Source organism: Plectropomus leopardus, chromosome 19 (assembly GCF_008729295.1).
Source record: "Plectropomus leopardus isolate mb chromosome 19, YSFRI_Pleo_2.0, whole genome shotgun sequence".
In the NCBI taxonomy this organism is placed as follows: Eukaryota; Metazoa; Chordata; class Actinopteri; order Perciformes; family Serranidae; genus Plectropomus; species Plectropomus leopardus.
The window spans coordinates 18,362,013-18,500,729 of NC_056481.1; the positions used below are offsets into that span (position 1 = coordinate 18,362,013).

At 38.9% G+C, this 138,717-nt stretch overlaps 4 protein-coding genes across 8 annotated transcripts; 2 read left to right on the plus strand and 2 right to left on the minus strand.

Moving 5' to 3' along the window:
- Nucleotides 1-67,942: 67,942 nt before the first annotated feature.
- Nucleotides 67,943-76,938, minus strand: kat7b (K(lysine) acetyltransferase 7b). Its single transcript, XM_042507744.1, has 14 exons — nucleotides 76,758-76,938; nucleotides 74,606-74,756; nucleotides 74,261-74,509; nucleotides 73,436-73,518; nucleotides 72,908-72,991; nucleotides 72,612-72,710; nucleotides 72,415-72,525; nucleotides 71,487-71,678; nucleotides 70,920-71,009; nucleotides 70,620-70,760; nucleotides 70,417-70,510; nucleotides 69,700-69,846; nucleotides 69,256-69,362; nucleotides 67,943-68,964 (listed from the first exon to the last, which is right to left on the minus strand). The coding sequence occupies exons 1-14, from the start codon at nucleotides 76,773-76,775 to the stop codon at nucleotides 68,863-68,865; spliced, it is 1,668 nt and encodes a 555-aa protein (XP_042363678.1). The 5' UTR covers nucleotides 76,776-76,938; the 3' UTR covers nucleotides 67,943-68,862.
- Nucleotides 76,939-77,433: 495 nt separating this feature from the next.
- On the plus strand, nucleotides 77,434-84,517 carry LOC121958912 (alanyl-tRNA editing protein Aarsd1-like). Its single transcript, XM_042508093.1, has 17 exons — nucleotides 77,434-77,653; nucleotides 77,764-77,877; nucleotides 78,240-78,306; nucleotides 78,432-78,530; nucleotides 79,109-79,198; nucleotides 79,355-79,417; nucleotides 81,411-81,539; nucleotides 81,735-81,894; nucleotides 81,992-82,049; nucleotides 82,137-82,293; nucleotides 82,479-82,595; nucleotides 82,708-82,838; nucleotides 82,928-82,994; nucleotides 83,386-83,477; nucleotides 83,559-83,613; nucleotides 83,694-83,788; nucleotides 83,900-84,517. The coding sequence occupies exons 1-17, from the start codon at nucleotides 77,619-77,621 to the stop codon at nucleotides 84,036-84,038; spliced, it is 1,668 nt and encodes a 555-aa protein (XP_042364027.1). The 5' UTR covers nucleotides 77,434-77,618; the 3' UTR covers nucleotides 84,039-84,517.
- A 58-nt stretch (nucleotides 84,518-84,575) lies between these two features.
- LOC121958911 (myoferlin-like) lies at nucleotides 84,576-120,194 on the minus strand. Of its 5 annotated transcripts, XM_042508087.1 has the most exons (55): nucleotides 119,996-120,194; nucleotides 118,994-119,049; nucleotides 118,505-118,596; nucleotides 112,008-112,116; nucleotides 111,804-111,897; nucleotides 111,544-111,701; nucleotides 110,123-110,251; nucleotides 109,814-109,876; nucleotides 109,680-109,730; nucleotides 109,553-109,583; nucleotides 108,501-108,616; nucleotides 108,238-108,364; nucleotides 106,970-107,073; nucleotides 106,804-106,872; nucleotides 106,658-106,701; nucleotides 105,929-106,011; nucleotides 105,695-105,733; nucleotides 105,269-105,393; nucleotides 105,036-105,149; nucleotides 104,222-104,399; nucleotides 103,997-104,121; nucleotides 103,704-103,813; nucleotides 102,684-102,876; nucleotides 102,371-102,526; nucleotides 101,596-101,727; nucleotides 101,280-101,443; nucleotides 100,458-100,572; nucleotides 100,065-100,167; nucleotides 99,652-99,794; nucleotides 99,352-99,522; nucleotides 98,632-98,725; nucleotides 98,459-98,536; nucleotides 97,247-97,428; nucleotides 96,669-96,827; nucleotides 96,374-96,475; nucleotides 95,084-95,245; nucleotides 94,706-94,871; nucleotides 94,529-94,605; nucleotides 94,330-94,386; nucleotides 91,665-91,676; nucleotides 91,471-91,569; nucleotides 90,978-91,106; nucleotides 90,700-90,855; nucleotides 90,506-90,597; nucleotides 90,244-90,414; nucleotides 89,992-90,140; nucleotides 88,225-88,364; nucleotides 88,049-88,137; nucleotides 87,868-87,963; nucleotides 87,251-87,392; nucleotides 86,605-86,704; nucleotides 86,309-86,502; nucleotides 85,709-85,818; nucleotides 85,436-85,583; nucleotides 84,576-85,291 (listed from the first exon to the last, which is right to left on the minus strand). In XM_042508087.1, exons 1-55 carry the CDS (start codon nucleotides 120,081-120,083, stop codon nucleotides 85,253-85,255), a joined length of 6,225 nt encoding a protein of 2,074 aa, XP_042364021.1. In that variant the 5' UTR covers nucleotides 120,084-120,194; the 3' UTR covers nucleotides 84,576-85,252. The 5 variants fall into 5 exon arrangements, with proteins under 5 accessions (XP_042364021.1, XP_042364022.1, XP_042364023.1 ...); XM_042508088.1 differs by lacking the exon at nucleotides 105,695-105,733; XM_042508089.1 differs by lacking the exon at nucleotides 94,330-94,386.
- Nucleotides 120,195-129,510: 9,316 nt separating this feature from the next.
- Nucleotides 129,511-135,491, plus strand: LOC121958591 (WD repeat-containing protein 49). The gene is made up of 7 exons (XM_042507625.1): nucleotides 129,511-129,663; nucleotides 130,344-130,817; nucleotides 131,126-131,275; nucleotides 132,910-133,094; nucleotides 134,191-134,330; nucleotides 135,026-135,174; nucleotides 135,276-135,491. Exons 1-7 carry the CDS (start codon nucleotides 129,511-129,513, stop codon nucleotides 135,489-135,491), a joined length of 1,467 nt encoding a protein of 488 aa, XP_042363559.1.
- Nucleotides 135,492-138,717: the final 3,226 nt, after the last annotated feature.

The following is a 138,717-nucleotide window of genomic DNA, read 5'->3' on the forward strand; positions in this document are numbered from 1 at the left end:
AGGTCCTACTTTATTACTTACAGCGTCAGTTCAGGTATGCAACCGGACAGAGCAGAGGGCAGACACACTGACCCTTAAAGAAAGGTCTTGGAGTGACTGTCCTGATATATACATTTACATGGAAGGTTTGTTCTTGCAATCAACATTAAGAACAACAGCTTTTATCAACTTGGCATATAAACGTCAGTTTGGCCAACATTTGTTGATTTTGTTAAAAGTAAATCCATCCAAAAATTTTCATTGTCAACATCAGCAAACCTTCTCTCTCGCTGATTAAAGATTTTGCTGTTAAAAATGTAGAGTTGGGTCCCTCTATTTGATGATTAAAAATCTGCAAGAGGTAATGTAGTGATGTGATGTTTGTGGAAGTAAAAGATGACTGTAGTTTAAATGCATCTGATAGTATCATCCACTGAAGCTAACTCGATTCAGATTAGACTGAATTCAGATTAGACTGAATTCAGATTAAAATTCTGATTCAGACTAAAACAGCGCCCTCAGGTCAAGTGCAGACTTATGATACGATATGATACAATATATATTTTATTGTCCCCGTAGTGAAACTTGTCTTGGACTCAGATGCTGCGCCCATAAATGCCTTCATAGTCTTTACTCACTTTGGTAGAAGCACAAATATGATGGAAAAATGATCAAATAAGAATAATCTGCAGGTCTACAAAATCAGGCAAGTGAGGTGTGTAATGATGCTGTTCAGCAGGCGGAACAAAAGTGTGTGATATCCACAGCAGTTGGAACATGATGCTGCTACAACAGGTGGAATTGTCCTTTGCGGCTCCCTTACAGTCAAGATGGTGTTGAAAATAACCGCCTAACATGTGTGGATCATTAACATATTGGACATGGAATTAGTCTGCAGGTGCTCTGGTTCAAAATGAGACCAAATTTTCATGGATGATGATTTTGGAGCCACAGTGAAAGCCAAAATTGACCTGTAACAGATAGTAAGGCTTGTTGGTTTTAGCCAAGCTGATTTCTGTAAAACTTGAGGCCTCTACCAATCGGTTAAGAGTGAGTGAGTGAGGAGTCAGCAGTCATTAATGATATAAAATAGTAGAAAAAAACAGGTTTTTCAAAAATTATTAATCACCACAACCATGAGAGGTCACTGAGCACACTGTCAATGTGCAAAACAAAATTTTAGGCTATTGATCCGGTAGTTTCAAAGATTAGGTGTGGACCGACATAAACACACACATACACATCCCTAATTCTGGTGGAGATAATAAACGTCTGAGCAAGAGTTGTCACTGTAGCAACACTGTTTCTTTAAAAAGTAAGCAGTACAGTATGCTATAACAGAACCTGTAGCATTCTCACTTAAGATGCAACAAAAGCTTTAAAGGAGGAGGAGAAAGACATTTTGAGAAATATGCCTAGTGACTTGCTAAGACTATAAAACCCTTGATGATATTACATGTTTTCAGCTTCCAAATGGTTTACACATTGCTCTTGAATGCTTTGGCCCACTGCTGCCACTGCGTTTTCCAGCTCCAGCACCAGAAAAAATGTTGGCGTTGTACACCTCTGCACCACAGATTTGTTACATTTGCATGTTATTTTGTAGCGGATACATTGAAACATTACAGTTAAACTACGCTGTGGTTAATGTGTGGTCAGGTTTAGGCACAAAAACCACTTGATTATAGTGAGGATAAGACCATGTTTTGACTTGTAATACTTAGTTTTGGGGGCACAATCCCCTCTAGTAAAGTAGTGATGTTTTGGTAAAAACAGCAGCTTTTTGTACCACTATTCCAGCTGGGGAAAAAGAGCAATTGGTCACCACAAAACACCCAATTTGGTGCTTGAAAAGCAGCTGGAAACACAGCAATGACTCATTAAATGACAACTGACTTTGTTGTTTGATGGTCTTGAATAGTGGCCTGCAGATTAGCAGGTGTCTCGCCATCCACAAACTCTTCCAACTCTTTATGACAAAGTCAGCTCATATACGACGACTTTAGAGCCGCTGACATGATAAGAATGAAACATGCACATTTAATGCATTCGGGGTTTGCAGAAATGTATAATACCAACATTTTCTTCCGGTAAATGGGCAGCATTACAGCATCATAAATGTTTCTCAATCGCTGGGTCTTTGATCTTTCTGTAACACCAGCACTGACACTCTAGAAAGTTATCTTTACAGTTTAGTGAAATTGATGTACTGTTAAATCAATCTACAGTATGTCGATTTCAGCCTTTTTTTGGCAGCATCTCTACAAACCGTGGGCATGTGCCGGAGTATTGGCACACAGCACAACACCTTTACAGTGTTTAGGGGGCGTTACCTATAATAACAATAAACGAATGGTCATGATCCTTCAGTTTATGATCAAGTGAGATTCATCATTGAGCACACCTGGGTCAAGAGTAGATTTGGATGCAAAAAATTAAAATCAAGAGAAAATATTTGAGACATTTAAGAGAATGTCATTGCATGAAACCCAATCTTCTCATCTAAATCTTGACAAGAGAGTGAACAGTCGTGTTTCCCAAATTGTCTAACTTGTCACTAGTTGACTTAAGACAACAATTTTGGTATTATGGCATGCCACCGGCTGCTTACTTCAGTGTGACACACCCAGTTGAGGTCTATAGCTCAGAAGTGACGGTCAAACAAGTTCTCTCTCAGACATGTGATTGTCCAAGCATCAGGCCACTCAGCCTTCACAGCACAGACACACAGAGGAATGCACTGACCGCTCCTCTCAGGTGGCTCCACATCGTCCTGAGGCTGCACCAGCCTCTCTCAGGGTCATTCTCCCATGACATTCTCCTCAGCGTGGAGAGGGAACAACACACCTCCGCTTTGATGTCAAAGTGGTCAGGTTTAGAGGATGAGGCAATGACGTGAGAGAAACAAACACCTGGACCGAGTGGAACTAAACAGGAATGCTGCTTAGATGGTGGAGGAACAGATGTCACATCTTAAATTAAAATAAATAACGTTTTACAGCACTGTATACATTCAGTCTTAAACTATATGATAATATTCAATCAACACTACTGCAAGGTATCCAGATACTCTGGTCAATGGAAAAAATACCATTAAAGATAAAAAAAAACTGAAGAATTAGCAGTTGTCTTACAGAGAAACTGGCACAAAGTATAATGACTCTTTAAAAAAGGTCATTCTTAACAGGCAGCTAAAGACAGAAAGAACTCTGTCTTTTGGTTTTCCACCTCTTTGATCCAAAATAAAAAATCTAAGGCTGCTCCTTGAAAGTCTGAGACTCAAATCATCAGCTGGAGACCCTGAGTTGACTGAATTTGCTTCAAGTAGAGCAGTTGTTTTTTTTTTCCGTGCAATGTACTTCTGGGGCCATTTTGGTCCCCAGATTTTGCTGCAGAGTAAGTGCTCTTAACTGTCACGCCAAAGTTACTCTTCGCAGCTGCAGACATGCAGGCAGCAGCACAGAGGTAGAGAAAGACTGCATCATAAAATAAAGAAGTGGTGAATTTACACCTCACAGAAAGTCAGCACAATAGAGTCAGGCTTTGGTGGATATCTGGTGTCAGCAAAAAAACTATGTCGGGCATTTGTGATCTGTCATTAGTGCTGTTGGCTTGTTTATTTTATGACGTAAATACTGCCGTCACGCTGAAAACCCCACTAGGACCCATTCAAACATTGAAACTTTGCATGAAAAACAAAACAAATCGCGAATATTCGAATTGACCAGCCTAATCTGATTTGACTGGCATAATTCTGAGTTGGGTACAGCCCTAAAAATATCTCAACAAATACTGAGTGCAAATACAAAAATGTGTACAGACATTCATGTTCCTCAGAGGATGAATCCTACTAACTTTGGTGATCCTCTGATTTTATCTCGAACACCACTTTGAGCTTGACATTTGCATTTTGCAAATGTCTCAAACAATTGGATGTTTGTTGTGGAATCTGCTGTATTTGGTTTATGACAAATATCTGCAGAACTTATGACACTACGTTCAGCATAAGCTGTGTTTAGTGCTCTGTCAATATGAAAAGTTGAGACTAATTGAAACAGAAATCCATCAAAGTCACATTATGGTGTTTATTTTCAAGTGCTACCATAGACTAAGCACACATCCAGGCAGGCCAATCCATTTGTTTTGACTTGTCATGTCACTCACTTGTTTCATTTCAGTTGACAAAAGTCAAACCTTTCAGCTGAATTTACCCTTTCCACACATGACACAATTTCTGACTGGCTCACATGTCAAGAATCAACTAACTTGCTTCTGCACAGTAGCATTTCTTTTACTTCCACTTCTGCCTTGTCAATATGTAAAAGTTGATTTACTTGGATAAATTCCAACAAATGCAGCATCATATCATAGAGTCAGTGAGTTGGATATAACCTATAATGGTATATATAAGGGGCAATGTATGTTGTGTTAATGCTCTAAGCTATACTTTTTGAGTATCTTTTCCATTTGTTACTACGTCACTTTTTTTAAGAGCACAATGGAAATATGTTCTTTATTTAACACTATTGTGTTGTCCTTGACATTTTTATTCTTTGCTGCAGTGTTTGAATGACCTTTTATATATTTGTTATGAATAAAAAAATACAAGAAAAAAAATCAATACTTGTTTTAAAATTGCATTGTCTATATTGAAATCAAATTGTGAAGTGCCTACAATTCCCCACTGCTACTATAATGTATATAAAGTAAGATCCCTTCAATGGTATTACTATGACTGTTTTACTATACATTTATGTGTATTTCTTGTGCTCTTTTCATTAGACTATGAGTGGTTAAGTATGGGTTATAATCTAGTAGATATATTTGGGAAAGTTATAACACCATTAAGGATGTATTTATTACTGTTGAATATGGACATTAAAAAATTAAAGTATGTGAATACTATCTACTATCTACTTCATGTTGTTTGTTCTGTGTACTGTCTTTGTTATATGTGAATAAATAAATAAAAAATAAAAATAAAAAAAGATCCCCCTGTACCATGTATGTTTTCTGCCTGATATATTGCTATACAATTTACATTTATGTTTTGAAAAAAAAAAATCAACTGAATCATATCATAAATTATTGCTCAGAGACCTGGAATCAAATCTAATCACTGCTGGATCAAATCATTACTCCTCCCTACGGAGTCACAGACACCTCCTGCTGAAGCCACAACATAGTCTCTCTCTATGTGGTGGATTGCTTTCCTGTGGGAACTGTCGCTGTCTGGTTGCCCATTTCCCCCTTCTGTTTCTCACCAGCTGGGACTTGCTGCTCAGCCACCAAGCCATAATGTCATAATTGTCCTGTTCCTTTGCTCCTCTTCAGCCACTGGGACACAATGGATGGCAGCTTAGGGTGGAGTGTGAATAGGGGCCCTGGCTAACTGGGTTGGTCCCAGATTATTCCCACACCTGCTGCTCTCACCTTGGCACAGTGAATGACTGTCCTGTGCTACAAAGGAGGGAATCAGGTAACTTTAGTTCGGAGTTTTAAATGAATCTTGCTCAAACCAAGTGAAAAAAAAATTGTTCAATAATTATGGTGCTAGAGACTTGTTTTAGATGGTCCTGCATGATCACAGCTTTAGCAATGATATTAATATTAGCTTCCTCATTGATAAAACATTCAACAGGGACTGTGCTGCACCACAGCACATTTGACAATTGTCCTGCAGTGGAGCTCCCCAGGTCTCAATTAGCCCTGATGACTTGCCAAGAGGGAACTTGTGTTTAAATCAACCAAAGACATTATTGCTAGGGAGACATAATAATTGATTCCGGGGCCCCAGAACCACAAAACAATTACTGATTACTTATTTCTGTTTGTCAGCTATGACAACAGGGGCTTCAATAAAGCAGCAGGAGGGGAAAACAAAAGTGCTCGCATGGGACCTCACACTGGAAATACTCAGGCAATCAGCTGGTCTATGTATTACACAGAAAATGCAGATTTTTTAAAATTAAAAACCTTTTTTTTGCAATGATTTTTCTTATCTATCTTTTTTTAAATTAACAAAAGTAAAAAAGAAAAAAAAAAAAAAAAAAAGTGAATGTTTTTGAACATAAAGCATCATGACTGATTAAATTATCCTGCGTGAATAATGTAGGGTCTTGTAAAAACATGAGCACCACAACAAAGCTGGGGACACGGGGACCAGTCAACAGATGTTCTGCATATACTGTGTGTAACCTCATTAGATGACGTAAATGAAACCACAATGCCATCTGCCATAATCACATATAGCACCTTAAAGTTGCGGGCACACGGTGAGAAATACCACTGAAAACATAACTATGAGAAATAATAATATATACCTGTTATGCTTATACCTGATTTTTGGTATAAAATGTGGCCAAAGTGTCAAATAAAGAGGTAAACATATGTAAAAGTAATTACTGTGAGCAAAAACATCAGGCTTCACACAGTTTTGAATTCTCGTTTCTCATCTTTTTTCTACTTTCGAGACATGCTGACGTCAGCCTAGGACAGATTTGGTTATGGTTTTCTATTCTGGTTGAGCTTTTATTGGTGATTTTTCATGGCAGAAGTGGTCACGTTATATTCCCTTGGCTGCAATGAGGGTTTGGAGAAGCTGAGATACAGAGGAACCAGAAGCACTGACCAATCAAAGCAGACTGGACTTCATGCATTATTTTGTAGTGGATACAATGGCACTTAATGTTTCTCAACAAAGCTGTAGTAAAGGTGTGGTGAGGTTTAGGCACAAAACCCAATTGGTAATGTTTCAGAAAATATAATGTTTTGGCTTTTTGGTGTGTTTTTCATGAGTATATGCTATTTGTATAATTGTTTGTCTAATTTGTGTATGAACTTCTTGAGCTGCCCAACAAACAATAATTTCAGTGTCAACAGAATACAATAATGTTGTATTGTATCATAATCTTTATCGTTATTGTTATCGTACCGTATCGTATCGTTTCGTATCACATCATATCGTTTCGTATCACATCATATCGTTTCGTATCACATCATATCGTTTCGTATCACATCATATCATATCGTATCTTATTGTATAATTGGTGGCACAAAAGCCGCTGGAAAAGAAGCGATGGTTGGTTGAAATACCAAGACTTGGTGGCTCAGATGCAGCTGGGAAGGGCTGCAGTGGGTCGGTGAAAAACACCCAGGTTCAGTGGCACAAACACCAGTAAAATGCTGCGAAGGTTAACAGAAAGAACAACAGGTGTTGTTGGTGGTGGTCTCGAACAGGTTCATCCACTATCCCCTCCATCTCCCAATGACAAAATCAGCTTATACTACATCACTTTAGCAATGATGATATGCTGCTTATGAAATGTGCAACCGACAGTATGAGGAAAATTAAGTGTTTTTGATCACTGAAGCATGTTAATATGTTCTAGTAGAAACCCCAAATACAAGTATGAACCTGAGAATAAGCAGAATAGATCCCCTTTAAATAAGTGAGTCAGTGCTAACCAAAATGTCACGTCCTCTCTTAGATCTCCTTATAAGTCACTGTAGCTCATTTGTGGTGGACGTGACCGGCGTCGGGTTATGATGCACTTCCTGTGGGTTTGTCCCTCAGTCTGCTCGAGGAGAGATCTCACGATAAAGGTTTAAACAGGGGTCTGTTGCTCGCCAGCTGCCTTCTCTTGGTCACGTTAACTTGGACCTCATTAGTCATAATCTGCTCCCCTGGGCCAGCCTTGAAAAACCTCTGCCTGGCAACTGCATAGAAATGCCCCGGGCAAAATGTTCCTCTTATGTGCCTGACCCAAAAAAATCTAAAATGGTTATCTGATGGATGGAGCTTTGGCAGGTCTCCTGTTCGAATGAGGCAGAAAGGAAAGTCTATCAGTGTGGAACTTCAGATAACAGCTACTTCTTAAAATCTGCATGTGTAGACAAATATGCCTTGTGGTGGGCGGGCAGCTGAGTAAGTGCACTGTTTCTCTTTTGCTTATGAAAGCTTACCTAATTCATAACCACAAAACCAGCCAGAGCCATGCATCTATTCCACCACTAGCATATTTGTTTGTGGCCACACTGCACAGAGAGCCTTTTTAAAGAAAGGCAGTGAGAGAGCAAGCAATGACCTGAGGATAGTAATCTAGGGCTGAGGAATTCAGCCGAGCTTTAGCAGACATGAAGAACTGTTAGTGATAACGCCAGCAGAATGACTGATCCTGCTCATACCCAAACATGTAACCTCTTCGTTGACTGCGTAGGAGCCAGCACTTCAAACACATCCATATTTCAGTGACAGAAGGCTCCGGGGTAAAACAACCCATTTACCTGTAATCTGTTTTAAGAGCAGCCCAGAAGGAGTGAGGCAGGCCTGTAACGATGGGAAAGCTGTCTGAGGTGATCTGCCCTGGGAGACTGCGTCAAGAGTTCGAAAATAGAAAAACAAGGAAGATAGGAGAAGCTTTAGTTGGCCAGAGGTTGACCCCATTAGCTCTGGCAAAGTCACTTCAGGCAAACTGATGAATTTTTGTTTTGATTTTGACAAACCAAGCCTTCAAGAGGAGCACATAAACTGAAATATGGGAAGTGTGCATTTAAGGTGATAATGCATACTAATCACTGGAAGTTTTTATCACAATAAAAATCAGCTGCACAGGGTCTCATGAATTATGCAGGTAAATACAGTGAGGAACTGATTTGGAATCTCAATTATGTATTTAGTTGTGTCAGGGTTGACATTAATCATTGCCCAATGACCCACGGCCACAAAAAGTAATTCTGTGGCCACCAGCTATCTCCTGTATCTCCTGGCCCTCTACTGGCCTTTAAGTTTTATCACTTCTCTTTTCAGAATAATTCTGCATGTCTCAGTGAGATCACCTGTCTAAATAAAGGTTATATACATTTAAAAAATAACAGTAAAATTTCCCATATTTCCCCAATTCTATGTTTAACAAACATCCTGATTCATTTGCTCCTTTTAGTTCACAATCTACAAAAACAGCGAACAGTCGTCGACCAGGTAGCCAGAACTCAAGATTAACGGCGTCTTAGCGTTCTGGTGACAATAGCAAATGTGTTTGGGACTAAGTCTCTAATCACAGGAACAAGCAGCGTTAAACAGAGAACTGCATTTAAATGTGACAACACAACAAGTTTACATCAAATAAAATTAATGTTACTGAAGTTTTTCTATTGAGTATAGTTAAAAGTTCTTTGGTAAAATATGAACACTGATGTAAAGTGTAACTCCAAGCTCAAATTTCTGTCAGAGATGAAAGCTAGTAACAACATATATTTACTCCATTTTGTACTGAAGTAAACTGCTAATATACGTGTACTATGAAAATGTGTAAGTACCTTTTGCAAGGTATATCGTAAAAAGTGCTTTGGATAAACTAAATACAAATCAATATGATACAGTTAACTCTGAGTTAACTCAGAAATAATCTGGAATATTATTATCAATCCTGTATCTTTTAGAGCAACTTTTGTTAATAGGGCTAGATAAATAAACATAATCATTTATTGCAACATTTAAGAACCATAACATTTTTTGTATGATATGCAAAAAAAAACAAATGCATAACATACAAAATCCTAATGCCATTATTTTAACAGATATTCCAATTGTGATATGAATTTGGATTTTGCTGGGGGCTGCACAAGGCAAGCATGTTCTCTTACATCTAGAATATGTTTATAGTCTGGGGTATCTCTGGAGTACCACAAAGCTTTGCAATGTTGTGACACATTTCACCTGTAACTAAAAAAACTGCAGCTCTTTGAATATTGCATATGGCCATATCGCCATTTCAATATTGATATAAGTGTGCAGCCCTAATTACAATAGTACTTTTATTATGCCGGTATCAACTATAGATGATAATAAAGTAAAGAAACACAAAATGTGAGAATATAAGAGAATATACCATATGTTGACAAAGATTTTGATGTTTTAATATCTTATTTATTAAAGTATCACAGTTAAGGAATTCTGTATTAAGCTGCGTTTAACTGCCTCTTCTGTTGACTATTTTTTTATGAAGGTTTACATTTGGGCCACCAAAAATGTACTTTGGCCACCAATTTTAGGGGCTTGGTGGCCCATGTGGCCAGTGCTTTAAAATGTAAGCATCTATCCCTGTATTGATTTAAATCTTTTTCTCAGGTGACTTTCCTCAGGTCGCTCACGTTTTTTCTGCCTATTTAGTTTTATTGTCATGCAGTTTTCTGCCCAAGGCACTGAAGGCCACGAGGGCCCAAAATGGCTCGGGGGGGCGGGGGGGTCACCTTCTATTGTTTACCATAAGATTTAAAAACCTGTCTGTTTTGTCGTCTTTCCCCCTTACTGCTACCTTACTCCACTCACCGCAGAGCCAGGAGGAATGCCGTATTAAGTCGCACCAACAATGACAACAAAAAACATCAACAAAAGCCGAAGGGCCAAACCCAACTAAGTTACCTCCCCTGGACATACAATGTCCCTGCATACCCTCCATTTTAACCAAAGTTTGCCCCCCTGCCAAGCTAGGAATGCTTGGGGACAGTGACCTTTTCACCCAAGAGTCCCACCTTGGTTTCTCAGGAAGATTAGAAGGTGGTAGAGGAACTGGGAGTGTCCCATGGAGTGAGCTGCTGATCCCAGTTGGAGAGGTTTTCTGGAGCAGGCCCAGGCACTGGGTTTGGAACACTCAGGTCTTGAATTTCATGCTGTATTGCAACAACCTTGTAGGTTTTTATGCTTTGCTGGTTTGGCTATTATTCAAAAATGTGAAACCAATTCACAGCAGTTTTCTATTACTGAGCCTTCCATTATGAATAACTGAGCCCAGCCTCATTAAAGGGGCTCCTCCTCAGTGGCAGCAGACTGTTAGCAAACATAAAAGTGCGATTGGTGATTTTATGAGCTTTGCTTTCAAACTTGGTTTCCGTTGACTTCCGTGTTATTGTTGGATGGTTGCCCGAAACCGACTTTCCAGCCGTCTGCGACGCTCCCAAGAGAACAGAGCCACAGGGAGCGCCATCAGGTGTGTTCATCACACTGAGGAGCTCATCAGGTGGTCTGTTGCTCTACAGCAGCTGTCTGGGTGGCAACAGTGGCCCAGGAACTCCCACTGGTTACACAGGCATGACGGCATAACCACAGCCTCGAGAGTCTGTATGTTGTATATGAAAATTAATACTAAAAAAGACATACTAGATGTGCACTTTTTTGGAGTATGCTATTTGCATAAACCAAGTATTTTTTTAGGCATGCTGGCAGTGTGGCCCGAGAGATGGCAGTGATGATCGATCAGTCCACTGAGTCAGACAGAAATACAGGAAGGGTGGCCAGGAAATGTTGCACACGCATTTATGGTCACTGAAGGATGTATGCAATTTATTCTGCGGTCCTCTGACTTTTACTTCGGCGCCACCAGCAGACTAACATGTTTTAGATTTTTGTGAAACGTCTTGTCTTGTCTAGTATTGTATGGATTGCCATAAAGTTTGCTACAGATATTTATAACCCCTTGCTGATTCCCAACACTGTCCAACACTTTTGTTTATTACAAAATACCCGAAAAATGAACAGCATCCCCATCGGTCTCAGCTGTATTTTGGGTTTTGTACTAATAAGCAAATGTTATCATGCTACAAAATTCTAAACTAAGATAGTAAAAATGGTAAATGTTATACCTGCTACACATTAGCATGTCAGCATTGTCAATAGATATGTTTTCATTCAACTGTGAAACTAATTTTAAGGAAACTTTTGAAATGTTGCTTAAAAGAAATGCCAACCAGAAGCTTACATCAATTGGTCTGAAATAAACTAGGCTACAAAAAAAGTATTATTGTCAAAAGTTGGCATTATAGGCTACACTTAACATAAAGCTGTAATCTGGCTAACGAAGAAGAAGTACAGGTTACGAACTGGAAACAAAACAAGTCACCTTGGCCATTTAACCCATATACAAGAGATGTTTTAAAGGATTTGTTTAAATTCGGCAAGTTTTAATAGTTCTTTTATGTCAGTTTCATGCTCTTCGGAGCATGGATGTATAAAGACAACTAGATACAGCATTCAAGGCAGGACCCTGTCCAAAAAATGTATCTGTTGATATAAAGATGTTTCTTTAACAATAAGTAAAAAAGAATATGTCTTTTGGGCCCAATGGCTTCATGTGACAGATCTGGAAGTTGTTATTTCACTGTTGGGCCTCTGTGAAAATGGCTTTAATGTTCAGCGCACTTCCTGGCAGCCTGGTCCAGAGACAAAGACAAATTAATGCAATGATGACCACGTGAGTGAATACACGCTGACAGAGAAACAGCTGATCAGTCATGTAAGATCAATGATTGCTTAATCAGAACTTATTCAGCAAAGGCATTTCCCAATCCTGTTTAGCGCATTGACTCTTTTTTGACAAAGGCAATAACTACCTCAAGCAAGCGTAAAAACGTATTTGTGTAAAAACTATTTTGTACAATTGACGTTTTTAATGAATTCAGTTCCTCAAATTCAGTTACTTTTCTAATGTGAAACTTTAAAATGTTCATAAAATACAATCAGGGAAAGCTATTGAAATCATGTTGCAATTACACCATTTTTACCAAGATATAAGTTCACAGCGCTGCCAGCATGGCAGTAGACTCTGTTACTTTGATGTATTTAATACGTCTTAATCACATCAGATATACTTTAATAAGTACAGTATATTACTGCAAAATTCTTCAAATAAGATGCTTGTTTAATTGACAATAAATTACAAAAGGTTTTGTTACCTCAAGTCTATGATCATACAGTATTAACATATTGTTAAAATTAACAAATTAATGTCCAGAGAAAAGATGCATGCCAAAGCAAAACGTCTTAACACAAACAGCAAATGCTGGTGTGATGAAATCTACTGTACATCTGCACAGCACATTTACGTATTACCTCAACCATAAAAAGTCACACCATGTTACACAGAGGGGGAAGACAAACAACAGCAATAGTGGCAAGAAAAGCTCCTGACGTTTTCCAGATATTAATGCTGTATCCCTGCAACAGCTGGGTGTTACCCCGGCAGAATAAACCAAACAGAAAAATCTTAGAGTTTTCCACAATTAAAGCTTTTGCAAAGCAGAAAGTTTGAGATTCCAACGCCAAGATAAAAGAGTAATCCACATCGTGCAGGCCTGATAACCCGGGTTAGCAGCCATTATTACAAAGTGTTGCCAGATGTTGCCACAACAGGATCATCAGTTATCAAATCATTGCTCTTTAGTTCCTCTATATAACATTTTCCTCATGTCCTATTAGATCTAATTGGGATCGGCTTCAACACATTTTTTTTCTCAACTCAGTGTGACAAACCTTTAAATTTAAAGATCCTACATCTCTCAAACAGTATTTACCTGCACACATATAACAGAGGATGTAGGATCTTTAAATGAAAGACAGAAACATTTCTTTGTTTCTGAGAAGCTGACTGGTAGTTGGGTGGTGACAGTGCCTGGGGATTAACAGAGGTGTAAAAGGGTAATAACTAGCCTAAAGCTTCCTATCTAGCACCAATCTTAAACTGTCAGTTAACAGGTAATCATGGACAAGGCATATAAACATAATACTTGCACATGTAAGTGCAAATATTCAGAAACATTTGTCGACTTTGGCATGTTAAAGGCTATTGGCAAGTTTTAACCACTTCAGTGTTAATCTAAGGGGTAAATTTCACTTACTGTCACTGATTTTCATGTGTTGCTTTGGTCTGTATGATGGAGATTTGGGTGTAAATTATCATTTATGTAAATAATTTCTACATTTTTTAAAAAACCTTTTTTGTTACAACTAACTTTTGCTGTCCCTTATTCATTGTGTAGAAAAGCAGAATAAGACAGTATTACTCACACTAGAGCACGTTTCTGGTGTGTCGATAACATCTTGTGTTAATCCAAGTATTCACATCCTACACTGTAAAATCTGACAAGTTGATTTTACTTTAAAAAATCTAGGATTTCCTTGAAAAATGTCAATAATCATTATTAATAATTGATGTTTATGTTCTATGTAATTGTTAAGTTTACTTAAAATTTCATCATATGTGCTTAATTTTGTGAGGTTGTTGCAATTTTAAAATTAATTAATTAAATCAACCTTTCTAAGTCCCAGCACCTTTATTAAGTCATTTATATATGTGTTCTGCTGGTTGCAATGTGGGTAATCATATTTGTGCATTCCTGAACATGTTAACAAAACAGAACTTGCAGATCTCCTAACTGCATCTGCAAAAATCCTCTTAGTTAGACTAACTTGGTTTACTACTTGGTTGCTAATACTTATAAAAAAGTTATTTCATTTGACATTTTTAAGTTAACAACTTCCCAAAATTAAGTAAATACAACTAAATTTTGAGTAATCTTAACAATTAGATGTAAGTGATTTTTTTTTTTTTTTTTTTTTACTCATCCTTTTCAAGGCAATTGGTTTCCAAGATTATTTTAGGTCAGATTAATTTGTCATATTTTACAGTGTATGTATTGCTAAACTGTAGCCAAGATTTCACAATCAGCAAAACAGATTAGTAATTTAACAACCTGCCAGCCAGCACTTTTATACAATAAATAAGTACAAATGTACTATAATTACTGGCCAAACAAATTAGCATCTCCACAGTGTTAATGAATTGCCAGTCATGATCAATATTTCCTATACTTGCCAGATCCGAGTTATCCTCACGTTAAAGCTTTTCTTTTGGATATTGACCATGAACAGGTCTGTCTTTGGGTTCGCTTTGACATTTCCAGAGTCATTTATTTGTTCAAGAAACATAACATCACATCATAGCTGCCTAACAGGTCTAAGTAGTATAATGCATTGCTCTCCAGTGAATATCTACCCCCCCACCCCAGCTCAGTGATTCATTTCTGCAGGAAGTTGCAGGTTTGTGTGCATCTAGGTGCGGCGGAAACCCAATCCATCAGAGCGGCGCAAGACGGGTGGGCCTGCGCTGTCTGACATTATCCAGACACCTTCATGACAGATCCAGCTTCACCGCTGACACACGTTACCGCCAGGCAACATAAGCTGGCATTGAGGGACAAGAGAGCACCAGGAAACAAGTAGCTACAAATCAGAAAATGTTGAAATGAAAGAGCTGGTTTGTTGTAAAGCAGGTTTTCCAGGAAGATAAAGGACCTTTTACAACACATACACATTGGAGAAAGTGTTGCACTCATGCCAGTTCAATATCCAGTATTTCTACAGTGGTTAAAGTAATGCAAATTAGTAGCTAAAACATACATTATTATCAATTTTAATTCAAATAAACAGTCCTGGTTTGTCAGAAATTGAGATTTTGCATAACAAAATCGTACTTTTTACCGTCTATTTAAGTTCAAAAATAAATCTCTAATCTTCATATCAAATGTCTGCCGCACCTCTAACAGTCTCTAAGACTAAACAGAAACGTGTACTCTCTTTGTCCAGGCCCATCCGCTAATCCACACAACCAGCTTCCTACTGCAATCAAACCTTTGTAAACTTCACAACTCCAGCAAGATGGCTGCCTCTGCTGCTTTATTTCAACCTCCCTCTGACCACAAATAGGTCTAAATCGACTCAATTACTTACTGCTTCCTTAAATGCTTAAACCAGATTTACTGATACTTGCCAGCAATGGCTCTGTGATAACTATCTGTTGTCATCTTGTGTATCCTGTGAAACGACTTGTCTTCTTGTAAGCATCTCCGGCATGACTGAAGGGAACTGAAGGACACTGATAGAAATCAGAATCACTTCCAGAAGACATATTCATCATAGAGATAATGGCTTTCTAGCATATATTATTAAATAATTATCTAGTTTAAACAGGGTTCCTACAGCTCGAGGCAAGCGAGATTTAAGACTTTTTAAGACTTTTTACTTGCAGAAGACATTATTTTTTTAACATTATACCAGGTGTTGAAAAAAAAAAAACATTTTCGTGTAGAACTCATAGAAGTCAATGAGAAATGATAATAATGCATTTGGTTTACCGATCAGTCGGAATATACGGCATTTTCTGTCTGGTTTTCTCAGCGATTTTATGTTTTTCACTCTTTATGTGAGATTCCACTACCAGTTCTTATCATGATGAATTTAAGAAGAATTATTTCACAAAAAATAGACGTTACATCTTATGTTGAGATTTTACAATGCATCATCAGAAAAAAAAAAATCCTACTTTTCGTGTCCCAAAAATTTTTAAGACTTCTGAAAGATTGATTTAAGACTTTTTAATAACAACTAGGACCTTGTTTTTAGATTAACGAATTCAATGCATTTTAAGACTTTTTAAGGATCTGCAGGAACCCTGCAACATTTTTCCATAAAATTTTTGCGCTTTCAATCAAGCAGAAGCTTCTATCAACACACACTTGCAGCAAAGTGCCATCCTGCAGTGCAACATAAACAGCAGAACCACTGAGAGACAGTGAAGGTGACAGATGAGACTCTCCTCTCTGAGTGGGCTAGCATATGGTAGCAATCAGGGAAAGTGAGGGTCTGCTGGCCCAACAGTAATTAGCAGACGGCCTCATGTTCGTGTTTCTTTTAATAGCTCAACACGGCCCAGTGTGGACTAAAAATAAACAGGGCAATTATGGGCGGCAAGGAAGGGCATCATTTGAGGGGTCTAACCTTTGAACCCAGGTCAGAGCCTATATAGAGGTGTCCATGTGGACCACCTGCGCCCCTCTGGGCCGCTGGGGAAAGGAGCCATGTTGTGTTTATGTTAGGGGTCAGGCGCAGAGGTAGGCCATTGTAGGGTAAACTACAAGTGTGAGTAAACACTGTCTATTTCATAACTTGAATGCTTGCTGTGTTCTGGATCCGACATGCAGCAGTTGCACCAGCTGTTGGTAAGTTAAAACTTAATGTTTACTGTGTGGAGATTTATGCATCATTAAATTAAAACAGGTTGCACCACACAAACTAGTTTTAACACAGAGATTAATTCTTACTGAATTTGCACCCTGAAGCTGCCAGGTGTAACTGCTTATTGAACCAACCAACAACATGAGCATTGGAGCTTTTTAGCCTGAAATGTATACATTACACATCTACCCCTCAACTGGATTTAAACACCTGATCACAATGCTATTTAAGAATGATGTAAATTGGAAAATTGGAAATTACATTTTACTTAAAAAAAGAAGCTTAACCTCAAAACACAAAACATTATGCATTAGACCAAATGCTACATGGCCGTAACCTTATATTTCCTGCTCATTCTAAACTGCATAAACACTTCTAACTTAAACACATATTTCTTTGTGTATTGCATATATTAATCAAACAAAATCCTACCTTCATTTAGAAAACAAAGAAAACAAGATGAAACCAAAAATATTTATATTCGGAAGCTATGTTACAGCCCCTGATGTTTAAGTGATCAGTTCTCATTCCAAACTTATCAAATATCACCGCTCTGTCAGTGCTTTCGGCGTGGATGTGTGGATGTGCTTTTTTCCTACACTTCACCATGTGCTTCTTTTGCCTAAACCTATCCATGTGTTACTTTGATGTCTAATTCCAACCATCATGACAGTCTGCGCTGTTGTGTGAACATAGGGACCGTGCTGCTTCATTCCACCACACGTGCAATGGTTGACATCACCATAACGGCTGCATCATCCCACCATGACGTCATTTAATTAAGATTTTAACTAGGACATGTACAGCACAAAATTGGATGGTCATATCGAATTCAATGCAAGACAACCAGAGATGTTTTTTTTTTAAATATTTTACCTACCCTGGAACCTATATTACCCACAATTCAATTTAACTGTCAGCTGCTCAAGGATTTTAGTGTGTTATGCCAGTAACAGCTCCAGCTCCACGTGTTTTCTTCAGCAAAAAAAAAAAAAAAAGGTTGCATCCCAGTGCTTCACAAAGAGCTCCCAGTGCTTTTTTTAATGACATGCTACATGTGTGTATGTTTTTTTGACAATATCTTGATGTTAACTTCAGCAAGGAAGCTAGTGTAACACTCCCAACAGAGGGTTGTTTACACAGGAAACAATAAGCTTAAAACACGCATGGTGATAAAAGCTCACTCATCAGAAACATTCAGGGTCCAGCTGATCTGCTCCCAAAAGTGGTCTTTTCTGACTTTTATGGTAGTGATTTACAGCTCAGGATACACAGCAGCTAAAGTGGCAGCAGTGACATCACCAGAGCCATTCTGAATGGGTAAGAGATTTTTAACTGGAAGCACTCAGAGCAACTGCACAACAAAGCAGGAGCGCTTTAAAAAAGACCGTGGTCATGGAACTTTTATACCCTCTCATCACTGGGAACAATTGATCAGGGTGCCACTGTTAAAAAAGAAAAAAAACATTTTGTGGACACAGACCATAATGTAGCTTCGAGCTGCTAGCCTCCAGATAATGAGGTGCGGGCTACAGATGCCTGGTAAAAAAACACCTTTGCACACAAACTTATTCCCATTTTCCACCAAAATAAGTGTGCGTATGAAGATTTTTTTCATACATGAGAAAAACTGTTAAAGTTAGGATAGACTGCAAATAGAGTCATGTACGACAGTATTTTGTGGTGACCTGTCATTGCATCACACCAACACGGGGCTGAAATTAGCCCAAATGTCATTTTTCCATCAAAACCGGTCGAAACCAATCAAAGCTGAAGCAGAAAAATATTCGTTACCACTGCAGTCATTTGACAATGAATGCTAAATGCAACCTTTCCCATTAAATACAAAAGCCACATGTAAGTAGGTGTTAGTGGGGTTTTTTGTCCAGTTAGAAAGGGGCTTTTGTAATATGTCGGTGCAACCAATTCAAGGAGTCAAACTCTTACATGGCTCTACAAATTGGTGTTTGAAATGTTCTTGTAATACTTTAGCTGCTCTCCATGAGGGAAAATTGGATCATCTGAAATGTTTCATATAGTATGTTGCAAAACCCTTAATGCACAGCACAGAGATATTTAATCCCCATTCCTGCTCCACACCCTTAAGTGTGTTTTCCCTAATTTACGTCCCCAGCTTCAGCGTGACTCTGTTTCCCTGCACTGGCCAGCAGGCCAACACAGATGTTCACATCAGCCCAAGATCAACAAGAAAAGCTTTTCACACCTGGCAACTCTCAAACAGAACTTGGCACCAAAGAACCTGCAAGGTTGTCCCAGACTGACCTTTCACCTCTTGTGATGTCAATGATCTTCTCGACCAATTAGGTGCTGGAAGCTGCCCTTGGACTTGCCTGGCCTCAGACGCAAAGACAAATGATTCTATCAGATTAAATGTTTTTTAATGGCAGGCAGAGAGGCCAAATGTGGGTCTTTCACTAGAAGCCATATGTGCATTTCTCTGGTTATCATTCCAAATGAGCCTCATTTGTAACCAATATGTGAATGAATGGCTAAGCTCTGACAGAAATGTGGAGCAAAATGTCTTGTTTGTTACATCAGAGACAGCACACAAAAACAGCTGCGTAACAATTTATTCCCGTGTGTCAATATCACTCCATCGTCAGCGTGTTCTCAGATTTGACTGACTATGAGAATAACTGGCAGGCTGCAACATGACATGGAATCAAATCGTGTAGCTTTGCATATGAAGCGGATTATGGGCAATACGCTCTGAGCTCAATCTGCCAAGAGAAACAGCGAGAGCAAGCCACACATCCAGAGGCCATGCTATTTTTAAATCCACATTTGGACTCGGCACTCTGTGCCTACCACAGCAAAGGCTGCTGGAGCCATCATGGAACCCAACACAAAGACATTGTCCCTGAGACTGGAGCTTCAAAGGAGCAACAAGGTCAAATGCTGTATTTTTAGTCTAGTAGCCACACTGCAGGGCAAACTGGATCTCCTGTAATGGGATGATTTTCCACATATACACGTACAGACCTATGATCACTCAGCTATCGTCCTGGTATTCTGAGAACAGGTTGTGGGGTCTTTCACCTGGCTACGATATGACCTGGTCATTCCTCCAGACCCCAGTCAGTGGATTAATCCCCCACCCCCAGAAGAAGAAAGACCCCTGCACCACTTATGAAGCGTTTGTTCTTCCTGTCAGCCTTCAATTGAGGATAATTGTCTCTTTTAGATCTTGGGGGCCTGTGATCTGCCATCCATTGAGCCCGAAAGCAGGTTATGTTTCACCTCAGGTTGTAGAGGGGGCCAAGATAGTTCCAGATTCAACAAGGAATGCCTTGATATTGATGTAAACAAGGATTTAACATCAAAAGGTTAAAACTGGATTAATAAAATGAGCAGTAATATTATGTTGTGCGTATTGTGAAACGCCTGACACTGAGTGCCAGCATCATAGACTTTTAAAATGAGGTTAAGAACAGGATGACTCATGCAGGTATTCGGGCTGAAGTGATGTTACTGTTATGCAATGTTATACAGAGGTTATATGCAAATTTTGCATGGCGTGTCTGGTAGGGAAGGGTTGCTTTAAAAGCAATGTGTTACAGTTTAAAACACGTTTTCTCTTTCAACATAAATGTCATCATGACTTTGGGTTGGCATATGGCCAGTACAGAAATAAATATCTCTAAGAAAAATCAACAGGATTCGCCCACTCTTCAGGGAGCAGCAGCTGAAAAAAAGATCCATGGGTATTTTTTGTGCTGTGACTAGGGCTGCAGCTAAGAATCATTTTTTTTTTTTATTGATTAATCTATCGATGATTTTTTCAATTAATCGATTAATCTATAGATTTTTTTTTATTGATTTAACTATTATTTTTTTTATTACTCAATAAATATAACAACAAATTTACTGAAAATAACATCTTAAAACTTGTCATCCACTACAGGGCATTATTCCCCAACAAAGAATAACCTGTGTTAATCTGTGTTTTACAGTCTGATATAAAGTTTCTCCAAAATAAAAGGGCTTGTCCCACTCAAGTAAAAGGAATATAGTGCAATCTACATTTAGCAATCCAACAGCAAAATAAATACAACAATGTAAAATTTGAATCACTTAACAAAACAGTTACTCTTTGTTACAGTAACAAACCTCAAATCTAACAGTCCAACAAAACATCTTACAGTAAAATGAGTGCAATCTGAAAAACACTATAACTTTTCTCTTACATACATAATTATAACTAGCACATTCATTCTGCATCAAAATAGTCCAGCCTTAACTGGGCCTTAAGGCATACCGCTGCCTGCTGAAATGAGTGCTGTTTTTACATATTTATAAGCACATACTCTGCTCATTTATGAAGTTATACAAGCTCTTGCACGGCTGACAAACCCATCCTGTAAATGTTTCAAAATAAAATGCATTGCATCAGCAACTGATGGCATTCTGTCCACAGAGACACAGTCAGATAGCTTTTGTTTTGAAAGGGAAGAAAGGAAGTTGAGGTAAAACAAACATCTTTGTATTTCATCATCTCTGTGACAGAGAGAGACTTAGAAATACAGTATAAAGTGGTATAGAGTCAATAAATGTTAGCATCACGCGCAAAAAAAACAGCGAGCCACCGTTTCTCTAGATGTGCTGCAGCTGACACGCAGCTTAGACGCGCCTGACAAGCGCTGCTCAGGCGAGCAGTGTGCACTCTCTAACTTATTATATTATATTCATTTTCTGCCAGTATATCCATTTAAATCCTGCACACTTGACCATTAAAAAGTGATTATGTCTAATATTTAGAGGATATGGAGTTTGTTTTTTTAATTCACATGTGTATGACACAAACATGCACGCACACCCATACAGACTTCGTCCCCTCTGGTCCTTCCTAAACCCACACACGCAGCAAAAATGCTTTGCATAGTAACAGGTTTGGCTTAAATTTGCATTGCATATTTAGCACTGCTGACATCAGAGAGGGTTTCCTTCCCTTCCTGCCTTTATGCTCCTCTGCAACACCCGCAGCTGGTCGGGTCACATAATCAACTCCCAATGGCAGTCCTTTAGCAAAACAGCTGTGCACCAGCGAGAGCATCGTGTGGGAAATTAGCATAAACTGAGCCTCTCGACTGAACAACACAATAATTTTCAAACTCAAAGTGCAGTCCTCCACACATCCCCACAACACATTAACACATCACCCAATCTTTTTTTCCCTCTATATCTCTACATCTCTCTCTGTGTCTGTCACACACAGAGTCTGAATGGTGGGTCAGTGCCTCATGTGGTGACAATGTGTGCGCTGTGCTGTGGTGGTGGAGGCAGCAGTCAGTCTGTAAAAAGAGGAAGTGGTGCTGTATACCCCGGAGGAGTAGGGTCCCGGGAAGAATGTTTATCCTGTCCACCGCCTTTGATCTTTTACTGTTAATCACTTCCTGCACACTGTATATGAACTAAGCAGCTCTGCAGTTGCAGGGCCGGGCCAGCCATTTTGGATTTCCTAAACACACTGTGCGTTCCAATACCCATACTACCATACTGTATAGTATGCAAAGAAAGTTTTAGTGTTTCCCAGTACATAATGTGTTTAATGCAGTATGCCAAAAATACCACTATGTTCTATTACACCCGGTTGAATTTTGCAGTATGCAAGCCAGCATGCTTTTCTAACTATTCTGACCCACAATCCTCTGCATGGCGTGAGATACGTCACAATGATGGCGCTGCAAACCGATGACAGCTGACTGACATCTGACTGAGAACTGACAGAAGCCACAGTGACGTATGACAGTGCATTAAAGTTACTGATGTGAATAGTAATATAACTTTATAATATCTTCATTTTTTAGGTGAACAAAATATTTATAGAGATTATCAACAAAGGAAACAACTAACAAAATGATACATAAACGATAGAGAAATGCATATCTACGCTAATTTAAAATATTTAAATCCACAATAAATGCATTTATAACTTAAATAACATACATTGCCAAGTAACAACAGCAGAGTTCTCCAGGTTGATCTCCATCTCTGACAAGCTCCGCAAATTATGTTTTCTTTGATCTCCATAGTAACAGGTATAAACTGGGGGTCAACCAATATTGGTTTTTAAGGGCCGATACTGATTATTAGTAATGAGACTAATAACCGATATTTGGAACAGATATGCATAAACAATAAAAATGAAAATCTGTTTGTCAATATTTAGAATTTGGAAAATAACTAACTCCAACATAAAACTTTGTTAAAATGCCTTTAGCAAATGTTTTTTTTTATGACATTTTTTTCATATACAGCAAGTTCCCAGCAACTTTTCACTTGATTTCATGAAATCAAGTGAAAATTTGAATAAAATAAATAAGTAAATAGAAACAGTTCCCTAGGTTTTACAAAGAAAAGGTACACCCACACTGACACTGTCTTTGCACTTTTTAATTTACTAATTTTATCGGTGATCATTAAAATAAAATGCCAACAGAGATAATTGGCAAAATGCCAAAAATCGGCCCCAATAACCAGCCAGGCAGATAATCTGTCGACCCCTAAACAGGTATATGAGCAGGAGCGTCAAAGTTCAGAGCGCAGTGTTTTGCAGAAGTAGTATTTCCCAACTGCATGCAACAGTACATATTTCAAAGGGCAGCTGTAGTACCTACTAAAAGTAAAAAGAATCAGTATGTGATTGAAAACGCAGCCTCAGAAAGGGAGAAAAGTGATGTCATGCTCTCTCTGGCACTTTTGAATGATCATGCACTGAATTTTCTGAACACTGTGAGCAAATATGTTAAAGTTCAGAACTGCCTAATTGTGTTCTGACATGGAATAGCATTGGACACATTGTGTGGGACTTCCAGGAACAGCGAGCACAAAGAGTTACAGTAAAGCTGCCATGCTCGAGACTTATGAGGCCCTAATGTGCATCTACCACAGCATGTGGTTTGAGTGGCGGTGACATTTTGTGGCCATTATAATTCAAAATCCCTGCCAGTGCCACAAAAGTCTCCAACCCTCAATGCCACTGATCACACGAGGAGAGACTCAGAACTTCTCTCACGTACAGACTGCTCGTCTGCTCCCTGTTTCTCTGCCTCTTTCTCTCTCTGCCAGTGGTGGATGAAGTACAGATATGTTACCAGAAAATGACTTTGATAGAGGTTAAAGTCAGCTATCAGAATATTACTTGAGAAAAGTCTTAAAGTTTATGTATTTATTTAACTTACGTATCAAAAGTAATTTGAAAGATATCAAATTAATTGAGCATTGAATAATAAAAGTACAATTACTGTCCAGTAGCTCAGCTGGTATGACGGACACCCCGTGCACAGAGGCAATGTCCTTGCTGTGGGTTTCTCTTTCACCCTTTCACACTAAAAGCTGTCCTATTAAATTAAGACAAAAAGCCCCAAAATAATCTTTTAAAAAAAAGAAGTACAAGTAAATGCTGTTGATTAAAAAAAATGTGGTCAGGTTTTGGAGAATTATGCAGTTTATTTCTTCTTAGCATGTACACCACGTTAAAAATGGAATGTAGCCCTTTGCATTCATGTAATTTCTTACTGTATTTTTATTGTATTTATATATATCTATATATTTTTTAACTATTATCACAGCTTTTGTATTGTTATGTAAATTTGTATTCTCATTGTTTTTATTAACGGATTGATTTTATATATTTACCTATTTATTCATTCATTAATTGTCTATTTATTTTATTGTTTATTTGTTTGTTTCCCAATTTATTTACTTTTTAGGGGCCCAGGGTGGGTGGGCTATGTGCGTTTGAATATTTGTGTGTATATTGATTTAAAAACCTATGACCCCTAAAGTGAAGGCTACATTACACATGAAAAAAGTTTGTTTCACAGCTTCAAGGTTTTAAATAACAAAATCTAATTTTCCTTCATTTGCTTCCTTCCTCCCTCCCTTTTTTATTTTGTAGTAAGTAACAAATTTTTTTAGAAGAAATGTAGTGGAGAAAAGTGAAAGTTGACAAATAACAACAAGTACTGTAAGGATACTCCCAAATAATATTAGTTATTATATATTATTATATATATTATTATTATTATAAGTACTGAAACAAAGTATTCTTACTTTGGTACAATGCACTACTTGCCCTCTGCCTTCCTCATTCGCAAATGCACACCACCGCTGGTGACCCCATGCAACACACATAACCCCTGCACATTTTGACCCCCCGAGCATCTGAGAGCATTTATACACCTCTGGAATTTCAGCGGGTCTAAGCCCCACACCTGGCAACTGAAAGTAAGGATCCGCAACCAAGGACATTGGGACTCAAAAAAGACAGTGCCTGACCTCCACCAAAACTCCTACTCCTACTCCATGTCTGCAGAAAACACACACACACACACACACACGCTATGCACACGCACACACGCACAGACAAAAGTCCATGACAGGTTGAAAAGCACCCGTCGGCAGCTGTGGCAGTTGCCACTTGGTTCGTTGCTGTGTGTCAGTGGGTGGATGCATCGATGAAAGACAAAGCACGAAAGCTTTTGTCTCTGAGTGATCGGCTTGAATTATAGTTGCTTCAGTAGATTGCATGTGTCGTGAACTGCTTTGAAAAAAAATATTGTCATCACATGATGAGAAGACAGGCAGGGGAAGGATTTGTGAAGATTTTGCTTCTATTCATTTTGGACTGTGCACGTGTGTATGTGCGTGCGTGCGTGTGTGTGTGTCTCCATGTACTGTACATGTATGTCAGGAGCTTTGTTTTAAAGGTCTCTCCTATCAGTCATTCAGCGATGCCCTGCAGCCTGTTCTGAAGCATGCATCCTGCTTGAATAGGCCCTCCTCTCTCACTTTCTCACTAAACTATGCAGCACGCTCACACAAACTGTATTCAATAACCCAAGAAGAATCTCAGAGCTGACGGCCATTGTTACTCTGCTGTTGTTTTGCTTTTGTGTATTTTCAGTAGCCGTGTCAACCTACCATGGTGTATGTAATGCTAATATAAACTTGCCTATTAAAGTTTTCACAGGTTGTCTGCATCTAAATCAACAGACTTGCACATACAAAGAATTCAAGTCTGCAAAGCATAAGCACATAAACCGTACACACACAGTCTTACACAATATGTGAATTTACGTCCTCAGTTGCTCCTCTGACTCATTTTTTTCAGGTTTTTAGTCTGCATGTTTTCCTGTGACTGTGTGTGTATATGCACCTATCTCTCACGGGGCTTGCGTGACTAGTGTGGAGTGTGAGCAGAGAGTGGAAAGGTTCCTCTGCCGCCTAAGGGAAATAGCAGTGTGTTGTGTGCGTCTAACCTCTTTTAATCCCACAGAAATTTTTAAAAGGCCATGTAAAACAGCAAGCCCCTCAGGTAGCTGCTCAGCACACACAGGCACTATCATAATGTTAACATGCGTGAACACTGCCATTCCCACAAAGCTTTTGAGCCACCGTGTCAAATAAGTGCAAAGGCAGTATCCTCCTTAGATTTGCGGGATAAGAAAAATTCTGCATACTGTATGTGCAAGTTAAGCTGTAAGTGTTTACAATGAGAACTTTGCGTGCAGCTAACAGTCTCCCTCTCTCCACTCATCAACAGGTTTCAGCAGCTGTCTGCGCCTTGGCGCTGTCGAGGTGAGTCAGACCATGTTGTCAAGGGTGACTCACTGCCTGTCATCTATGGACCAAAACATTATTTATTATCTTAAGCAGTATTTATTTTGTAAAACTTAACTGAGCATGGTTGCTCTTTCCTAACTGGTACACATTGACACAGTTACACAAATTCACACCTAGAGGCTGCCCTGTATAACCACAGTTATCTACAGCTGGCTGCAGAGCAGCTTTACTGCAGCAGCTGGGGGTTAAGTATTAACTGGAAGGTATCACAGACAGTTCTGGTTAAAGAAGGGGAGGGAGTTGTCACTTCAATTTCCTTGATTTTAACAAAGTTCAGCGGCAAATTTAAACCAGCCCAACTTTGTAATACTTTATACATGCTGTTGTCAAGGTGGTTTAAGGCAATACAGTCGATAACTGTGATAATCACTGGCAGATCTTCCTAAGAGGCAACAATGTCTGCCGCCTACAATGCGCTATTTTTTTTTTTTTTGTTGCAAAAAATAAATACATTAATCAATCAATCAATCAATCAATCTAGATGGGACTGTTTTTGTTGAATCCTGGGCATTTTGCTCCAACAATAATTATTTTTTAATGAAAAAAGAAACATGCTAAAACGTGTGCTAATGCTCAACAGTCAGTCAGCCAAAGCCATGTGGGGCACAGTACCCAAAAAAATACAATGACAAAATTTGTGGTAAATACAATAAATATAAAAGAAATCAAAATAAACTCTTTTTTTCACAATGTGCCAAATGTGCTAGGTCCTGGTGATGATAATGATAATTCCAACAGATTTTATGTAGAGCAGGTATCACGTCTATATTTGGAGCAAAATGCTCAGGATCCAACAAAAGCAGTCCCATCTATGACTCAAGTTTGATCAGCATGCAAACAAAAGGAATCCCTGTATGACAAAGTAAACAATTAAACAGAAAGTAATGAATACATTTACAGAAGTTAAAGGTTTTTCTTGCAACTGCAGTAATGGGCTGGATGAGCACAGACTGGAGTCTGAGGTTAATAGTCTACATCCATGCTAACTGCTCTGTGAGGCTGTACTGGCCATGCTAACATGCTAACATACTAACATACTAACACGCTGATGTTAAGTAGATATGATCAGTATCTAAGTTTAGCGTGTTAACCTAAACAAAAACACATATACAGCTGAGATTGACAGGAATGTCATTAGTTTTGGTCAGAAACTGAAGTTTTGGACAAATTAAAATGTTATTGAGTCAGTTATTACGATACAAAAATGAATAGCTATGGATATGTGGAGGGGCCCACAGAGAACGACTGTGTACAGGATCCATAAGTTTGTGCTACGTTCCTGACAATCACCTTGAGGGGGCATGAATGTCTACGCCAAATTTCACAACCAATCCATCCAGCATACGTTAAAATATTAACTGCGGTGTGCTTTTTTGTTTTCTGTTAATGTTGTTTGCATTGCTTTTATTGGTCTCTAAAGTGGCAGATGTTACTGCTCACACTAACAACCTACACAGTTCTACCATTCGTTCCAAACAACGCTGTTGTTGTTGTTGTTGTTGTTATTGTTGTTGCAAAAGCAGAATGCAATACTTACTAAGCAGACGTGTTAATTTCATGAGCTTGATACTTACTGGAATTACTATAACGTTGTTTTTACCTGTTTAAAAACAAAATTGAATATCAACTGATACAACGTGTTGTAACTCATGTAATCTTCAAGATTTCTGAACATTGTAATAATGATCTGTTTTTCAACTCTATTTTGATTATGTTTCTGTTTTTGTTGTTTTGCTTTTTTGATGTCGTTTAGCTTCATTGTTGTTTTGTTTTGATTTGTTTCTTGTTGTGTTTTCTGGTATACAATTTTTTGCTGCAAGTCTATTTTATTTATATGGTATATCTGTTATAACTGAAAAACCCTGATAAAAATATTGTTTTAAAAAAAGTGATAAGGTCTTCTTGTGAAAATACCTTAATTTTTAAATATTCCAAAATCATTAGCAGTTACAAAAAACAAATTTAACACTCAACTATATTGAAAAATAAGTTGGTGACAGCTTAATACTGAGAAATTTGAAAGGAGCTGCTGGGATGGGACAGAAAGAGGGGGTGTAACAGAGATGGAGTGGGTGAAAGAGGGTGGGACGGATGGAGGGAGGCACCCTGCTGGTTCCCAATCCAAGTGACAGGTGGAGGGGGCTGGCCCGTGTGTGTGTGTGTTGTGTGTGTGTGCAAGTAAATGAGAGCTGGGCCTTGGGGAAGGGGGTTCACCTGTTGTACTCATGTCCTGACAGGTAGGATCCCCCCTCCCTCTGCCAGCAGCCCCACCCAGCCCCATGCAGCCCCCAACAGTTTCTTTTATTCCATCTCTGGGTTCAATCTGGTCAGTGCAGCCCCCTGATGCTCTCGTTCGTGGGCGGTTGTGTGGCAGCTTAAAGATTCCCATCTGCTGTCCTTGACTTGGTGCCAGAGGAGCTGGGAATGGCCGTCTCTGATGCAGGAAGTACAGGCTTGTTGAGGCTTCGCTTCCTGGTTGATTTCCATGCTCAGGGTTAGAGAGCACTGCATGATGTTTGTGTTGGAAGCAGTGGGAAGTATTGATTCGTACCATTGCCATTAAAGCAACACATTCTTTGTCTATCGTTCTTACAGCCACAGATGTTAATGAGACTACTCGGGATCATTTCTCGGACGTGTTTGTGCTCAGTGTACCACATTTCCTTTATAAAAGAGTGGTTACATTCATTTTTATCTTTCCAATTAGTTTTGAAAATCCTGCTGTGCCTCTTCGGTTTTGATTTAGATGTCTGGGGTTGAAGTTAGATTAAATCTGGTTTGGGTGGTTGAGGTTATGGTGAGGTTTTGGACATGGTTTCACTTTCTTTACTGCAACATGCCACCCTGGTTGAGCCCACACAGTCCGCTTCGTTCTGTATATATCAAATGAAAAGGTGGACATTTATTTTCGTACCAAAGAATAACAAATTTCCTGTAAGCTCAGGCTGCTAATATGGAAACATCTCGAGCTCCAGTTTTGGTTTGTTCTTGGTTTTCTTCATTCCTTAAACTAAGTTAACCTTTCGAAACTTGGCAAATTGGTTTAATTTCTTTCAAAAACATAGGAAGAAGGCAATGAGAAATGGAATGAACAAGAAAAAAGCAAGAAATTAGCAAAATGTAAAAAAAAAAAAAAGAAAGAAAATTTGAAAAGAAAAACGGGTGAGTGAAAAAGAAAAATAAGAAAAAAGAGAACAGATCACCTAAAAAAGCTGTTAAAAATTATGAGAATTCTGTAAAATAATTTGAAACATATAATTTTGATAATTATAAATAAATACAGTTCTTAGCTTTTTTTTTTTTTTTTTTATAAAGATTTTTAAATCTACTCATTTCTTGCAATTTGTGGGATATGTCTTGCCAAGTTTCTAGTTGCCTTTGTCCCATGTTTTTGAAAGAAATCAAACAGATGTGATCGGGGTTCAAAGGTTTCTGAATGCACCATTAGAAAAGTGTTATCAATACAGGTTTCAAAGGGTTAATAAGAACTGAACTACTTTAATTACTTCAACTGCTTGTGTGTAAAACACCAGAATGAATTTATTTTTTCATGTCACTTCAACCACAAAATGACCATTTATTAATCAATTAGTCACGCCATGTTGCATTGATATTGTTAAGATAACTTAAAACTGAACATATCAATTTATTGATAGATTGGCAAACAACAGCAAAACTATATTAAAAATCCATCCACAAACTCTTAATGAACTCCTGCAGAACGAAAGTCTCACTTTTGCTAAAAGATTACTGTTTAAAACTGAACCAAAAGTGAAACTTATTTATGTCAGCCTCTAATACAAAGAGTTTTGTTTTTTTTTTTAGCAAAAATACTTGTATTTAGCATATGCCTGGATAAATGAGACTTAGATTATATTACATGATTTGTGTGAGAGTTTGTAAACTTTTGTTTTGATATGGTTGTTTGCTGTCTTGAGGCATGGTCCCAAATCAATCAATAAATCAAGGACCCATGAAAGAAAACAACATTTTCTTCACAATTTTGAGGTAATACAGTACTAATAATTGATTTAAAATGATGATTTTGTGTGTAAAGTATGCCTTTAACAAACGCATAAATGCATGGGCATATGGACACACAGACTGTTAAAATACCCGGTTCTTTCCTGTTATCTTGCTGTAGTCACTCTATCATGTTGTCCTATGTGTTTCTGTGTGTTCCCCCCTGCCGCAGACAGGGAAGTGGTGGCCTGGTGCCAGTAAACACAGAGCTTTTGTTTGTGGGAATCGGCCTCAGGTGCAGTTGACCCTCTGACCTGTGAGCCTGCAGGTTGAACAAAGGGCCATTAAGGAGAGCTGGGCATGTCTGCGCCCCACAACAGCCGAGACAAAGAGGTTTACAGAAAGTGCGTAAAGGGTCGGCTCTCGAGATGGATGAAGACGTGGACTCATGGAATACATACATTTTGACCATTTCGAAAATTTAAGGACTAAACATTCACGATGTGCTGAGAAAATCAAATCTCACAATATTTTTTTTTACCCAATACTTCGATTAATATTGGTGTGGTTTTATAGTGTTGACTATTGGTGCTTTCACAAAATATTTACACCGTGAGATTATAAATGAATAAATCATTAATGTGAATATAATGACTAATTGGTTAAGGAAAATAAGAGCTAAAATAGACTAAGTTTAAAAAATGACATCACTTTACTGCAATGCAGTCTTTGATATCAGAAAATGGCAAAACTGATGACGTTACGGTATCTGATTCTAAGACGATATCTAGTAAGGGTGGGAATCACCGCATGATATGCTTTAGTCACAATACAATATCATTGTGACTTTAAAAGTCTTATAATATGCTGAGTATTACAATACCATATATTGCAATATAATGTGATCTATTGCCTTTTTTAAACTGTTAATTATGTTGCCAAAGAAAAGATTTGTCAACATCTTCTTTATCTCATAATACAAAGTTGTAAATGTTCTCGCTTCAATCATTTTTCTTGCAGCAAAATGTATCTAGTGGACTGAAAAAGCAACAGATTTTAACAATCCAGTAGGCTACCAAACATTTAATTTATATTTCAGTATTATTCATTTCTGCAATTTAAAAAATTATACTTCTAGCATCTGTGTCTCGATACAATATTGCCAAACAAAAGATCGTGATACTACGCTGTATTGTTTTTTTTCCCCACACTTTCACATATGGATCAGAAATCTCTATACTAACCAGCCCTTCTTGCATTAAAGTGAATAAATTAAACACTTTTACAAGCTCTGTCACTCATTTCTAACATTAATCAATCCACTGGCCCTTTTGAAGGACAGCTACCCATCAAACAAGCGCTGACAGCCGCCATCGACACTTGTGAATCCAGACCAGGTCACTTCATCATCATCTGATCACCGAAACAAGGATCCCTTGGAAGTATCCCCTTGTCCCCCTGTCACCGCTGAAACAAAGTAGAGACAGGGGCTCGTCCTCTGGGCAATAGCTGGTGACAGGTAAGTCCCTCTGATTCAGGAGCAACACACAATGCTCTCAGTCACTCGCAGGGACCCGAGGGAACAACGGGGTCGCTCAGTCAGAAAAGTCGGGGTGTGTAGGGCGCCCCTGTGGACTGACTGCCTTTACACCTGAAACTGACAGGTGGACTATGGTCTGGGAATCACATAACCCTGCAATAAACACAGTCTGTGGCTTTGTTTAGAATTTGGAATATAAGAAACTCCAACACAAAAATGCCTTTAGCAAATCAAAACTGACACTTTCAATATCATATACAGAAAGTTCTTGAAAACTTCTTTTATAAAGTCAAGCAAAAATTTAAATAAAAATTAATAAAGAAAATTCCTGAGGATTTACAGAGTAAAGGTTCCTCCCATGATGACGCTTTCTTTGCACTTTTTAATTAACTAATTTTATCGGCGATCATCAACATAAAACGCTGATACAGATGATAAATAAACAATAAACAGCCAGGCGGTAATCTGTCCACCCCTAAAATAAAGGTGAGATTTTCTGTCCAACTGCATTTTTGTTTTCCAGTATCATAGATAAGCAAAGGTACACAGTATAATAATTGATAACATTCATATCACTCTAAACCTTAACCGTATATCGCTGCAACCCTTGTTTTCATCTCCTGTGTGTTGGTTGTTTACATGTCACACCACACATGCTGTAATGTGTGTGCATGAAGACAGAATTCAGTCCTACTCTCATCTCTACCCTCCTCCGTCTCTCTGGCTCAACACTGCCACCCAGTGATCGTAGTCGGTGAAATAACATCACTCAGGGTCCCCGAGGCCTGTAGACACCATGACCTCACTGCCAGGGAATACATAGGACAGGATGGCATGGGATTTTCCACTGCACCCTGGAGTGAAATGCCCAGACCCCCACCCCCATCACCACCACCCTCCCTCCGTCTGCAGTGGTCAGGAGGTTCTTTTCTTTACTTGTAAATGACAAAAGAACGGTAGATAGTGGAGGCAAAAGCTGTATCTTCTTACACAGCTTTTACATGAATTCCTCAATACAGGGGGACGTGTGCCAACTGTGGTCTGTATCAAAGTAGACCAACACAGTCGCCAGCATAAAAAAGTGGCACAGCAATAAGTCTTTGTGACCTCAATATGTCACGAAAGGCCAATTCAACAATCAATTGTTCCATCCAAGTATGTCAAACCTAATAAATGAGTATGGTAATAACAGTGTTCACTCCAGTAAAGTCAGCCATTGAATCACAATGGTGCTGATTAAATGGTGCAACACCTTCAGGTGTTACTCTAGACAGGAAGATGATAATAGACGTCGCATGAAGGGCAATCTTCACTTTTGGTCAGACAGCTAAGAGTCATTTGTGAGGCATTAACAAAGTGCTTCTGTCCCCCAAAGTCTTTTAGTTCATCGTCTTCTGCTATTATCCTAATAGAGAGCACTTCATTAGCAGTTCTCCTGAGAAGACAGGCGGGCTGTCAAAATGTAGATGTAATTAGCAATGGAGGAGGAAACAGGAGCTGCGGAGGCCCATCACACCTCCTGGAGATCAGCGATACTATAGGTAAAGGCAGCTGAATAATTCAAAGTGGACGGCAGTATAGCTGATGCAGTTCCCCCTTTGGCTGAGAACGGGGTGTGAAATTCAACCATATGTTCATTTCAACATGCCGACTATTCCATTAACATTCACACACAACTGTTTGAATTTTTTGATTATTAAACTAAGTATTAGACAGTCTATCACATATATACATTGATACTGACAAAACCTGTACCAAACTTTGTCCTTACATTTTTTTCTTAAAAGCTTCTATAACCAACATTTCTACAATAACAGTGGATAAAAATCAAAATAATGAGTAACCTTAAAGAGGGTCACTAACTTGTGGTGATGAACAGTAAGAGAATAATCACCTGACGCTGCAGTTCTCTGCAGAGCTTTACAGCGTTTTGTTTTTCAATGTTTACCAGCTTCTAACTAAAGTGTTTTGGTTCATTCTTACTGTTTCTGGCCACAGCAGACTGTTTAAAAAAAGACCCTCCCAAAACCCACTGCACGCTAAAGCACTAACTGGCAGACAAAGTTAGCAACTAGCATGTGAACATAGGGGAACATTCAGCTGCTCCTAAGTTTTTACAAAACAGAGCTTAAAGGAAAGTGTGTGTTAGGGCTGTAACAAAAACCTTTTTGTGGGGTCCAAAGCTTACATTTAATAAGTAACAGCATACTATCACTATAGCAATTTAGGATTTGACATTTAAAAGATTCAATCGACATCTGCAGGGTTAGCACAAGCTTTTACAGCAGCAGCGGCTAACATCCAACACCGAGCCATTAAATTTACCAATCAACACCATAACAGCTCACTTGTTAAACCCGTTAGTACATCAATATGTGGCAGTCGATGTTAATGTTGTGGCAGCTGCCACACAAATAAATTAATGTATGAGAAACACTGAGATTTATATTTATCTACTTAAACATTTTTATTGACATTACTCAAAACCCCACATTGAAAAAAAAAAAGTTTACATGTTTAAATATGCTATTTTTATATTTTTTCTATTTTTAAAGCATTTTTTCAATCAAAATTTTCATTTTATTTAATCACCAGATTGGCTAAAATGTTCATAATATGTAAGTTTGGCATTTACAGCATGTTGCCACTGCCCCCTAGTGGGCATAAAATCAGTTATCGCAGGTTTGAGTCAAACTTTTACAAATTAATTTAGCTGAGCATTAGACTGGCAACCCTAACAAGAGTCTAACTTTGTAAAGAAAAGACAATCACATTCACTTTACGTTGCTAATTTTTAAAAAAGGCATATATATATATATATGCATTATATATGTTATAATGCAAAGATTTGCAACTGGTTGGTTGTGGTCCAAAAGCAGGCCATGGGTCCATTCTGAATGAATTGCAAGTGACTTGTGAACATGTTAAGTTTGTAAAAGCTAACTTTATTTTGAAGTCGAGTGAATTCCCAGCTCAGAGCTTTTATTTTGAAGTGCAGCTTGTATTTATTCTTGCAATGTTTTATTTCTTCACATTCTACGTCAATGACTTGTTTACATATTGTGAAATAAAAAATGTATAACGTGTGGACCTTGAACTAATTGCAAAAAGTCTGGACGCTGTTAGTGGACCAGGAACTACTGGTCTAATACATATGTGGCTTGTTTTGTTCTTTCTGGGTTTTATCAAATTTATTTTTTCTGCTTTTTGTTTTCCTCACATTTATTGTTCTTTTTCTATTGCCAACGTCCAGATTTTTTCTCCTCAGAACCAATGAGGATCCTATAAACATGAAACGTACTTGTGCGAGAACCACTTCATTGGACTACAGGCCCACATGCACACATCTTTGCATGTGTGGGAACAAACATCTCAAAACACACGCGGGTCTCAGCAGTTTGATCCTCTGCTCTTCTACACCATGTAGGGATTACAGGTATTGGTTTTCTTTCCACTGTGCAAGAGGAACCAGGGTCCTGCTCCCATGTGCCGGAGCATTTGTACATATACAAGAGCACGGGAAACCTGATCATATTCAATAATTCATGACGACTCTGAAACCCCTTCACCTCTGTCTATTAGTTCCTCTAAGACCTCTGGCCTAACACTACTTTGTAACTTCTTGAACACAAGAGAGCGTGTCACCCCAGCGCCTCCACTAATGCCTGCCACAGTGACAGTGACTAATATCAGGTTTTAACTCTGTCTGATTGGCTGCTGATAAACTTAAGCTTCACGTATTGCTCCTTTACTATAAAGATTTTAGCAGTATTAAGTCGGTGTCAGTGCAGTCCGGTCACACTTTGTCTCCATTTCCTTAATTAATGTTCGCTTCATTCTCCTGCCAGCTAGGATTTATACCTCTCGTGTAGCTGGCAGGAAAAGAGGGTGGTGGAAGGGACAAGGGAGCCAGCTAATAAATAATGCACATGGTACACCTCACAGTGTGACTAATCCAAACCTCTTGACACGAGATGGCCAAGGGCTAAGCCACGACATTAACCTTGATACTTAACGTGCTCCGGCACCTCTTGGCCTTGGAGATGAATGTTTGTTTGTGGGAGTGCATGCAAAAGAGAGGACATTGTATTCAAATAAGGCATCTTTAATTTTCTTTAATGACACATGCTCAATTTGTTTTGCATCTAAACGGTAAAACCCACTTGAGTCCATATATGGTAACAAGCTGGCAGTACAACAATGAAATAAAATTAATTGGAACATGCCTGAAAGCGCTTTGTGAACTTAATAAGTCATGGTTCTTCTGAGGTGAATATCTGATTACATTGTCTCAATGTGTTGGTTTTGTTCCAGCGTGCCACCCTGTTCTCTGTGAACGAAAGTGTCGTTGGAACGAGAGCAAACAAATCACCACGCCCAAAACAATGTTGCCCTATTGAACGTTTGATGAGTTTTAATCCTTGTTTGTCAAAGGTTGTTACCTATCTTCTTTAATAAAAAAGTGAATACAATTCCACTGAGCTCTTACTCATTCGCTGTAAAATCTTACTTAAAATAATCTTGAAAACAATTGCCATAAAAAGGGAAAGTAAATATAACTATTCTTAATTTGTTTACCTTATATCTAATTGTTAAGATTACTCTAATGACGTGGAAATACTCAGATCTTTTTGACAGTTAGCAACTTAAATAAACCAAGTTAGTCTGACTTAACTTGGTCATCACAATGAGGATTTTGCCAATGATGAAGTGAACAGATCTGTGAGGTCCGTTTTGTTAACATGTTTAAAGAATATACAAATATGACTGACTAGTTTTTAACAAGCAGAATACAGACATATAACATAGTAAACATGCTTTACTTAAGTTGCTACAACTTAAAAAGATTAATTTAGTAAAACAGTTCATTCTGAAGTTGCACAAACTTAAGTGAATGTCACTAAATTTTAAGTAGACTTATCAATTAGATATGAAGTAAACAAAAAATAAGACTGATTTTCAAGGTAATTGGTTTCCTAGAAAAATCAACTTGTCAGATTTTACAGTGTGCAAAGGACAGGTGAAATTGAGCTCCAGTCATTTGTAGTGTCGTAATCTAATGAGCTGCTAATGGCACAGTTACTGTCATAACACTGCTCACTCTACCACCTGTTGGAATGCAGGTTTCCCTTGATAATTGGGGCAATTAGAGATTCCCCTGCTTCACTATCCCTGGCCGTGGAGGAAACCTGCTATTACTATTACACAACTCGACCAGGAACACTCACCTCAGGGTCTGCAGCCAGCTTATCTTAATTATCATATCAGCTTGCCTCAGTTAAGCTTTTGTCTGAGCCAATATGCAAGGACTACAAATGCTAATGTAAATTAATGACAAATGAAAGTTGGCCAATTCTGGCATAATGACTGCTATTATGAGACAAATGGGCTGTTACCATATGCTAACTGACCAGATATAACACATGCACGTACATTAAGTATGTTTACCCAAACACGCAAACATGCACACATGCCCACACATGCACAGGCACCCCATGATATACAAAGAAAATGTGCTAGCGCCTCTCTGTTGTCGCTGTGGCTCACAAAGACATCAGTGACAACTGAGATCAAACAGAAAGGAGTCTTTAGGTGTGGCGGCACTATAAGTGCAACAGTAGGAGTTACTCTCTTCATCCGTCTTGAGTGAGTTGTTTCATCTTTTACCTCATGACAGCTGATGACAATCATTCGCTTTTTTTTGTCATGCAGTGCCAGCTGTCACTTAAGGACCCCCAGTATTCTTGCACGCGAGGCTTTTCTTTTGTCAGGAAGTCCTGTCTTTTGTCTCCAAACTGACAGACAAAGATTAATGCCCCTTACACACCTTTCCCTCACATTTGAGGCCACCATGTAACTGCTTGGGGTTGGGAACTACTTCAGAGAAAAGACTGGAAGATGACATGGGAGAGGAAAAAATTACAAGAAGAATATTGTGAGTGATACAGTGTCGTTTCAACATGACCAAAACCAAAAACAAACACGAGATATGTAACAAAAAGCTCGGGCCTGAGTAGGAGCCCAGGGGTACCCCTCAGATCCAGTGTCTCCACCAAAGCTCTTGTTTTCCAGTACACACTGACAGAGACAGCAGACACAGTAGGTAAGTGTTTGTGTCGGGCCAGGCCTAAGCCCTTAGACTCCGTTAGTCCCCTAACGTCTACTCAGGTTCCTCAGGTTCTCAGGGTTGGACTTGTGTTCTGTTCCCTGAGCACTGCCATGACACTGGCCCTCAGCGGCCACAAGCACAAACAGTAATTGTGATAGACTGACACAAACAGGCATATAAGCGCACACACACACACTTGGTGTAACACCCCTCCCTTTGCATAAAGAGCATCCCAATGGAATGCAGTGGTGTGTGTGTCTGACGCCACGCTAAGCCACCTCAGTCCTGCTGAGGAGTCTACTTTTGCAAGCCCTGTCGTCTGCGTCTGGCCGTCACAATCATGAGAAAATCACTAGGTGCCTGCAGGGCACATCTCCCAGGTTACAGGTATACCTGTTGACACATGCCAAATCCCCCTCTTTCTCCCTGGTTGGTGGTGAACACGCTGAAACGCCCTGTCTAAACCGCAGACATCACATAGGCCGCTGAGCAGGGCAAGACATGTCGGGTCACATGATGGAACCGCTGGCTGCGTCGATGCCTCGTAAACATGCGTGAGTGCAAACCTGCGTGTTGATCTGTACTACTCACACCAAACACACGCATGCGCACATGAACATCCCATCCAATAAGCCAGGTAAGGTACTGCTGCCCCTGGGGGCTTTTTGGGGCCTACAGCAAGCCGCAGTTATGCCTGCTCTAGTCGAGCTGCTGATGGATGGGAGTGCTGGCACATTCCTCTGACAGGTGACTGGAGCAGCTCCTATTTGATCTGCCACTAAGTGACGAGAGAAGAGGAAGAACCAGAGAAAATAAAATTGCCCTATATATGTCTCCACTGACAAAGCTGTGAGGTTATAACATGTAGAACCACAGTAGCTGCTGATGAGGACGCTGGTTTCAATTATGAAATATTTCTACCTAATAGGTGTGCTTCCATCAGCCTCTTTTGATGCACATTTTAAATTTGCAAACACAAAACCGGAGTAAAACCCCAAACATTTGAAATAATCATGGAATATCAAAAAAGGTTGTTACACTTGGGGGAGATGGAAAAGTTGGTGTATCGATGAAAGGGTGCTATGGAAACATTTTTGGCGGATAAAGGATGACACACAGTCCTGACATATCACTGCATAGGCCACAGCAAGGCCTCTTTCACAGGCTTATTCATGCATACAGGGCTGTTACTAGAACTCTTCCAAAAGCACATAGCTGTCATATTAGTTGTTCAAAACTCTCTATTTCCATTGTCCAGTGTCCAGTGTTCTCTGTTATTAGTCATCCATTGTTTTCCTTTATTTGAGGTCTGACTGACGCTGCGTTAAGGTCCGGACACACCAAAAGTATAAGCGGCAACAAAAGCTGAGTGTTGTGTCACCTCAAGTTGCCTGTGTCTCAGCCAAAGAGTTGCATGTGAACACACAGCAAGTCCAGCCAATGGTCACTTATGTACTGTGCTTGCATAAAAGAAAATAGCTCTCCGCACCAGCAGGGGGCGGTAGTCTGTACGAAAGCCGGTCGATCAACAGGACAGATTCATGACACTAGTTAACTAGCTGGCATATAGAGTGGTGGAGGAATTATGTATTTTTGTAGGTCAACCTGAAGTTGGCATCATACTGGTTCCCTCGTCAAAAACTTTATGGGATTTTTGAATGGTATTTGTGAATATCGCCGAAAATAAGCTCTCTGACGAACACAAGTTTATGAGATTTAAACCTTTGATTCAGCATGCTAATCTTCATAGATGAACACCACTTTTGTGTGTTTTGAAGCGGAAATGAAATCGGCAGAAGCAAAAAGCTATTGTTAGGCTAAACAAACTACATCGCGGTCACACGACTTAAACGTAACAACTACACTGTAAAAACAGTGCTGCAATCGAAAAATATACACAGATAAATCTACAAGTTCAAGTGTGACTCTGTAAAGCTGTAAAGGCGAACAAGTGCGTTTAATGAGTTTCTGTATCTGGTGTGATGACGTCTGACATCCTCGACAAACACGGTAGTCCCACTTAGCCACTTGTTAGCAACCGCCTTTTTTAAAGCAAGCAAAACCTTAAAAGTTCAAAAATCGAGTTTAAACATACATATTTTATGTTGCAGAGCAAAACTTCTACCATGGACCTTATTTAAGACATTTCACCAAAAACCCATTCAAAAAACCCATAGACTTAGACTAGAACCGAAGTGCCTAAAGGCTAACGGACTTCCACTTTTAGGACTCATTACTTCACCACTCAATCAGCAACAACACGATTTTGAAATTTAATTTATTATATTTTAGTTAAATATTGTACATATATTTGCTATGTAATCCTAACCTTAACCCTAATGCTAGATGCATGTAGTTTCTTTGCATATTATGATCTGACATGCAAAACATGACTACTAACAACATACAAATTATCACTACTTCAATCGCCTTCAACATTAAAATATTGCTTATGTGTTAATGTATCAGTGGGAATAACACAATGAACATATTTACAATAAAACACTCTGAAAGGGTTTATTCAACATACTTCAGACACATTGTGTTGCTAATCTTTTTTTTTTTATTTTATTTTGTATGCAGGACTTCTACTTGCCATAGAGTATATATACTTGCCTGGGAACTGTGATTATAATAACAATTTTATGATTAAAATGCAAGTGGGAGTAATATAAATGATGTTTGTCAATATTTCAGTTTTGAATAATCTGTTGCAACGGCTGGGTACACCATAACATTAAAACAATGTTACACTCTTCTAAGGGTGAAAACTGATCCAACAATCATATTTTCTTGAAAACATTTAGACAGACGTGTGGATATGGTTACAGTCCGCTCATATTACCGTAAGCCATTTAGAGGCTCTTCTCAACATTTCACTGTACCTGTGACATCACCAAATTCACCCATTTATTCTCAGTTATGCTTGAAACCGCACTGTGTTCATCACAATACACCCTAAGACTACCAACCACAAATGCAAACAAGCCAACAATACCCTCTATACACCTTAATGCACTGTTGTCTCCGCTCACAAACCATGATATCCTTTAATGTGGGTGGAAAATGCAGGTTTTGTGATCGAAATGCTACATTTGATGCAAGTATTTGTTATGCCGCCATGGTGACTAAATCCAGGCGTAGGAGGAAACAAGAGTGAGCCTGGAAACAAGAACAAGGGGATTCCGATGATCAGGTTGGCAGTATTAAAGAAAAAAAAAAAAAACAGGATGAAAGTGCTCATCATGTAGCTGACACATATAATGCCCGCTGCCAGACTATGAAATGTATGTCAGTGTAGTGAGAATACTGTAGGTATATCCATCAGCACCAGCTCTGCTTGTTTGTTTTCCATTTTCAGCTATCTGTCATTCTAGCGCAGAGACACAACAAGCCGACTGCCTGTTGTTGAGAACATTCACACCCCTGGAGATGTATTACATTTCAAAGCTTGACATACAGACAGGCATGAGCAGGTCTGAAGCAATATAAAGTTCAGAGCGGAGAAAAAAAAAAATGAAAATAAAGGTCTATCAAGAGACTAACTGAGACTATTTGGTTTGGAGACTGTTAAAGAGGTGTTTAATTAATTTTACTCTCATGCGGCAGCAGTCTTTCTGGTGTGTGTAGCGGCTGCACCACGTGCTCGTCTTGTAAACAAGGCCGGCTTGCATTTCCTGTTGCCTGCCTGGCACGCCATTTACCTCAACCCACTGAAGTGACAAGCAAAGAAAAGCTGAGATGAAGCCTGTGAGTTTTGATATGTGCTTATATGTGCTTCTGTGAAAATGTGTGCTCACATGTGCGCTTGGGGGAGCGGGGTGGATGTCGGCTTGTGGAGGGAAGGTGGTTCAAGCCACCGCCCTGACTGACTTCCAGGCTCCCCGGCAGAAACCGCAAACCCCCGCTCCAACCCCCCCCCACCTCTGCTCACCCCTGCAGAGGGCCGATGCCAGATTCAACACAGCATCCACGAAACAAACACAAACTCCCACTGTCCTCCTCTACGTGGCTGGCAGCGGTTGCGCAAGACGTTTGGTAGAAAATCCTTGTTTATATCGCAACCATAATACAGTAGATCTACAAAGAGAGGCTCCGGCCCACGCCAGAACCACTCAAAACATTACTGACCACCTTCTAAACACTGAAATTGAGCCTCATTGCAATGTAAAGGTTTGGGGCAGTGGAGGTTTGGCTCAGAGTGGACAAATTCTCTTCATACTTATGAATGCATAAAATACATTTTTTTTTCCCACATGATTACTGTGCAGTTTGTCTCATGCTTTACTGTAAAAGCATTCAGGTATAATTCATGTTTCTCTATGAATGTGTGGTATTCGAGTCCATACGTCAGATTGTAAGAGGCTCAGGAGGGCTGGTCCCCTCATGTCCCCCTCCATAAACCTCCAGCACGCCTCCCAGTCTAAGCACTGCCACTCTGTAATTGTGGAGAAACCACAGCACACAGCCCCATATATAAATACCCTATTCTCCCAGCCTTGTCAAAATAAAGGTTGTGTGGGGAGAAAGAAATAGGGCTTTTTTGGTGGCCCTCTCCCCCACTTTGGAGCTATTTTTGAGCAAACTTTACCTTTGGGTGAAGCTGCAGAGATCTGAGCATGATATATGAAGACGAATTTGGGGAGGTTCCTCTCTTTAAAGCGTAGCTGAACATCAAGAGAGCTAAAAATAAGTCTCCCTGTTTTACAGTTGTGAAACGTCCACAGTTGAATTACTATATGTTGACACTGACACTGTAGCATTTTGACACGGCACCTTTCTTACAACACACAGGTGAGCTGACGTGGCTGGGTTGGAAAAAAAGAAAAGGCTTAAATGTTTCTGACGCGGCGGTAGAGAAAGAGATCTGTGAAGAATTGCCTGAGCTATGTACACACGGCAGCCTGTTGACATGCAACATGCTTTGATCTGTGTTTTCAGTGTGCGGAGACTTCCTCGTCGTCTCTGCAGCCCACTCACCTGTCTGTGTGTCTGCAGCAGGTCTCGTCTCCTCTGAGCACACACACAAAAATGCTTTAAACATGCTTGAGTCACCTGCTGAAAGTCGCCCCTGACCAGGCTCAAGACTAAACCTCACTTAACTACCACTGAGAATGATGTAACACCTAATTTCAATAACTGGGACCCAAACTTGTAGAAATATAAAGCTTGTTTTGTCATTCTCTCCCCAAACATATTTGGGACTACATCCACTTCTCCCAGTTCAACTCTCAAATTAAAATTCATCTTTTCAAAACTGCTTTTAATGTGTGAAAGTTGTGTGTTATTTACTTTTTTAGTGTATTCTATTTTTATGATTGTTTTAACTTGTTAAATTTTCTTCGAATACCATGAAAAGCACAGTATAAATACAATGTATTGTTATTATTATTACTATTACTATAAAAGGACCCACAAGATGAGAATTTTAGTGGTATGGTAATCACGATAAAAACAGACAAATTACACACTGGCTGTCAATTAATTTTACAAGTCTTTTAATTAATGTACAATAGGTCTGCTGAACGTGCAAAAATGTGACTTTTGTCAACATGTAACCACTGAATTTGACACATATGGAGAATAAAGTTTTCAAAAATTTAGAGTAATGATTATAACATTTCATTTAAAAGGACTTTCCTATTTTCTTTGACCACAGTTCACAAGCAGTGATTGACATGACTGACAGCTGCATTAGAGACTTATTGGTTGTTTTCAGTGTGCTGCAGTAGCTTCTAATTAATGCCATTAGAGGCAGTAGAAGAAGGAGAAGGAACATGATTTTTTTCCCCACAAACAATCTGTCATGTATTATACTTTGTGTATGTAGTGACAGTTTCAGCCAATTTGACAAGAAGTTATTTTCATAAGTGTTTCCAACTGTAGCTTAAAGTGTTCAAGTACAATTCAAACAAAACAACTAATCTTTTAGCGTTGCAACATAAATAGCACTTCTTGTGTGAACTCAATTTGAAATATCTTTGCACAGGATTGTTTAAGAATAAAATGAATGTTCAGTGTAAAACTGTAAAATTGTATTTTATGCTAACTCTAGCATAAATGAATTTTCATGCTGTCTCTCATACTCAGCATTTGTTTTCCTGCTGCCAATCATATTTAAGCAAACCTCCAGAGAGGAGAAACACTGCAAAACTATATTAAGGTGAGTTTTAATTCGTAAGGATGCCCCCCTGATATTAAAGTTCCCTTGATAAGTAAAGTTCAAGCTTGAGAGGTTTCTAATTCTTTTTTATACTGTATTATGGTAATAAATCAAATATTGTACACTACTTCTCTGGCTTCTGCCTTCAGGACAGAACTGTTTCTCAACTGGAAAAACACATAAAAACTGAGCTCTGTTCTGCTTCAATCATGTTTACAAGATATTAGACTGGTTCTGCATGTCAAAATCATTCATGAGCTACTTATATAAGTGTGCCAAAGAAATTTGTCTATTCAATGACAGCAATATCATCAAGGACTTAACTGTCCTCACTTTTAGTTCAGATATCACGACTCTTGTTGGGATGGTTGATGACGCTGCTTTGCTTTTGAGCTTGGATGCACTATCCATACAACCTGGATATAAAACATGCTATGATACATGTCCCTATGAACACACACACACACACAGACATTGCATCTTTCACACATTTCCTTCCCTCGCTCTGTGCCTCGCACACATCCACACACACGGGCAGGCAGCCATGGGAGGAGGGAATGCGAGGAATGCTCCAAACCCCGGGCTGGTGTTCTGACTCGTCCCAGACTTCATGCCGTCACCGCCGGGGTCTGTGGCCAGACCTCCCTGTGCCAGACCCACTGGCTCCAACACCCGCCCAGGCCAGCCGAGCTGCAGCTCGCGACCCATAATTAACCAGCAAGCCGCACTGCAGCGCACATCCCCTCCCCCTCCGCACACCACTGCAGGGGCCCCTTGGAAACTCGGAGGAAGAATATACGACCTTGTGCTGCAGCTTTTGCATGCGGATGCTCTGGAGGAGGAGGTATCGATGATGATGTATATATGTGTGTGTATTAACAGCACTATGTGTCAACACTCTCAATCATTTGCTTTCAAGTGTGATGAATTCCCTGGTTGCAATTTGGCATGGGATGTTTCTCACATAATTATAGTTAGTAAGGCAGTCTTGGCAAAGATCAAAGTTGCAAAGCTAAATGGTTTTTCTGAAGAGTTTACGAACCTGAAGCATGAGAAAACAAGAGTGTAGTACCTTTTGATATAGAAGAGGTAAGTGTGTCTATGTGTGTATTAGAAGTAATGCCAGGGTAGCTATAATTCTCCCAGACTGGCATAATTATGGTTGAGACGTCTGAAGGTGCACTTGAGAAGTAAAGCAGTGATCATCTTCATTCTTCCAAAGGCTGCTCTCTTGTTCAGGCAGGAAAGACCTTTATTCAGGGTGAGGTTTCATAAGATCAGCCAGCGGGACTTATTCAGGAATCTTATACCAGCCAAGTTTGGTGTGCATGAGCGTTAGCACTAAACAGTGACAGAAGCGCCCAAGGTGAATGATTTATCACATTCTTTTGAATGCAGAGCAAAACAACTTCTGATAACCTGCACTGACTCAAACACACAGACACACAAGATCTTTAAAAGCTGCGACATAGCTCCATCAAGTGCCAGACATAAAGTCATAAAGCTCTATCCATGCTATCCTGTCAGAGGAGCCTCCTTCCCGCTGATGTGGGGTCATGGCTTGTAAATTTAACAGGGCTTCCTCGAGGAATACCTCATCCTTTGAAAGAGAAACAGGAAAATTACATGGTGGACAGCCCACTTGGTTTTTCACCCCCTTTCTTGCACTGTAATTTGCCTCTGGAGCGGGTCGGCCTAAAATAACCTTAACCTAATATTCACAACATAGGGAGACTTTGAGAAATGCCGGAGGTCTCCCCTTGGGTGGCGGTGGACCGTCCTCAGCCTGTAGGCGTTTAAGAGATTGTTTACTTGCTTACCTCTCTCGGATACATCACGTAGGCGAGGTGCTCATTTGAGCTCCTGTACATGAAATGCACCCTACCGCAGCTTGTGATATGGAGCAGGCGGTTCTATTTTTTCATACCTTCCTGAAATTTCACTAAGGCATACGATATATATACGGTATCAGTGTGCGACCCCCCACCCCCTTGGCACCGCCGACCAGCAAGTTTACTACGTTCTGCAGGCTGCATTTTCAGTCTACTCAGTACATGATACACTTATAAGATGTCAACAAAAGGTAATTGTCTTACACCCGTTTTCCCTATTAAAAAGAGAAAGACAGCCATATGCCTTCTGTATTCATGTTTCTCTCTTTTACTGAAACTACGACCTCCACGTTGCAGAACCTGCTGTTTTTTATTTTGGCGTCCATGTTACCATGTTACAGCGACCACAGTGACGGTGTGAGCAGTGCTGCTCAGGTGTGGCGCTGCTGTTACCCAACTGCAGCACATCTAGAGAACGGAGTCTACAACATTTTCCACCTGACACATGCTGTTTTCATGAAAAATAGAGTGTGAAAATGGTCTTTTGATGATTAGATTGACTCCATACCAGATTTTACTAGAGTTTCAATGTATTTATCTGTCACAGACATGGGGATATACAAAATGTATCCATTTTACTCCACCTTTCCCGTTTCTGTTTCAAAACAAAATCCCTATGACTAGATTTTTGTTGACAGAATCCTTCAGTTGTTGACGCAAAGCATTTTACTGTGAAACATATGCAGGACTGTGTCGTTTGACAATGCCGAAGCTTTGATGGTATTTAAAAAAATCACACTGGGAATACCCTGGTATACCGTAAAACCGTGATACAGCCCATGTCTACTGATTATCCTAATTCTCAATACATTGAGTCATGGTTTATTCAGCAGGCATGATGCAGATCATAAAATAATGCGAGTATGCAACAGATCCTCAGCGCCTTGGCGAACAGATTCGCAGCCCCGTTTCAGTATTATTCCACACGTCTACAGGGCTCAACCAGGAAACCACTAAACCCAATTGATGGGCATCAAAAGAGAAATGCCCATGATCTCACTTGAACCAAAGTTTCCTACAGGCAGGTTTCTCATTAATCTGAGGCTCCGCTCTTCTCCGTATCCTCATCGCATTTCCATGATCAGCAACCATGACGCCCCAGATGTTTATACGGGCAAAGTTAGAGAAGGATTTCAGCTTTGGTGTGCACTCTTTAGATAAAATATCCATAAATCTGACAGTGATTTATGGAGTATACGGTTTTACGTTCCTATTGTGCAATACAGTCTGAATGAGAAGTATTTCATCTATAGCGTTTGACAAGTGAGTCAATCCTGTAAAGGTGTACTGTTTATTTTTGCTGCTAATTACTGAAATGGCAGCAGATCATAACCAAAGTGGATAGTTTCAGATAATAGAATGTAATAGATTTTAATGAATCACCGAATACAAATATGCCAGCACACACCGCACAGTGCCTGCAGACATAAATAAAAAGCATTTCCTCATAAAACCACTTGCATTCACATACACACGCACACAAAAACTTACCCCGCTACCCCCACCCCACCCTCAACCCCCGACACTCACACACACACACACTCACACACACACACACACACACGCCACACCACAGGCACCACACACACACTGGTTCTCATATGGAATATCGTGGGTGGCGCTGGACCGGTAGAGGGCTCTGTAAATAGCTCGGGAGCAACCCCTCCATTTGAGCGACCCAAATTTCCTTTTCTGAGGTCGGCTGCCTGGGCTGGAAGTGCTGTGCAGCAAGCCTCTAGTCGCCACGGGAGACCACAACGGCCACGCTGACAGCACTTCACAGGGACCACGGCATGGCAGGGGTGACCAGATGGCCGTCCACACACATCACGTTGGTACAACCAGCCCTCGCACACACACACCTTGTGCGTGCATACACCCCAAGAACCCGTGCATTTAGCCATGCATTCATGCACCTATGTACATGTGAGCGTGTAGGTAAATGCACATGCGTTGGAACACACTCCTAATTATACTTACAAGGAGATAAATGCAGATCACACACGCACTATGCAACTACTGCATATTCAGTCAGAGGCACTGCAAGGAGAGACAGTGGGTGGGAAGATGGGAGGATGTGTGTGGTGCATGTTTGTGTGTTTGGTTTGTATCTGTGTGTGTAGGAGGCGACTAGTTTGCTTTACTGTTTGACTTTAAGTATTTGTGACATTGGTTTGTATTATATATGTGTGTTTGTGTGTTTGGGTAGAGGGAGGGTAGAACTGACGAGAGATGGAAAAACATTGAAATGGAAGAGGTCCTTACCGCCACCGCCACATATCAGTTCAATTTCACGGCTAGACGTTTACACTGCAGGTATACTGTACATTGGTTAAGTTGTACCTCAGCCATTTGCAGTTGTGGAACTGATTTCAGGGTTTAGATTACGGACACTTAAAAACTGAAGTGGCTTCCAACAGTTTCAAAATGTTTGATTTTATTCTGGAGATTCAGACTGTGCTGATGGGTTTACAATGCTACTTAATGTGGTGTTGAAATAAAGTTCTAACCAAGTTCACAACCGTTGCAGTAATATTAAAGTAAAATCTGACAATTATTTCCTCTCTTGCTGAAACTTAGAAAAGAAGGTCAGTCCCAGAAAATATTGGTCAGATGGTGATGCTGCACCCCTAGCCAAAAATTGCCTCTGTTGGATGCAATGAAGTCCAACGCCATTATGAGACAGATGGTTATTGTATAATTGAAGCTATCTTAACTTGAAATGGTGAGTTCAAATAGTGTGGAATTCTGTTTGTTTGACATGATAAAGCAAGTTTTCTTCAATGGATGTAACAGAGTAACAGGGTGGTAACTGAATATGTAAAAATATGCATAAATTACTTTTTTGAGTAAAAACAAAGCTCATCTTGAAGTTGAATTTACTCACGTTTTTAAGGCAGCACTTGAACTTAAATTTTTAAGGCAGCACTTGAACTTAAATTTCTAATATTAACAGATGAAATTTATTACAGTGTTTCCACATCCAAAAATGGACAATTCAGACTTTCTCTTACAAACCAGAAAATATTGACCATGTTATTGCTTTGAAAAAAAAAGCAAATGTATGTGTCTTTGTTGTTTTTTATACTATCCCTTCACAATTTATTTGTTTGGTTGTGAACTGGTTATGATCAGACAGGCAGACTATGACTCCTGCTCCACGACCCAACACTTGTATTATCCGACGTCCATTTTTTAAATATAAAAAAAGATGTCTGCACAGTTTATGTATATTTACATGTAAACTACAGACTATCATTTTAGGTTGTGGTGTTCAAAAGAGCCACAAGTATTTCGATTTCTTTGATTTCACGTAGAAGAAGTAGCCTTTGGGGCTTTTCACCAGAAAGTCACAGCATGTACTATAAAAAGTGACAAAGTCCACAAAGGTAGAAGTTGTGGTTGCTGAATGGATAAAGCACAAAGCTCAGGGTTCAAGACAGGCGTGGGCTATCGTTAGTTTATTTAACATCAGATAACAATGTTGCTAGGATGCTCAGGAAGGACGTCCAGCTGAAAGTTAGGTAATGTAGCGTAGCACAACTTTAATTTTGGAGCCATTTTTGAACCAGAACAGGACGTTTTAATTGGACGTTCAAACAATGATCATTAACCATGTCAGTGTTTGCTAAGATGCCACTCCCATGTGTGTACAGTAAATATAATGCTGCTGTCAGTTAGCTAAGGTTAGCATAAAGACTTGAAATTGGGGAAACAGCTAGCCTGGCGCTGTCCAAAGGAAGCTAAATCTGCCTAACAGCTCCTTGTAAAGCTCAGCGTTTACCACATCATATCTTCTTTCTATAATCTGTTAAAAAAAAAAAATTAAGTAACTTTATGGAGTCTTGCAGTTAGGCTACTACACATGGCCAACAAAAGGTCTGGCACATCTGGCACACTTCCACATATTCTTTCTACACTTTGGTTTTAGCACAGAATAAACAAAGACATATTGACTTATTTAGTGCTTTGGGGTGCTGGTAGTTAAATTTGTGTCCTCTGGGCAGAACTAAATTGTTTCCCCATTTCCAGTTTTTATGCCAAGCTAAGCTAACTAATGGCTAGCTGTAGCTTCAAATTTAGTGTGCAAGCATTAAGGTGGCGTCGATCTTCCCATGTAACTCTTGGTAAGAAAGCAAACAGGTATATACTGTATATCCCAAAATGTTGAACTATATTTCTTTTTAAGAAATTGTTTTCAAAACAAAACATCCTAGTGTTTTAAGATGTATTTAGTTTAATATTCTTTTCATCTATAAAAACTCAGTTGAACATAAATGTTTTCCGGCAGTGCCTAGCAAAACCACATACTAACTAGACTTTTATCAGCTGAGCAGCCTCACTGGAGGAGTAATTCATTTGGATGTCTTGCTCAAAGGCCCATCAGCAGCAGTAAGTCAATCTCTTTGCCCCAAGTTGTTCCCAGCTGCTTTGTGGATTTGAACCAGGGAAGTTCCAACCTCACTTGACAGATATCAAATTAAACTGTGGTGGTTAAAATAGTAGGTAAATAGAGTCCTGGTTGAGTAAATTATACAAACATATTTACAGACTTAGCAGTTTATCATGTACACTTCCAAGACGTGCAGAATTTTAGAAATATGCTAATATCACACTTACAACCTTTATACTAGATGGTGTTTCCAGGTAATTTGAAGCCATAACTATGCTGCTGCAGTGCCAATAAACAGTTAAAGTGCCGTTCTCAGAGGTTATTACACCATATCATGCACTACATCTCTGCCAGAAAATACAAAGCACTTACAAGAATCTCAAACGAACTATGAGGAACAGTAAAACACGAGGGTTTGGGCAGCAAAGGTAGCAAAAACAACAGCGACTGCCCCAATGTTTCTCCTTCAAAGGCTTTTTGTTTGTAGTGGAGAGACTGAATGTTGCCATTCACATCGGCCATTTTTACCCGAGACAATATTTTATGGGCCCTTCAGAGAGGACCTTTTCGCTTCCTTTTCCTGTGGTTTGGCCCAGGCTGAGCTGTCGGGAGAGGGGAACAGCCAAACCCAAATGTAGATGCTCAACTTGGCAGGCACTCCACGGAGTGTCCTGACCAGACAAAAGCAGGGAGAGAAATACAGCCATTTATTTATATTCGCTGTGGTTTTGCGTGTTGCGTCCTAGACTTCCAGACCCCGGGTGGATATTCCGTCTGAGGACGAAGACAGACGGATGGCTTTCCATTGACATACTTAAAGGAACCTTCAGGATTAATGTCAGATCCATATGTGTTAATCGAGTGTGAGGTTTTGATGTGAGGTCCAACCCATCCCCCCAACACCCTTTTTTCACATCTTTAAAACAAAATGCTGTAGGTCTATCTTTCAGAACAGGTTATGGCTGAAGACAGACAATCCTCCTGTAAAGACTTGACGTTTTGTATGATGATCTGTCATGACAGCAGCAGGGAAAGTATGAAATCTGAGCACTGTCAGAATCACCAGCTTAGGCTCTTTTTCTACGGGGGATGACCTCACCACTGTCAGCCAAGGTATGGAACCAATTTAGAGGAGCTCCCCTGAATTGCTTGTGTGTTCAGATTTGTCAAACTCCAGTACATCTGTGCCCTCCTCCACTTGAGTTTCATGTAGACTTTCCTCTCAGAGACTGTGTGCATATGCGAGGGGTAAGAATTGGGGTTTATAACAAAAACTGAAAATTCATCCAACAGAAACTTTGCTCGCGCCTCTCTGACTCACACCTAGGTACTGTTTCTATGTGGGAGAGCCCATAAATGAGTCAACCGAAGCTATTTCTATATAGGCTTAGAAGTTGGGAAGGGGGGAGGGCTATATATGTTCACACACAAACACACATATACACACACACAGTGGCTGTGGCTAGCTAGACCTCTCTGGTCAGGAGCTGGTGCCAAGAGCAAGCCGAACAGTGGAACACTGGGAGTCTTGTGCCTGATTTTGGAGCCTCTGGCTCTCTCCCGACCTTGCTTCAAAATACACTGCGGCTTCGAGGAACAGCACTCTCAGCAGTAGGGAGGCCAGGCATGGAAAATTTAGACGCAACAAGAAAGACGGAGGGGAAAAAAAGAGGCAGGCGAAATTTATGTGCTCATCCACATTTGCGGCCGTGAGCGTTTTTCTTAATGCTTTTAACACACTGACTGTGAAGGGGAGAGCTCTCTGAGGAAATTTTAAATCTGAAAGTGAAAGAAAAAACTGCACTGTAACAGTAGTTGTGTGACCAAACAATGCTGGGATTATATGTTGCAATGTGATGACTAGTTACGCAACCAGATGTTTGAAAATGTCCTGTTGTATGTATTTCTGTACTGAATATTTTATTTTAAACCTAAAAACTTGTTCTGAAAAATTGTGGATTCTCAAAAGACAAAGAGAATCACAGAAAAGATGTATTTAAATGCCTCTTTCTTAATATGTTTGTATTACTAACGTGCAAGCCTGCTGATCCAGCAATTATAATTGACGGGATAGTCATGAAAAGCTTTTGTTTTTTTACAGCAACACGACCGTACTTGCCATTTTAAGTGCCATGGAAAGCATTTTTTTTTGTTTTGTTTTTGTTTGTTTTTTTATGAGACATCAGCTGGGATAATGCCACAAAAAGCAGGGGGGTTGTTTTTTTTAAGAGATATTGCTACATTTCCAGCCAGGAAACTGCCATAAAAAGCTGTTGTTTTGTTACAGAGACATTGCTGTGTTTCCAGCTGAGATTGTGCCATCAAACCATACATTTTAAGCCAAAATATGATCTTTTCCTATCTATAACAGTGTCTTTTTTATGTCTAAATCTAAGTTTCCACCTATCCGCTACACAATAACATACAAATGTAAAAATCTGTGGTTTTGCACTGACTATTTTACCTTAGAATCCAGCACTTGTTCAGCAAAGTCTTGCTTATCTTCTTAAAATCAGAGAAAAGATTTATATCATTGCCTCTTTGTGAATGTGTTTGTATTACTCACTTGTTACTGTGTAAGCCTGCTGATCCAGCAATTGTAAGCATGACACAGACTAGTTGCTCTGACATCTCACCTGACACCAGAGGCATAATAACACCTTGTCTTGCTAATAGTGTGTGTTATTGCTGCTGTACCCTGTAATCTCTTCCCTTTCTGACGCTGGTAATGACTTGAAATATCAAACTGGCCTGCAGTGCTACAATCCATACAAAACACATGCAGACACAAATAGTATGTCATACGGTGACACAACACACACACACACACACACACACACACACACAGGTATGTGCACCAACACACATACTGTAGACACGGCTTGCAATGAGCTCAGCTCAACCAGAAGAGGTAACTTACTCTTTTGTTTTCATTTTCAAGCTACATGCCTACAACTGATCATGTGTTGTTCTTTGTTGAGCTAAAGGTAGACGTGTAAGACTCAACTAAACCACACACTAACATAAAAAAGTCTCTCTCTTTGGGTACTGAATACACCTACTGTCTGTACTCTGACAAAAACCCACCTAAAAAGTCCCTGTCTGTGATTTAGAGGGTGCCTTACAATATGTGACTTATGTGCGATTGCTTTGAAAGAACACAGGTGAGAAGGCAGCCACATAAGAACAAGCAGGTATGGTTGAAGTACCATCAGAGGCCCCTATCAAAGCCAGCGGAAACTTTTTTTTATACCCCAGTGGAGACTTCCATTCTCCTTTCATCATTTTATTTGCTTGACTGGAAGAAATCACCATGTTTTCTCTGTGAGCCAAACAAAGAGAAACGGTGTCCCATACATTCAGCAGAGCATATCTGAGAGGATGTTTGATCATTTCTTTGTGGGCCCCATCCTGTCTGCCTCACTGCTAATCCCTCTGCTCTGATACACAAATTAGTACACAAACCCAGAGTTCCTCCAGTGGAAATATACACAGTTTAATACCGGAAAGCCCAGCCCACATTTCCAGGTATTTTATTAGGCGATTTCTCTCTTTTATTGAGTGTTTATAAGAGGTATTTACTAGTTATTTTTTAATAGAATAGATCTGAATATGATGTTGTATGTAATCAGCCTGGTCACCAGAAGAAAATGTTGGCATTGTAAATTACTGCAAACTACAGACATGTTACATTTGTATGTTTTATACATATTATATCAAAGTTTTAAAGTAGCATAGTGTATAAATTAACTTGTCATTGGGAAGTGGAGAGATGGTTGATGGCACGACACCTGCCAAACTGCAGACCACTGTTCGAGGCCAACGAAAGACAAAACTGAGTGTTTTAAGCAAGTGAACGCAGCATCTTCCAGCAGCTTTTTAACCACCAAATGTGGGTGTTTTTTATTAACATGTCGCTGTCTTTTAAGTGGACACAGAATCACAAAAAGTGGTTGTTTTTTATCAAGACATTGCTGACTCTCCAGCTAGGATTGTACCACCAAAACCTGGTATTTTAAGCAAAAACATGATTTTCCTAACCACATAACAATGCACTTTTTGTGCTAATACCCAACCAAAAGTTAACCACAGCATTGTTGAAACATAAATTTTCAATGCATCCACGAATGTACAAATGCAGTGGCAGACAGTAACAGAGTACATTTACATAAGTACTATACTTAAGTACAGTTTTTGAGTAGCTATACTTTACTTACTTGAGGTTTTGTTTGGGGGGGGTTACTTTGACCCTACTTCATTTGAAAGACAAATATTGCTTTTTTGATGCTTCTAGAAAGGCTGTCATTACTCAACACATTTTCTTTGAAGTCAGATTTTTGGTCGGATTTGGTTATGTGGTGTTGGTAATGGCAACAGCAGCAGATGGAGATAAAGATGGCCACATACCTCAAGTCCATGTTTTCCGATTTTGAGATGAAGAATGACTTGTATTGTTTTAAATATTTGCTTTGTTTCCAGCCTCAATTGGTTCTGTTAATGTATTGTGATAATATACATAACATAGCACTCCAGTACTTTAAGTTGAGTATTAGCTCAACTCAGCAACTTTTACTTGTATTGGAGTAATATTTTACCAGGAGTATCTATACATTTACTAAAGTAGTAGAGTTGTGTACTTTGTCCAATACTGTTAAAATGCAACGTATTGGTTTGCAGAGGCGTACAACGCCAACATTTACTCTGCCGATTGGGTTGACAGGACAATATTTTTGGAAAAGTACTGCTGCTTTCCTTCCTCAGATGAGAGGATGAGTTATGCCTAAGGATCTGAAATCAAGCATGTTTTGTCTGCTACTCACTCACAGTTTACACCTCAACACACCTCAGCACACCTCAGCACACTTCAACACCAAGTGAGTTATGATGCTCAGGCACGCCTGTGGGTGAGGGAGGCAGACAAACCCAGAGAAGGAGGGGAGGAGCAGGGGGTGAAGTTCGGGAAATCCACACAACAGAAACTGGGCCCGGTGAGGGGAGAGGAGAAGCAGAGAAGGGATGGTGGGATGGGGAAGAGGAAAAAGGGGGTGGTGGAGCGTGGGGAGACATGAAGAGTGAGTGACTGAGTGAGTGAAGAGCTGAAGGAGGGTAGGAGAGGATGAAGGGAGGAAGGAGGAGGAGGAGGAGGAGGGGGGTTGCTTCCTGTCGCCATTCCTGCCTGCCCACATAGACAGCCCGAGAAAGAAAGAGAGAAAGAGAATATCTGGGCGGACTGCAGGCCACATGACATTCTCTCTGGGTCCCTTGCTTTTCCTCCGCGCCGAGTGATGTGCTCCCTCCCTCCCCTTCCCGTTCCCTCCCCCTCTCCCTCCCTTCCCCTGCCCTTCAAAGCTTCGACATGTCATCTCCCACCACAAAAACAGAGGTGGGAAGACTCGCTGGCGCTACCGCTGCCTCAGGGTGTCTGGCACTAAAGCTGCCTGCAAATACAGCAGGGAGAGGAGGAGGAGTGAAGAGAGAGAGAGAGACAGAAAGAGGGAGGGAAGGAGGAAGAAGGAGATAGAAACTCAAAAGAGAGACGCAGAGAGAAGTAGTGAGCAGGACGGTGTGCATGAACAGGACGCGTGTAGCTCCTTGCATCAAAGTGTGTGTGTGTGTGTGTGTGTGTGTGTGTGTGTGTGTGTGTGTGTGTGTGTGGAGAGAGAGGAGCTGTTATTAAGGTGGAGATGAGTCCTGTCTATTTTTTTTTAAAGTGACACTGCTGCAACCGCACCGTCTGCCTCTAATGTCTCTCTGTCTCACACACAGCAGCAGCTGACTGGAGTTTATGGAGACGGATTGAGGGAAAAATTCTCAAAACTATGGGGGTGAACCCTCTCAGATGCAGAGCCGGGACACAGTTCTAGCTGTGTGGTCTGTCCCACCATCAGAACCACAAAAACACAATGATACCCATAAAGGTTGAACAAATGGGATGAATTGGACTAAGCTTAATGTGAAATGTATGCAAACCACAAGCCCATAATTGAACATATCTTCTCTGATTCAAATGCAATTTTCTCCAGGATACTGTAGTATTTTTTGTGACTGTAAATACATGCCATGGACAGCCGTTCCTCGTGAATAAACGATTCCAGGCCAACTGTTTGCAGCTCGGATACCACGAAATTTGCAGATTGATTTAAGGAGCAATTATGCACTTGGCTTTTGAACCTCTGAGGCTTTGGGAATGAATTGGCGATTGGCTCCACGACAAAGTAAGCACATCTGACCAAACGAGGCCTCGCCATAGGCTGAGAGTGTCGGAGAAGCCACAAGAGCCCAGCAAACAAGAACATCACTAACGGGGCCCAATTGTGGGCCTCTGGGGACCCGTGGGTTCTGACCTAAGAACCAACAGATGAGCACTGTGATGAGGCTGGGAAAAGACAACAAACAATCCTGCTGAGACAGAGAGATCCAACACTTTGAGTATGTTTATGTATATGCACTTTTGCTGTTATTCTGAAAAATCCAATATTCCTACTAAGGTGTTTACATGACTAATGACAATGAATACTCCACTATCATTACTGTTAACATGCAGCCATGCAAATTCCGATAGACGTGCCCTAACATGTCGTTTGTCAGGTCAAAATATGGAAAAGTAGAAGAACTGGAGCCGCTTGTCATGTTGCTTCTTTGCATCAAAATAGGATTTTTACACGGTTTTCTACTGCTGGTGGACTTCTTGGATTATCGTTTTTCTTCCTTCACATTTATGAAGGGGTATGATTGATAAGATTGATATCCAAGTCTTTCCTAAAGTTTAAAAGCAGGTGTGTTTCTTTTTCCGACCACAAATGTGGGAATTTCTTTTGCATGCATTTTTTAGCGCACTGTTGGTGAGATGATTTGTGTACAATGTATCCATGACAACACACAGCGCTGTCAGTAAACAGACGTGTGTCACAAACTGCAGAAAAAATCCAAGTTGGACAAAAATTCCACATTGGCTGTATACATGTCAAAATAATGCTGCTATAACACACATAAAACCAGCATATCCCACATCTTAATCAGAAAATTCTAAATTAGAAAAAAATGTCCTGATTCGGAATATTTAAACGGAATATGCTGTTCACATATGACCCACATCAAATTCAAAATATAGTCAGATTTGGAATAATGGCGAATACTGGCGTGCATGTAACTGTGGCCACTGAAGACAAAGACCAAAACTTGACATTTTTAGAAATACTTATTGTGCTTTGTTGCTGAGATTTAGGTGAGAACATTGATGTCACTCTTATGTTTGTACACAAAATATAAAGCTACAATCAGCAGCTGGCTAACTTAGCGAAGCATTAATACTGGAGACACGGTTAAACAGCTAGCCTGGCTCTAACTCTCCACCAGAGAACAATAAGCACATTTCCCACAATAGAGTGGTACGGTGATGAGTTCAAAAACCTAGAAATTAGTTAGCAATTTAGTAGGGATGTACAACAATTCAGCGCGTCATAGGTATCCAGAGATATTGGCTTAAAAAGGAAATATAGGAATCGGCAAACATGCCAATTTCTGTCAATATCACGAACCAATTTCTCTTTTTTTCTTGATGAAGTAAACTTGTACAAAACATAAACCCTAAGCTGAATTATCTTTCCCATTTTGTACAATGAATTAATATTACATACACTGAAAAGCATTGTATTTCATGTCTCCATCTGCTGGTGGGCCATCACAATAAGAATTTGCTAAATATTTCGTTAATTCTACCACAGAAGAGATGATCACTGAAAGTGAAGGAAAAAAGGTACATCCATATCACCATCGGTTATCGGTCAAATAAGTCATTATCTATCAGCATATCGGATATTGGCAAAAAAAATCCAATATCATTCTTCTGTGCATTTTAGCACTTCCAATCTGCTCATCTCAAAGTCAACAGGTTTTTTTAACGGGTTTTTGCTTAAAAGCTTTAAATAAGGTTTGTGATTGACACAATCTTAAGAGACTTACACATTTTGTTTTGCAACATAAAATATGTCGGAAAATACCCCACTCATGACTTTAAAGGTTTTACGCATCTTAAAAAAGTTGAAGGTTGCTAGTAAGTGGCTAAATGAAAAATAGAGCATCGTAGTGGTGACGTTGAAGTCATCCAAACAAGGTGTAGTTTGTTTTTAGCCTAATGTTAACATTTTACTTCTGGAGATTGCATTTACACTTTTACACTTCAGATTGAGAAAAAGTGACAAAGTGGCTTTTTTCGAAGGAACCATGAAGACGTTGGCCTACAAACGTCATCCCTGCATCACACTATGTCAAATTATGTTGAGTCACTTCAAGAAAACAATAGTGTAAACTTATTTAAATACAGCATATCCTGTTTCACATGATATAAATGTCTGAAGGTCAGCTTTTGCAATGCTATACAAAAACTTAATAGGCAATAAAAGAATACCTGAAGTAATTGCATCACCACCCAGTGGTGACTGAAAGATAATGGCACGAGCAGCTGACATAACCTGTCATGTCACTTAGTGTACAATATGCAAATCAAAGGAAAAGGCCGTGACACCATTCCTAACTATGGAATTCTTATTGAGACTGACGCCAGAACAGTAATAAAATGAGGACATTAAGTTATTAAACAGAACGACTCCTCCTTTCCATATTTCTAAAATTGATTTTGAGTAACTTCAAAGCCAAGTATCGGTTGCTTCCAACACAGGCCTTTAAAGCAAAATCTGTTTCCTGTGTTTGAGGAAGCTTCAATGAACCTCCACCACCTGACATCACCTCCAAAAAAGCGTGACCGCTACGATAAGACATCCAAACAACCTGCCGACATCTGAGCGCGCAGGCGGGGGGTGGGGGGTGCCTTTATTATCTAATAGTGATGACATCTGCTCTTTACGGTGTGCATACACTGGAGCCTCGCACAATGTGCCATGTAACGCTGCCTTTTCGAGTGGATACACATCAACATGTAAACACACAAAATACACATCCCATGCTCCTTTTGGTTCATGACTGCCGCAGTCAGTCAGTCAGTCCCGAGCCTGTCTCCCACTGTTAGACACATCGAGACAGAATCACCGCAGTACCAGCCTGAAGCCCCCAGTCTGAGCATGCAAAGGCAGACGGCAATATTTCATTCTCAGAGAGCCGTGAAGAGCCAAAATGTATGCCTCTCTAGAGAAACCACACTAAAGTGCCACAGGGCAACAAACGGGAAAAACAACTCGGGGAACAAGAGTTAGCAGGCATTCAGGCAACAGCGAAAACTCCTATGATAATTTATAGTTCCATGCACACAAGGTTGTACTGCCTGCTATTGTATGGATGGAGCCTTTGTCTTACAATGTCTGATCTATTCTTGTGATACTTTAACGTTAAAACAATTTGTCATCTCAATGAAGGTGAGATGACTAATTGTTTTTATGTTTTTGTTCTCGCAAAGAAACATATATCTTTCATTCCAACTTATAAGTTTCATGCCAAAGTCTGTTCAGATACTCGGCTGTGGATAGAAAATAATCAGCAGAGCAGCATCTTTTTTTTTTTTTAGGGATAATGTTGTGATGCCAATTTTGAAACTTTTTTTTCCTCCACTGAAAGCATTTAAAAGCATTCAACACTGAGGTCTGAACAAATGTCATCACACAAAGTCCAAAGCTTTTCTTGATTTATGCAAAACTAGCGCTTTACAGCAAACACAGGATATCATCTTTTATTAATTTAACGCAGCCAGAACATCACCAGTTCACTGTGTGTGACAACAAATCCAGATCCAGATTTCTTTGTGGTGGTTAAAACACTGTGTGCTGACACTTGAATGTTCCAACTTTTAACTCACAAAGAGAACACAAATGAACCATAAAAATCAAAGACAAATCAGAACATGTGTCGCATTGCCCCTGACCAACGCACATTCTTTCATTTTTTTAAAAATATGTAATTCAAGTTACACAGACAACAAATTCATCATGAGAACTTTAAAGTCCCTCTTTAAACATTTCCAGTGAAGAGGAAGGAATCAGTTTTTGGTAGCACTGCAGGTTTTGGTGTTTAAATTTCAACAGTTAGGCAACACTGCCACCTGCTGGATGACTTATCCTGTCAAGCATTCAACAAGTGAAAAAAAACACCTTATTGGGGAAAGAATGAATACAGTTTAGCATCATATGTTAATTTATAACAGTAATACTCAACTGACGGACCGTGGGTCAAATCCGGCCCCCAATGGCCCACCAACCATTTTCTAATTCACAATTTTAATAAAGTGATTCACCCTGGGAATTGTTTTTGTACTTTCAGTATATGTAAGGTAAGTGCAGAAAACAATGTCAAAGTAGTTTGTTTGTAGCTTTTTTTGGGGGGGGGGGGGGGTTAATGCCAGTGGATGATAGAGATCCTAACTAGGCTCCTAATGTCCTACGGTCCCAAAAATGTTCTGGAGTCCTCAAAATGGTCTAAAATCCAAAAATGTTCTTCAATCCAAAAAATGTTCTAAAATTCAAGAAATGTCCTAAAATCATAGAACATCCTAAAATCCTAGAAACATCCTAAAATCCTAGAAACATCCTAAAATCCTAGAAACATGTATGGGGCTGCTGTGACTGCCCCTGACCTCCTGTCGTTTTGCAAAAGTGGCCCCCAAGTAAGGCAACTGATTTTTAGTTTTACATCTTGAAATATATATTATATGTACTATTTTCTAAAGAGAAAGAAGGCATATATGAATACATTGAAAAAAGAAACTTTGATTAAGCCATGTATTTTCTGTTTTTTAAACATCATTAAATTAAACACAGTTGTTGCAGTAGCTACATGGAACAGTGGCCACCCTTTGTCACTTTTCTTTACCTGACTGACCAGCTCCACTAAAGCCCACTTAATCTCCCTGAATGGACTCATTTGTCAGTGTTAAGATGGGTCCAGATTGTGTGGAGATAGCGGGCCTTAAAGCTGCCTCTGTCAGGCTAAGCAGTGATGATATCAGACCTGCAGTCTAAACTCACCACAGCGCAGCATCTGCGGGACTTGACTCAACTGATAACACAGCAGCTGTCAACAACAGATTATGGCCCTCACCGCTGACTATGAGCCGTCCTCAACTGCCACCCTGTGTCATTTATCTGTATGTATCGTCTCTTATGTGAGGAATAAAATAAAAATCTTTTTCTATAAGAAACTTTTGAGTTTTGTGAATTGACAAGTGCCATTCAAAATAAGCCATATATAAGCAGTTATTCGTAAAATCGCATGGATAGAAAATACGATTGCTTTTTATTACTTCAGACCACAAAGAAATTATTCACAGCAACAGTGCACTGTATCTGCCATGTACAATATCCCTAATGATCAGCGTAATACAGGAAGATGCACCCCCCTCTGCAGGGGTGGACAGAAAGAGTACTTATACAGTAGGCCTACTCAAGTGAAAGTATTTACAGACATTTTACTCAACTAAAAATTAAAGGATATATGTAAAGATTTACTTAAATAAAAGTTTAAAATAGGTCAGTTAAATTGTATTCTGAATATTTGTTGCAGCATTACATTTTTGAAAGGGAGAATATGATATCATACCACTGTTAAATTAAAAAACGTCTATAGGGGACAAAGTAAATGCAATAATTGGCTAATACACAAGTGGAACAACATCTGCAACACAAGCCCTTGTGTATTAATCCACAATACATTCTGTTTTCTACAGACAATCTTTGCAGCCTGGGCATACAATTAGGATTACTGGCTGGGCTCAAAGAGCCTTGCAGACGCAGGCCCAGGGCCCCCCCCGGCCTTCAACTGCAAACATGTCACTCAAAGTGACACATTCTGCTCAGGATAAGACTAAAAATGACCTCAAAAAGAAAACTAGAGATGCAAAACTGCTGCTAAGATATTCTCAATGACTACAGAAGGGGGCAAAACAATCGCAAGGAGACACTTGATGACTACAATGAGACACATAGCAACCACAAAGAGACACAAAGTGACTATAAAGAGATGCTAAGCAACTACAAAGAGACTCAAAGTAACTACATATAAAGACAGTGTGACCACAAAGATACTCAAAATGACAAGCTCAGAGCAACTACAAAGAAACACTAAACAATGACAGGTGTAAAGCAAGCACAAAGATACACAAAACGACTACAAAAAGGTTCAAAACAACCACAGAGACACAAAATAACTACAACGAAACACAAACTAATGACAGACGCAAAGCAACCAAAAAGAATCACAAAATGACTTAAAAAGAGACGCAAAGCAATTACATAGAGACTCAAAATTACTGCAAAATAAACACAATGTGGCCACAAAGATACTCGAAATGACCACTACAGAGACACAAAACAATGACAGATGCAAAGGAGACCCAAAATGACAATACGGACACAAAAAGCGACTAAAGAAAGCCAGGACATGACTACAAGAGACACAAAATATCAGAAGATGCAAAACAATAACAAAAAGAGGCCACACAACAAGAAAGTCAGTTTGTCTTGTTCCTGTGTTGGAGAGGTGACGGGGCCTTATGCGTGTCTGGGCCCATGCTACAACTGTGTATCATCTAAATTAAATATCTCCTTTTTTTGTGTAGCCTTAATAGAATTAACCAGAAGAAGAAAAAACACAACCTTGACAGCACTTTAAGAAAGAGTAGAGGACACCACAGCGGGTGCAACAAACCAAACCAACAAACCAGCAACAATGCAGACAACATGGACATGTACACAATATAAACTTAACAGCTGCTACAGCCAAATAAACACACGTAAAAAGCAAAAGAGACAATGCGGGTTTTAAACATCACATTAGCTCGTATAAACACGATGCTACTTAGCTAGCTGGTTGTTGCCGTTCTCTCTACGGAGTTTGTTGTACTCACCTGTCTGAACGTCGCTTTGTGAGTCTTCAGTACGACGTTTTCTAAAATGTGCTCGAGGTTCAACGTCTCTGTTTGTTCACTTTAAAGCATAACCCACGCAGTCTCGGTCCCAACTTTCCAAACATTTTGGGTTAGGGTTACACAGGCCTCACACACCTGAGGGACGGTAAAAGTTCCTCAGTCGACGCAGAAGTGTCCTCTTTTACATCCACGTTCAAACAGGAGCGTGCTCGCATTTTGAACGTCAGCTACACTAATGATGCACCCGTTGGTGACATCCGGGGACACGTTCACTATCATAACAGTGTGCACCGGTTTCAAAATTGAACGACGTGTTTCCTCAAACCGGTGTGCAATGGGCGTTGAGGTTGGCCTATGTTTTCTCCCGCGTGGTGGGTGTGTCAGAGGACTATCCAATCAGCAGCAACTTTAATATAAATCAAATTTGGGGAAGTCTTTACCAATATAACAAAGATTGTTTTTGTTTTTACTCCACACTTGCTTTGGCTATGTAGATGTAACTTATCCGATGCCATTAAAGCACCTTGAATTTAAACTGAACATACCCTAGAATATATAAAGACAGTGCATCTGCATAACACAACAGGGTTTTCAATGCACCACTGTTTCTGTTTAAGGGTAGCCTACATTTTGCAACGTTTTTCCGAACAAAACATTGTGTGCAATAGTCCACCTTCCACCTTCCCTCTTGTCTGTCTGGGGACCTCTGCTGCATGTCAATGCCCATCTCCCTTTTCCCCACATTTCCTCTTATCGTTCTACTATCAACTACCCAATAAAGGCATAAAAATGTTTCAAATGTAATTTAAAAAAGGCTATATATATATATATATATGTATATATGTATAATGTATATAGGCTATTGATCATGATGAGTGAAGTGAATTTCATGTCTAAAATCTGTGCACTCAACTCAACTTAATGAGCTGGACCATTCAAGCCTATGTTGTTAAAGTTGTGATCTAGGTTAAGTCAACATTTCAAAAACATAGCCTACTCAAACAACAACTTGTTATTGCCTAAATTAAAAATTGTATGATGGCAAGGGATATGAGACTGTTCATTTCCTCAATGAAAACCAATAATATTACATTCTAGTGACGCATGATGTAGTCTCTATGGACACGCACAGTTGATCTCCTCAACCATGTGTGCTCCAAATCTGCATGGGAAGTGACTATACTTAAACTTTCTCAGATTACAGTTACAGCTTTTACAGACACCTGAAAACTCTGACATTACATATTGAATAGCAAATAGCAAATTTTTGGGCCCAGTCTTGTTAGTTTGCTCATTGCCTTCTTTACAAAGGGTTAAATTAGGATTAGGCTGAGACATGAGGAGGCTATTTTGGCTGATTTTAAGATGTATGAGAAAATGGTCAAAATCTCATATTGATGTTATATTTAGCTCAGTTATGTCCAGGAGAAATACGCTTGACAAAGAAGAGATGTTATTTTAAACGTCCCTTTCCTCTGGGGCCAGCAGCGAGCCTTGCAAAGCCAAAATGGCCCACAGAAGCGCAACCATGCGCCTCATGGAAATACAGTTTTGTGTCATTACGAAAGCTCTTTGTGACTGAACCATTTCAAATGCAAATGTTGTGCCTGTGATTTCTTTTGATTCAGCACTCCACGTTAGCTGTGGGTTATATGTGCACATGAGGGGTTGTTCAGGTGTAATTGCCTTTCAGGCCTAATTGTCCCGGGCTTTTCTTGCTTTCAGAAGCACCTGTGCGTGGATCAAAGCATTTGATTGTCATTTGTGTGTGTATCAGCTTTGTTTCAAGTGGGTGTCCTTACAGCACATGGATTGTTAAGTAATAGCCTCTCTGGAAAATTTCTATAGCGGGACTGTTGTAAAAAAGAGCCAACCTTTAACGTTACAAGAGCATCTAAATGGTTGCATTGGTAAAAATCAGAAAATGGTTTGAAATATGTAATGAAATATTGACATATTTCAGATATTTCAGGTTATTACGTACAACACATTTCATACATATTCTACTGCACTTGAAATGTCAACTGTTCATAAATTAAAGTCACTTTTTTTTCATCATCTGTTCAACTTCTGATCATCAGTGTTACATTCAACCATCAGCATTTTACTCTCTAGAAATTAATAAACATCTGAGGTCAGAGGTCACATCTGTTTTGTCCTCCTGTTTCATAAATCAAGAACTAGCTGCCAAGTCAATTGGCTAACCAATAAAGCATTCCCCTCAAGCAGATGGCTGTATTTGCAAAGCATCGGTCAAAGAACCGACGCGCCTGCCTGTCCTGCCCTCCTCCTCAGTGATATCAAAGAGGCATGTGCACATCACAAGGATATAATTAGGCCAATAGCAATCCTGATATCTAATAAAAATGGAAATGAAAGGTGACCTTGTGAAATGTAAATATTTAAGCTTTAATATGAGCTTCTTGGGTTTTCTTAGAATTCAACAAAGTGGTAAATCATTGAATGACATCTTAGTTCCAACCAAACTGTAAAATCTGACAAGTTGATATTACTTAAAAAATCAAAGAACCTGATTGACTGAACTGAAAATTTTGAGTAAATATGACTATTAGTCTGAATTTATGTTTACTTAATATGCAATTTGTACTTTTATTTAAAATTTAGTTATATTTGCGTAATTTTATAAAGTTGTTTCAACTTAAAAAGGATGAGTTGAAATCAATCTTTCTAAGTTTTAGCAGCTTCAGTCAACCAGGTTAACTGTGCTCTACTGATTGCAAACTAATCAATCAATTATATTTGTATTTTCTTAAAGAAAAGACTGACTTGGTTTAACTTGGTTTAAGTTAACACTCTCAAAGAACAAGGTGATTTGACTTGTCATTTTTAACTTCGCAAAATTAAACAAATATAGTTAAATTAAGTTTAATTAAGCATAACAATTATAAAGTAAATGTAAATTAAGAGTAAAAGTCATATTAACATACATTTTACAAGATAATCTTAAGTAAGACCATCTTGTAAGATTTTAGGTCATGTCTGCAAATAATATATGATTTATTGGTATAATGGCTGCAAAAAAACTTACTACCTGAAGTGAAAAGAGACTTTGTATTGTAACATAACAAATCTGGAAGTTTCCAAATGCAGTGGAGACCTGTGCATAATCATGTTTGGAAGGGGAGGGTCTAGCAGCATAGGATGTAGAGGTATAAATACACCCTGGGTACAGTAGAGGCAGACACTGATTCACATCTGCCTAATATAATTTTAAATGTATTTTTATCTTTTTCAATAAAGAGATAAAGTGATACAGAACCAAAGCATTTCCCAGCGACTGAGAAATGGATAAGTGGAAGATTCAGCTTGTTGTTGTGACTTTTTGTGCTTTGGTGCAAACCAATGAGACACTGTCTTCTAGTGCTGAAGAGGACAGAGCGTTATCCAAAGAGTGGCAGGTGAGTGTTTGTGATTTAATGTTCAAATCAGAAATTAAAAAGAATAAAATTGTAGTTTATTGTAGAAATGTTCTTTAATTTCTGAATGAGGTATTAAGTGCACTATGATTTGATAGGGAATAGTTATAAACCAATATATATTTTTTTAAATGTCTCATTCTCTTAATTTCACTACAATAAGAAATCAAAGGTGTGGACTTTTTTTTTTTTTTTTTTGGCAGGATGAGTCCCTGGAAGCAGGTCTCATTCACCCGATGGCCAGTCATATGAAAAGATCTAAAGCCCATCACTTCTATGGACTCATGGGGAAACGCTCAGGTAGCCTTTGATTTCATCCGTCCATAAAAAGCATTCCATGTGAAAAGTCTTTTTTGTATGGCTATATACAATAAATATGTTGGTAAATTTGGTTGCTTTTTTATTCACAGGTATAAAGAAACCTTTTAAAGTAAATCGACGTAAGTAGCTTGATGTTACTTTTAAACTATTGGAGTGTATGAAGGCAATGAGCAACAGAAGAAAATACCAAAAAAATAGCAAGAAATAAGTTAAAAGTACAGGAAAAATACCTGAAAATTAGTTAAGGTAAAAAAGGAAAGTTAAAAGATAAGGAAATTACCTGAAAAAGGTGCTCAAAAAATTATTTTGTAACAGAATTTTAAATGTGTAATTATGATCATTAGAAATGTTGTTTTCCCCTAGCTGTTTTTTGTTTAAAAATAAATTTCCCAAGTTTTAAAATTATTTTCTAAATCTAGTTATTTCTTGCAATTTCTGGAGCATTTTTTTTTTCCAAGTTGCTCATTGCCTTCATTCCCCATGTTTTGGACAGAAATCATTCCGGTTTATACAGGGTTCAAGGATTTAATACTTGTGAAAGGCATCTGAAAGCAGCACAAGAAAAGTTTTGTTGCTCCAGGTTACAAAGGGCTAAACTGTAGTATAATTGTTACATGATAGCCATAACATTGCTACGCTGTAAATTCAAAAATCTCTCTTATTTTTGTATGAAACAAAGTGTTTGTGGGTCTGATGGGAAGAAGCATTTCCGGCACTGGTGAGCACAAAAACCAGCAAACAAAACTCTTTTCAAAATATCAAAGCAGCTTTATTGATATTAAAAATATCAAATTGCAAATACACATTTAACAGCTATGATTCAAAGTACAAGGCAAAGACAGTCCCATTGAAATGTTGAATTGTTTTCTGTTTATTACAGAATCTTTTACTGGAATGAGTCCACCTGCAACAACCACTGCCATCGATGTTTCGGAGAAACCACACAGGCAAGGTATGATTGTATCAGTATAAAAACCTGAGGTTGTTTTATTTCTATGTGCATTCTTACAGTGGTGTTATCATTTTCTCATATTCTTAGCAAATTAAAAAATATCTACAATTTATTCTTCTTTTATTTGGCAGGTTCATCAGAGGAATGGGTCCAAATCCTGTATTGATGGAGCTCGGAAAAAAAGTACACATTATTATGATCTATACAATTTTACACCAACCAAAGACGTTACCATACATCATACTCACATCATACTCCTCAAAACACACTCTGCTTACTGATCAATTCATGCTAACAATTATTGTATTAATCCCAAACAAAAACAGCTACCATCTTCATAATGCACATTTCTGGACTGAAATTAAAAACAGCCTGTAAATGCTGCTAAGGGTATGTTTTTTTTGTTTGTTTTTTTTGCATGAGCGAAGCAAAACATTCATGTTATCCACCACATGGGACCATTTATCATTTAACATTCAAAGCTTAGTAGATGTAGGCAGTTTTAAAATAGGACAAAGAGATTCTCTATTAACTGTTAGATAAGTCAACAATCATTGGACTTGGAACGTATGGTGCTTAAAAATCTAAATGAAAGTACAAATATAAAAGTAAAAAAGGCTCAGTGATAGAAATAAAGCAGGGTAAAATCATGAAAGAAAGAATGAGCACTATTGACAGTTCGTAGGTCGAGGCTACTTGTGGCTGGTGAGGCTGGAGGTGAGTTTATTCAGTAGCCTGAGGATCTTAGTGCTTATGTCCCTTTGGGAGGGGTCCATTTTAGTGAGCTCGGGTCGATGGTTTTGTTGCTATTACCTCGCTTGATCTCCTTCGCTTTCCACTCGTCAATCAGGTCCTAGAAAGGGAGGGAGAAAGTCACAAACCGGTCTGTCAAATATAGTGATTACCATAAAGTAAAGCCACATTATTGTCATTTTTCAACAGAAAATGTAAAAGAACTGGGCTTTATAGCATTATCTTAGAATTTAAAATCTAATATTTACTGAAATATATAGAAAACATTTGAACTGTGAAAATAAATGACCTCTAAATATGAACATTGTTACAATAACATTACATAAGAAGACAATAAACTTCAACAGTAAATAAAAACGAAACTACACAGGCCAATGGACCGACACCTCACCTGTCGCTTCAACACCAAATGCTTTCCTTTCCAATACTTCAGCATCTGGAGAGACTGCAGGGTGCTCACAATGTCCACCGGATTGACCGCCGTTTCCTGACTGATTTCTGTGCATCCACAATTATTACAACAATAAATATGCTTTTTTTTTTGCATGTGTGTTCTATGTTCAAGATGATCTTTTCATGTGTTAATAAACCTCTCTCAATTGAGCTGTGTTAAGATAGCACGTTACAAGCACATTTCGTCTTTTATCTTAAAGGAGCTGCATACGATACTGAGGGTATATCTAAGGCTTTGTTTAGACTGCCAGCCAAAATCTGATTTTTGTCATATTCAGATTGCATCCAGATTGTTTTTATGAAGCTATATTGATGCTCTGAATGTTGTATACAGCAACTTTAACAGAGGTAGAGCGGAGTAATTTTCTATGTTCTCACTCACCTTTGATGGAGATCTCCTTGCCTTGGAAATTGTGCATGTATCTGAGTAACACTTCCTTCCAGTAGCTACGGTAACTGATGAGGCCCAGATCAGACAAGGGCCTCTCGGGTGAGCCCACCTTCTCCTCCACTTTGGACAGCAGGTAGCCTAAATAAAGCACAGAGGACAGTCAGCAAGGGCCGTTAAAAAGAACACTCTTGTCTGAAAATAGTGAAATATGCCCTGTGTCATTTCCCAGAGCCCAAGGTTAAGTCTTCAAATGGTACATTTTATCTAACTAACACCCCAAATCTATTCAGGTTATCATGTATGACAAAGAAAACCATCAATTTCTCACATTTAAGGAGCTTGAAACCTGAAGCAGCAAATATTTGCTATTTTTCACTTCTGTTGATGGACTAATCGTTTCAGCTCTAACAAACTGAAGCTAATCTAACCTGAATCTGACGCAAAAGTCGTGGATAAATATTAGTAAATTTAAACTTATATTAGAAACATTCAGCATTTTGTTAGATAAGCAAGAACCCACTGAAGTTTTTTTCTCTTTCACTGAAGGTTTAACTTGGTTCATATAAAAATATTTTAAATCTTTTTTTAAGCATAGAAAAATACATTTGAAGTATTTCAACTGTTAGGACAGTCAGCAATTGTTTTAATCATTTTGGCACAGTAAACAACTGATATAATAATAGAAAGCTTTTCTGAACATATACATACTAAAGTCAATGAGCATCTTGCCAAAGCCCTGCCTCATGTACTGCGGCATTGTCAGGATGCAGGATACATTGTAGTTGAGGAAGGAATTCTTCTCCTGGAAGTGATAAAAAAAAAAGAAAGAAAAACATTCCAGTTGCATATATACAAAAACTTATATGATCATTATATACTGTATTTATATTTAAACTTGTTTTTCCTTCTACCTTGGAAAAGTATCCCACTAAATGGCAGCCTGTGTTGTCAGCCTCAGTCATGACGTAGAAGAGAAAAGGTTCCACGTCGTAGTACAGCGTTTTGTGGTCCAAGAAGAGTTTGGCAAGTAAGCAAAGGTTCTGGCAATAGATCTGTGGAGAAAATGGCACTCAATGTATTGCTAATTACATTACAGCAACAAGTAAGTTGTTGCTGTTTATGGTGCTTGCTTTCCAGATGTGTCTGTAACCAGTCTTCTAATGTTGACAAAAGCAGATGGAGTAAAGACTGAGAAGTCTGAGTCAGCCTACCTTATTCTTTTTACCGTCCACTTCAAACACCGATATGCTCCCCTTTCTGTACACCTCGTCTCCTGGAGGATGCTTCCACACACATTTGGCCTGAGTAGACACGCAATAGAGGCACAACAGAGTCATTTCCTAAGAACTCTGTTATAAACACATATGTTACACATATATATTTAACCTTTAGGGCCCGCTTTAACATTACACACTCATATCGCTGTGAGCACAAAATACACTTTTCAAAATCAGGCTATAATAAAAATATTATACATACACCAGCATTATTGGTAATTATAAATATCAAATATTCATTAATATTCAGAATTTTAAATCCTTAAAATGCCATTTTTTTTTCAATCAACCACAAAAATAATAAGTCTAACTTATGGGGGACCCAATCTATTTATTATTATTATAAACTGCCAGTGAGTTGGCCAGCTATCAGACTTCTTCAAGCAGTAAATATCTCACAGACAGACAGACAAAAAAAAAAAAAAAAAAAATTTTTAAAAATTATCTGGCATAACATATGTGGTGTGTAAAAGACCTGCAATTTCAGGTGCTGACTCTCACCATGTGTCGTCGGAGAATGGTTTGGCTCTTCATGTACTTGAGGCAGAATTCACAGACGTAGAGGCGACCTAGGCGTGCATACTCCTCAGGATAGGGTGAGTGGTACCAGGTGTCCAGCTCGTAGCGACCAAACAGGATGGTCTTTATCATGTTACTGCCCTCAGTGATCTGACCCTGAATACGCAGTTTCTCCTGCAAGACGGAAGACAGGAGGGAATGCACAGTATTACTGCTGGTGTTAGCCTCAACCTGTGTGAAAAGGTGATTTTGGTATAGAAAATCAGAAGGCAAGAGTGACACTAAGTGGGTTTCCATTAACTCTCAAAATTGAAATTTCGAATGTAAAATACACCTGATAGAAACACATCAGTTTCCAAAAAACTTCTATTTATCACAAAAAAGTTTTTACGCTTGAATGTGGTGGTATTTCAGGCAATGCAAAAAAGTGGTATTTTGCAAAACTGCAATGGAAACACTTTTTCTGCTTTTTATAGGTTACATGGTAATACGGCTATGGCCTTGTCAGTAGAAACTGGCTCCCTCAGGTATGATGCAGCAGGCGCTACAAGAGGTGTTATTGCGTTGGATAATTCTTCAACACTTCCCAGAAATCCCTAATGCGTGGCCACTCCCACGTATAAGGGGCTTGCCTTTGCATTATCCCTTGCATAACACGCCTACATTGCTTTCAGTTGGAAATAATGGTGGCTAGTGCGGTGGCTGCAATAGAAATAAACCTAACGTATCAAACATCCATCCCCATGCTTCTTGGAATGTTATCGCCTGAAGAGAAGTTGCATAACATCACTCAGTGGAAACGCAGTTATCTCGCAATTGTGTTTTATCGACATCTTGAAAATATTAGTTACGTTTTGTGCAAATCTGTAATAACCCGCCTATTGATGGGAGGTATAAGTAGGGCCAATACCAGATCTTCAGATGCACGGGCCTGGGCTTTTCTGAAGAGCTCCAGGTCGTATTCACTGGTGATGTTCTCCAGCAGGGGCTCTCTTGTGTTGCTGTGTGTCTGTCGATGCTCCTGTGGACCAGAACAGAAAGAGGAACGAGGATAAGACAATCAAATATACAAATAAAGTGCCAGCTGTCCTATGTTAAATGATGTACCATGTGCTTTTCTTTCTGCTCCTTCTGAAGGCCAGAGTTTCGCCCCTTCCTCATCTCAGCCACCTGCTCTTTGTATTTGCTCTGTTTCGATGTTGGTGTCTGAAAATCAAGACAAAATACATCAACCTCCGTGGTAATATCAAACCCTTCGTAATAACAAATATATTTGTAATTTGCTATATATTTTCAGATAATTAGACAAAGCATTAAGATATTACGCAGCAGACAACATGCACACTCCCTGCTAGAAACTAAAAATAATTAATGTGATGCCTATCATTGCAAAAACAGGCTACCTGGTGACGAGTTGCATGGCGTGAGTTGTTTTCTTCCTGCCCTTTTACCTCCTCCTCTTGTTTCTCGCGGCTGATGGCTTTCACCTTTGATGAAGAGGAAGATGCAACCCAATCTGTCAAATAATGTTTTCATGTGCTGCAAGGCCTTTTTAACCTATTGTACTATACTGCAACTATAAGGCTATCTACCATAGTTCTCCACTTCTGTGTCTGACCATGACTTTAAATACACAATAAAATTAAAAATGTAACCCACCGTATGTACAAAAATCATGAATATAAAAAGATTTAAGACAAAATGAAAGGGAAAATTAATAACAGAAGCTAAAGAAGAACTGATGTGTTGCACAGCCAAGCACAACAAGGCCAACAAAACAAAGCTAACACTATCATATAACATCAAAAAAAATCTGCGTTGGCTATCCTTACTATAGTCAATGACTGTAGTCAAGCAACTATAAAATATCATCAGACCATCAACTTAACAATAAAAAGATCACAATACCATGTTTATTTTTAAACACTCACTTTGCATTCATCAGCGGAGAGGTTGTGGTAAAGAGGGCAGCCTGATACAGCAAAATGACGTTCATGTTTTCCTGTGAGGTGACCTGGGCAAATTGAGAAGGGGAGGAAATTAGTTAACACAAATCAAATAATTCAGGGTTCCCACACATTTTCATGGACAAAATTTCAAACCTCACTTCAACTTTTCAAGGAACCAAATATCTAAAAAAAATATAGTGAAAATATGAAAATATAGTGTCTGCGGCACTTGCTGGCCCGGTTATGGTACTTTTCCACAATCACGTCTTGCTTCCAGTGTCGCGACACTAAGTCATATATACATCCAACCTTTCTTATAGGGAAGGTTTGGCTGGTATTAGTCATGGAAAGTGAGATGTGTGGCAGTTTTTCATTTGTATCAAGCAACAAATTAGTTGTTTGACTTAATTTGTCTTGCCTGACATTGCATGTATTTCCACTATTGCACATCGCAATGTCGATGCTGAAAAGTTACATCAAACAGCCCTATGGTGACTTATATCAGAGCTCTGTTATGTCAACAGTTATCTAACAGAAAATACATTTGCTGCTATGTAACATAACGTGGAGATTACTGTAACGATTAATTACACTATACACAACGATACTCTGTTAGTTTTCCGAAACTCTTGATGATTTTACTAGTTTCATGACTTTTCCAGGCTTAAAAAACAAGACTGTGGCATTTCATTACTTTTCCAGGTTTCTCATGACCGTGGGAACCCTGATAAGTGTTTGTTCAAGTATACAAAAAGGGATGCCCTTGATGCACCGATGTATATATTTTCACAAGGGCAAGGATTTTACCAAGTGAATTGCATCCCGGTGTGGGGCATTTCATGTTGAAGTTGTAGGTCTCGTGACAGCGGCGGCGTTTGGGTCGATGGGAGAGGTCCTTATCTGAGTCTCTGTTGGCTTGATCTTTAGCCTGGCTCTCATCATGGGAGGCATTGGGGCTGGAGATGTCCAGTTCAGATTCAGAGGAAGGTGCATTTCCTGTGGGCGTCAATGGCGGGGATTCGTCATGGTCTGCAGCTCGCTTCAAGTCTGGAGTATCTAAAGCAAAAGGAGTCAAACCACCGTGTTGATTGAACATTTGAAACAAAGTGCAGTATAAAAACTTTATATTGTATTTAAAGGATGTTTGCACACCCTGAGAGCTTTGGCTAAGGCGAGTAGAGGCTCTAGTGAGGCGCTGTCTCTTGGGCATGTTCCCATCACTTTCTGAACTGTTAGTCTGTTCTCTTTCAGCGGAGGAGTCAGAGTCTTCAGTTCCATCTGAACCACTCCCGACCATGTGTCTCTGTCAGGGAAAAAAAATAATAAAATGAGAGGCATCCTCTACAAATTCCTGATCATGATACAAAATCTTACAAGCTGATGTGCCGTGGCAAGTGTCAATCATTAAAATAAGACATGGCAATAGGAGTCTATCCTCCAAAGCACAATAAATAATGTTAGCGTGCTAATGAAGGTTAACTTTGGAAATTTGGGACAAGATTAGATAGACCAAGCCAAAAGAATCTGCTTGTGAAAGTCTGACAACTATATTATGATTTTGTTAATATTAAAATTGCACAATAAGCCTCTAAAATCATAATGGTGTTAAGGGGTATTTACTCCCCATGGCCTCTTACTCATACTGCGGTGGGTGGTTTATGCTTTTAAACAGAGCATCAGAGAAAAAAATGAACAATTACAGCTTTATTTCAAAAATGCATTGTCATAATTCTTCACATAATCCCATTTTGGAATCGTATAAAAGAGAATGTGTCTTAGAGAAAAGTGTGGTCCTCGCCTCCAAAGTATTTTCTTACTAATAAAGTGAGAGAAGATATGTTTAAATGAATTCACACGTTTGACCAAGCAAAATGTTTCCTTAAGAGATATAAACATGAAATGGTATGACTGCTGTTTTAGTGAAAACTCAGACGAAACTGTTTTACATTGATTTTGGAATTGTCTTCATACAGAGAGGTTTTGGGTCAGACAGATTGCCCATCCAATCATATTTCAATTTTACTTTTGTTTTAAGGATGCTGTCTTTGGTGTGTTTGATTTTAAGATGGCACATGTTTTACAGCAAATCTCATTACCGCATCCACAAGTACAAATACAGTGGTTCTATATCAACAGCTGTCAAACTTTTATTATTATTATCATCATTATTAAAGACAGAATCAAATACAAATCACATAAAAACCTATACAGTACAATACAATAACATCAAGCGAATGAACTCAATAAATATATAGACGCTATTAAATCCTTAAAGACCTCTAAAGTATGAAGACTGCTAACATATGAGACGTTTGTGAACTCGCAGGACTGAGGGTGGAAAACCCTTGACTGAGGTTGACGCTAAGATTTAGTCTACTGAAGCCTTGTAAACCTTAGTTATGATCCTGCCTGTACCCCTGGCTTGGTGTTATTGTATTGTACTGTATATGTTTTTATGTGGATTGTATATGATTCTGTCTTTAATAATGATGATAATAATAAAAGTTTGAAAGCTGTTGTTATCTAGTTTACTGTGTATTATTATTTGAGAGAAAAGGCCACAGACTGCTACTGCTAGCTCGCTGCTAGCTGGGCTTGTTGTAGGTGAAACAACTGTAATTAACGTTTGCGGCTAACGATCACCACAGTTAGCATTTACTACTTTTTAAATAACTAGCTTCCTCATGTGATGTAGCCGTTCATAGACATAGTCGTGCCTCAACGACAAAGTATTTACCCTGGTTATTACTTCAGCAATCTAATATTATTGTTAGCTTCTGTTGTCATGTTAGCTTAGCTGTCCCCTATATTTCACACGGCTAGTAGACTGTGGCACCAAACTCCATAACAAATCTTGCATTTTAAGATTAAGTGGTTATTTGTGCTTTCCTAACAGTGCCTTTATACAAATTTTTGACATAATACAGATTATCGTCGTCTTATGGTAAGTTCGGCAGACATATGACCCACAAAGCAACGTTTTAGTATATTAACAGCCTGGGTAACGTTTTTAGATTTGGGTTAGCTGCTAGTTGCCGCCCATGAAGGTGTAGTTATCTTAATTTAACATCGATTTAAAACGTTGGCAAAAGAACAACATGGAAACTTGTGTCAATGCAGTTAAAAACGAATACAATTTTAAAAAGCAGTTCAATGGGTTGGACGTAGGCATTACAACTTCCATGTTTTAGCATTTTAAATTGTCGTGTTATTGAATGAAGTATGGAGGAGCATTCTCCTCATACGGTGAGTGGAGCTAACTAAGCTAGCGTTACCCTCTTGTGCGACCTACATTTGTTCTTACCTGTCGTCTACGAGGCATTTTCAGCTTGATAAGCGGTTCTTATTGCGGGTTTGTTATCCCAAATGACGAAATACTCCAACCGTTGGATAAAAACACAAAAGAAAATTGTTTATTGATTTTTTTTAAGTAGAAGTTTCTATGTACACAGCGTTGCCTGGGACTGTGGGTCTCTCGCGCCACATTCCCCGTGCGGACAGAGTGGGGAATTGCATTTCCGGTGAGAAATCTATGGCACGTGAGCCGCCGCACCAGTAGGGGGAGACTCTGTGCTATACTATTATGGGTTTGGTAAGCACCACAGAACTGAAAAATACTGAAAATAGTGACCACATGGATAGCATATGGTATTATAAGGGTACTATTAAAATCAATGGCTGTGACTCATATTTGACTCATGTTACTCATATTCGGCATTGACTGTCATCAGATGTTTACATAGGCCGTAGATGTATATGTAGGTAGGATTACAGATTCATTTCTTCATGGGTATGTGAATAAATTTTTTTGTGTTTACTTTCTCCTGAGGTTGCAAGGGCAATTTCTACATTTTCAGTTGGCCCATTTGTTGTCATACTTCCCCGCCCCCACCTTCACCCTCTCATCACCCAGTAGGGGGTGGCTGAGGAGAACCCAGAAAATGCATCTGTTTTCCGGAGAGTTCCACGGAGAGACCAGAAAGGGCAGGGTCTGTGGTAGGCAACCCTCCCAGCAGCTGATACCAAATGCTCTATATATAGCCACCAGGGCCTGGACACTGCATTAGAGCACACAGGCCCAACAAACGAGCCACATACTTTTTACTCTCTGGTAGTCATAGGAGTAAGAGAGTAGTTTCTGTTGTAGTACTGCGCAAGAATTACAATGAACAAGCCCAAAATTATCAGACCAGAGGAGAGGTAAGTGCTGCAAGTGTCTCTTTAAATAGGCCACTAATAGTGACCAACATATGTTTCTTTACTTATTCTAATATATGATTTGATTCATGAGTTTTCCTATGTCTTACCAGTCAGCCAGCACGTGCACTGTGGTTTGACAGAAAGAAATATGTCACCATCAACTTCATGGTTCAGAAACCTAAAGACGTCCAGGTTGATATCCAGCCAGATAAAATGATTTTATGGTGAGTTTGCCTCTGTCTTGTGCAACATACTTAAATAAACATATGCAAATTGGTTCGATTTCTCTTAAAAACTAATTTTCAGGTCATTGTCTTGCCATGTTGGTCATTGCCTCTTTTCCCCATGTTTTTGAAATAAATTGAACCAATCTGCAAGTTTCAAAGGGTTAAATAGCTTATGAGAGGTGTTAAAACACAACACAAGAAAACTGATGTTGAACCAGGTTTTAAAGGATTAATGCAATACATGTTTGTTTCTTTTCTGGCAGTGGAATTATATGTGTTCAGCTGTCTATTCAATAAAATGTTGTGTACACTCTGTACCAAACTGTTCCCTTGACAGCCCTGTCCTGTCTTTACAACAGCTGCAAAAATGACACAGATGATGTGATCTACAACGAGCTGTACTTCTATGACAAAGTTCAAATACATGTAAGCATCCAATTTTAGGCATGATGAGACCAGTGGAATATAACTGCTTTTATATGTTTTATGATGAAATTTGTCAGTGTGATGTTTAATGTAAGTGTGTTTTTATCATTTCAACACTTTCAAAGGACTCAAGAGAAAGAGTCTATGATCGCACCATCAATGTCTTGCTAAGGAAGATGAAGCCTGATTATGCATGGCCTCATCTCCAGAAGGATGAGGCTAAGGTAGGTGTGTGTGTGTGTGTGTCTGTGTGTGTCGGTGTGTGTGTGTTTAAATTAATCAGTCACATGAACTCAGAAAGTGTTCATGTAAATGTTATGACATGTCTTGTATTGCATTTTTAAGAGCATAAAGAATGGTGATATATTTCAGAATGATTTATTCATTTTTTCACCTAGTCATTTTCAAATAAAGTGATAGTTCAAACTCTTGACACACTGTTGCTGCCTGGAATTCAGTGTCGACTGGTAATGAATAGTGTCAGTGTTAGCTGATTTGGGATTTCGGCACACTTTTGAAATAACTGGGGAATGTATTAAGTATTTTCAAGTCAAAAGGCTGAAGTCCACGTGAAGTCATGAGTCATTGATGTTAAAGTTCAAGTCAAGTCGCAAGTCTTTTTTGATTTTGTCAAGTCAAGTTTGTAAGTCATTGAATATATGGTTTGAATCTGACTTCAGTCCAAGTCATGTGACTCAGGTCCACACAACTGCAACTAATCCCAACAACTGTTTAATTATGAAACAGGGTGCTGCTGGGTCCCCTCTCAACATTACTGTGTTGTTTCTCCTTCTTTTTGCAGCCCAGCTGGATTTTTGTAGACTTTGATAACTGGAGGGACTGGGAACATGAAGAAGACGAGGGAAAGGAAGAGTACGATAGATACATGGACGTGAGTAAATGCAATCTGTTCAGCTGAAAGATCAACTCTTTTCTTATTTTGATAATGCTTGAGAATTTAGGAAACTGTACATGTACTTTGCAATGTTCGCATAATTTCTCTCTTGACTTTCGGTGGTTGTGTAAACACTTGGTTTTTCTTTTTCAGATGATTCAAGAAATGGCTGCCAATAATAAAGGACAAGCACCAGATATGGGTGATCTTAGTGATGTAAGTATAGTACTTGTGGACTGGGAGGCTTCTTGCAAAACGTAACCTGGATTATTTCCCAATTCAACAATGACAAATCACAGCCTATGGAATAATAGTTAAAAACAAGCAATCTGGTATACCAATTAGGATGTATGACTTTGTACATTGTTAAGACTGGGGTATGTATGTATAAATATATACATATATATATAATTTTATTGATCATTTACATGTTGTTTACCACTTTCTCCCTCTTCCTCCCCTACAGTCGGATTGAAACTCGCCATCTCCCAGAGGCCAGGATACTGAAGTTCTCTGAAGCTTGTAATATTTGCAGATGATTTCATATGTTATTGTCCAAAATAATGTTCTTATATATGTGATATTTTCTATGGGATTATTTATTGGCATAATATTGTACATTATGCACTGACATATCATTGTCAATTTTAATAAAAATAAGTTTACCAGCTGTGGTTTGAAAATCATTGTGTAATGGTGGGTATTTTATGATAATAGGCTTTAAGCGGTGATGCAATGGGATAGGCTTTGCAAAACATTTGTTTGTGGGTAAAGATTTGTAGGTTCTATCACATGTTTTACGTGCCTATGTTTTATGCTGAATGTAGCCTATGTTATTATTATTATTACTGTAGTATTTATGCACCCATAATGGCAAAGTCTGTTTGTTCAAAAACAAACATTTTTAAATGTATCATTATTATTATTACTGTTGCTGTTATCATTATATTTTTTTAGTCGTGGTGGTGGTGGTAGTAATAATATCAGTAATTAAATTTATTTAAATTTTGGGTTTCTACGTAATAATAAATTTTGGTTATATATATATATATATATAATATATATTGTGTGTGTGTGTGTGTGTGTATGTATATATATATATATATATATATCAGGTAACAAGTCGAAGCCAGCCAAAGTCGGTTTAATGAAGTTTGGACAACATTGCTAGCCGTACTCTGCTGACAGCTGTACTACAGTCAGTGAATAACACTAACTCGTGTTTCAGGTGGACTTTTCCCTCAAAAACACTCCAGAATGGCTTTTCAGTGTCAACGCGACTGCTATATGAAAGAGGTATGAACAGTTTCAAGCCAATTTATCAGCGCTGAGCTGTTTCATGGCATGCAACGTTAAATATTACATTCATTCTCTGCTGAAGTGGTTAGCATGGTTGCTAACTGCAGTGGGACCACGAGCTGGTTAACGGTGTCCTGTATAACTGACTGACGTTATTCTTTAACTTTAGTGCACTGCACATTTGGTATTTGGAGAATGATATAACGTGGCAACGCAACAGACCAATAGCCCAAATGTGTCTTCTTAGATAGCCACTCTCATCCATGTTGTCATCCAAAACTCATTGTCAAAATTTCTGATTTCACGCATTTATTTTTATTGTATGCATTGTACTGCATTTTTGTCTAAATTGCACGCAGTTTATGCTTCTCCTCTATGAGCAAACTAGGGGTCGACAGATACCGATTATTAGTAATTATTGAGACACAGACTTATAACAGATATTTGAAATCGATATGCATTTACGAAAAAATAAAAAAGGAAAATATTTCTGTCAAAATTTAGAATTTGGAACATAACAACTCCAACACAGAGCTTTGTTAAACAAACGTTAATCAAAATGGAAACTGTAAACATCATATACATTAGGTTCCTTGTAACATTCAGTTTAAAGTGAAAAATTTACTAAAAGAATGAATTAATAAAAATAACAGGTCTTACAAAGTAAAAGTTTCTCCCATGCTGACACTTTCTTTGTGTGTATTGCAGACTGCCTTCACAGGTGTTGGTTAGGTGTAATATGCACACTTCTTTATTGATTTTATTAGCAATCATTGAAATAAAAAGGCTGATACAGATAGTCACAAAATGCCAAATATCGCCCCTGATAATCTGCCAGGCCAATAATCTGTCAATCCCTAGTGCAAACCCAGACATTAGTAAATGTTACGTTTCTCTCTTTGTTTTGTAGTTTGTTACCTCTGTAGTATCCTGCTGCCCAGCAGAGCTCAAACATGAAGTCAGTGGAAAGAAAGAAACTCTTAAAGGCTTTAATGTAAAGCTCCAAGACACCATCCTGTTTCCTGAAGGAGGTGGCCAGGTAAGCTGTTTTTTCCCCCCAAAATAATACTGTCTACATCAAGCAAGTCCCAACAGTGATCACTGCATACACATATAAATGTATATGTTGTTTATTTGGGAATTGTTTGTATTAGATGTAATACAAAGTCACCAAAAAGCCATACTACATGATATTATTCTCATAATTTTTGCATTTTGTTTTGTCCTCTGTTAGCCAGATGATCATGGGCTCATAGGAGATGTACCAGTTTTGAGGGTGACAAGGCAGGGTCCTGATGCCATACACTTTGTGAGCGTACCCCTGGAGGTGGGTCAGGAGGTGCAAGTTAAGGTGGACTGGGAGAGGAGGTTTGACCACATGCAGCAACATTCAGGTGAGCCAACAGTAAACTTACAAGTTGAGGGACTATTTTATCATATGTTATTACACACTTGTTCTAAGCTGCAGTTGCTTTCGTCTCTGCTCTTTAGGTCAGCATTTGATCACAGCATTGGCAGATAATCTTTTTGGATACAAGACCACATCCTGGTACATTACCACTACACAGAACCCTGTTCCCATAACCAAAACAACTTGTGGGTTTACCTCTTTTCTTCTATTTTTTTCCTCTTTCAGGGAACTGGGGCGTCAGAGAAGCACAATTGAACTGGACACTCCCTCTGTGAAGGCTGCCCAGCTCCAGGCCCTAGAGGAAGCTGTAAATGAAAAGATCAGAGTCCACGTCCCTGTCACTGTTCAGCTCCTCTCTATAGATGATCCTGCTGTGGAAAAGGTGCATATACTGACATTAGTGTTGTATAAAACAGTTCTCTCGGATCAGTGACTCAAAAGTCAAGGTTTTAGATACCATTTTAACACAAATCTTCTGAAGAATGTACTGAAGCTATTTATTTGACTAGAAAAGAGAGATTTAACATGTATATGATGTTACATGAGCTGTGTGTGTGATTGAACCAGGTGAGGAGTCGAGGGCTGCCAGACGACCATGCAGGGCCCATTCGGATCATCGATATCGAGGGCGTTGATGCCAACATGTGCTGTGGAACTCATGTGTCTAACCTCAGTCACTTACAGGTTCAACTTCACACACGCATGCAGACACACAAGCACTTCCACGTGCCTCATCTGTCTTCAGTACATTGCATTCTTGTCACATTTGTAACATTTCTCTTCATTTGAATTGTAGGTAATAAAGCTACTTGGAACAGAGAAAGGAAAGAAAAACAAAACCAACCTGATCTTCCTGGCAGGAAACAGGGTATTGAAGTACGCTGAGAAGAGCTACAGCACAGAGCGATCACTTGTGTCTCTCCTGAAGTAAGTCTGAATTATCAAAATATCACCATTGTGACATAAACTCATCTACGAAGTTTAAAGAGGAAAAAAATCTTGTCTTTGTTCAACAGGACTGGACCTGATGAGCACGTTGAAGCTGTTGACAAGTTGCAGAAGTCTGTGAAGCTTCTACAGAAGGTAAGAAAATTGCATTAGTTAGTATGTTTACTTGTACAATTTAGTCAAACAACGGTTATAGCTCAATTAGGACATTTAATTGGACCACTGTCCTTGTCCCAGTATACAAGCACTGGGGAGAATTGATTTGTTGATGGAACCTTCTCTAATCTAACAGCCTGCCCTGAACTCAAACCACCACATGCTGATTTCTCAGGAAAAGAAAAAAAACACGCCATCACCTGAGCTGCAGTGCGACATTGTCCTGCTGCTTGCCGGAATATAGCATTAACTGTAGAGAGCCCCATGTGAATGGCAATCTTTCCATTTTGACAAGCACCGTGTCACTTAAATGTTTGCTGCACCGTAACATAATGCACTCCCTAACCAGAGTAAAAAATGTCTTGGGCAGACTAACCTGAGCCTGCTTCGAGACATGGCTGTCCTCATCTCTCAGAACTTTAGGAACGACCCCCAGAGAGGAAACTTCTTCAGCTTGCACAAGTAAGAGATCTAATTGAGGTTAAAGAACAAGCATCAATAGGAGTATTGAAGAGAGAAAATAGCGTCTTTTTCTTTCTACAGAAAAGAGGGTGACAATGAGTTCATGAACATCATTGCCAATGAAATAGGCACTGAGGTAAGTTTGTAACCTGACTCTTCACCTCTTGGTCTTAGCTGTTTAATATTTTTGTTAAGCCTCATTTTGTCTGATTTTAGGAAACTTTGGTTTTCCTAACTGTTGGAGAGGAAAAGGGACCTGGTTTGTTTCTGCTGGCTGGACCCAGTGGACAAGTGGCTGAGATGGGACCGCGGTAAGAGACATAGGACATATTTAATTAGACTCAGCTTTTAAATAAACAGACAAATAAATAAATAAATGTACTTTGACGTGGGCTCCTACTCTGATTGTCTGTCCTCTCCAGGGTGTTAGAAATGCTCCAGGGGAAGGGGGCAGGAAAAAACGGACGTTTCCAAGGCAAAGCCAACAGCCTGGCCAGAAGAGGGGAGGTGGAGGCTTTCCTGCAGCAGCACTTTAAACATCACACCTCAGAGGAAGAATAAAGCCAGAAATTTGTTATATATATAAATGAATATTTTTTATGAACTATACGTTTAGAAGCCAAAAGGGATAGTTTACCTGACTGTTTTAGCTATTCATATTTTATGGGAAACACTAAATAATGTGTTAAAGTAAGGGTAACTTAAGTAGTTTTTGATCTGGAACCTATTTTCTCATGTTTTTGTGTCTAAGTGACTAATGGGAACAACATTTTCAGAATTTTGAGTCCAGGTTGAAAAATACCAAAATTAACCTTTAATTACCAAGAAACTGATTATTTCTGTGACCATGTACTGTACATAACTGGATCTTGTGAACATATGCTGTACATATCTGAAAGTTCAATGTCATGTACAGTTTTTATTCATTGAAAACCTCATCCGTTAAACCTCACTGGCATCAAATTTTGATTTAAGTCTTTTTTTTTCTCAGTAACATGCCATTTAGGCAACAACCATAAAAATGAAGAGAGTCCTGCTTTAGACACAATAAGCCATGTATATTTCCCCTATTCATTATGGACACAAACACCAGTTGAATAATGTTTTAATATATTTAATTTAAAATATCTGTAAAAATGCAATATACAAAAGACAGACACTTGATATGACTGTTGGTAACTGAAGTTAGTTGTTTTTGGCAGGATTACTTTTAAGTGACCAGAAAAATAGAAACCCTTGTACACAGTAATGCGATCACATACAGTCCTCTAGTTAATACTACCTTAGTGAAACTTTTATATAGTAATTTTATTTATATTTATTATTTTTTGTTGAATCACCCTGTTACACACAATATACCAAATAGTAGAAAAGCCTTACAATAATGTGGACTCCAAAACAACACAGTTACTAAATACAGCCTCAAAAAACCCAAAGCGGTGAATCTATTGCACACATAACTGTATCAGACTGCATTAAAGTGCACTTGAGTTTCTAGATTCTCATCCCTCAGTGTTTGTGATAAAAGCAGTGGTTTGGAAACAAATTACAAATGTATTGCTCATAAGTGTCACAGTTTTGCAGTGTAGACAAAGTGTTCATAATAAAATATGACAAAATTGTGCAATTGTGCAAGCGCCCCTTCCCATTAAGACCTTTATAAAATACCATAGGCAGTAGAAAAAAAAGATATGGTTTAGCAGAAGCTGTGTGCAATTACTGTGATCCTCCTGAAGACATTTCAATTAGTCCTTTCCAGCATTCCTCTATTGTAGTTATTTTAGTGGTTTCACTATCTTCATTGAGATATAGTTCTGAAAAAGGCAAAAAAAAAGAAGAATAAAATTATTACATATCACTAGTCTGGAACTAGAGCATAAAGAAAACATTGAACAGCTTGACTGCATAATGTCATTATATATGAGCAATACTCTCAAATCCCTCTCATCTGTGCTTACCGGTAAAGAGTACAACAGGATGGCGAGGAAGAGCAGCACTATGGTGAGGATGATGAGTCCGATGAAGAGGCACCTGAACCTTCTCCACACTATGAACTTCATGGTCTTACATGGGTTAGTGAACCAAAAGAAGGATGTTTCTGGGCGTCTAATGATTATGGAAAATGAGAGAGAAAAATTTGTTACTTGTAAAACTAAAAAGTTCCTCATTTTAAGTAGACGTTACACAAATAAACTGATAGGAATTCAATATTTCACAAGGTGGGCTCTTACTTGGGAGGGTCCAGTTTTGGGTTCATGTTGGGTTCGTCCCTGCCTTTTCCTGCAGGTCGCTCATCCGCATTTGCTTCGCCTACAATCTCCAGTGTCATCTCCACTTTGCCCTGTAAACACAAAGCCAGCAGCCATGAGATAAATAGAAAATTTCATTATAATAGCAGCGACATATGACAAAAATACTTAAAGACCACAGTGATGGATTAAAACACAACACACAAGGTGGCTGTGGTGACTACAAGCAGGTAACTAATAAAATATGTGCATGTCAGTCAGTGTCATAATTGAGTCAGTTCTGGCAAAGGCAGAAGAGTCATATAGTCTTATTGCACTTTGCAGGAATACGCAAGATAAAATTAAAACAGATAAAAATTAAGTTATTTTAGCTTAGATTAAATGAGTGTTAATGTTTGGAAACCCATTTGAGAAGAACAAATATGAGGGGAAAGCACTGACTTCCTGCTAAGAGTCTACTGCAAAACATCCTAAACTGCTGATTTCTTCCCATTCTACTATGTTGGTGTTTATTCATTTGTTCAACAGTACAGGTTTGAACAAGGCCATCTATCTCTCTGGGTTTCTTCGATTTATACTTACACCCAGGGCCCTCTGTCCATCTTTTTCAATGGAGCAGGGCCACCAGCCTCGGACTGACTGCTGAGCAAACAGAGACTTGGCATTCTCCGTCTTCTGTGGCGCTCCCATTTCCACATCGTCCATCATCTTCAAGGAGCATTTCTCTGGAGTCTTCGCAGGAGGGATAAGGTTGCGCAGATCCAGCTCAAGCGTGCCTGGGATTGAGTATTATACTGTCGGTCAGGTTTTGTAATGGCGGTGTCAGGGTAAAACAAAACAAGTCAAGTTTTGGTTTAACTTCACATGGAGTGTCTTACCAAGGTAATCATCCAATGAGAATTTGTCGTTATCCCATATCTGAACAATCAGCTTCGGGGGGATCCTGAACTCTGTTTTGTCAAGACTCCAGAAGCGCTCCTGTTGAATAAAGAATGTGAAAAAACATGTTCTGCATTTCAGTCGGAGTCAATTTATTTGCCATTTGCGGTGGAAACCACACTGGAAAAAAGTTACAAGAGCTCAGCATTAAAACAGACATGTAGGACAATAAGACAATAGAAACAAATCAAAACAATATGCTATGTGCTATTTCAACAACACAGGCTGTACTCACTGGTTCCTCTGGGCCATTTCAAAACACTGTTGCAGGATTTTTGTATATCATCTTCTACATGCCGATGTCAGAGTGTTTTTTTTTTGTTTTTATGGTTCAGCTATAGCATATATTAATGTACTTTTTAAGTTCTTCTTTGTAGTAACTTGATCTTGTATTTTTGTTTTTACGTCGTCTGTATCTTTTGTTGCTGCCTGTCTTGACTAGGACAACTCTTGAAAGAGATTTTTCATTTTAGGGTTTTTTTCTGCATAAATAAAGGTTAAATATTTTAAAAAAAAGTCCCATCTGTATAGTGCTAAAATGGTCCTTATTTTATTTCAAGCCAGCATAGTCCAGACAAGCCTCACCTTCTTGGACACCAGGCAGAGTTGTTCAGCAGGCAGGTACTCGAATTCAAAGACAAACCTCCAGTTGAAGTTGCCATCTCCATCCAGAGACCTATAGTGGACATCAGTCTTCTGCTTGTCCTCCTCCATCCCTGGCATCCAGCTGGCAAAGAGAACAGGTGTGAGCATACACAGCAACCCTTTATAAAAAATCTAATTATCAGTATAAATTTAAAGCTAGTTTGAATCACCAATCAGAACATCAGAATTACCCTTTATATACATTTATATGAATTTAGTTGATCTCAATAAAATAAGAATAAAAGACTAAAATACAGAATAAAATGTAAAAAGCACTTATAAAACTCACACACACTCACGCCCAAACACCAGTTCAAACGTACCTATATATGCTTTGACACGAAAAAGATATATATATATATATATACATATATATATAAATATTAAAAAAGAATATTGCACATAAAATGAGAATATTGCAGATGTAAAGGTGCTTCACAGTCAGGAGTCTGAGGTGGTTCTGTGTTCTTTAGTGCAGAGTTCAGTGTGGTGATGGCTTTGGGGTAAAATAAGTCTATTTGTGTATGCTTTGATTGACATGTAGCGTTCAGCCATACCCTTTGACATAGATGTCACTCATGTGCTCTCCTGTGATGCTGGTCTCGTCTAAAGTCACGTCTGTGGTGTTCCAAATGACGGCACGCAGGAAATACCTGAACATTCAAGCACAGTGAACGTTAACTCGGTGGTTTGGGATGTGACCAGTGATGACGTTCTGAAGAACTGCACAGGACTCACTTCTTGGGCTTGCGTGGTGTGATGTCAAAGGGAGGTCCAGGGAGGCCGATGCTTTTGGGGAAAACATCCACCCACATCTGAAGCCTTCCCTAAATTCACACAATATACAGGTTTTACAAAATAGCTGCATCAGGGTGGATGTGCGGATACAGCATGAGTGAGCTGTGACATCTAACCTGAGAGAGATTGGGCTGGAAGGTGCTGTAAAGGGTCCTGCTCTCCACATGTTCGGGGACAAGTCCCTGTTTTCTAAGCACGTGCAGGCAGAGGCGTTCTCGGGCCGGACCCAGGTGCTGATGAATTTCCTTGTTGTTCTCTGGATGTGAAAAACATGTTACGGCTTAATTAGGCTTATGTTATATCATAATTAGTCACATCAAACATAGGGTAAAAAGATTCAGTCAATAATGTCAAGCAATCACACAACAGTATTATTACATCAAAAAGTGTAATAGCGTGTTCAATGCCCTGCAACATATGACGACCATACTGTGAAGATTTACTCAATATTTTGTTTTATGACCAAAAACAAGCTAAAGTAATTACATTCCCATCAGCCTCAATAGTACATTGTTTTGTGCTACTTAAAAAAATGCAAACTGGGTAAACATTAAGTCTGCTAACATTACTTAGCATCCCCATTGTGAGCATGTAAGCATTAGCTCAAAGCACTGCTGCGCCAAAGTACAGCCTCACAGAAATGCAAGTGTGGCTATAGACACTTGGTCTTGTAAAAAGCTTGCTTATATTATATTAACCTGCAGTAAAAAAAAAAAAAAAAAATCTGATTTCTATAGACTTATATAAAGAGTGATGTTGGATGTACAGCTGGCAGACTGTGGCATTCAGATAAAAGTGCCTTTCAAGCTAATAGGACAAAACACAATATATTAGCCTGTGTCAATACAATGAATTTGGGTTAACAGTTTCTGCTCTTTGCTTGGTTGAGGGTAGGATTCTAACAAAAGTGTAATGTATTCACTTGAGAAAAAATTCTGCTACAATTTTCTTAATTAAACAACATTATTACCTCCTTAAGTCGGGAAAAACATGAGCAAGATTTTTTTTTCCCATGAAGGCTTTCCTGTGAATTCAGGAAATCAGGGTATTTTTGTTCTCAAGTAAATTTTTTATTTATCCAGAGGATTCAAAGGCAGCTTAAAGGTAGGTTAGTTCAGAGCTAGAGAGTGGTGTTGCCTGTCAGGGGCCTCGGTAATTGTGGTGGGACACTCTGATTCCCACTGCCATGTCTAATGATAGGTCAAAACATAATTTGTCAATACTGGAATCCATTGGAATGCTCACCCAACTTTTTGGCACATTTCACATTTCAGTTCATCATGTAGAATGAACTGCAAGCCACTGTAACTTGTACTAAATGTATACTTTTTCTGCAAATCCTTTTACCAATAGGTTAAAAAAATGAACTAATATTAAAGGACCAGTGTGAAGGATTTAGTGGTATTTAGCGGTAAGGTTGCAACACCCCTCTCTTAACCTTCCCTCTGCAAGCATGTGGGAGAACCTATAAAGTAGCTTTCAGGTGCATTTGTGGCAACAAATTCAAGCTGCCACTTTTAGGTAAAAACACAATAAAGGCCCTATCCAGAGCCAGTCTTTGTTTTGTCCATTGTGGGCTACTGTAGAAACATGGTGGTGCAACATGGCGGACTCCATGAAAGAGGACCTGTTCCCTATGTGGGCATGAAGGGCTCATTCTGAGCTACGGAAAACATAATTCTTAGTTTCAGGTAATTAGAAAATAATGAAAACATAATTCTGAATATTATTCCATTTTTGCTGATGGATCCCCTTAAGTCCTACACACTGGTCTGTAAACCATCTCTGTAAAGGAACGTTTTCAATAAATCATGGTTACAGATGTGGGGTGAATTAATCTTATATATATACTGTATATATAACATTTTAAATCATTGGCATACCAAACTGAGCCAGTGTGTATTGTGTGCCATTGAAGGTGAGCGATGTGCCGTTGTCTTCTGTCCTGGGTTTGGACAGGCCTTTCAGACGAGCCAGGTTCTCCAGGATCTCAGACGGCTTCAGCTGGTCCCGCCACTGGTTGATACCAGATCTGAGACCAAAACAGAAATTAAAGTAAGGATCCTGAGTTCAGGCTTTTATGAATATTTCCAAATCTTACCCCTGAGATTGCCCATGCTGAGGTGTTTTCTTACATGCAGTAGGTTTGTGGCAGGCCACAGTAGGAGTTGTAACGGGACAGGAAGCGGTTCTCCAGGTCAATCACGGTCTCGCCGACCTTCTCGTCACGGCTCAGGAGATCATAGTCATAGACGGAGATTTTCAGGTCCTTGTCCTGAGGCAGGAAACACGTCATCTCAAACATCCTAAACAAAACAAAAGGAGTGTTTAAGAAGGTGTACTGTATTTAAACTTTAAGAATAATATGTTCTATATTATGTCCATTCCAGCATTTACCTTCCAAAAACAGGGTTGGTGGTGTTTGGTAAGTAATGGTCTCTGTCGTCAATGGTGTTCTTTCCCAGTGAAATCTTTATGTATGGATCACACTGAGCAAGACAGAGAACACAAGTTCAAACAGAAGCTGCTGACTGGACCAGATGTGTTGAAATACAGTGCTTAGACTGCTGGTAATACAAATTCATTCTCACTCTGCCGTTATTGTCTTTGGGCTGCAGGTCTATGGCCCGGACCACATAAATCCTGACCAGACACTCCTGAGGTCCGCTCTCTGGCAGCTCTCTGAACTGACGGGGAGGGGGAGCAACACCTGGGTCGTCTGGCAGAGGGTACACTTTGAATGAGCCCTGCAGGTACAAGAGCACACATGTAAATCTTAGGAAATGAGCACAGGAGATTCAGCTAATCTTACAGCTTTACTTTTGAGAGATTTGGTCAAGCGTTGATGTTCTGAATGGGGTAGAACTACCTTCAGCTCTCCAACCACAGTGGGGTCATCATCTCCATTTTCATTCTTGCCTCGCTGCAGTTTGAAGGTGTTGCAGAAATCTGTCAGCCCTTTGAACTCTTGGACTTCCTCCAGCTCGCAGTCATACACCTTAAAATACACAGTCACATTCATTAGCAGCTCAGGAGAGAAGCCTCCGTACAATTTGCAATACTTAGTAATGATCATCATTTGATATGCAACAATACACAAGTACTTTAACTCTTGAAGCCTGTAGCGACATCACTTTTCTTGTGCAACTTTCAGATGCCTTTCAAAAGTATGTAAAACCTTTGAACTTAAAGCAAATTAATGCGATTTCTTTCAAAAACACAGGAAAAAAGGCAATGAGCAACTTGGTAAGAAATGTTTTCACAAATTGCAATAAGTTAGTAGATTTGGAAGTTTATTTTTAAAAAAGATCGTAAAAAACATCGTAGAGCATTTCAAATGGGGAGAAATAATGCAGACTTACTTTGAGGCTGTCATATCCTTTTTTGAGGTAAGGCCCGCACTTCAACTGGTCTCCAGTTGAAGCATAAAATTTACTCCACCAGTCGACTGTCTCCTTTTCCTAAAAGATTGAATGCACATTGTTAATCTTCATATACAGGGGTCTCTTCATTTGGTATTAGAATCTGAAATCACACTCTTATTTTGTACTCTCACCTTCTCTACAAGCTTTGGAGAAAGAAGATGCGACGTGACACAAAACAGAAGAGAAGTCACAATACATACACAAAACATAGTGACATAAATCCAAAACACATACACAAAGTACAAACAATAGGCTACAAATATTGACAGGAAAGTGAAACAGTGAAGGAAAGGATGATAAGATCCCAGCTAGAATTTTACGATTGACAGTGAATCTGAAAACAAGGGCGTAACACAGGGGGATGCAAAATGTGTAACTGCATTAAGGCCCCACGCCTCAAGGGGACCCACTGAAACCACCTGTCCTTTCACTTGTAACATATGTTAGTGTTATCCAAGCCTGTCATGAAATCTGGCTTTGTTTTATGTGTATGTAATATGCTTATTTGCCAAAACTTAACTGTGAAAATTAATACCACTTGCATGTCTGTGCTCTAAATATGAAGCTACATTCAGTGGCTTGTAGCTTAGCTTAGCATGAAGACTGGAAACAGGAGGAAATGGCTTGGTTGTCTCTGTCCAAAGGAAACAAAACCTGCCTACTTGGGAGCCAGATTGAGGCTAAAAAAGTTTGTTCATTAAAAAAAAACAAAAAAAAAAAATTGATTGAAAAAGTAAAAATGTAAACTGTAAACTTTATCCTTAATAATATATATTCAATATATTATAATATGATATATATATTATGTAATAATATAGAAAATCAAAAAAACATTTTCAAAATAAAGAAGTGAAAGTGGAAAAAACGTCTGAGACCCAAAAAAAAAGAGATTTGAATGCGAAAAAAAAATTAAATTTGAAAACATAAAGTTGCAACTAGACCTAAATAAGACCTCAAATATGAAATTATATATGAGTGAAAATTACAATTTAGTAATTTTTTCCAAAAGAATATCAAAATTAAATCAAAATTTTATTGAAATTGAAATGAACCTTTTCTTACACTTATTTTTATTTTGAAAATGTTTTTAATTGTTTTATAATTCAAGATCAAAACTTGAACCTTAAGTTTTAAATTCTATTTTTTCAATTTATTTATTTTTTAAATAAACAAACCATTTGGCCTTGATCTGGCTCCATACCTCCCATCACCTCTAAAGCTCACTTATTTGAATGTTACATCTCGTTTGTATAATTTTTATAAAAAGCCTGGTGTAACAAGTTTAGAGAGTTATGCTAGGATACCAACAGAGACAACAGCATATGACTGATGTGCCCTGCCAAGAAATAGTTGAGCAAGGCACATAACGCACTGTAACGATTCGATGTGCTGCTTTTACACTTTTTGCAAAGATTTAAATGACTAGTAAGTGAACTATTTTATTAGTGAGATCTAAAAATGCTGGTGGGATGATTTTGTTACCGTTGGACACAGCCAGGCTAGCTGTTTCCCCCGATTTAAACTCTTTATGCTAAGCCAATCACTGCTTTGCTTACTATTTAGCCTACAGACAGTGTGGTATCAGTCTTCTCAATTACTTCTTGGCTGGAAATTAAATAAGCCCAAAATATCTAACCATTGCTTTAAAGTTGAATTTTAAAAACTGTACATCCAGCCACATTATGCCTCATAACAGAAACAATGTCCATGAATGTTAGATGCCTGGGGACCTGATGTGCTACATGTTACGCCCTTGCAGTGGAAAAATAATTAAATGTGCTCATTAAATTTGTGACGATTAAATTAAAGGAAGACGTCATCCTACAAATAACCATTTGTATGTAATTTCTCACATTGTGTTGTGTTGAATTTGTGAAAAAAAAACTTTCTCAAATGCCTCCGCAGTGAATGGAGAATCCAAAAACAGAGAAAATTCTTGATTGATTGAAGCAAAGGGGTCCACGTTTCACGACAGAAAAACAACATCAAAACATCTGTTTACAAAATCTGACACAACTCATGCAGTGTAATTCAAGTCTCATTTATCCAGTTGTATGCTCAGTATGTCCCGAACTTCTGGCTCTTTCTAACAGGGAACTGCATGAAAAGTGCACTTAAACTGTGCTCTCTTCAAAACCATTGAACAAAAAAAATTTACATTGCTGTTCTAATGCTGCCTCTATCTGTAATTTGTTAGTTACTGTGTGACATTTGTGTTTTAAAGGTTAATCTGGACTCACCAAAGTCACACAATAACACAAACAAACTGGCTGAGGCAGTGGTAGACCAGCAGCTCCCGTCTTCAGTGAGGTAAAATTATTGTTTTTGTCAGTGGAATCTGGTGGCTTTGATGAGAACATAGATAATGTTGCACTTAGTTCAGATCTCGTTTGAAATACTGCACAAGCTGCATGACAGTTTGTAAACAGATGTTTTGATATAGTTGTGCTGTTAAACATGGTCCCCCCTTTTACTCCAATTCTTCAAGAATTTTCTCAGTTTTTTGGATTCTTTGCTCACCATGGACAAATGCAAGAAAAACTGTTTTATTTGCAAATTCAGCATAACACAGGGTGCGTAACTGCTAAACAAATGGTCAGTCAGGGGGTGAAGTATTCCTTTAAGTAAAATCACAGTTATTGTGACAATTTCCTCGTAGATTAGTGGCATTGTGACATCATTATGAGGCCTTCGTTTAGCTTGCCATGGTGCTGTGGATTAAGTGATCTCAGCCTTCCAGTGTCATTGGTGCCCAGCCTTGTGAATTAGAAAGCTAAAATAAGTAACCATACATACAAAGTGGGAGGTAGGGGAAACCATTTTGTTGACAGCAGCTGACATGCTGTACATGAACTGTAAGCCAGAGTAATCAAGTTTGTCAAATTTGACTAAACGGTCAAATTCTGCGCTTTGTGGTGACAAGAGGAAGAAGAACAAACATTAACTTGTTACAAACAACATGAAGAACACGTTGAGGTGAGGTGTTTGAGTTTACCTGAGCTTCAAGCAGTGGTCTCTTCTCCTCCATGTTAATGGAGACATGTTTGGAAGGAGACGCCATCATCAGAGCCACTGTAAATGGTGAGAGGACAACATTAAAAGGCTTTTTGTCTCTGTCTTAATTCTGTTAGATTATTTTGCATAATTATTATTTTTTTCTATGCCTCCTTACTTTTGGAAGACATGGCTCCCTCTGCAGTGATGACGTATGGGTCACATCTGAACTGCTCCAGAGTGGTGATGGTACACTGACCCACCACAGGCTTCCTACCAAATGGACGGTGGTCGATCACCTTCAGCACAATAGGAGGTGTGTACATCTCCTCCTTTGGAAGGAGCTAGATGGAGGGTGCAAAGTGAAGAAATTCAGCTTTTGGATTAATTTTAAGGTCATTTTTTAGGTTTCTAGTGCAGAAAAAATGCATTGTTTCACAATACTCCCTTTCATTTTGGCTAATCTCCCCTCTTCAAAAACTTTGACCTTATTTCTCCCACACACTTCTTTTAGTTCCTCACACACACACTCCAGCTTCTGTAACCCTGACATTACCACTTTAATGAAGAGGACGGAGCTGGGGAAGTTGGGGCTCTTCTTCATGTTCTTGATGACGGCTGACTCAACCCTCTGCCCCCCGCACTCCACCACCAGGCTGGGTGAAGACACAGCGGCCAGCTGGTATGGCTTCATGTTCCTCAGGCCCCATGCGAGAATCTGACGTACAAACAGAGGCCATGTTAGAGACATTGGTACTCATTCATGAAACGTGAGCAGGACAATTCTGCATGTAAACTGTTTGCAGGAGGAAATTTACATGTATATTTCAACATACATCAATATGTTAGTAGCTCCAGTCTCTCTGTAGGAACTGTCAAATTCCACACCTGCTTCTGACTGCTCGTAGTGTTTGCGTAAATAAGGAATGTACATAAATATTGCTTGTCAATATAAGAAATTACTATTTTGGTTTGTACTGTGCTCTGTTATGTCCAGTTTTGGGCCCGAGCCCGATTAATAACATGAATTTGTGCTGTAAAAACAGACCTATATTATATAACATTTTATATATGATAAAATTAATATTTATTGATATTAAAACATGTGTTACAAACTAAGGGCTGGCATGTTTTCTTGCACCACTTTTCATCCTCTTCATTTGTTAGTCTGCTATCTTGTGTATGACAGCTTCGGATAAAGCAGGTCATTTAAGCACGAGACAGTTTGCAGCTGTCTCACGAACTGTCTCGTAGTAAAATATTTTTACTAAACTCCACTTCACCCAAAATCAGAATCAGAGTCAGCTTTATTGGCCAAGTATGCTTACACATACAATTTGACTTCAGTTAGCTTTGCTCTCAACATACAGAAAATTAAACATTAAATATAAAAGGAAAATAAAAAGAAAATAAGAAAAAAAACTGATAATAACAGAAAAATATAGTTTTAAATTTAAGTATGTACAAGCCCTAATCAAACAATTTTAGCTTAAATACACAAGTAAAATAACTTCAACTTCAGCATTAGGGAAATTTTTCTTTGTCTTTCTCTCTTTGTTTGTGGCATGTTCGCAGGTTGACAGGATGCACCTATCCATAGTACTTTTCACCTCCTTATATGGTGGTCACTGGCTATTTACAGGCAGGAATGTATGTTAAATGCTGACAACAGAAATCGAGCTTGCCTACAATCAAATCCAAGTTTCCCCACAGCGTTTATGAATCTGGTGTAGGTTTTTAGTAGTTTTTTATGTGCAGATTTACTCACAGATTTACCAGCGTTTCATGAATAAGAACCATTATGTGCATCAGTTCAGAGGGATGGTGTGTAAAGGTTGTGTGTTACCTCCACAGCAGTGAGCTGCACCACGGGCCGAATGCCCTGAGGAACCATGTAGAGGTTCTCTGCTCTCTTTGGGGGAACCAGGGGAAGCTCTGACTCACCCCCCTACAAAGATAAAGACAGGGGAATATGAATTATGTTGATTATATTTTTACCAATAACTTTAAAATAATTAACACTCTAAAATGTAAAAAAAAAAAAACAAAAAAAAAACTACAAGCCTTGAGAACAAACCAAGAACACATAGCTTGGTTTAAATACTCTAAAGTAACTGTTACTCCATTACTTTCAGAATAACCTTGTCTTTAAGGATGAGTTCTGCAGCCACCAGTGCCTCTCCAGCCCTTTGACCTTTCTGAATGATGGGGTGCCACAGCAATTTGGGTGTCTGTTCCATGCCTGGATTCAACTTCACCATTGGTGTGCAAACAGTGCGGCCCAGCAGCTCATCTTTCCCCTGGGCAGAAGAGAACATGTCAGTTATGTTTTCAAGCCTTTAGCTGGTGCTCTAAAAACAGGGTTTTTTTTAACATTACTGTTTCAGTGTACACAAAGGGGAAATCAACAAAGAAAGACATCACGAGTTTTTCTGAGGGCAGTTCATGTTATAAACGTCAAAACTGTATCTTGAGATCAGTAGAGGTCCAATGGGCATTTTTTTTTTTTTGGTGACAGATTTTTAGTCAAGTCAATCAATATTTTCTGCAAATTTCAAGTTCCCAAAGTTTTTAAGTGAAATATAGGTCACTTTGGGTTTTTTTACTTATTGCAATTATCTGCAATAATCCACAGTTAGATGTTTTAAAGAGTGTATCATTAAGTACTGACACTACACATATTAAGTTGCTTTCTCAATGTATATCTGCCATAACTTACCACTTGGTCGTGGTCGAAGAACTCCAGCACAACATCAGGGGGGCATTGAGTGATATTTTGGGGGTCTCCATAAATCTCAACATCACTGAAGATCAAAGTTTGGTCCCAGGTTGGGTTCAGTGTTGCCCGCAGTTTCTCTGTTGTCTTACTTACATGCAGGAAGGAGATGTGTGCATAGGGATCTGTGAAAGAAAAAAACATGCATGGATCAGTGGCCATGTTTTCTCCTCTATCAGTCACACCTATTTCTGCAATGAGACTCATTACAAATGTAACACTTGAAATACATCATTAGTCTTAGGGATAGTAAAGATTTTTTTGTGCGATTGAATAAGGTATTTATCTATAGTCAGCTATTATCTACAATAGATGGCGGCCGGCACTCCTCCAGTTTGGAGAAACAGGCAGGAGTACCACCACAGAAGCTAAGAAATGTACTGCTGTGGATGGGAGCATCAGCAAAACACATTTTAGCCACCTAAAAAGATCAATATCAGTTTAAGTGTAAACTATATTCAGAATATTTTAACTGCTTTACCTTGCTGTCAGAGGGTCCTTTCTGATGGGGATTTGAAACTAAACCATATCTATATTCCCTTCTCAGTCACCAGACTTCTTTGACAAAAAAAGCAATTTTACCTTGCAGAGCACAGGAGCTGCTGGTCTACCATTGCCTCCATCAGTTAGTTTGTTTGTGTTATTGTGTGACTTTGGTGAATACAAACTGACCCTTGAAAACACCGAAGTCACACAATAACACAAACAAACTAAGTGATCGAGGCAGTGGTAGACCAGCAGCTCCCGTGTTCAGTGAGGTAAAATTACTTTTTTTGTCCAAGGAGTCTGGTGGCTTAGATGAGAGCATGAATACATTTCAGCTCACTTTCCTGCCCAAAAGGGCTGTCTGATGACACAGTACAGCTGTAAATATATATAGTGTACACTCAACCAATTGTATGTTTTTAAAATGGCAAAATACATTTGCATTTTACATTTTACTGCACTTGCCCATAGCAGTACATTCCTTACTTCTGTGCCAGTACTCCAGCCTGCTCTCTAAACTGGAAGTAAGCTCTACGCCATCTACTATAGGTAACATATTGATTATGTACCTCATACAACCTCACTTCAAAATACCAGAAATATCCCTTTGATATTAATTTCAGAAACTAATCATTTAATCATATTTTTGACCACTGTTTATAATCTTACCAGAAAAACTATCTTTGTCCATAGAGGCCAAGTTCTGTGCCTGATAGACATAGACACGAAGATGGTACATATGTGACCCTGTGAAGAAAATACATTATTCACTTGCATACATTTATGTATATTTCTTTGTATGTGCAAGATCATTCATATTCGTCACTATATGCATGTCTTACGCTCAAAGGAGCAGGATACAGTGGGTGTGTTGGCACCAAACAGCTTGCTGGCATCAGCCTTGGAACCTTTTACTTTCTCCTCAGTATCAACACCCTGCAGAGTGAACCAAAGCAGAAACAACAGATCTTTCACCTGTTCACACGTCACACACTGCCAAATAAAAACACTGCATGGCACTGTAGATGTGTCTAATGCATAAGTAAATATTTGAAAATATTTTGTGTCTGAGTGACTCAGATCCGGTTCATGATTTTATGCCAGCCATCTCTCTCTGACTCATATGTGTACTGATACTTCAGTTTGAGTATGGCTTAAATCAGCAGTTCCCAACTGGTTCAGGCTCATTCAGGGTTCTGGAGTCATTAGGTCAAGGTCCACACAGTTTGATATATTCAGCGGCATATGTGCGATTGGCCATGTCGTCGAGTTAATTTGCCGTCTCTCTGTTAAGTAGCTGTCCGTTATTTACTCACTCTACAGCAGGAAATCACACTCCAAAATAAATGCTCTGTGCTTCAACATAAAGTGTTTTCTAAACTTGACACTTTTGCAAGTCACTTGCAATCCATTCAGCATGGAACCGTTGCCCACTTTTGGATCGCGACCCACCAGTTGGGAACCACTGACTTCAAGAGTTAGAATGCAACACAGTCTTTATGAAACCAGATGTTGTCACAAACAAGTGGTTCAAATCAAATTTGTTTCCTTTCTTTACTCACCAGCGCCCCCTCCAGCTGGAAGATGGCAGATGCTCCAAGCCGGTCCTCTGGCGCCATCTTCCGCCTCCAGCGCCTTCGACGGAATGTATCTGATGAGCGCTCTTTCCTGTGGAACTTCCAGCCAATCAGAGAGGAGAATTCCCAGCCCTCAGGGTCACCTTGGTCTCGCCTCTGTGAGCAAACATAAACAAGTAGCTTAAAAAACATAAATCATCTTCCTATATAAAAATGTATATTGCATCAAAATACAATTGATATCACAGTTTATACATCAGCACTGCCCTAGTCTCCTGTGCTGACCTCCATAGCTGCTCCTGCAGGCAGCGCAGCTCTCTTGCGAGGTCGGACCAGCCTCCTCCTGCGGTGGATGTGGTACACCTTCTCCGTAGGGACCCAGGACCGAGGCTTGTCATCTGGGGGAATGGTAACTCCATACTCCCAGCCTGTGGAGCACACAGAAACATGCACACAAACAATTTTTTACTTTGTTTCATTATTGTTTGCAAGAACATATGGTTTAAATTCGGTCATGTGAGTTTAATTTAATGGTATTATTATGATCTAGAGAGGAGGAAAGAGTGAGTCAGAGCCCTGGGGAACCAGCAGAGGAAAAAATGGAATATAAATAAGAAATATCCAATATGATTTAGTCATTCTGTTTCTATGTTCCCAAAAACATGATATCATAGATTTTAGCTGGTAAATATCTGCACCTTGATCATCGACGGCTCTGTTGTCATCTACTGTCCACTCGTCCTCCCACATCCAACCTGGAGGACACTCAAACTCTCCAGGGTTACGGCTCTTCTCTCCATTCTGTGCAACACAAAACCTCAGTATGCTACACAAGATCATTGTTTTTGTGTATTTTCTTCATGTGTTTTGGGCTATTTATATATTAGATTTCATCATTAGGCATCTGGAGGAAACATGCGTGAAAACTAATATTGCAAAGCCACCAAAGTCAATGAGTAACTAAGAGATAGAGTGTGTGGTTTGGGTGGTAATCATGCATGTTTTATCTGCTGTGTGCAGACAGGAAAACATACTAACTGTGCCTGTGGTTTGTATTAAAACCACGCTGCACATTATTTGCGATGTCTCACCACATCTGTGAAGGGCTCAGGGGCAGCCTTCCACTCTCCACCGGGAAAGCGAGTCTCGTTTTGAAACACCTCGTCCATGAATTCAGTGTGTCCTGCATCTGCTTCTGTTAGCAGACTGAAAAACAAAGATAAACATATGTACTGTCTGTGTGTAAAACATGAAAACAGTCTTTAGAAAAGGCTGTGTGAAATTTGGCACCCTCCAGTGGTAACACAGAAAAGGCCACAAATGCAAGCAGCAACTGAAGTAAAATGAATTATGAAAGATGAAGCATACACAGTTTTAACGGTTTACTAAAAATTTGCAGATGAAAAAAGCAATATAAAGATGTTTTTCTTATGTTTCTCCACTTTATTTAGCCCATTGCTTTATTTTGACACCATTCTGTAGGCTACGAAGCAGATAAACTTGCTAGTGCCTGAGAAGTGCTTCCTCACAGAAATGTAATGATAATGTTGGCATGGAACAACAAACGATTATAGATGTAAATGTGGAGTCAAGATTGCAGGTCATAGAGTGGATGTACTTGTGTTGACAGACGTAGATTAAAAAAGTGAGCACACTGGCACAGTCAGTAAATCACGGTCTGAAGCATGAGAGGAATGTAAACAATAGAGGGCAGATTTAGCACACTTGCTGGACTTAAGTCCGCACAATATGAGAGTGTTGGGCAAACTTATATTTTTCTCCACAGAAATGAAACTTGTTCGAGTGCTGAAATAACAAATCACAAGGTTTTCCTCCTGGTCAAATGTTTTGCATTTTACTGGAGGTAAGATGCCAGATTTTCATGAAATAATATATCTCTTAATTATACTCACGCTTTCTCTGGGTCAATGAACCAGTCACCTTCCCATTCCCATCCTCTCGGAGGCAAGAAGTACTCTTGTTTTAGCTTCAGTTTGCCCGTTACGTCTGAGAATTTGTGGCGCCCCACTAGTCCCGTGGTCCCCCACTTTCCAAACACCTGGGCCTGGTTCTCATACTGTAATTTAAAAAGAGAACAGATTTTGTTTTAGATGCTGACTGCTGGCTCTGAAAAATCAAAAGATTTTAATTTGATATTTTACAACAATGCTTCCTGAATACAGAAAAGTACACAATCATTTCTCTTTTTGTGTGATTAGAGTGATATACCATCTCAGCGAACACGCTGAAGGTTCCCTCAGAGTAGGAGTTGAACTTCTTCTCATACGCAGACAGACCGAGCCACATGTTGACCCTTATCTGAACCGGCACCTTCTGGCCCTTAGTCTTGTCCATGGGGTACTGAGGAGGGGGAAAAAAAATCACGAGGATTATGATTTCTTAAAAAAAATCATCCTAGTGCAGTTAAGCCAACAGAGTCCAACAGCAAAGTACCAAGCTGCTACCCTGGGTTTTTTTTTTTTTTATATAACAGAGACACTAAAAGCTGTTTCACATATTGGACATCAATAAACCCAAGATAGATACTACTGTATTTCAATTTCTTAATAATTCACTTCCCATTACCTTTCAAAGTTTTTGTAATTAGGGCTCAGATCCACTGTTATCACACCAGATCTGAACTAACCTTGGCCAGTTTTCAGTTAGGTACAGAGGTCCTGCTATACTTCACATTCACTCATACTTTTACCCTACATTTAATTTAAAAAGAAAATATCTTAAAAACAACTTCTCCTGATAAAGCACAACATTATGTAAATGAGTTATGATTCAGTGTATGTACGCAGTACAAATACGTGTAAGATTAAACTTTATTTCCCTTTTCCATGTTTTTTCTCTTGTTCCAAAAGAGTATTCATTTCATCTTTTTTTTTCTTTTGTTTTATTTTATTTTATGTACAAATAAAGAACTAAATAACTAAAAGGGATTAAAGCTGTTCAGAAAAAATCTAGTAGAATTGATTACTAATTTGTAGACGTGTACCTGTAAAAACACAGTCTGCGTCTTGCCACAGTGCTGACCACAGGCCTGCTCGCTGTATGTGGAGAAGAGGACCTGGTGAGCTGGGATGCGACTGTAGGCCACCCTCTTCTCACCCCGTAACATCCAGATGATCACATCAGGCATGCTGTTCTGGGGCTGGAAAAAAAAAACGTGAACAAATGCAGAATTATGCATGGGCAAAACAAACAATATTTATGTAATTATATTTTATTTATTTATTCAATCCAATTTTTGTAATGTTTGGAAAGTGTAATTTTAAATGCTCAAAACAAATGCTTGCTTGTGTACATACCTCCTCAGCCAGCACATTAAGTTTGTCTGCCCAGGACTCCAAGTCAGACAGGGTGTCGCGGATCTCTCTGGCCTCCTCTCTCATGCGTCTGGCTCCGTCCTTAATGGTGGCCAAAGCGTTGTCTCGCAGCTTTTTGATTTGGATGTCCAGAGATGTCAGGTTGGAGCGGCCCTCCAGCTCTGGTGTTGGGAAACTGGAGAAGAATGGAGAAAATATGGGACTTCATGATTTAGTATAAAGTCAGTTTGAATGTTGTTTGAACTCAAATGAACTGACCAGTAAACCCTTAAATCCTTATGAGGATTCCTGATTTTTGGTGAAACTGAATGCACCTTCCTAGGGTTTATTAGGTTTATTGGACTTTATTAGATTAAAGCAAATATTTAACCCCCCAGCTAACTATTTGTATCATTTACTCACCCTGTGTTATGTTACATTTGTAAAGAAAACTTTGTAAAGAACTGAGAAAGTTTCCTGATGAATTAAAGTCATAGGCAGCCACATTTAAGAATGGCAAAACTATATCAATTATATATTTACAAACTCACACAACTCGTGCAGTATAATATAGGTATCATTTATCCTGTCATATTCCCAGTGCTTCCCAAACAGACATCCCTTTCTGACCACGAATTGATCAAGGGAGCTGGTCCTCATCTGCCAAAATGAGTTAGTTTGTGTAACGTGCAACTTAGTCACACGTTAACACAAACTACCGATCGAAGCATTGGTGGTGCCAGAGTTCGATGAGTAAATCCTGTGTTATTGTCAGTGGAGTCTGGCTTTGAAGACAGCATAAATAAGTTTCTCTTTCAGCTGATTTTCCTGTGGGACAGGGATGGACTCATTCACCGAGGAGGCATGCCAGAAATAAACATTTCTTCACTAACTCAACGTAACACGTGGAGAGTAACTGATGTACAAAAGGTTGTTTTGTGAGTGAAGGATCCCACTGAAAGATGCACAGATAACAGAAATGATTTTGCTGTATTATTCAGCAACAACACACCCACTATTTACCTCTCTAGGTCTTCAATCAGCTGATTGAGCAACTTAAGCCACACCTCTACAAGCTGGTTGTCCGAGACTTTAGCCAAGATGGCAGTTTTAAATTCCTCCAGGTTGGATTCCTGTAAAAATAAAAAATTGGGGTTAAGATTACACTGCTATCTTAAATATCTATGACTAACCTTCACACTGTATGCACACATAGTGAACATTAATACAATACAGTGTACTTTAATGGCTGCAAGCCTATCAATAAATCATAAACTCTATGGTTTGGAGGATTACAGAGGATAATGCAGTATTACCAGGCGGTGGGTAATGTGGAGGATGATGTTGACAGCATCCAGGCGGTGGCTGATGTCCTCCCAGAATGAGAGAACCACAACCACAGGCTTGGTGTCTGCCCAGGGCAGGTAATAGTAGTGATTGCCTAGAAAAATGACAAGCCTAATATAAAAGTCCCCTTGACAAATCAGTTTTTCAGTGTGTTTTTTAGTGTATCACATTTAAATGGCAGCTTCCTCACTCACCATCAAATACAGCACAGCTATACTGAGTGGTTGAGGCCAGTGGTTTGCAAGTGGTGTCCAATTTGTTGCCGTAGTTACCGATGCTGACCTCAAACTGGATTGGCTCTCCTGGTTCCTGTATCATGGAGGCGCTGTGGAAGACTGCACACAGACTGTACTTCCTCCGCCGCTGGTACTTCTGATGTATGGAAGAAAAGGGAAAGCGAGGTATGAAAAATATTTTAACCAACTTACAGTTTGGTATCACAATATTAAAATGCTGCTGTTTTCACTGCAAGTATTTTTTGGAGTATCTGTACTTTACTTGAGTTTTTATATTTCTGTTAACTCCACTACATTTCCTAAATAAAAAAGGATACATATACTTTGCTACTTTTTCAGGGCATTTTAGTTACTTACTATAAAAACAAGGAGGGAACTGAGGAAGGGAGGAGGGGACAGATGCACTAATGACGGATTAGGAGTGAAGAAAAACCTGATTTTTGCTCTTTAAATCCTGTAACTTATAAGAAAAACCTTGTTTTCTGCAAGTGTTATGTATGCTCCATTTGTAAGGTGGTGTATGTTACAAAAGAATTAATTGAATACTTCTCAAAAATTTGGCCACTTGCTTTTGTATTACCAGCATTCACTTGTACTTTTACTTTCAACGCTTAAGTACATTTAATATCATAAAATAACTTTTGATACTTAAGTACAGAAAATATCACATACATTAAGACTTTTACCAACATAATATTGTAATAGTCAACTTCAATTTCTACCAGTGTCATTTTCTGGTAATATATCTGCACTTTTTTAACAGTCAAAATACCTGCACCACAAGGATGTCATCATTGGGGATACTGTCCACTGTTTTGTCTGCTTTCCCCTCCAGCTTAGTGGACAGCTCGACCAGGACCCTGCCCCTGTATGCCACTCCTTCGCCCTGTAAAGATATTGATGATGAAGTGCCGAAAACCAAAAAAGCTAAGGTAAGACATATATAGAAATAAAGACAAAGATTAAAATTGTAGGTAAGACTCTGAAAAATCAAATCATTACTACCTTGCCGTAATTAAGATCCTCATAGGGATCTGGCAGGCCAGTGAACTCTCTGGGGCTGCCGTACAGGTTGACATAGCAGGGCCCAAAGACGGGCAGGAAACCCACTTCAGACTGCCCTGTGTTCGCTGTGGAGAAACGGAAATGTACTTAACCTCTTTATGATTTGACTCAAGCTAAGCTGAGCGAAGCTTTAATGTTAGTAAGTCGGTGATGCTGTAGGTAAGGCGGTGCTGTTGGACACATGAAGCAGATGGCAGCCACTACAACAATAAAACAGTTAATCCTAATACTAACGGCAAAACACAGCACAGTATGGCTTTATTAGCAATATGCACGCAAAGATTTTCACTAATTGTTAGCGTGTACAACATGCTTAACGCGTCACGTCGCATGCAACACAGAGCAAAATAAAGAGCACAGTTGAACCTTCATATGACGGCATTTCCCCATTTCCCGCATGTTCCTCTATTCCAGGAGAAAAAGGACAATTCAAGTTCCATTTAGATGTTAACACAAGTGCACATTAGTTTACTAATGGTTTCAAATGATGAAATCTTTCTTTTTTTCCATACAGGCTTTCACAAAAGATCCAGACTTATAAGGCACTTTATTTATAGCAAAAATATGACTTTAATATTTATCAAAATTCAAAAATAATACCTTCTATCTCTCCACCAGAGGAGGCTATCTTGGCCAGGTTCAGGTATGTGGTGCCAATAGCATCATTTCCTGTCAAACGATCCCTGCAATCACACACAACATCTTTAGACTCGTACTGCTTCCACGCAACGGACTACACTCATAACTAACTGTTAAATTATATGCAAATTTCACAGAGTAGGGACATTGTTATGCTCTGCTTTTTCACTACCTCTCTACAAGGGAAGTATGAAAAAACAATGTCTCTCTCTAAGTTGTTCATGTCTGCATGTTGTCTGCATGTTTTCAACAATGTATTTATCAGCTCTGGGATCAGAGTTGGTGTTGAATACACACCTCCTGAGGCACACAGTTTTTCTAACCTTTCCTCTAGCACTTATTTCCCTTCAGCCTTCCTGGACCTGAGTCATTTGACTGTTGGCTCGCTCAGAAACACGGAATGATGAAAATTAGTTGGGAGACGGTGCCAACAGGATCCCAGAGCATGTTAGTGAGGGGAAAGGGAGGGGCCTGCACAGTCTGAGTCACTGGGCTGGTGCATTATTCTCATGTGGTTGGCGGTGGGGCACGGACACACACACACACACACACACACAGTGTAAAAATACTGTGGTGCACTTTCTCATCCCCGAATAACTCCATGAACAAAATATTACTGCCTCTTTTTGAGACAAAAAATGACACAAGCTTCAGTCTCCTACATAAAAAGTCTAATCTTGTTTGACTTACCAATCAAAGACTGTCAGTTTGACACGCTCACACATGGAGGGGAACTACAGAAAATGCAAGAAGCAGGTTTAAAACACTGAGATTATTCATGCTGTATTACTTTCTTAATCTTGTTGTGGGTCAGACTCAGCTTTTTATCCTCTTACCTTTACTTGGAGGTTCAGTACTTGGTTCCACTCTGGGTTTGCATTCTTCTCGATGATCTGAGTACACAGCTGGAGGGACGGAAAGAGCACACATCAGCTTTTATTCTGTAAAATTGAATAATAAAAGACTGCAGCTAAACAGAGAAAAGAAAAAATAATCACAGACCTTTTTTCCAGCAAAGCGAGCTTCTAAGAAGGGATCCACCAGGTTCTTCTTGTTTTCATCTCCTCCAAAGATTTCTTTCATGGTCTGGACAAATGCGTCATCCACTGAAATGGGAAAACATTGGAAAAATGATTTATTTAACAAAGTATTATACTATTCTTCTATACACTTCTACTGTTTAAAACTAAATGAGGAAAAAAAAAGAGAGATTTCATTAATAGGACCTAAAGCAGCAAAACAAAAACTGCACTTTGGTGGCCTTAACAAAGACATTAAAAAAACATCAAACTTTCAAAGGAATATTGCCAAAAAAAAAATATTTTTTTACATTCAAAATGTCAATCAGCAATGCATGCATGTGCTATGTCCAGCACTGCAGCCAGATTGCTAAGGTGTCCTCCACAGCTTTAAATGTTCCTCATGTGTCCCATGAAAATACCAGTGAGAGTGCTCTCCGTTTTTATGCCTCAAAACTGTGGAACTCACTGCCTCTGTATGCTAGAATGGCAAGCTCTGTCTGTATTTATATATATATTTATATGAGTTATATCTTTAATGTTCCAGCTTAGTTTCAAGTTTTCATTTTTTTTTAACTTTATTGTGGCCCTGGTGCTTTTTTATTTTTTTAATAATTAAATAATTTTTAATAACTTTACTATTGTTCTATTATGATGATTTTTATTATGTGATTTTCTAGTTTTGCAAAACTTTTTTTTGTCTACTCTGTTTTAATTTTGACATGTAATGAAGTTTAGTTCTTGCTAGTCTTGGCATCAATTAAATGGGAAAAAAATTATGTTTCAACAAGTTACACTTCAAACTAAAATATATATTTCTTTATAGATAGAAAATAACAGCATTACCACTACTACTACTACTACTACTACTATTACTACTACTACTACTACTACTACTAATAATAATAATAATAATAATAAATTTTATTTAAAGGCGTCTTTTAAAGCACTCAAGCACACCTTACAAGATGTAGTTAAAACCATAGATAATAAATCCATAGATCATGAAGTCAAAGAATCCTTAATATTCAGTAATAAATTTAAATAATAACCGATAATAATGATATTCATAAAACATAGGTAGAAAATCGTTATAACAAAATCATCATGATCAGTGCAAATCAAGATGAGTGCGTCACCATAAAATCAGACCAAATATGCCAGCTTGAAAATGTGTTTTTAAATGGGGTTTGAAGGTGAATAGGTTGTTAATATTCAGAATGTCATTAATTATAAATACTACAGTCTTACTCTGGGGGACGTCCTCGGCTCTGAACACCTTCAGCGACAGCGTGGCCCATCGCAGAGTCACACCAGCCGGCAGCAGCAGATTACTCTCTATATCATCCTGATCGTCATTTGACTCCCTCTTCTCCACCTGCAGTATGAAAGAACAGAAAAGAGTCTGTGAGAGGGAGCGAGGGACAGAGCCACCATATTTACATGAGGAAAGAGGAAACAGCCAGCGCCGCTGGCTGAAAGTCGTCTGTCATGCTGCAGTCAGTCAGTCGTACCGGAGGCTCATCTCCAGCGCCGACTACAAAGAGGCTGACTTTGAGGTAGCCTTTAGCCCCGGAGCTGGAGTCATCTGGGTCATTCAACAGGAGCCACTTCCTCATCACAGAGTGGTCTGCAATGGGACACAAACATATAAATAAACCACTTATAGGACACATATTAATACACACAGCACCATCAGGTAGAATGTACAGGTAAATGAAAAGCACTTCACACCGTGTGCTTGTACAGAGAGTTTACACATATTATTTCCCATTAAGTTATTATCATAGCATTAAAACCAAGTTTAAAATTATTGTTAGAAACAAAAAAAACACAACTTGAAACCCAGACATGGTGAAAAGAAAACTAAATTTATTATCTAGCAATTTTGCAAAGCTATGTATATCTAGTGCAGAAACAGAAAAGATTTTTTTTTTTTTAAGAAATATGTTTGTCTGATTTTACTCACACTATTCTTTTTTTTGGCCTCTTACAGTCAGGATAAAACAAGCTGTAAACAAAACTGACACATCACCTTTTTTATTGAAAGTATGGTGAACGTGTTAGCATCGCTTATCTACACATACAGAAGATACAGGGCGACATTATCATCCTGTTTAAATCATGTTTCAGGCCACCTAGCAAATGTTTATCTAATAGTCACACTTCATTTATCTCCATTTTGGGCTCCACAAAGTTCTGAGGAAAATCCAATTTTCAGGTCAGAAAACCAAAACAATGAGCTGAAGGACACTAAAGCTCCACAGTACTAAGGGAAACTTCAGAGTGATTATCTTATTCTCTGTGGTTTCTTCATCATGAGTGACATCATTCACATACTGCACAAGAAGTCGTGTGGCCTTTTGTTAATTGACAGAAGAATGATTATAGTTGCTATGAGATTACATTAAAAAAAAACATGTTTACCACTTTCATCACATTAGAGAAAAACCTATTCTTGACAAACATACAAACCAGCAAACGCATTTCCGACCTCCACAAGCCAAACAGCATTCTCTAAACAAATGTAAATGACACACAAATCTGTGGTTCAGGACAAACTTACCTGGTTCATCATAAACATACCCGACGTCCAGCTGTGTGAGAGAACAAGAGGAAATCAGCAAAACTCATATTAAGACTCAGACCACATTCTTTGACTAATTATGTGAAGACAAAATGACACCAGGTACCTTAAATTCTCCCATGAGACTGTCAGCCCTCAGTGAATAAGAATTATAAATCTGAAGAGGAGAGAATTCACTGATTATTTATTTGTACACATTGACAGAGGATAGGATGTCAAAACAGACGTGCGCGTACTGACCCGGAAGCTGATGTGTTTGTCGAATAGATCAGATGGCAGCATGTGGACATTGTAGAAGAAAATCTGGAGAAATACAAAATTTAAAAAAAATAATAATAATAATAATAAAAAAGTTGTTCACAAAAAAAAGAAAAGAAAAAATCAAACACGGTTCCAATAAGATAGTTTGTTTAAACATGCTTTAAGCACTTTTCAAACTTTACAAAAATATTTCAAGTGCAAGGTAAATTTAATAAAAAGGAACAAGTTTTGTTAATTTTCAAATCTGTGTCATCTGTTGTCTCTTCGTGTAAGGGTGAAGAAAAGCACCTCGTCAAAGAACGGGTTGTTTCCCCTCTTGATCCTCGTCCTGTGGGTCTGTCCGCACACATTAACCTTCACCACCGGTTTCACGTTGTTGCCAGACAACTGACGGGCCTCAATGATCCGCACACGAATCTGAAAGATGCATAGAATCACAATATCAGTGTGGATGAATGTATAAAACTCATGGCAGCATCAGATTCTGACCAAGAGCACCTCAGTTTCTTTAAGTACACGACAGACTTTAAGATACATAACCAGAATAAACCTAAACTAGCAAGAATTAAAGGTTGTGGTCACCAGAAAGCAAAGTAAAATTTCAATTGAAGAAAAAAAAAAAAAAGCTGAAGGTGAAAAGTCTTTCTTTTTACTTGCAGATTGGAAATTATTTTTCAGTAATTGTGCCAAAAAATGAATTCTAAAAATATTTCAGCCTGATTGTTTTCTTATTGCTGGCTTTCAAGACACCTTTTAGTGTGACAGTAACCTACCAAAAGCAACCTGTAGTAAATCATTTTCATTGTTACCATGATGAGTGCAGCTTATTTTTACATTTACATATTGTGCTGGTGTCACAATGTGGACAGCTTTTTAAAATTTTGAATATTTCCATACTGTGGTACTGTCCTGCTCCACATGCCTTTGCAAATTGCCCCATTAGTGTTTTTAATTTGAATATGGTTATTTTGTAATAAAATGAAAGGAAATCGTGCTTGCTAATGATCCTCTAATCCTCACGCACAAGCATCTATGTCTGATAGCAGGTAGGTGAATACGTGTGCAAACAGTAATGCACGCTGCTACACTAACTGCACAATCAGCGAGACTGGTTGGGCCAAAAGCAACACAGTATCACCATTTTTTACCAGAATTGCTTCACTTCTCTTCAAATAGAAATGTATGCCATCCGAATAATTTAAAAGAAACTTTAATAACATAGCACATTGTACACGTAGTAGCTTTAAATGTTTAATTACAAGGGAATGAGAGAGTTTGTTTAACTGTGGGCTTTTCTAGACTACCTTTTAAACTGCACAGCAGACCTAGTACATAGAGGACATAAAACTGTAGACAGGTGTCCTTTTAGTGTCCACATGAGTGTCTAATGCTGTCCCTTGGGTGTTTTGCTGCTGAAATATTTGTGTACTCCCTGATCCATGCAGTTCATAAGAGATACATGTCTGTCTTCCAATGCAACATGTATGCCTACATGCAACGCTGCTTTTTCCCTTTTTACATATGCTTGTTTGTGTTTTTTTCCCCAGTATGCTCTGTGGTTTGCTGTCATATGTTTTCTTTTTTTCTGTATTTCAGAAAAATCTCATTTTTTTTCTATTCTTAATTTGTGTATTAAAACAAAAACAATGCAGGAGGTGTTAGTGTGGAAAACTTAATATAGCTCTTTAGCACATCACTACCAAACTGACCTGGAAGTCTTGAGGTTTATTGACTAGTCGGCGGCGATTTTGTGCCCTGGCCAGCCGATTGCGGAGGTTAGCCTTCTGACCAGGGGTTGAGGGGGCCCCTGCGGAGCCACTTTGGCCTCCGTCTGGTAGAGTCTCATCCTCCTCCTCACCACCACCACCTAATAACCAGAAAAAACAAGATGATCAAATATCTGGCATACCTCTAATCAAAATTAATGCTATCACTAAATCTTTATTGCTGCATCACTTCATAAACATACCAGCGTCCACTGTGGCATCTCCGGCTTGAGGGTCATTGAGGTTTGGCGTAGCGCTGGCTGGAGGGTCGTAGCCAATCACAAGGTCGATTGTAGCCTGGAAGGAAATGATTGGCTGGTCTATTATTTTATTCATGTCTTTAAAGGAAGTTAGACTTCCTGTTGCTTTTTTTTTTTTTTTTTAATTAATAGAAGGAAAAAACTTACTCCAATACTCTGTCCACTTTCATTGACCAAAGGAACGTTTTTGGATGGTAGTGATCTCATTTGACCTGCGGCAAGGTCTCTCAGAGAGATTTTGGCTGACCCAAGGAATCTGGATACAAAAAGAAAACAGCAGGGAAACATTATATACAAAAAAGATGTATCTAGCCAAAATATAGTAAGAGTAAAAAGAGTATACAAGCCCAACATACAGTATGTGCAGTATGAGTGTAGAAATGTACGAATCTTATATGATTATGCATATGATATTTACTTTTTTTCCTTTTCTGTACTTTTTCTCAGAGGGTTACTATTTTTGTCTCTCACTGTGTATTATGTTGTTGGATGTTTATGTGAAAAATATATATATATTTTTATGTAAAAAAAGAGATTAAGATTCAGATACTTTAATTTAATGTACAGTATATGTGACTGTTGTAACGTGCTTGTTGCTGACGATTCTGCACTGATTTCCTGCAATAAAAAGGGCAGAAGTCACCACAACATATCGGTAATCGGGTTACAGACCACACAGAAATGAGACGCTGTATGTGCACTTAGTGAAGTCACGTTCACAAAAGGGGCATATAGCAGGTCACCACCCAGAGCTAACAAACCCTGCCTGCTCAGACAAACAAACGCACCCCATGAGCCAGCGCACAGTCAACACCACACAGAAGCTACCTGCCAGTGAATCACTGTGTGTTTAAATCATCTGAGAACTGAAATGAACCAATTCTGCCTGTTGACGGTCATTTATGAATGATTGTGAAGGTGTTCAAACTAGAGCACCTATTATTTTTCCATTTGTCACATAAAAATAAACCTGTAAAGTTGGCTGAAAATCACAGATCACCACCTGCTAACAAAAAAAAACATCCCTGTTGTCTGCATTAGTGAGTCATTTGCCTCTTGCGAACATTTTCCTCATGGTTTGTTAATGACAACATTATCTGAGAAATGAATAAATCATTGACATTTTAATGATTAAATAAAAAATAAAAACACTACTGAATCAAATGGTTGTCATGAAAAGGCTGAAGGAAGGACTAAATGTACCTAGAGCTGCTATGAGAGCTGAAATGTAACAATCGCATTCCTCTGTCGACTCTTATTTCAAGGACAAAATTAAATAAAAATTGAACAAGGCAAAGTGTCTGTTAGATCTCACTGACAATAATACTGGATTCTTGTTAGACAAGTACAGTAGCGTTTTCATGTCGTGTCAGTTGAAAAAATTGTTCAGAACAGTTTGTTATTGCTTGTGGTTGGTTGTTGCGTCTGTTTTGGTGTGCAGCCAAAAACCACACAACTCAACGGGTGGTTTGTTTACACTCAGACACTAATAAGTTAATATGAAGGCAACAACAAACTATTAACTCTGGGAAGACTTTTTTTTTAACCCAAATTTCAAATGTTGCCAATGAACCACGAGAGGCCCGGATATTTGAAACACAGATTTTTCTGTTATGTTTATATGAACGAGGATAAGCTAAAAACTAAACACCTCTTTGTACAATGCAATACTGTTCCACAGCACCTCAAACTGCATCTGTTCAACAAAAACACAAACATAACTCTCATGAAGGTAGGATTTATTGCAAAACTGTGGTAGGAGACTATATTGCTATTAACAATAAACTGGCAACTCAGTGTATGTCTGGCTGAATAAAACTATGTTCACTGTTCACTGTTGTGTCCAAAGTAACAAAGTATAACTATAGGAATGCAGTTAATCATTTAAACTTTATCATGCTTTGGGTGGACAGAGTAATATTATTTTGGCAGCATTCCTGATGGGAGGAACCACAGATCCACTGACACAACTGGACGCTCCGAATTGAGACACATCCAAAGCTGGCCAGAACTTTAAGCTTTCCATTGGACTCAAATATTTAAAATGATGTATTTTTCCCCATTGCTAACCAATTTTATTTGGCCTGGATAGGACAAAGAAAACCATGCTGCAAGAAGCCAACTAAACTTACAATAGGTAATTTGAACTTTACAGTTATTAGGAAGGCATTTCTATAAATGTAACATTTGGAGGACAAAACTGATACAGGGGAAGCATTAGACCATAAGAATTGTGCTGAAGTAAAGTTAGATAAATACATAATTCAATGTACAATTACTCAGACAGCTGCATATCATGTTACCAACCCTCAAGGTCACTAGAAAAGTTTTTGGACAGAGTTTTGCTGGGAGGAGAGAAGATGGAGAGTTATTGTTTTGGCAGCATCACATCAGGAAGGAGGCTGACACAGGGATTCTCCGAGGAGTCAGTGACGCTATAAACCTGGTATGTAGCCTTGATTCTCACTGGGTGACCAACAATGCCTATATGTTCTACTATAATGGCTTCTCAGCTATATATTAACAAGATTTGGACTTCAGGTAGGATGTGACTCATCCACTCTCCAATGAGTTTTTCCGTCTCAAGGAGCTCAAGGACTGTTAGACATTTGAAAATCCAACAATAATTTCTGTTTTTAGTTTCTGGCTATGACAAGCAGTGTCATTTTAGCATTTTTTTTAAAGAAAACATGCACTCCAAAGCCATTTTCCCATTTTTTTTTAAATATCCAAAAATATAAACATATATTAAAAAAAGAAGAAAAATGCTCAAAATGTTTTAAGAAATTGCATTTGCCCTGTATAAAAATAAATTTTAAGAAAAAAAAAAGACAGAAAATGGCCAAAATTGTTTACATTTGCTATTAAAAAAATCTCTCAAAATGCCTTACAACAATACTTTCTTTAAAAATCTGGGGTAAAATAAATACAACTTTACTTTACAGTTGTATTCCAAAAGTGCTTAAAAAATGATTTGACATGCCTCGTGGTTATACATGAAAGGAGAGAAAGAACATGGGGGAATTAAGAAACTATGCGATGTACAAATTATTAAAAGCAACCAAAACGTTATCACACATCAATGCATATTAAAGCTACGTTGTGTTAAATTAATGTAATTTAATTTAGTGAACACAACAAAGTTTCTGGATTTTTCCTAAACCTTACTAATTCCATTACTTTTCCTGGAAAACGTGACTTTTCCAGGTTTTCCATGACTGTGGGAACACTGCAGATACTAGGAAAAATTAAACCCTGGATTTAAAAAAGTTTGTTGGGTGACCTGACTCAAATGTTGGGTTGTCCTTTTTCATATATTTTTCATGTTACTACTCCTGTTTTCAGCTTGACTGCATTCTGATAAGAGCATTCAAATATAAAAGAGAGTCATACAGTAAGATTGTACGGTGTTAAACCCTGACTGGCAGTGACACTGGCCTGAGCTTCTTCCAAAAGACAGGGGAAATGATCACTGCCCAGTACCATGTGTGTATTGTGAACAGAATATGTAAGTCATGCTTTGATGCAATATTTTCCCCATTGTATTCTATGTAAACACACAGTGGAACGACCATAACAGACCGACTGCTGCCAGTCGCTGAGTCACAGTGGAACAACCCACCACAGCTGAATCCCCACGTACAAACAGTCATCCACAGACAGGGTGAAATCACGTGCACGCAGTTATTATTGGATGCACTGTTTTTCCCTTTTTCACCTTTCTATAGCCAGTGGAACAACAGGCAGTAGTGCATTTTGCCACCATACTTCTCGCAGCTCGACTAAGCAAGTGCGTCCTTGGCTGGGATAAGTTTCAAATATTAACATCCTCCGCCTAGAATAATTAATCGTCTTTCACAGTTCAGTGAGGATGAGTGTGATACATCTCAGATCTGTGACTTGGGTGTGAAATCAGCAGCCATAGTTCCATGATTATGCATCACATTTACTAACAGAGGTTTCAGCTTAAAATCGAGAAGTACTTTTCATAAACAAGGTAGGTGAAATATTTGGACAGACTCACCGTCTGACTCTGCGTTTTATAAAGACGGGAAATGAAACAATACTCTGAGGTTTCTGATGTGAAAACATTTTTACAACCATATCCTGACAAAAAAAAAAAAATCAAACCTGTTTTTTTGCCATCCCCACATTTGACCTTTTTATGTGCATTGATGCAGAACAAGTTAACATTTAATGGTAATGATGATATTTAAGAGGCCATTTCCCTGTTGTGTGAGTTATCAAAAAACTAACCGTGCATTGACTTCTAAGTCTGCAGCACTGTTGCAGAGCTTCAGTGTATTTCTCTAGATAATGTGAAAATGGATAACATTATAAAGCTGTTTAAGAGTAGCATGCAAAGCAGGCGCAAAGCAGGAGATGACAGGAAATTTTGTGAAACTAGTTCATGGTTAAAAATTAACTGTCTTGATATTTTTAACTGTATTCATTTACTTTAGGGATGATAATGTCAGTCTGCCAACTGGTCCACTACTTTGGTCTGGACTGAAATATCTCAACAACTACGACATTAAATTGTTGTAAAATTTACTGTAAATACTAAGGGTTCCCACAGGATAAATCCTAATGACTCTGGTGGGCCTCTTGGCATGTGCTCAGAGCCACCAAAGTTCAAAATCAAAGTTCTTACTTATTCAGTGAAACAGTTATAAATGAAATATCTATTGATGGACAGCCACTAAACTCTGTACAGACATACAGAGGATCCATCCTAACGACTCCACTGATCCCCTGCCATTTTCTCTATGAGGTTTGTATTTTTGTTTTAATTCAAATACCTGAAGTATTGGATGGGTTGCTGTACAACCATTATTCATGGTCCTCAGAGGACATATTGTGATGGTGTAATCACTCTGGTGGTCGCCTGAATTTTCATCAAGCACCATCATCATTTCAGAATTTGGGGTTATGAACAAACTCATGTGAAAATAATGACAATCCCATTCACTTCATCAGTACTTTGTGTGCTCATTAACAAATGTAAATATGTTAATCTGCAAACATTACCTGCTAAACATCAGCATGCTCACTGTTAGCATGTGCTGACTCAAGCACAGCTGTGCTTTAAGCTAAATGCTTAAAAATACATCCTCACAGAGCTGTTGGCACGGCTGTAGACTCATGGCTGAAGTCTTGTTTTGGCGTGTCTAAAATACTTTAACACAGTGGTTCTCAAAATGTGGGGCGGGCCCCCATGAAGGGGATGGAGCCACTGCAGGGAGGGTGTGGATGACCAGGAAGAGAATAAACCTATTCACATCCACTGAATAGGTGTAAAGAAACTAGACATTTTGTCCATAATTAAACTCATAAATTCACTGTCGGGGAAAAATCGATTCGAAGATCTTGTGATTAAAACTGTGCTGCTGTTTACACAGAGGGAACTTTGTCCTTCACCGTTCCGCTACCTTTTTAAAATTAAGTTAGTTAGGCACACACTCATTGCTTTTTTCTTCTGGTTCCTCCTTTGTTGCCATGACAACAGGGATTACCCAAAACAGCAGCTGGAAAACTATTTGAGAGAGAGAGAAGTCCTCCTCTGCTCCCACTGTGTAGATCTTTAGGGAGTGTGTCAGCTGGGCCAGCCCAGTGGAAAACTTTACTCTGTTTAACACGGACTCGTGTGCTGGAGAGGCACATTTGAAAAGCTCCTCCCTTAGTTATGACTGTCCCATGCATTGGGGGAACTTTATATAAAGCTCAAGAACAGGAAAATATATGTATATATACATACAATACATGGTCTCTTAGACATTAATTATAAAAAAACAGATACTTTCATGTGCTTTGTTTTCCTACTACAGACAAGACTTTGATCGCAGTAATTAGTGATGTCGAGGAAACATTCTTTGTGGTTGGTCCAGATTGGTCCCATATGTTACTCTGGCTTTATATGGAAGCAGCAACGTTGAACTGTTTTGGGGCAACGTAGAAGGATTACAGCACCAGTCCTCACACAACATTAAAACTTTTCATTCATACTGTACCCTGCTGCACTGCGATTTCACCGCTACAATAGTTTGGCAAATAACTACTGCATATTTTCCTTTAACATTTGAGTCATTGTCCTCTGTGACACAGCACCACAAAAATCCAAAAGAGTGAGAGAGAAAACAAACAGCAATTCATCCAGTCATTGTTACCCAATCAGGATCAGCCATCCCACACAGCCCAGCAAGTCCCAGCATGGCAAGCAGGGTGTGAGGGAGCAGAGACAGCCAGCAAGATCATTCACACACAGCGTTACTATGATAATATCTAGCTTACTTTTCTTGTCTGTTACTGTGACAGTGTTGATAATGATGTGTATCCTAACCACAGGTGTTGGTGGCATGTACAAATACTTATTTCACAGCCACTGTATTTCAGATTGAGACTGGCCTAATGACAGCTTATGCTGGACAGCCATTGACATCCGTGCAATTGAAAACACTGTTGTAAACCAACCTGATACTAATAAAAAAACTCCTTTCCCCAATAAATTCTTTGTTCAGACAAGATGTTGTTTGCACTGTGATTCAGGGAGATAAGGCACACATCTTCTTTTTCATCACTGTGATCTGTCTGTTGCACAAAAGCTAAACAGAGAGCTTGGTCTCAAGGGATTGTATTGCACTTACTTATCTTTCCCAAGAGTTTCATAGTCTTTCACAACCACGTCTATGTAGGAGCTTGAGTCCAGCGCAGTGCCCTTCAGGTCAAACTCAAGCACCTGCAAGACAATATGTGGGATAAGCAGTCAATCAGATATAGTACTTCAACTGCATGTTATGTCCTGAAAAAGCAAAATTTTATCTAAGAGCAAGACCTTTAATTGACATAACCTGAGTAAATAATGACTTGGAACCCAGCTGCAACAACAAACTCCTTGACTTTTCCATATCAGCTACATAATGTTTTGGCATAGACGATACATACTGTGACAGTCATATGATGATTGTCACAGTACATGTTTACCATGTGATTTTTAGTGCTGCATTTAAAGACGGAATGTCTTAAAGTCCAGAAATTATTCCTGCTTTCTTTAGCAGCTGATTAAAAAATAACTGATAAAAAAAAAAAAATCAAAGCGAGACGTGTGCATGTTTTAATGTGTGTGAGAGATTTACCTCGTTCCAGACAGGATTCAGCTCACTGTCAATTGCTTTTGTTTTCTTCTTCTCATCTGAAAGTGAAATACTTTTTTGTAAATGTTTTTCAAAAAACTCATTTAAAAGTAAAACACTGTAAGGTACAAGATCTCTGTAGATTAGTTAACACATAAGTCAACAAAGTCCAAGAATGCATTGACAGTCATTTTACCCACATGTATTTCTGAAGTTAAATTATTTCTCTATCTAAACTTCTTTAGAGTTTTGCATGCTTGATGGTAAAAGTGATAGTTGGTGTCAGTGGGCTACAGTTTACTGGGAAGAATGGGAAATAAAGAGAGAAGCTGCCACACCTGTATGTGATGATGATGACAGGGGTACAAAGAAAACACCTGAGAGTAACCAGGGCTGATTGCTAGGATCATTTCCTCATCAAGGAGCCAATGACACACTCTGTCTGATACCATTTTAATTCAGTAGCCGAGGGCTAATTTCCCTGCAGTTTCAAACTCATCTTTAATTTCTATTCGAGGCATCTTTTTTTCCTCTCTATTATCACATATATTAACTACATGTCCAAGCATGGTCCCTAACCCAACTGTCTTTGCATCTGGATGTGCTGCAACAAGTTGGAAAAGCTTTCAGTGATGCAATAGTAACCTATTGTGCAGATTACGTTTTTTAAACATGCACACTGCATTTAAAAGGCACCGTGGTGACACTTATAGCCACTTTTTAAATTCTAAATGGACTTTTGGCCTCCCATGCAATGCACAAGAAAAACTAAAGAATGACACTGTATATTAGACTATCAGATAAAATCTCATCAAAGCTATTAAGTCCATAGAGTGACGTCATGCTTGTTGAAAGTCTAATTCACTGAGTAACTATAAACTTACAATTTAGTCTCAAAGACACACTCCACATCCGTCTTGAAGAACAAATACTAGGCAACAAGTGATGATTTCTCTTGCATTGCTCACAATGAAAACTTTTTAAGAGTTTTAAAAAGAGCCTTACCTTTAAATATCACAGAGGTGATTGGATCAGGACTTCCAAGCTTCTTTTTAGGCAGCCCTTTAGCCGATTCTACTACAACACGCAACATGGTCACAACAAGGTTAAAACTGATTCAATCATTAAAAATGAGGGATGAAATGGGGGAAAAAACGTCTACACAGGTTTGTCGTGCTTTGGCATCCTCATTGCCCCATCACTGAAGCAGACAGGGCAGGGCTGAGGAAGTACATTTCCAAGTCCCGTTTGAGAAAGCGAGGGGGAAATAGGGGCGGATCACGGGGGTGTAATTATTCCGAGTGGAAGTCAGTGTGCTGCTGCTGCCATCGTGTGAGTGCAGCTGAGAAGAGATGGCACAAACTTATACCACTGACAGAGGAAGGGACAGAGTGTTTCTAAAGTTAAATACAGAAATAAAAATATACATTGTAACGGCCTAAACGACTGTTTTGTTTTGTTAGTTCAGTGTCTTAAGGTGCTATACAGGGCATTTCTGCCAGTCTGGGGGTTCTCACTGTGCCCCCTGCACGTTTGAGCGCTGATCACATATTTTGGCTTTGGCTCCATCTCGTGGCCCCACCGCGCAATAGCATGTATAATTGAGAGTTTGCAATGGGAGTGGGCAATTAATGCTGCTGCAAGGCTTTTTAAATAAAAAAAAAAAAAAAAGCAGAAAAAGTCTGAAATGCCTTTCAACAAAAGCAATACCAAAAACCAACAAAAGAGTATATATTTGCAAAAGAAATATAATGCAACTTATCAACCCCACCTCATTCTCCACGCTACCTTTAAAACATTTTTTTCTTTGTGTAGAGTAAAAGAGTACAACTGCTATCTGATATTTTGGACGTGTCTCCATATAGTGGATGTATTGCACTGGGAGGACTCATCTTACATTATCGTATTACTACGGCAAGTCTTTACGTTAAAAATAGAATAATGAAAACAAAACAGTCTAAAAATCGTATTTGTAATTAAAAAAAGATCTGAATTGCGTTGCATGAACAAGCACAAACAACAACAAAAAAACATAATGTATGCAATTGAAATATATTGTAACTTCTTAACTCTCTCTCATCCTCCACTCCAACATAAAAAATAGTTGTTTTTCTTGTGTAGAATAAAACGGACTACAACTGTTAATTAATATGTTGACTTTGGCTCCATCTAGTGGCTGTGCTGCTGCAATAACATGTAGGCCTATATTTGAGTGGTAACAGTGGGCTTATCCCAATTTAATAAATAGCCTACCTTATTTTATCATACAAGGTTCTTTGTTAACCACAGACCCCCCCACCCCACCCCCCACCCCCCCACCCAAAAAAAAACAAAGTCTTTAAAAAATGGAGTGTGTGCCTGATTTTTGTATTGTACAATACATTTTTAAACAATTATATTCCAGCTTTCTAACATCATGGGAACAGCAGCTACAGTAAATACTAGCATATCTATAGTAATGCTGACAAATATGTCCCCATGAATTTGGTCAAAATTAATTTAAAATCCACTTTTGTTTTACCTTAAAAGGCAAACATAGAAAAATAGTCAGCTTGTTTATGTTAGTAGTTCTATCTGCATTTTTCTTGCGATGATAAACCCAAATATGCACTGAAAAAATGTATATTTACCATGTGCCATTATTTTCGATTGTTGATCACTGGTCACTGCATCATATATCACATGAATTATGTAGATATTTGAGCCAGTTAGTACAGGCTACCAGTGTATGTATGTCTAACATTAGATCAGGTGCAAGGAATTGCCCAGCAGACAAAACTCCACAGGGACTTGGGTACCTTCATTAAACATGGTGAGAGGCCACTCTAGCTCAGTGAAGTGTTGTGGGTTGCCTGGCAATAATTAATCAGCATTAGTTTTAAAAGTGACAATATCACAAAGTATTACTTATTTTACTCTGTTTATTTGCACAGGACATATACTTCTGTATAAGTATAATTTAACAGATGTGTGCTAAGTCCTTAATATTTTAGAACAGCTAAACTGTCCTCCTCGAAACTCGCTAATCTCAGCTCTCCTGGGTCGGGGCTAACTTTGCTGCTATAAATGATTAATCCACTGAGGGCCTGTCTGTAGGGTTTGTTGCTCTGTTACCCCCAGCAGTCTTTCAGTTATTTTGAAAACTCTCTGTGGTCTTCTCATCAGTGATGTGTTGACTTTCGCCCTCTCAGAGTGGTCAAACACTTGTGGCTGGTGGCTTATTGATCCGTGGATGTGGACATTCCTTCCCTGTCTGGAGACAAGAAGTTTGGTTTGAGCAAGTCAGGTTTGCCTGAGAGGACAGAGGGAGGGATGGAGACAAAAGCCATGTGTGTTTAGACTCAGAGCACGGCCAAGATCTCAGATTGGCCTCAGCACTTGTGAGTGCTGCTTTGTTTGTCACCAAGATCTGGATCTAAAGAGCCTGAAATGCTGATCAATCTGGATTAAATCTGGAAGATCCAACAGGAAAGGATGGAGCAGTATCTCGTTTAAGGAAAAATTTAAACAGGTTTGGTTTTTTTTAGTCAGTTTAGCTCAGTTTATCTATATGGATACCTTAAGAATCAAGAAAACTCCATGGGTGCTTTATGAGACAGAAGTGGCTCACAGCAGGTTTTGGTGAGTTTCCTTTGTCTTGTTCTTATCTTGATAAATATAAACTGATCACTGTAAATAAACTCTTTGAAACCTGGAGCATCACTTTTCTTGTGCTGCTTTCAGGCGCCCTTCACAAGTAATTAAATCTTTTAGCTCTGAACAAATTGGTGTGATTTCTTTCAAAAATGTAAAAAAAAAGGCAATGCGTAAGTAGATAAGAAATGTTTCACAAATTGCAAAGAATTAGATGAATGCAGTAATGATTTTCTAAAATCATAATTACATTATTAGAAACACGTCACAGAATTCTATTTTTTAATTCTTAAGCACATTTTCCAAGTCTTGTTTGCCTTGTTTGTTTTTGTATTTTTTTTTCTTTTTCCATTTTTCCCATTTAAACAAAATGGTAATTTTCACTTTTTTGAACATATTTCTTGCAAATTAGGGATTATTTTTTATTGCTTTCTGACCATGTTTTTGAAAGAAATCTAGGCACTTTGCTCAGATTTTATAGTGTTAACTGAGTATTGGCCTGTTGTGCATATAAAGCTTGTTTGTTAATTTTGCATTTGATATTTAAGCCGTACCTTATTATATTCTGCCATGATATCATACCATTTTATGATTTCTAATCTCTTGCTGCCAAAAAAAAAAAATCACTGTGAAAAATGTTGCTTTCAATCTTCATTCTTCATCCATCTACCCACAACTCCATCATTCTTCAACAATACAAGAAGTCAAGCCTTCTGTGAAGCTGTTTGTTTGCATCTCTCTCATTCACATTCACATATTTTCTCCACTTGGACACTGACAAGGATTTTTTTCCACCCTTCAACACAGCTTCACCAGCTCTTTCAGATACAACAGCCTCTTTACGCTTCTTTTTCAGCCAACTAATACACTTTTATTACTTGATTATTTTACGGTTCCATTAGCATTGGTAAGAAATGTGCATGATGTAAAGGACCACTCATGCATGTACTGAAGGACCTGGAAAAGAGCTCACAATGCTAAGACTTGTGACTTATTGTTTCAGTTTGCAGTCTCCCTGAGCAACAGGGCCACACAGGAGCTGCTGGTGAAGAAAACTTTGATGTTTTAAAAGCATCCCATAAAACTTATTCCCCATCTGCCACATTTACCAAGTACACATGGTAGAGCTACTGTTCAGTTTGCATATATTCCAGATACTAATAGTATATTTCATTTAAGTATGCATCATAAGGGATTTTTGAAAGACAGATTCTTTGAACAGCAGTGTGTTGTCCTGATGCTGCCACTTGGGAGCGCTGCATTCATTTATGCTGTAAACCAGTCACTGATTGAGTTAATACGCAGTCAAAACTCGTTAACAAAAATTAAAGATGAGTAATGCTAAGACACAAAATAGTCCTTGGCTGATTAATCTTTCACTTCAGTCTTACATAGCCAGTGATGAAAAAAGTACATACTGAAGTTAAAGTGCTAATACCACCCTGTGAAAATACTCTGTTACAAGTAGAAGTCCTGCTTTGAAAATGGTACTTAAGTAAAAGTAAGTATATTCAGGGAAATGTAGCCTACTCAAATTATTGAAAGTAAAAGACTCTAAAAGACCAAAAGTAAAAGACATAAAAAATCACTCTAAAACTCAAAATAAAAAAGAAGAAACCTCAAAAAATCCAATATAATGCTAAAAAAAGACTTTTCATCAAAGTGTTTATCAAAATAATTGGCGATTAATTCTCTGTGAATCAATGGATTGATCAATCAACTAATAATTGCAGCTGTGCTTCTAGAAACTGTTGGGTAGTTTAATTAATACCAAAACATATTTTATAAACTATTCTCGTGATTTTTATGCAAAAATCTTATAGTTTGTAAAGTAACATCAGCTGTCAGATAAATGTAGTAAAGTAAAAACTACAATACAACAATAACTATAAAACAATAGTTATAATGCATGAAAAGAAACTACTCCCGTATTGTGCAAGTACTTAATTCAAATTCAGCCAGAGTGTCCTCACTTTCTACTGAACGCCCATGCCCTGCATGTTTTGGACCAGCTGCACATGCAAGACGTGAGTAAGTTGGAAAAAACGGTCCAATTTCTGCACAAATTAACATTTTCCTTTAAATGATTATATCTGCAGTGATCCAGCCTGTGGAGTCAGTCCTGCTGAGAAACTGAGCCCCGAGCACCTGCAGCTACTGAGAAATGCATTTACCCATCCAAAAGCGGAGGCACAGATACTCCAAAACAGGCTGAAAGGAAGGACTGGAAGGAACAGAGGAGGAAATGAAGAGCGTGGAATGAAGTTTGAAGAGTTTCGGGAGGTTCTGAGGTCTGTGGTCGGTCCAGATGTTGAGGACACATGGGTAGAGAGGTTCTTCAGTGAGGTAAAGAGAAATAGATGTGTACTGATAAAATACTGATAAAAATGAATTGCACATCAGCCAGGACCTTTACAGGTATATTATACATTGATCAATACAGCATTAAAACATCTGACAAGCGAACTGAAAAACATGGATTATCTTGATACAGTGCAATGTTCTGGTGTAAAACCTTTGCTCCTGACATTCATGTGGATGACACTTGACGTACTCAACCTATGCAAACACAGTTGCAGACCAAGAGCTCCCTGTCATAGCAACAGCACTACATGACAGCAGTTTGCCTTTTCCTATGTTATTGAAGAGAATTAAACTTTTTTGTTCAGGTTTCAAAGGTTCAAATACATGTGAAAGGCATCTGAATGCAGAAAAACCTGCACCTGGCCTCCAAATTTTCCAGATCCCAATCCAATCTAGCGTCTGTGGGACTTGGTGCTACCCCACAGACAACCCTCAGGGCTCAGAGGATCTGCCAACAAACCAATGGTGCAAGACACCACAGGACACCCCTGGAGGTCCTGTGTCATGGCATGTATTTGGTCTGTAACTGTGTTTTGGTTGGTGGTGCGTGTCAAATGGCACCTACATGAATACCAGGACCCAAGGTTTCCCACTAGAACATTGAATTGTAGAAAGATTAGATGTAACTCATTTCACCTGTCAGTGGTTTTTACGTTGTGGCTGATCAGTGTTTAGTATAAATCAGCGAACTCACTGTGCCATCACACGTGTTTGAAGATGATGATGCAGGGTCATTGTGACTATTCTAGCGGTTTCATTTCCAGGTAGATATCAGCTGTACCGGGCAGGTAAAGTGGCAGCAGGTTTGCTCCTATCTGCTTTTGGAGTACACTGAGAGAGACAGAGCCTCCATTCCCAGAGCTGCTCTCCTGGACTCCCAGCCACAGATCAGACACTGCTCCCATAACAAGGTAGGAATCCAGCAGCCCGTATCTGGTAACATGAGAAGTGAGAGGTAATGATGCATCTTTGTTGGATGTTCCCGTGTTTAGAAAATTACACGAAAAGGCCTAATGGAGGTGGCAAAAGTAAAGCTTTTCTTCAAAGACAAACAGATCCCACTGTCATTTTGGGTAAAAACAGATTGCACCCATTATAGCTGTTCAAGGAATGCAGATGTAAAGTTGGCTAATACCAGAATCGCACAGCATCGCTTCCATTTGTATGACATCAGCTAAATTAAAAGGTCCAGTATGTAGGATTTAAGGAGAGATATTGGCAGAAATGGAATATAATATAACAAGTAGGCCTATTGTTTTGTGTATAATCAATGAGAATGAGCCAATAATAGGGAGCAGGTCTTCCCCACAGAGTCTGCCATGTTGCACCACCATGTTTCTACGGTAGCCTAGAAAGGTCTAACCACACACTGGCTCTAGACAGGGCCATAGTTAGCAGCTCCTTTGCAAGAAGTAGTGTCAGAGAAACAGATTTTTTTTTTAAACATGAAACTCCTTTATTTGGTATTTTTTACCGGTTTTAGTCACTAGGTCTGTTTGTTTTGGAGTGGAAGAGACCACTGTGGATATCTTGGAACCTGATAAAAACTTCCTGAGCATCTGGATCTTAGTTTATCAGAGAAAAACAGCGTCCCATCTGCAACAAGCTGAACAGTGTTGATGAAACACTCATTTTTAATGTGAAACTGCTGTATTCAGTGTTTTTACCTGTTTCAATTCATTTTGGAGAAGAAGAGACCTCTGGGGATATTTCAGCTTCCAGTAAAACCTCCTGAACAATGAACACTGGAGGAATTGTAACCAGAAGAAATTTAAACATTTTGCAATCTGCAGTGGTCACCACTGACAAAAATTGCCAAATCCTACACACTGTTCCTTTAATGCAAGTAAGGTTTTTGTATCTCTACTTAGTCCCTGACAATTAACCTCTATGGAATAAAACAAAACATTCTTAAACTATACATTAGTAACCACAACTACATGTGAAAAAGCCAATTTATATATTTACAAACCATAATAACCACAGTTATTAACTTGCCAGGCACTTTTTAGCACAAAAGTAATACTCTATGCTAACTATGTTAGCTTGTGAGGAAAGACTAATGTTAGCAAGCCAAGGAAGCCTAAAATCTGGGTCCTGCCAACAAGGGCCTTATATAGTCAGACCTTGATTAGGGGAGTGGTTTGGGAGGAGTAAGGACTGAGACTGTGTTCAACAGTGCTACATGATTGCACAAACTGGAAAGAGGAGCACCCACAGACTGTATGGAAGCAGCTCACCACATAAATATAAATACATAACATAAAGTAAAAGAATTAATATAAAAATGCTGTGATGCAGGCTAAACAAAAGTTGCCTGCAGCATATGTGTGGTTTATTAGCTGCATTTTCCCATCTTTCTGCATTCAGTTTTCTATTTTTATTTTCTTCCTCTGCATATTTTTTTTCTAAAAGTAATACTTTTATTACTCCAATGGCCTTTTTTAAAATTTAATTTTACTTAAACTCCTTCCTCTGCAGCGGGAGCCAACAGTGCGTGTGGTTGCTGTCTCCCACCCTCCTCCGCTCCGCTATATTAGTGTCAGTAAGGGAGGTCAGATCACTGTCTGGAACAGCAGCCTACACATCCTTAAAACTCTAGGGGTGAGTGACATCATGGTACTACTTTTACATCTACATGGAACTTCATCACACTCGCTCACACTCACACTTTTTTATATTTAGTCTTATTTATTGCAGCTTGCCGGAGACCCAACAGAGGAAGTGGCCAACACAAGGAAATTCAGAGGCTGGACCACTGATGCCGTCTCTATGGGCAACGTTCACAAGGTTGCCGTAGCAACTGACTGCAGGGACTTACACTTTGTCAACATCTCCATGGGCAGTCTATTTGAGGATGTCCACTTGTTTGGTATACTTCATTGCTATCACATACTAAATGTTACTATACTGAAATGGCCACTAATAAAAATCAGTCACTGTTCAAAAATCATATTTTTTTAAGCGTTAAATCTTTGTCTCATTATTGCCCCAAGGGTTTTGTAGTGTTCCAACTGCTCTCTGTTACTGGTATGATGATCAGGTAAGCCTATTCCTCTGAGGTGTTCTTTTCAGCATCACAAATCCACCCCCAAATCAAAAAAACTCATCACTTTAATTCCTTTTTTCCTTCCAAGTGTCCCAAACGACCCTCCCTGTTGATACTGGGGGATGAAAGAGGAGGAGTCCACCTCATGTGGTTTCTGAATCCATGTAAAGGGCTTTTCAATAAGCCATCCAAGGCAGAGAACAGCCCGCAGAGGATCTTTTTCCCAGTAAGCTTGGCCTTGTCAATTTAATTACTTTGCTCAGCCAGTTGCAGAGAAAAATGTCACGCAGGCCTCAGTAGTAAACAGTGTAGCTGTTAAAGATCGATGATTACACTCCAATATACACTCCAACGCTTTAACAATTATTGCTATCCATTGTGACAACAGGACCTCAGTGAACACAGCAACATGGTCTCCTACCGTCACATCCCAAACATCCACCAGGAACCAATCAACAGAGTGATGTTTGAGCCGGACGCCAACGTCATCATGACATCTTCAGAAAGCGACACCACCTCTGTGGTCTTTATGAATGTGACACTGAGGCAGCAGCCTTATATTTGGAAATTTAAGCAGGTAACAAACCAATTTTCTCAGGCTTCAGATGTTAAAATGCTTGTGAAAGGCATCTGAATGCAGCACAAGAAAACGGATATCAATCCAGGTGTTAAAGGGTTAATTGCTGAACTGATTAGAACACACAAAGTCCACAAAGTCAGGTTTAAGCACTCAATGTTTTTTTTCATCTGGGGCCTCAAAATCACAGATCTCTTCTGCATATTGTTGTGTAGTGCTCATTAATATAAAGCATGTTTTTAAGCATGAGAAGTTTATTTCCAGACATCTGTTCCACCATGAACATTGTCACCGTGTGACAAAATAAACGAACAAAAGGGGAGAGTAATGATTTTTGTTATCCAATTTTGATCTGGATGGAGTGCAGATGGAGGTCACAGTACTCTGGTCTGGGTGACCCTGATGTAAAAGTTTGGGTCATGGTTTCAAAATCAACTTTCACGCCTTTAAATTTGTGTATGAATGTCCTTATGTGGCAAATACAAATAGTGTATAAGTCATTCAGTGAATTAACCCCAGACAGTTTTATCTAGAGAAGCCAATATGAGACGGGAGTTATTTCTAAAATTGACTCCTGTTTGGCATACAGAAGCAGACACTGCCACTGACTGTGGAGAAATGAAGTAATTGCACAAAACGTTATTAAACTGGGTGGTGATGCTTCCTGCTATTCACAATGGGTTTTTTTTTTTTGAATGAGCAAATTCATTTTATACTCCAATTAACTGTCTGGACATTTTAACAATGAGGCCACCCTAAAAAAAAACTCAGAATAATAAGACCAGCTAACTTGAACTGTATTAGTAGAAGTGAGCAGCATAGTCTGTATACCATCTCTGTGTTTCTGTCTCGTTACAGGGAGCTAAATGTTTTGACTACAACGCGTCTCTGCAGTTAATGGTCGCAGGAGGTCGTGACCGAGCAGTCAGACTGTGGACTCGATTTGTGACCACACGTCCCGTAGCTACGCTGCTGGGTCACCGCACCACTGTGTTGGATGTTGCAATCTACCAACCTGTTGGGCAGATCTTCAGCTACTCCAGAGATGCTGTGAGTCATTTAATATGAAGCTTGAAACAAAGAACTGGCCTCCAAAAAAGAAAAGAAAGAAAGAAAACAGAAAAAGAAAAAGAAAATAAGTCAATTTTTTTTTCGTTTATTATTAGGGGTTGATTGATATTGTTTTTTCAGGGCCGATACCGATACCAGTTATTCGTATTTAATGAGACCTATATTTGAAACCCATACGCATTTACAATAAAAATGAAAATATTTCGGTCTAAATTTATAAATTGGAATATAACAAACTTCAACACAAAATTTTGTTTAAATGCCTTTAGCAAATGTTTAATCAAAACTGAATCTTTCAACATCATATACAGCAAGTTCCCTGCAACTTTTATGTAATGTCAACTGAGAATTTAAATAAAATATGAATGAATAAAAATAGCTCCCTGAGGTTTTACAAAGTAAAAGTTCCACCCATGTTGACACTTTCTTTGCATTGCAGACTGTCTTCCCTGGTGTTGGTTGAGTGTAATACGCACACTATTTCATTAATTGACTTTATCTACGATCAATAAAATAAAAAACTGATACAGATAATTGGCAAAATGATGAATATTGGCCCCGATAATTGACCAGGATAATATTTATCATATAAAATTGTATTTGGGATTTTTTTTTTGTGTATCATTATTACAACATAACCTGAATATGTCCTTTACCAGGAGCTGAGGGTTTGGGACATTTCCAGCCATCACTGTCTGAAAACCATCCACCTGCAGTTTCCCTGCCAGCTGCCAGGCCGAACCCCAGAACACGGCAACTTCCCTTTCCTGTTGCTGAGCCCTCCTCTTCCCGAGCAGACACAGTCTCATTTAGTGGTGGGATGCAAAGATTACCTGGCACTGCTCAACCTGTCTGAAGTGAGAAGAGGAGGGGGTGGATGGTTGACAGATGAGGGAAGAGAACGTGGACCAAAAATTCACCCTGGTCCTGCCCTCTCCTGCGCTCTGTACAACTCTACCCTGAGAGAGTTGGTGACTGGACATGTCGATTCATCTATGTCTCTGTGGGACGTGGAGACGGGAAGGAGGCGGCTTCAGATCCTAAATGCTCATGGAGAAGATGAGCTCACCTGCATGGCACTAGACTCCCTCCACAAAAGACTGATCACTGGGGCTTGCAATGGCACTATTAAGGTGGAATATCACTTTTGACTTTCAATTTGTACAAAAATATTGTGAATTTAAAGCAGTTGCATCAAAATTTGTGAAAATATTTCATCACCTTAGAATTGCAATGTTTTATCCAACATTTTTGTCAAAATTGAGTTACTCATAAATTGTTATTCTGTGACAACTTTTTGTTTTTTTAGATATTTATGCATAATTTTTACGATTTTAAATGGAAAACTTTGGAACAGTATAATTCTAAGGTGACAATTTTTTTAATGTATAAAAGAAAGTTAAAATATTTTTTTTTAATGACAAGACCACTCCCCGAGCAGGTGTGGAACTTACTAAATGGCCTTAACTTGCACAAACTGGAGCCTGTCACCAATTCTGAGGTCACCGCGTTGACCTGTCTCCATGACAACCAGCTTCTGGCTGTGGGGTGGAGCCAGAGGATCGCTCAGTACGACATTGCAGCTGCCAAGGTAAAAATAATGTTGCCTTAAACTGATAATCCACATGTAGTTTTACAGAGAGTAACATAACACCAGGCTGAAAAGCTGTGTTCCAGTGCCCTCTCAGGTTAAAAGTTTAAAGTCTTTCTCAACTAATTTGAAAGGCGCAGACACACCAAACTGACATCAGAGAACTAGCAGCGACGAAAGCCAACTGTTGCCTCGACTCATGTCGCCTGTGTCTCAGCCAAAAAGTTGCACATGAGCATACAGCAAACACTTAAACTGACAGCCAACCAATATGTTCTGCACCAGCATAAGAGGAAATAACTCTCCATACCAGCAGGCAACAGTCTTTGTAATTGTCATTCAAAAGGGAAAACTAAAGATTGTCATTAGCCAGTTAGCACATTAACAACACAATCCAGTGTTGAAAGAACTAAACATATATGAATTATGAATGAACAATAACACCAAACCATAGAAAAAGGTTTCTGCCAAGAGCTCAAGTTTGTTTTGATCTCACTACTTTGGCTAACTGAGTTATTATTTCCTGCAATAGTAGCAAAAAATGTGAAAATGAGGTAGTGGTGTGCTTAAGGACTATCTTTGTCATATGAAACAAAAAAAATCAACAAAAAACACTTTTGCTCTTGAGGGTTGGCACATCTGAGGAAAAAACAAACTTCAGGGACACATGCATGAAACTTGGACAAATGCAGTTGACCTTGACTTAACAGCCGTTATTAAGAACGTGGCTATTTACATAAAACACCTTCTTCTTTTTATTGCTAGTATTGTTTAGAATGTTTCAGAGCATAAAAAAGATTCCCCACATCCGCCTACATATTCATACATGCTGACGCTCTGGTCTCAGGAAATAAAGATGAAGCATTGCCAGTGCCAGTATAAACACCGGCATGAACTGCAATGTGAGACAAAAGTCTGAAGGCACATATTTTCACACCTCAGATTCTTGTGTTACATTTTACCTCTCAACCTTTCACTACCATCTGCTCTGTGGTTAGATTCATTCCTTAACTACAGGAGTAACATTCAGTATTAATGCTTCTCCAGCAAATTCTCAATCCTATTTTCCCCCCGTTCATAATGTTTCTCATTGTAAAGCCGCCCTGTGTCCGCAGAGCCAGGTGTTTAAGAAAACATTTTATGGCCAAAAAAATGTGAAGACTGTTTTTAGGGGTAATTGATATCAGCTAATGACGTAAATTACATTTACACATGCACCTGCTGAGATCAAAGACATCTGTAGCTGTATTTCTCTGCCGTCCACCCTGCTGAGCTCCCACATAGTTCATTTTAAAGAGCTGACCTCAACACTGTAGCCCGGAGGAATAAACAAAATCAGCAAACCAGAGAAGGAAATAGAGCTGCTTTCCACAAGGCAACACAAACAATTTCATGTTATTTCAGACCATTTGTAAACTGTCACATGGTGGGAAGTGATGTGCGAAGAATTGCACAATTTCAACCAAAAAGCTCACACACACAGTGGAGCCTGGAGATAGCACTGCACTTTATGTTTCCTGGAAAACCTTTTTTGAATGTTGTGCTGATTTTCAACATACAAAGGTTTTCTTAGGATTTTAATGAATAAAAAGCTTTGCTGTCGTTTAATATTTACACCTGTACTTTGCACGCAGGATTTGTATGTCAGAGCTGAAATGTCGTGGAAGTCCAGCGGTGTCCACAAATCAGACATCCTGGCTCTGTGTCAGTGTTCTGCTCTGGGGGTCATTGCCACAGCAAGCCATGATGGAGAGGTTATTATCTGGAGGCTGGAGACGCAAGGACCTGTGCTTCACTTACAAAGACATGCACAGAACGGGTGAGAAATGTAACTGTGTGTGTGTGTGTGTTTGTGTGTGTGTCTTCATTAAGTGGCAGCCTTAAAAAAAAAACAAACCCTGCAGTTTTTTGAGTGGCCACTTGAGGCTGGCTCTTTAGGTGAGTCAGTCCCATGTGAAAATGCCCAACTTCACAGCAGCAATAACATGTTTACAGCCTGGTACAAAAACAATTTTGGCCTCATTTCTGGCTCAAAGAATCCAAGATGGCAACGGCCAAAATGCAAAGTTAAAGAGTAACTTAACTGTTTAAACACTTTTTTTTCAGCTGAGAAGTTATTATTATGGGTAAATAGTAGCATTGCTGGTTGAGAGAGCTAAGTATTAAAATTCCTCATATTGTGTTCAAATATGCACAGTAGCTGCCTTCTGCAGGTTGAAGTAGGAAAACAACCATTTGAGCCTACTCGGATCTTCGTCAGGTCAAAATGTTTGAAAAGTTGAAACCACACCTATATTTATATGTACTACACACCAACATGTTGACAAGCTCTGTGGTAGCAGCTATGGTAAACCATCTGATCCACTCAGGATGGTAAAACAATCACAGATGGTTTACCACACCTGCCACCATAGAGTTCGTCAATCCGTTGGTATATATGTGCTTTCATCTTTTCAAACTTTTGACCTGACAAAGATCTAAGAAGGACTGAAATGTCTTCATTCAACTTCTCTGGTTTGGAGTGATAGTGTAGGCTTTACATTTTTCCTCCTGCATTAAAAAAACATGATTACTTTAGGAAATGCAATGCATTGTTAAAGATTCAATATGTTGTTTTTAAACTTTTTGGTTTAGTGACTACTTTTAGTGACAAAAAAGTCTGGCTGGAAATAATATATTATTCAACATAAATAGGCAAAGATTGGGGGGGAAAAATCTAAATAACAAAGACAGATGTATTTAGCAGAACTTGTTTTTTCTTCTGTCCTACAACATTACTGTCCAACAACCTCAAAAGCACATTTTGGCAACACTATATCATCTCTAGTAGCAAACCTTTGTCAAGAGTACTGCTTCCTTAGTGGGTGGTATCCTTTGTTATTGTTTGTTTTTTTCCCCTGCTTGTTTGCATCCAGAGCGATACCCCCCGTGGACAGTCTCTTGTTCCTGCAGCATCGAGCTGGCAACAGGAAGCTAAGAAACAAAGGTGTTCTGGTGTCATCACACGCTGGCTGTCTCTGTTTTTGGAGCATCGCTGGACAGACACACACTTATGGTGAGACGGGGAGTGTTGATGCAGAGAGTATCATTAAGAAGGACTGGGTGAAAAAGTAAAATTACATGTATTTAGAATAAAGTTCACAGTATAAGGGCGGTGGAAGCACTAAACAAGCAATTGATGAGCAGCTGTCAGTTTTAATGATCCTCCTGTAAGATGGATTTACAAACAGCCAGAGCAGTGGCAGTTAGGCTGAACTGTTGACTTGGCCTGCCGCCTGTACCATTCCTGGCAGCCCACAACTATGTCTCTTTCCAGATCCCATCTGTGTTTAGTGGTGTGGGATTCATGCACTGTGACCGCAGCATATGTGTACGAGCATGCATGGGTGTGTGAGTGAGCCAGTGGGCATTTGTGTGTGTGTAAAGGTCTGCATATTGCATGTGCATTTTTCTAGCAGAGAGGAATTTGAGTGTGACATAATATGGAGATGTGTGACATACCATGAAATGGTAGCAATTTGTCTCTGAAGTACATTTAAGTTGAAACAGTGTTCTCGAAAATACACACACACAAAAAAATCGAACTATAATTAGATGTGTTTGCATGCAATGTTGTCCTTGTAGATCTTCAGGAGCCCAAACCTACAGGAGACTACTGTAAAAATGATTTTTTTTTATTAAGATTTAACTTTGTTTTGTTAAGTTTGGAAAACTGTGTGAGTACAATTCAGTTTTTCCTCCTCAAACCAGGCCAGTTCTTTGCTCCAGAGCAGCCAGGTGAGCGTGTGATGAGCCTGAGCTCAGATCAGACTACAAATAACATCCTGGTCTCTGGAGACACAGCAGGCTGGCTTCAAATCTGGGACATCAGTCACTATGCACTGGACATCCAACACGAGGTGAGTGTTTGTCTTTGTGTGTTTGAGCTGCTGTAGATTAATAAAAAATGAAGTATGTCCTGTATATTCCCTTATACCTGAGGTGTTTTCTTTCCACACAGTCGATTTATGAACGGCCTCCTCTGCTGCAGTGCTGGAAGGCTCATGAGAGAGCATTGGTAAGTGTGGAAGTCCTTGAGGTGGCTGAGAGACTGTGCATCCTCGCAGCCTCAGCTGACGGCTCTGCTGGGCTGTGGACAAAGGACGGAGAACATGTGGGTTCTTTTGGGCAGGAAGTTTTATGGAGTATCAGTGACCCAGCTACGTACCAGAGGTGAGCTCTTCTCTGTTTCATCTTAGAAGTACATGTCAAATAGTGTTCCCACATTTTCATGGACACAATTTCAAAACTTTTCCATGACTTTTCAAGGACCCATAAAAAAGTTTCCATTTCAGAAAAGCGTGCACTTCATTGCGCCTGCTACACTTACCTGGTTACAGTGCTTTTCTGCATACACATAGTAGAATTTTGGTTCACACAAAAAACACTGCCATAATATGTCACATTTAGAGGTAGTCTGTCATAAAGGGAGAGGCCTGGCAGGTATTAGTCATGGAAAATGAGAACCATGCAAGTTTTCTGCTTGTATAAAGCAGCAAATTAGTTATTTAAGTTAATTTGCCTGACTTGACATTGCACATCCTTGAATATGGCTATTGCACACTGCAGTGTTGATACTTAAACAATATATTGTACAGCATAATAGTGCTTTGTTATGTCAACAGCTAAGTTACAGGAAATCAATTCGTTATGTTACATTACATGGAAGGTTATCTCCTGGAGATTCCTGTAACAATTTGTTTGATTACAGTCAACAAAATTGAATGACTTTCCCCAGAACTTTTAAGAATTTTTACAAATTCCATTGTTTTTCCAGGCCTGGAAAATGATATGGTTCAATTTCATGAGTTTTCCAGGTTTTCTTTGGGAACCCTGGAAATAATAGGAAAAATAAAAAACAGTTACAGAGGGAGTTGAAAAGTGGCAGTGCCTCTATGAGCACTGCCTTTTTTTAATGTCAAAATTAGGACAAAAATTCAACAGTGGAGAACTTTTCCTACTTTGCTGAACCCACCGAGGGTTAACACATACACTCTGTGTCGCTCATTGTGCTAACTCTTCCATGGCTGAGGCCATAAATGCTAAAAATGACTGCACACATGCAGCCCGTGAAGCAAATTGGATCCTGCACTCCCAATTTTGAGGCTGACGTGTGTAAACATGGCAGCCTTTTGGGGATTTTATCATTAAATTCGGCCAACACATAAAAGAGTGCGCAGGAGATGTCCAAACAAGTAATGATGTCAACAGTAAATGGTTTGTGCCAAATCTAATATAGAGGAATACGTCATGGTTAAGTGCTTCCTCCAAAAGAAACTTCCCTTGTTTTCCGCAGACGTTCAAGTCTTTAATAGAAACTTCAGTTCTGTTAAAGGTTATACACTCTGGCTTGGCCCAAAGCCTTTGCTCTGTGCTCAACTGTATTTTTGTCACATGTTGGGTAACATGAACCAAAAATGAGAGAACACTCTGAAGTAATTTAGTTTGAGAGAGATGAAAACGTACAATGAAGTGACAGACAGTCAGCACATGCCTAGATACATGTGAAAGTAAGAGAGAAAAAGTTGTGGTCTTAAAGTCAATTATGTTGTTTGCATCATCTCTTCTCACTCTGTCTCTGTCACTGCCTCTCTGGCATCTGATTGGAAGACCATCCACAGAGCATGAGACAACATTTCAATGTCTCTTCTGTACCTCTTGCATAAGTGTTGCATAACTCAAGACATTTTTTTAGCCGTGCCAGCACCGTGGCTCTAGGGATGGCGGTGTCAGTCAATCAGCCGACCAAATGCTTGCAAAGCAAATTACATTCCCATCAGCCTCAGCTGTACTTTGTGTTTTCGTGTTAATTAACAAATGTCAGCATGCTAACAATGCCAAACTAAGACTGCAGTCAACAATATACTGATTTAACATCAGGGTTATCACTGTGAGCATGTTAGCATGCTGACATTAGCATAAGTCTCAAAGTGCTGTGCCCAATTATTAAAACGATGGACAATGTGTCTCCACTTTTTCCCATGGTGCAAAAATGAAGCCAAAATATACTGGATACAGTCATCTGTTGCTTTTGGAGCATGACGAGATCCCGCCCCTATACACATCCTACTGAATTGCAAGCAGTGCCATCAATTGTGAGCGCTCCAATCGACACACACAACTGTCAGTCATGATGTTACTCCCCTGTTTCATAGTATCAAATAACTAATTGAAATCAAACATGTCAGAGAAACACTTGAACATACAGTGGTAACTATGTAAAATGACAGAAACCATCTTGAAGAAAAATTATAGAACATTTTCTTTGATTTTTTTTTTTTTGTGAGGCCTATATCCTATCTGCTAACACAGAGGGGACGGGGTTTGTTACCTATAGTACAGCCAACCACCAGGGGGAAATCAAGAGTTCTTGACTTCACTTTTGGGTTCAGTTTTATATACAGTCATTGGATGTGCCTGAGCTGCTTGCATGGCTGTACACTTTTAGACTTGTTTGGCAATGTATTGTCCAGTATATAGCCAAGCAATAAAGGAAATAAGCTTGTAATCAGTAAATACTGTACATTACCACATGTTTTTACAATGCATTAGCAAATGTGAACATCCCAAATTTGCTTTTTGCTTAAAAGAATTCCACATATGCATTACTGTGCAAGGTGTTGTCATAAACATAGAGGTTGCTAAGCATTAGCTATGACATTCTCACATTGCTACAGAAGTTTCAAAACTTTCAGATGCCTTTTAAACAGCTAATCAGTGTACAATTACATATGATGGAATCGTAATCACTTTTGATTTACTAAGACAGCAGTCCTAAAAGCACACAAACACACATACACACACACACAGAGAGAAGGAGCACACAGAGTACTCAAATGCAGGCCAACTACACCACAGAAATGGAGACCAGCTCTGGTTTAAATCAAATCTAACAACAAACAGTAACACAGATATCAGACTCTGTGACAAAACATCATCCAGCATAGATCAAGGATCCTGTCTGGTTCAGCAACGAACAAAAATGGGAAACCTGTCTAATCTAAAGTAAACAGCTTTGTGTTTGCGCAAGTGAATTCCTTTCAGCAAAGAGCAATGTCTTTTGATTCTGACATCCATAGGAGGACACAGAGGAAACTGAAAGAAGACACAGAGGAGAGGACCAAGAGTGAAAAAACTGGGTTCTACAACGTCAAAAGTCAAGCACTTCACCCCAACAACAGGGGTCAAACTTCACAGCAGGAATGCTGTTCTGAAGGTAGTCATTCAGTGCAAACAGGTGTTTGGAGGTGCTGTAAACACACACACACACATACACACACAGACACACATGGCCTCTCCCTGACCCAGTCCATCTCCAGTCACATTTGGCTGTGTACTGGGAATGTCCCTTCCCGTAATTACCACTCTTGCCAGAATCCCTCTACACATGTGTGCGGGTGTGT

Coding starts and splice junctions, on each gene's coding strand:
- LOC121958591 (XM_042507625.1), top strand. CDS start 129,511: ATGGTCGCAGGAGGTCGTGACCGAGCAGTCAGACTGTGGACTCGATTT. Junction 130,818..131,125: donor CTTGCAATGGCACTATTAAG/GTGGAATATCAC, acceptor CTCCCCGAGCAG/GTGTGGAACTTACTAAATGG. Junction 135,175..135,275: donor CACTGGACATCCAACACGAG/GTGAGTGTTTGT, acceptor CTTTCCACACAG/TCGATTTATGAACGGCCTCC.
- kat7b (XM_042507744.1), bottom strand. Junction 72,526..72,611: donor AGCAGAAAGAAAAGCACATG/GTACATCATTTA, acceptor TCTGGTCCACAG/GAGCATCGACAGACACACAG. Junction 70,511..70,619: donor TAGTGGGATACTTTTCCAAG/GTAGAAGGAAAA, acceptor TATCACTTCCAG/GAGAAGAATTCCTTCCTCAA.
- LOC121958911 (XM_042508087.1), bottom strand. CDS start 120,083: ATGTTGCGTGTTGTAGTAGAATCGGCTAAAGGGCTGCCTAAAAAGAAG. Junction 94,387..94,528: donor GACCACTGCTTGAAGCTCAG/GTAAACTCAAAC, acceptor TCTGGCTTACAG/TTCATGTACAGCATGTCAGC. Junction 88,138..88,224: donor TCCAGCCCAATCTCTCTCAG/GTTAGATGTCAC, acceptor GTGTGAATTTAG/GGAAGGCTTCAGATGTGGGT.
- LOC121958912 (XM_042508093.1), top strand. CDS start 77,619: ATGAACAAGCCCAAAATTATCAGACCAGAGGAGAG. Junction 78,307..78,431: donor ATGACAAAGTTCAAATACAT/GTAAGCATCCAA, acceptor ACACTTTCAAAG/GACTCAAGAGAAAGAGTCTA. Junction 82,596..82,707: donor CTAACCTCAGTCACTTACAG/GTTCAACTTCAC, acceptor TTTGAATTGTAG/GTAATAAAGCTACTTGGAAC.